Source organism: Anser cygnoides, chromosome 8 (genome assembly GCF_040182565.1).
Source record: "Anser cygnoides isolate HZ-2024a breed goose chromosome 8, Taihu_goose_T2T_genome, whole genome shotgun sequence".
Classification (NCBI taxonomy): domain Eukaryota; kingdom Metazoa; phylum Chordata; class Aves; order Anseriformes; family Anatidae; genus Anser; species Anser cygnoides.
Window position 1 is genome coordinate 20433647 of NC_089880.1, and position 144179 is coordinate 20577825.

At 35.3% G+C, this 144179-nt stretch overlaps 3 long non-coding RNA genes across 4 annotated transcripts; 2 read left to right on the forward strand and 1 right to left on the reverse strand.

Moving 5' to 3' along the window:
- The first annotated feature begins 12483 nt into the window (after positions 1–12483).
- Positions 12484–23316, forward strand: LOC106033986 (uncharacterized). The gene is made up of 3 exons (XR_007161525.2): positions 12484–12605; positions 19623–19720; positions 20915–23316. It is a non-coding gene; the product is annotated as an uncharacterized lncRNA (long non-coding RNA).
- Positions 23317–36171: 12855 nt separating this feature from the next.
- Positions 36172–42803, reverse strand: LOC106034107 (uncharacterized). 2 transcript variants are annotated; one of them, XR_001205803.3, is made up of 5 exons: positions 42596–42803; positions 40311–40365; positions 39059–39161; positions 38040–38119; positions 36172–36607 (listed from the first exon to the last, which is right to left on the reverse strand). It is a non-coding gene; the product is annotated as an uncharacterized lncRNA (long non-coding RNA). The 2 variants fall into 2 exon arrangements; XR_001205802.3 differs by lacking the exon at positions 38040–38119.
- A 904-nt stretch (positions 42804–43707) lies between these two features.
- LOC106034109 (uncharacterized) lies at positions 43708–105040 on the forward strand. The gene is made up of 3 exons (XR_001205805.3): positions 43708–44945; positions 46152–46213; positions 104906–105040. It is a non-coding gene; the product is annotated as an uncharacterized lncRNA (long non-coding RNA).
- The last annotated feature ends 39139 nt before the right edge of the window (positions 105041–144179 follow it).

Consider the following 144179-nt stretch of genomic DNA (forward strand, 5'->3'; position numbering starts at 1 on the left):
AGCATGAAATGTGGAGCACTGGACACTGCAGAATGAAACACCTCACATGACCTTCCAGATGCTCTCAGAAAAGAAAACCAAACAGTTTGGGTCAAGGTAAATCAGAGAAGTGAATCAATGGAAAAAGGAGATGGAAAACAGTCATTGATCCTAAAACTCACACAACAAAAGTTGTACTAGCTTGACCCAGGTAACCAGGCAGGCTTTTTTAACTTCTTCCTTCCCCAATCAACTTTACAGATGCTGTAGGAAAATAAAGAACTGTGGATAGATAAATTGAATTATTTGCATGTTTATAATCACAAATTACCATTTTCAGTATTAGTAAACTCTCTAAATTGTTAGAATATAGTATGATTTGTTGTTGTTGTTTCTACTTTGTTATTTTCCTACCAAAACCCTTTGTTTTCTTGTTTAGTTCAGTCCATTCTATCAATAACATGTGAAATCTCAGATAGATTTAGAAAATGCCAAATCATCAGATTATCAAAAAATAAATAAAGGTTCCCTATCTGAAGAATGTTTTACCTAACCCACATATCTTTCAGTAAATCCATTTATGCATGCTGTTTGTAGGGGTTTACCTTTCTGTCAGAACAAATCAATAGTTCCCATCCCCCGAATCCAAAAATTTAACAGTGGGAAGTTAAAAAAAAAAAAAAAGTCAATCCCATTTCTCAAAGAGCCTTTGCTATACAGCAACAGATGAGGATTGTTAGCTTTATTCTATTGTTCAAAAGAGAGATGTGTACAATAAAATGAATTTTCATGCTACACACAGGCAGTAGACTTCACCTTACACTGTAAAATTGTAAAGTGTCAAAATCCTCATATTTCTTTTTCTTCTCTATATTTGTGTATACGGGTATGTGAAGTTTACTAGGAAAACATCTTGAAAGTAGAATATTTTGATAGAAAAATATATTCAAATCATAAATTAAACAGGAATCTTTTTGATCACTTAAGAGGAATACATTTGCATTTTCCAATGCAATGATTTATTAAAGTAGCATGTGTTGAGACATTGCCAAAGAGCCAACTGTTTGTTGAGTTCATATTTCAGCTTGTAAACACTCATGAATGAACCTTAGAATTTTGTTTTCATTGCTACTCAGTACTGTCAATCTCTTAATTCTTCTCAAAGTTCTAATTACTGGAAACACTTTTTGACGAATACCCCCAAGGCTTTCCGTAAGTGAAAGTCAGCATTTAGAAAAGCTGGTGAATGCAGTCATCCCATTAAAGCATGATGGAGAAGCACTGTTTTTCCTGTTTGTCCTTTGCTATCAGTTTTCTTATTGTAATAGCTCTTTTATCTCTCTCTGTATTTTATATTCACTATACTCTATAATGCTTTTGTACTCGATGGCATCAGATATATCAATAAATTTATCTGTTCTTGGCTTGATATGTATTTTTAAATCTTATTACCATACGGATTGGAGAAGGAAATACACACCAGAATTAGTTAAAGTAATATTTTATTTGTTATACTTGTTTCTCATAGTGATTTATTCCATATTTTGTCTTCAGCCTTTACAGTTAACTTATGACTTGTAAGTTTACTTACAAATACCCAGGCCTATGTCTGAGAGCTCTTTTTACTGCAAATTATATTATACATATATTTTCTTAGTATCTGGCCAGCTCTATTACAGAGAAGATGCTAATATGACACACAGAAACATGCAGGTCCCTGTGAACATCATGAAAGTGACACATTTTCAATGAAAATTCAGCATATCTACAGGAAGGCAGGATAATCAAGGCCTCTGCATAGCCTTCTGCAGAGATGCATGGGAAGGCAGTGAGGCCCCTTTTCCCTTCTAGCAGACTCAGCTGGATCCTGCACACAAGAACCACAGGACACTACAAGCTAGATCCATCCAAATTCTTCTTCTAAATCCTCTCATATGAAACTCATGGAGAATAAAGAGAATATGCTGAAGATTAAAAACATCAAACATCACACTCTGCTATGGCAAAGAAAGGTTGCTGATAGGAATTTATCTTTATTGAATGAAATTTAGGTTCAAGAAGAAAAAAAATTGTAAGATTGCTTGCAGCTTAAGGTCTTCTTCTCTCATATAGATACCTTACATGTGTATATATTTAGTCAAAACATATTTAGATTTTGTTTGCAAAAATGAATTAACAGCTAACAATGCAATGACTTACCCTGGCAACCTCTACAAGTTGAAAGCTTTAGCCTTGTAATTTATGTTTGATAATTTAACGCATAAACCATATTTTAGATTTGGATAGTATAAGATATGTATGGGGATTATTTAAATGAATATTTAATTTTTATTCACCTTGCAAGAAGATAGAGCATGTTTTTAATTACTAACAATAAAAAGTAGAAAAATGATCAGTAATTAAGAAAGTGTTGTTACAAAAAAATATTCTTCACTCCAATTAGAATGATTATTGTAGTATGCAAAATTAATAGGAGAGAGTTGACTTTAAGATTATAACATAACCTTGTCATAGGAGCTTTTATTAAAAGCTGGTGTCTCTGAAGTATAATCAAGATATTTAACTGAATCACCATTTGAAAACATGATGGTTTTTATTTGCACTAGTTTCCTGTTAGTTTATCTGCATTAGCACAAAACAACATAGGTTGTATTTCAGACACACTTTCCCATGTTCTGAAAGTATCTCTCAAGCTTTACATACTATGGTTCTGCCAAAAAGCTCGTTTATTGAAGACCAGTTGAGCCCAGCTCAACTGTCAAGCCTCATCTTGAATCTAATGCTTGGGTTAAAAGTTTGGAAAGCCTTTGAGACTCTTTTGTATATACTGTACCTCTGTTATTTATTTATTTATTTTTATTTTTACACTGTATATTTATTCTTATATTATTGAAGAAGCTGTGGGTTTGTGGGTATTTTCCTGAAGTTTTTATTTATTTATTCTTGTCCTTAGGATGCAATCAAATCCACTTTTGCAGAACAGTTCCTTACTTTTAATATTGTTTCTCTGAAGGTATTATTTGACTGAATTTCAACTGACTGACCTACCTTCCTTTAGAATTTAGAGACACTTTAATTTCCACCTTTTGCCTCAAGCTTATACATTTTTAGCTCTACTTGTTTTTAGTTTGTATAATTCTTGGCAATCGGGGAACATTTTTCTTCCCATCCTTTTAAACACTGAAGCAACATTCCAAAAGAAACTCTAGAACAAATCTTATCCTTAAAACTTTTGCACCAGTGTTTATAACTAATTACTGCTAAGCTAAATAACTTGTAATACACCATGCCAGAAATAATGCATATCTTTTGTGGGTATCCAATATGAGCCACATATGTGAAATTTTTATTCAAGTTCCCTTCTATCTAGCCAAATTATCAGATCATTATGGCTCACTTGCCTGCTTGGGCTCTGTTCCAATGCATTCCATGTTTGTATCCATTTTTCCCCTACTGGTCACTTACAGTGCTGGAGACTATTTTTAATCTTCCTAACTCCTCCCCTCCTGCCACAGTTTTCAAGAATGCAAAAGTCTGTTGCAAAGAGCAAGGGAATAATTTCTTCCCCATATCTGCAGTGGACAGGAGAAAAAATAATGAGCTTAAATTATAGCAATGAAGATTTAAATTAGGTAATATAGAAAAAGACAAAAGTAGAACCAAAAACAAACAAACAAACAAACAAACAACAACAAACAAAAAACCCACAACCTTTCCAACTAGAAGGAAAGTTAAGCATTAGGACAGATTGCTTGGGGAGGACGTGGGATCTCTGTCATAGAAGGTTTTAAAAAACAGGTTAGACAAACATCTGGCAAGAATGGTTTAGGTATAGCTGAGTCTGCCTTGGGGCAGAGGGAATGGAGGAGGTGACCTGTCAAGGTCCCTTCCAGAATTATTTACTTACGTATTTTTAGCCTGTATTTGGAAGGGTTCTTCAATTCGCTTTCCATTTGCAGTGGATGGTCAGATTTCTGTTTATAAAATACAGATTGAGTATTGCTGTGAAGAAAGATTCTTTAAAATAGAAATTATACTTAGGAAAATTTTGATTACAAATATTATTTAAATGCAAAAGTAGGGAAAGATTTTTTTTTTTCAAAGTTAATAAAACTAAGAGGAAAAAACACAGAAGGTAGCACTTGAAACCATTAATTACATAAGGGGCTTCAAACATTCATTAGGCTGTACCACTTGTCCTTGCTATAAGTGGTATTGACCCTTTAGAAATGAAGTTGATCCAATACTTTCTACCATAACTCCTCTTAGGGATTAGGAGATTTCAAGTATTTTCTCTTGTGATATCCAGTCCTTGATAGCTTAGAGCCAAAGTGAATTAATTCTTCCCATACAAAGAAACTATCAAATTCCAAGGAACACGGTTATGTATATATAGAACATGTGTAACGATCAGAGTTAAAAATACTTTGTGTGCTTAGTTGGAATCAGCTAGAGCCATGTAACATTTTAAATCCTGGAGCGTGATTTTTAAAGGCCTTAATTTTGTAGCTCAAGTACTACTGTTGCAAATATAAAGCAAGGTGCCATCAGGGGTGACAGGAGTTGAACCCTTCAGTTCACAGAGGAGTCTGTGGCTAATGCTAACCAAACTGAGACTGAAAGTCCTGTAACAGGGTTGTGCAAACCATTTCTTCCCACACAATATTTGCTGGGAGCACCCTATCCATCTAAGAAAAGCTGTTCTTCTCCCTCAAAAAACAAATAGACAAAAAAAAAAAAAAAAAAAAAAAAGAAGGCATTCCATATAGCTAGAAACAACAGTTAATTTTTTTTTTTTTAGAGCAATTGGATACATTAAATTTATTCCACTTTGTTTTAATATACTCTGAGTAATTCAATTTAGATATATTTTAAAGGTATTGTAAATATAGATTAGAATGTGTGGAAAGCAATTTAGGTGTTTTATCAATATTTATCATTGTAACATATCATACTTTGTATTTCGGATTATAAATTCACAACGCTCAACATATTTTTTATCTCAATCAGTTAGTGAGTTGTCATGACTTGTTATTTATTTATAAGAGCTTGTAATTGAGCCACATCTTCATGCAGGTGATTGGTGAGCCAGAAAGTGACACTGAGATACTAGAGCAGACAAATGTGCTGATATCACATGAAGTTCGCTGCAATACACTGTCAGTTATATTAGCAAGCACGGAGCTCTTATGTACATAGATACGTTTCTGCTGACAACACAGCAGTTCTGCCTCTAATTTAATACAGTCTCACTGATGAGAAGAACATACGGTTTCCCTGAATGTTTTGGCTCAGCCCAGATATTAGGCTTTTGTCTGCATGTCTGGTTAAGACAGACAATCCAATGTTTTGTAGCTCCAAGTTTCTTTGGATTTTTTTTTCACTGGCCTGAGAGCCCATTGTGGCTCTTGCCAGCCACTGAAACCTGAATGCTATTGGTCAGTACAGATCTCTGAAAAAAACAAACATTGAAATAACTGTATGTAATAGTCCCTTGTGTTTTGCTGTACATTTTTTGATTTGATTTCTATATCTTTCTAGACATATAATGACACGCTGCATTGAAGGACTTTAAGGTACTGGGAGATGCCATTCATTTGTGTCTTTTACTGTGGTAACAGGTATGTCTAGTAAATCTTGTAGTAAATGTAATGCAGACAGAGCAGTACACTAAAAATCATTTTATCAGATTTTAAAAGACATTTGAAATCTTCTACTGTAATGCTGGCATTGTAATTCCCTTTCATTTTCACTCTATTTTTCATACCTAATTATGACCATGTTCTCATGCCTTCCAGGATGGGCTGAAAGCCAAGGTTCCAGATATTTTTGTTTTCTTATTTTTATTTATTATAGTTGATCCCAGGTTTCTCTGTTCCCCTGTGTGCAAACACTGTGCACTGTGATGCATGAAAAAATGTTGTTAGTGACAAGGGCAAACCAGGGCATACACAAACCAAATATGCCCCCAAATCCCAACCTAATAACTCTCAGACAATTAAGAAAGGTGTAAAAGTGGTATTTCAGTTTTTTGGATTGTAGAACAGTGAAGTACTGAGCTAACCTGCATCCACTCCATAGTTATTCAATATACTAGTAGTTGGTGAGGCCATACTTACTCTCTTACTATTTTCCTACCACCCACTGAGCAAACCATCTACACATCTGTGAGGGAAGACCAGAGGGAGTTGGCTGCACAGTAATAGCACAAGCCCATTGTTTCTGTTGACCCACACAGTCTACCTAACAGAAACTTCATTTTAAGCTCATTTTTAAGCTCAATTAGCTTCTGAGTCTCTTCTGAGTCTCTTTGCACAAATGCTATTCAGCCATGTTAGACAAGAATTAAAACCTGTATTTTTCAAAATTGTGCAGCCAAAGTATGAAATGCCTTTCTCCTGGTGTGAAACTACTCTTCAAAAAAGTTCAGTATTTACAAAGAATATAGATATATGTGCACAAATAGGCAGTCAACATTGAAAAATAATTATATTGTTTAATATGACTGTAACAAAGTTTATTTTCAGAGAAAATAGAATGAGTTAAAAAGCATATTTATGATTGTTTTCTCTGCTTGATTCTCTGAGCAGAAGAGGTAATGCAATTTTTCACTGAAGGTCAAGTCTCCAGACTTTTCAGTTAATATCACATGTAGCATCATATATATACATGCTTCTTCCTCTATAATTAGGATATACTTACTGAGAGATGGTCTTATATATCTACTAGATCTTTGCAGTTCAACTACAATAGCTTTAACTGAACAGCTAGATCAGAGTTCTAACGAGAGACATTGCTACTGCAGCTGTTTAGAAATCACTATTGTGGTCTATGCTACTTTTCCACTAACGGGATGAAGCTGGCAAATGCAGCACACTAGAGATGTAAATACTTCACTTAAATACATCTTTTAGTCTAGATTTATTGTCCACTGTATCTGCTCTTTTGAAATTTTAAAGACTAGAGGAGAATGATAGGCCCTTGGTGTAGACAATCTTGCTGAAGCAGAAAGTAACTCAACGCAGCAAATGTTATCTGGCAAACATGGCCCACAGGCTCAGTGTTTATAACCCTTATTCCAGTACATTCTTTGCAATGCACTATGCTGCCATACATTTGTGGAGACAAAAAAGAAAAGATCAATAGCTTAAAACAATCTACTGAATCTTTACCCTAAAGCGTGATAAACACCACTACTGAAGTCTCCTTACTATTTAATACTATTTTGTTATTCTGTAGCTGGTATTCAAAAAAAAGGCCTAATATTTAGTAAGGGAAAACACAATATAATAGGTCCCAGTTATACTTTGTCTATACCAAATATTGATCTGATCTGTTCCTTCCTCTGAACATCCTGAGAACAAATACATTCTTTACAAAACTGCCTGGACCTTCAGTAAGTAGGTTTCATCCAAAATTATTTAAAAAATATTTTGTTCACAAAAGTCCACACAATTCTGTAAATCATATATGAAAGAAAACAGATTATCTTTTGTATATAATACCAAAAGGTTGTTTATATATTATGCATATTTTTCTTCCTTTCTGTTCAAAACATTGTAGTAGGTCAGCATTTTATAGTAGTTTGTCTTGACCTGTTTTCCTTGTAAAAGCAAGAGAGAGGTTTACTTTTTTTTTTTTTTTAACCTCTATATAAGTCTCACCCAATGAAACTGTAAGATCTCTGGAGAAAGATTTCTAACCTATACCTGTTTACATGATGTTTCTACAGATATCTACTGAATTTAAATGACACCCTAAGCAACAACAACAAAAATCACAGAAAATTCTGTGATTTCCCATCATTTTCCAGTAATCCAGAAGTGCTTATTCACAGATCTTTAATAAAATTGAAGGTGAAGATACTGAGGTAATGCATCCCCCCATAATGCTTACATTGATCAAATTTGATTTGAGCTCCTGAGGTTCTTTCCGTGTTTCCAAGCAAAATAATTGGAAATACTACATATACTTGATACATGATTCAAGTAAGTCTCATGTTAACTCTGAAAAAGATACCTAGGAAAAGCACAATATATGACTGGAGTAAACTGGTTGAAACTTGTGTGTTTCTGGAACAGCTGAGAATTTAAAGGCTGTAAAAAAACTGGGTGAATAGCCCCCAGGCTTTGAATTTCTTATTAAAATTAGCTCCAATAAAAAATTTTGAAGAGTATGCACACATCTTCAATATTTAGTTATCAGAATACGTGTAAGAAATAGTAATTATAGCTAAACTCCATAAGGTGTGTTTGATCTTTTTTTTTTTTGTATTACTAAGATGTCCATTTGTGTCGTAGTTTAACTGCAGTCAACTTGCCACAGTATTACATTAACAGTGATTGTAGTACCTAAATGTCCCATTAGTGATTTCACATGAGGAAAGTGTATTAAAAAATAAAAATAAAAAAAACATAGCTCCAAAGGCCCCAGAAAGGCAGATGAAAGTATTGCAGAAGTGAAGGCAATACAAGGAATGAAAGATTTTTCTTATGCAATGTATTTGAAGAACTGACTTTGTCCCTGACTGATAAAAACATAAGGAAATAGACAATCTAAGAATTTTAAAAATAGAACAGGCAAACTTTTTTCTGCAAAAGGAAATATTGCATCGAGTAACCAACTGAAAGAGAAAGGATAATCATACACAAGCAAAAAATCGCTATGTAGAAATTTCTTGAAAGCCAACAGTTCAAGTAGTGTCAAGGCCACCACTGAAATGATTATGTAATTACTTGGGCAGGATTTGATACATCTGCTACAATCCACTCTTAATTGCTACTTACCCACTTTCCCATGCTACTGAATAAGTTTTTAAGAAGGGCGTGCAATTACAGATGATGGGGGGTTGGCAAATAGGTATTTTGAAGCAAGGAATATTAAGAAAGGTAGCCATTTTAAGGGAACATTGAGAATAGCACCACTGCCACAGATCCTCATTTGCAGTAAAGATTCTTCTCAAGCAAAACTGGAGAGACACTTACTTTGGGAAAGCAAAATGAACTTAAAAATTAAATTAAAATATTTTTTAAATAAAAATTGATATAATGCAAGAAAATAAAGTTACTATTCTCTTTGCAAAGCAACAGAAAATCTCATTAAGTTTTACTTGGATGGATCCTATAATACTTTGATATCTGTTTAGGGCATCAGAGTAAAGAGCTAAGCAAGAGAAGAAATGCATAGGACTTCAAAACCTTCAGCTCCTTTATTTAAATTTATCACCTGTATATAATGAATTCCAATTAAGCTGTTTCTGAGTCTCCTCAGAAAGGATAAGGAACTGAATAATTTTATATCACCTACACGCTAATTTTTCCGGTTGAACTGAGAGATGGACAGACAGATATAGTGAAATTGAGAAATGCCAAGATCACAAGTCACAACTCATTTTTGAAAGCCTAAGGGTTTTAGAAAGATGTTTCTTCCTTAGAAGACCTCCTAAATCTGTAATGCTTGTGAACATGTAAGTAAACAGAAAAAATGTTAGCACTCTTTTTCACTAAGAAGCTCAAAGTATCACTAAACATTTCCTAATTCCTGCTGATTTTGTTTTTCTAAAAATGTGTATAAATTTCTTCTACCTCAGAGATTCATAAATGTTATTAAAAATGAATGGCAGGTCTGATTTAAATTGAAATGTCAGATGGTTGGTTTCCTACTAGTTAAAAAGTAATGATACCTGCATAAGAAGCAAGCTGAATAAAAAAAAAAAAATCCACCAGAATCGGTGTTAAATATGATATGAATAACATACTATAAGAATTGAAAGTATACTACACATATAAAATGTATATTTTCACACACATATGGATTTAATAATGCAACCCTATGAAGAGCCACATTGACTAATTCTACAGCTTGTTTTGTTCATTAATCATACCATACTTCTTGCCTCATTGTTCCTGTTTCAGCATCACACCTCAGAGGGGAAGTATGTTAATTATACCAGCTCTGCTGCAGCTGTTGCAGTCACTGAGCACACTGGAGGGTAGCAAGCACAAGCTAGCACTCCCTTAAGATATTGGTTTGCTTCCCCACTGCTCCTGATAAGGGCAGGAATCAGGACTTCACATTGTCAGATCTCATTGGGCAGGAAGGGTCACTGTGCAGAGCCCCCCAAGGGCAGAAGAGATTTCCTCCATATCAAGCTACCTTCGCACTTTGAATATTTCTGCTAAGAGGAAGAGAATTACTTGCATCTTTCTATATCTGACTTTTGCATTTTAAGAAAATGATAGGACCACCTGTACTAATATGTTCTTAGGCCAAGTTTATAGTAGATTGAATCCTTCACATTTTGGAACTAATTTTATTGTTTTTAAAATTAGGTTGAAACCATCATACCATCAAAGCCTTGTTTTAAAAGCAAAAACAGCTTTGTGTACTGTGGTTAAAGAACAACATCCTCAATGTATCTATTTCCTCATACCCATTAGCCCAGGAGACATCATATACCTTTCTTCAAGGGCAGGTATTATACAGAGTCTCTAGGAAAAGGGAAGCTTAAGCACAGACCATTTATGAAAAACATTACTCCAGTACTTGAAAGGATAAAACCATTACCAAAAGCCATCACTAGGCTTCTTAGTATTTACAGCTTTTAGAAGAGTGTGTGAGACATGTACTCTCTGACCTGTTCCCCCACTCCCCCCCACCTTGTACAAGAGAAAAAAATACTCTAAATGTAATTCTGGTATTCAATGGATAGATTTAATCTACACCAGCCTGGTATTTTCAGCTATTTTACCCATATTTTCCCATCAAAATACAATCTATACATCTTTTAGAAATATTCACAAACTGAAAAAACAGTACTCAACTAGATATTTTTTGCATTAATATAAAGAAAAATCCCTACTACTACTAGAAGCAGATATAAAGAACAGCTTAAAGAGCATACATACACCTTAAAAAAATATATATATTTCCTACACAGAAAAAAAAAACCACAGACGTAATAGATACTGAACAACATCTCTTTGAACCTAATGATCTACTTCAATTTTTACCTAGAAAAAAATAAGAAAACTTGAATTACAGGTGATAATTGCTGAACACTGATCATTAAGACACAGTACATAATGTTCTACTAGAATTTAAGTTACAATTATTAGTTACGTATCATGTTCTGTTATTTTGGAAAAAAATGCCCACAAAAACATATAAATGAGAAATTCCAATAAAGAAAGGCATAGAAGCATTACTTTATGTTGAAAACATAGCATTAAGGCTGAAAGAGTAAAGCACTGAACAATCTCATAGTACTTTTGAAACCAAAAGAGAAAAATTTACTTGAGCCCAGTTTTATGAAGCACCTTGTTGAGGCTAATTGAGGATGGAGTAATAAAAGGGCTTGGGTCAGCTGTGAGTTGTGTGTATAGAGAATATAAATCTTGTCTCTCCCAAAATACAGGTGTTGGTGTTGCTGCCTTATAACTTTTATGAAAATTTTAGGGCTTTTTCTTGTATAGCATAATCTATGGTATATCTGTTGCTGAAAATTAACACTTAGAGTGTTGATGTTGTCATTAGGGATTATATGAATTATTGTCTGTTGTAAACAGGAACTCATATTCTCTTTGCCCTTCTTTCTTATAAGTGACTAGTTCTACTTTTCTCATGAGGCTTTTGAGATGAAAGTTTTCTTCTTTAAGTGTTTATGCTAGACTTCCTTTTCTTTGTAAGGAACATAACTCTTTTAAAGAGAATTGGGTTTCTAGGTCTTTCGTCTAACCTTCTCTATGTATAAATGAACACTTATTTTGGTGTTAAAATTTGACTTGATTTTTTAGTTATAGTATAGGTAGCTTAGAACCAGACTAAAATAACCTAGAAGGGACAAAAAGAAATAAAATAAATCCTATAGGGCCTATTAAAGGCTCCTTCAAGACTCTTTTTTTGGGGAAAAAAAAAGTCACTGCTATGAAAGCTAGGGTTTCAACTGTTTAGTTCTTCCTCCAGAAAATATGATCTTGTTAATATAAACAATATAAAATAAGGCTTGTTTCCAGCTAGGTTTCTGAAACTCCAATATTTCATTATATTTCTCATAGTTGTACTGCATTATGTTTTCACAGGGTTGGACAACCAACTGACATCTAGTAAATAACGCTGTAAATATCCCTTGTCTGAATGCTGTCCTAGCTGTCCTATCAGGCCTGTAAAAACTAATGTCATGTTGTAAACTAGACCAGAACAGTAACTTGGCCTCTGCAGATAGGGCCAGAGGAAAAAAAAAAAAAAAAAGAGTAACCTGACATCAGCAAAATATTTAAAATTAACCATAGCTTTGCATCTGAACTGATAGAACTAGTCTTAATCACTTGGGTTATGAAAACAGAAGAATGGCATTACCTCTGTTTTCAACCCAGAGATGGACAAATTTTTTGTATCCTAAAGCTCCATATTGCCTGACTGTTCAATGTATTGTATTAAGGTATTCTGAAAAACTGAGCAAATAGAGTGGAAATTGCTTATGAATATAATTCAGGACTGTGATATTTCAGGCCTGTTATTTACTGAGCATTTGCTGATGTGGTTTTGTTTCATAGAACTGCATATTCAGTGGTGACACTCAGACTGCATTCAAGCTACATCAGCACATTTAGTGAAAGTCTTTTAAGGTAAGAAATACAATATTTCACAGTAAAGGCTATAAATCTGCCTTTTGATACATAAGTATTAATTTACAATTGTGAACTTGCACTTTCTGCAAGGCCTGCAGTGGATGGCAAACTCTGTGTAATGGAACAAATCCCTCCATGAGGCTCCTGTCCCTAGCGAGCATTGATAAGAGGGAGATGCGTACCTTGTTTTTCAATTAGTGAAGCTGAAACGGTCTTTAGAAAGGGGTGAACAATAACAACAACAAATGGCAAACAGACTGAATAAGAAATGGATAACTGACCCAGCTATGCAGTAGATTAAACTCTTAATTACTTTACTTTATCTCACCAAAGGTTTGGAAGTTAAGTCCAACATATATCTTTATTCAACAGGGGACTACATCCATACTATCAATATTCAGAGAGCTTCAGTATGCACACTACTGACATTATTGAAGAGACACAAATATCTTTTAATGTAATCAATTACAACTAACTACTTAGTTTATTTGGGTGAATGAGTTTGTGGATGACAAAAGGAGTCAGGCAAACGCAGCTGGAAATTCTAAATATGATGTCTGTATTACAAATTTAAAGGCAGTAACAGTTTCCAATTTTCCTTTGCAATAGTTAAAACTTTATACCTGGTTTAGGTAGTTAACAAATTTCTGCCCCTTCAGGATTAGTGTGGATTGCTGTCATGGTATATTACTTTCATTTTCAACTAAAAAATTTGCCTGAAAAATAGCTATTTGTTTTCCTTCATTAACATTTTCTTGTATTTTTTTTTTTTCTTGTCCCAACGTACAAGAGTGCATTTGTTAATTAAGGTGTCCAACTTCTTATTAAGGTAGTTCAAGAAAAGATAACTAAGGAATTTATTGTGAGGTGAAAAATATTTCACAATAATTATTGTGAAAATTAGTCTTCTTGGCTATTGATGGTGCACTTGTCTGTTCTTGAGAATAGACTACTCTTCCCTGTACCTATGTTGTCTTAACCATCCCTGAAAACATAGCTATTCTGAACAGACTTGACCAAGTGGTCCCATATTTATAGAATCATAGAATATCTGAGTTGGCAGGTACCCACAAGGATCATTGAGTCTAACTCCTGGGTTCCCAAAGGACCACCCAAAAATCAGACCATGTGTCTGAGAGCATTGTCCAAATGCTTCTTGAACTCAGGCAGGCTGGGTGCCATGACCACTTTCCTGGCTAACCTGTTCCAATTCCTGATCACCTTCTCGGTGAAGAACCTTTTACTGATATCCAGCCTGAACCTTCCCTGTTGCAATTTCATGCTGTTCCCTTAGTCCCCGCTGTCCCCATGCTGTCCCCACTAGTGACAAGAGAGGAGAGATCTGTGCCTGCCTCTCCGCTCTGCCTATTCATCTCCTTTTATTTTTCCTGTGAACACAACATTCAGATTAGGAGGGTTATATGTAGAAATACCAGTACTGAATTCTTTCATGACTTGCTATCCATCACTGCAAAGGAATATATCCCTTTAAATTACAGTAGACAAATATAACTATACAAAAGATATCTACGCTGTACTATTGGAATAATTTTCTGTTGATTCTTCTGGCCACCAGGAGAAGAAATGCATTGGAGGTGAAGAGTGCTTGGCCATACAACTGCCTTATACTTTCAGATAGTAATGTAGGTGATACTGTGAAAACAAAATAGGTATTTGGCTGATTACAAAGGGTTATCAGAAAATCCGTAATTTATTATGTTTGCGCTATAAGCATTTGAAACTGTACAGCCATGCAGTAAGAGACAGTTGTGGAAATCCTGCAGTGTAAAAAAATGAAAGAAAAGCTGGGAGAAGGAAAAAAAAATATTATGCCTATTGCACAGTTAGCAAACTGAAAAATAGTTTTTTTTATCACCTGAACACCTCATCTAAAAGATGACACTTTTTCCTTGACTACCTCTCTCAGTGACCTCACTGTTCTGTTTTTGAAACTGGTGGAATTTGATGGGATGCTTGTCTCCAAGTGTCTGTTTTCTGCTGGCTTCACTTCTTGATAGCTAGTAGGTCTTCAGTAAGTGAATTTTGATCTCCAGGGCCCTGTGAAGAGCAAAGAAAAACAAAACAACTCCTGAAACCATGACATCCTGTTACCTTGTGGTAGTTCATGATTTGTGAAATAACTTGCAAAAAAATGTGTAGATGTGAGGTTTTTAATACTGTTGTGACTTACTCAGTGTGTGTTCTTACATATCCTTCCAAGATACAATGCTGGAGTAGTAGTTCTGAACTGCTCATCAAGTAACCACCAAACTTTAGTGGAACTTTTCTGGTCTACTTATCTCCTGACTTCTTGTTTTACAAAGGACTCCTCGTTTCTTTTTTTTTTTTTTTTTTCAAGTTATGAATTTTCTCCATAGATAACTTAAACATGTTGTAATAGAATCAGAATTCTGTGCTTCAGGTACCATAGCTAAAAATTAAGAATTATATATTGTTTCACAGTGCATATGTAAATTTGATTCTGTTTTGATTATTTATTGATGTGTTTTCTTGGTCAATATCTATAATTCTTTTTAATAGTACTCTACTGAATCCTCTTGCAGGGAGCTATACTCAGAAAAAAACTCTGAACAACTGTCATCATTTTTTTTCTGCCTTGGTTGTTTATTAATAACACTTCAGATTTCACCACCCTTTCTTCTGAAGCCTAATTTTCCCACAGTTATTTCCTACAGTTCCTCATAATTATCTCTTTCAGTTTGGAATTCTGACCCTCTGAATTTCTTCAAGAAATTTGTGAGCAAACACAGTATCTGTTATATGTTGCAAACAAATGTGAGTAATATCAACAATCCTACTCAAACACTTTTTTTCCTCTTGAAAGAAAAACAGTCCTAGCTTCAACAATATTCCTGACTATGCATCATGTCAGCTGTTATCTCCACACCTTCTTAGAAGGGAAGCTGGAAACAGTGCTGATTTCCCCCAGTTTATGATCAGGTGGCAATCTTGTCTTTTTACCAGTTATTTGCAAACTTGTAAACGTACTATATCTCTGTCAATTGTGCATATGATGAAAATGTTAAGTTGAAAGCACTGTATAACAATGAAGTGTTTGGGTTTTTTTTTGTTTTGTTTTTTTCTGAATGTAAAAATGGCCTAAAATAATGACTCTGATTTCAGATCTGAGTCATCTCAGATAGGTTAGGTCAGAAATCTAAAGTTGGCAAAACTATTAACAATGTTGAGATTTCTACACCAGCAAAACAGTCTGCCCTATCTGATTAAATGAGAAATACTGTTCCTTGTCCCAGCATCCCATGCTGACAGCTTCACTCTTACACTTGTGTTGGGGGATGCTTTTGTGTAGACTTCTGTGTCACTGTGGACACCCTGTCAATATTCATGTCCTTATACAGAAACTTGATAGCGTAAGATAGGAGGAATGTGACTAATGAAATGTTTTCTTGCTAAGGTATCAATTATTATTCCCCTATCTTCCTCACCCCTCACATCTACCCATTACAGTGGCTAGCTCATTCAGCTGGACTATTTAACTCTTGCACCAATACCTTTTTTTTTCCCCTGTATCTTCAACATGCTTATATACCTGTGGCCAGACAAAAATTCAGTCAATACTGCATAGTAAAATCAAAGGTATAATGAATACCAAATCAAGATACTTAAATGTACATGTCAAATGTGATTGAAATGCACAGTGAAAGTGAGATCCAAGTTTAAAAAGCAGTCTTATAAATACTTTAAACTACAGTATTATATGATTTCAACTCTGGAAGTTACAGACAAATTCTAAACAAGACACAAGAATTTTTTAATTATTATTTATATATATATATATTTTTTTTTTTTTTAAGGTGAGCATTTAATTTCAACTTCCCAAAGACCAGATTGGCATATGAGGTCTTATTTCACAGAACTTTCATGCTTTCAGAACTTGTGGAGCATCAGGTTGGTTCAAGACATTAGACTGTTAAAATTGTCATTTCAATTTTTCTGCATTTCATTTTAAATTCTTTTTAATGCTGGCGTTACATGGGCCACAGCATAAATAAGAAAACAGGATTTGCATTTAGAATGCTGTAAAATACTCTTCCTTTGGGTATACTTAGCAAAGGTACCATATACCCATTTTTATAAATCAAGATAATAGTACTGAAAGCAAAACAATTTGATTAGGTACTAAATTCAAAATGTTACAAGACTGTGGTCTAACAGCAACCAGGAACTTACGTCAGGCTACTTGTATGGCACTGTCTAGAGTGGAAAATTAAAGTGACAGGTTTAAGAGATACAGACAATCTTGTTCTTATTCAGCTTCAGGGTTCTTGCTAGTATCTGTTATGAGGCGTAATGTAATACCTACACATATACTATAAACAGTGAGACTTTTATAGATATGTCAAAAGGATACCATTTGTGAAATAAAATGAATTACAACCTTGTAAAAGTTCTATAATTTATACTTTTATATGCATTCCCCCCTGAGAGACATGGAACAAAAGTAAAGCCTATATTTTTTACTTGTGTATAACCAAGGTAATAAACTATAGTTTTCAGTTATGGGAGATAAAAACACTGCCCTTAGCTAAACTAATAAATAGAGCCATTAAAGCTTATACAATTTTAATTAATGATTATCTAAACTTTTTAGAGTATTTCATTTCTGATTAGTAGGTCTCAGTGACATGCACATGAGCATTCAACTATCATCCTCATCTTTTCCTTTAAGTTTCTTTCACCTTCTTTGGATATCAAAGTCACTGTAAGAAGTTACTCTTCCCCCCCCCTTCTTTCTCATCTGACTCAATCATTACTTGATACACTTACAATTAGGAAGAAATTCTTCTTGAGGCTACAATAGATGTTTGCAGGCTTCCTCTAAAACAACACAGCCTCCTCCCATCTTTTTCTGATAATGACATTAAAAAAAATATCTTTATGGTTTAGAGATACTTGGCAAGTAACTGCATTCCTTTCCTATCAAGTTTTACGGCTTTTATACAGCCAGCATAGCCCATTTAATCTCATACTCATTCTATACATACTTTTTTTTTTTTTTGCTGGTATTTTCCTGCCTACCCTCTTATAATTAGGAGCTGGGCCCCTGAGGGCCCAATTAGCCAACATGTGAATGTAATTATAACCCTTGAAATGTTTCTTTCCATGTGTGTCTGTGATATGACTTTGACCATGCATAATGTGAACCCACTCACAAGGAAAGTTAATCCCCTAATCATTTGTATAGAGAGCTTTTCTCAGATTTATAGGAGGAATACAAATGATTATAGAATAATCATACTCCAGATAGTGTAATAAATATGTAATGCTTCTGTGGCAGTATTGAAGAAACAATCCAAGTTCCAGAGTTCTTTAGTACCTCTATTTCCACAGAATTGTAAGTTCAGTGACCCAGCTAATGTGTCAATAATACCTGGATTTACTTTACTTCTGGGATTTTAAAACTTTATTTAAATATTTGAGATTTAACCTCCTTATTATTTCCTTGCTTCTCTGAGGCAAGAGGTTACATAAACTCCTATTCTCAGGGTCTGCAATGTGGGGAAAGTAAAATCTGAATTTCTGAAATGTGATTCCAAATATTTTCTAGAGTTTTTCTTACGATTATTTTTGTCACACTGTACATAATGATCACATAATGGTGACCAATCTCCCAACCATCTGGATATTTTTATTTTACTTTTCACATGACTGGGTAAAACGTTTATAGAAAAACTTTTCAGTGCTTTTTAAGGGCTGTTACTAAAAAGTATAATAAATGTTAAGTCTGACAGGCATGTCTGGTGCAATATTGGAAGTATTAATTCCTACTTATTCTATGCTGACTTCTTTACTACACTGTCTGAAAGGTATAAAACCCCACAAAAAAAAATAAATCTCTTGGACATTAACATCCATCACTGTTTGTCATGTCTGTATTGGGTTGGACCTGGTTAGGAAACAAAGTCATGTGCCTTCTGAAAAGAAAAGAGAAAAAATGAAAGTTATTTTTTGGAAATATGTTTATATCTAAATACAGGTACTGTACAAAATCTGTGGTAAACAAAATAGACCAAACTCATGAGAACATATCTAAGCTAACAATCTTACATTGTCTGCCTGATTGTCAAAATGGCCTATTAATTGGGTTTTGTCTGTAGTTTGCTTTTTACTTCATATCTAAGATCATTTAATCATAAGTTCATAAATAAGTCCCAGAAATATTTGCCTGTTTAAATTGACTCCTATGAGATGTAACAGGTTGGCATTATGGGAGAGACTTGGTGTATCAAAACTACTTATGGCTGGCACCTTCCATTTTCATTAAAAATGAAGCACTGCAGCAGATGGGCTTCGAAGATAATTTTAAGATTTATGTGCCAGCCCATGGGAGGCCTCCAGTGCAAACTGTTTCTTTACAAAGAATTGGAGCATGCCAGGTCAGGGCAGGGGACCAGGCAGCCTGTTTCTTACATTGAAAATTTTTTTTTCATGCACTTGTTAACTTTCATTCTACATGTACAAACAAGTCATTTTAATAGGAGAAGTATGCAGCCATTTAAGGATAAATTGTCTAATACTATTCTGAAAAGGCACATCCTCTTTTTCATTTCTGTTTACCTTAGATCAAAGATATTTTAGATTTCCTTGATTTAATTGATTTAATAATTTATATCCTTCAGTATTTAACTACTGAATTTACCTGGACTCCTTAGAGATTTTAAAAATGTCAGCAGTTTTGCATGTTAATTCTATGAATTCTGTTGAGCTTTCCACAGTACATACTTGCCAGAATGCTGCAACAGGCTGAACCCACTAGCTGTCTTCAGAGTAACAAAAAATGTATCCTGGTATTACAATGGTGTCTCCAAACATTCTGTGCTCACCTCTGGTATAAACCTTCAATTTTACCATTTCAGCTGTCACACTTAATTGGTCCCTGTATGTATTTTCAGATAAAGTAATTGGTCTTTGTGTGTCTGAAAAATCAAAAAAGAGAACAAAAATCCTCTCATTTTTTTCTGATTGCTATAGGATATTATTTGGACATAAGACTTCATGGACCTTTTTTGTGCATCTTAGCTTGCATTTCTGAACATTGAAGCTTTTAATTTCTGACCCTGGTTCAACAGGTAAAATTCCTTCTGTGAAAGCAAAATGATCATTTGTCTTCTACATTTCCAAATTCTAAATTCTGCCACATTAAAAAAAAAATAAAAATTCTTAGAGTTTATGTATTTCCTTACCAAAACGACTAGTGTTTTTTTTTCTGTCTCTGGAAATTGGCATGTGGAAAGACACTAAACCTCCTGCAGACAAGGGTGAGAAAATCAGTTCTCCTGAACAGGATACATCCTGTCCAAAGCTGTTTCAGTTATTATAGACTTCTATTAAGATTGAGTAGCAGATCTGTGCTCAAATCTGAGATTTACTAGGAGTCTTGTCCACAAGGTCAAATACATAGTTGCACGTGCTTGCAGACATACTGTAAAGTTCTAAGTATGTGTCATTAGTTCTTTAATTCCCTAAAGTTCCTAAATTATCACAAATATCAGCTGCACTAATTATGGACTTTTTGTGCTGCAGGACAAGTCTATTAAGAAATTAATGGAATACTGCTATCATGTAGTGTCTTGCTAGTCATTAGATCTTTATGATATTAGGATGCCTATAAATGAGACACTACAAGTCCTAATTTAAACATTTGATATCTTTTTAGTTCCTTCAGTTGATCAGAAAGAACATTTGTAGCTAGAAAAAAATTTTAGTTAGATCAAAAGTGATTGCTTATAAGATTTTATATATTTTTTTAATATGTTCATCTATCTTGCATTTGCTTCGTGCTCAAGGTATTTTAGGATAGTCCTGTTCATGAAAGAGAGCAATATAATGTTAATTGCTGTAAAACACATTGCAAAAAAGCTGGAGTATTTACAAAAGTCTTGCAATCTAAATATGTCTGGGAATTGCCTACTGTAAGATAATAGCAATAGACATGACACAGATTGTCTTTAATAGTGACCATTTGTGTTATCAACATCAATTACATTTGGGTCAGCAATACCAATAAAGCAAAGATCCTGCCTCAATTGTGTGTTTTTTTTTGTTTGTTTCAGGTCTTTGTTGTTTCTTTAGAAAGTATACGGCTATTTCAATTAACTTCAAAAAACTTATGGCTTCAAATTTCTTTAAAGTGTTACAACACAGAACCAGTTCCAGGTTGAAGTATATCTTGTTTGGGATGTTTTTCAGTGGCCTGTTATGGTATAAATCCTGCAATATTTGGCGATTGCTAGCAATTTTTCTTCCTGTTTGTAAAATTGCAGGTTTCTTCACTTGGTTGCTGAAAAGCTTGTTTGTATCTCTATGGATTCTCCTCACATTATGCGGTTGGACCAGCAGCAATAAGTATAGCAAGAATATGTCTATCAAGAACTGAGGAATCAGCAGAAAAAGCAACATCAAAAGACAGTTATTCATCATAATCATCATCATTAGCAGAAAAATAAGATCCAGAATGAATTCCTACAGGACTCATTTCAGCTAAATAGCCAATGTTTTGGATAGGCAATGTGTTGGTTTTATAAGGCTTCCTGATGTACTTAGAGGAAGCAAAATGAAGCTGTTTCAGGGTATTTAACTAGAATAGGTGTTTTTTATCCCTTTTTTATCCCAAAAAGTCATAGTTTCTCCATGCAAAAATGGTATGTATAAACTGGTATTTTTAATATTTTTGTGTAATAAACTCCTAGTTTAGGGAATGGAACACTTATTTGTTGCCACTGAACTTCTTAATACTTGCATAGTGACTGAAGAAAAGTAAAATCCTGAGTGCCTTGAATTGCTGTTTAGGGAAGCTGTTCTGTCTTTGGTTTTGAGGAGATCTTCAATGTGTGTTAGATGTTACTAATAATAGCAGATGCAAGTGTTCCCCTTTGCATTAATGAAGTTCTAGCTATGCATACAAGGACAAATTTTATGGGTGAAAACTGTAGCAACAATATACATAGACTGTAGTGCAAGCAAATGTTCAATACTAAGTTCTCAGGTATAGTAAAACAAAAGGAGGAAAATGTCAATAGAGCTAAAAAAAAAAAATCTACAACATTGACATTGCATAATAAAACTGACATTTTAATAGATGTTTCAGTTACACAAAAGATAGAATAATACATTTCTAAGATTGCTCATTCCAGGACTCACTGTACTTCAAATAAGCTCTTCCATGTGCATCAAGTAAAGGATTCTCCTCTAGACTGGATTGCAACAATCCTAAAAACAGAAGTAAACAGCTATTATGGGGAAGAACCTGACTGAAAAAGAGAAAACCATGCTGAGATTCATGCTGATACTACTGGCTCAGTGATCTGTGTATTACCTTGCAAGTGTTACAAAGCATAATTTTGAGTTTGGAGTTTTCTGACATGGCATTTCCTTTTTTTTCTTACTTTAAGGAGGGGAGTATTTTTTATTCAGAGCTGACTTTGACTTAGGACATGGTCAATTCCTATTCTTCCCAAAGGACTACATTGTTTGCATAGAGGTTTTATTTCCAGTCTGAAAATTCATAGATCACAGAACTCACAAATATTTGCTTCTACAAATATACTGTGGAGTCTCACAAAGTCCCCTTCTGAGTTTATGATGGACATTCCCTTAGTTAAAAACACTGAACTTGACTGGAAACCAAGAGTCCACCCGCTGTCCTTTTTACTGCAGAGAAAGGTTTTATAGTGCATTAATCCCAGGGTGTGCATGCATAATACTTGAATTTGTTATAGCATTCACATTTTAATTACTGATGAATACTTATGGTCTATAAATATTTATTAAACTAGATTCACGTTTTCAGTGTTCTATGTTCTCACTGGGCCACAGCTTGATTGAAGAGACCTAGTGACTAAGTGTTTCCCAGGTGTGAGTAGTGTTCTTTGTTCACAAAGTGCATAATTTTAAGTGCTACATGTCACATGCCAATAAGATCATGTTATCCCACCCTTTCAGAGTACTAGAATCAAAGAAAATTACCACAAAGTAGGTTCTGGAAGAGCAATTTAAAATTCTTTCTAAGCAAAAAATCATATCTGATGAAGCCTATTACCTTCCTTAATATTAGCTGCACTTGAAATTTAAAATTGAACAATTTATCAGCTTCCTAACAGAGTGGATCAGGAAGTGTGATCCTATTTACACACATTTCAAAGAATGACAGTTGGAAACATTTTCATCTATTCTAACACATTATATAAAATTAGATATTTAAAAAGAAGAAGAAAAAAAAGGCAATTGAGTATTCTCATAAGCTCCAATATCTAAATATGAGAGAGACATCCATTGTTGTGAAGTGTGATGAAAGTGCATTCAGAAATAATGAAATAATGAAAGGTCTGGTGGAACACTGATCAGTTGTGCTTTCTTATCTGGTCAAATAATGCTTTTCTAGATTAAGGGTTCTTTACTGAAGTAAGTTAATTGCAAACTGAAATAACATTTTTTTTTTTAAATGTGAGATATAATTATTCCATAGAATTAACATCTATTACTGTACCTAGATTCATAGATTTTATAATTGGTTTAATGTCTACTTGAATTTACATAGCATAGATGGCTGAAACAAGTACTGTACTGAAATAAACAGATGTCAGGAAAAAAATGAACCACCTGTTATAGGTTATTTAACACATTATGGGTTATTTAACTGCCATCGTATACAATCAGATTTGGATTCTTATTTGAAACAATTATATTTTATTTATCTAACATGAAAAAATGTGTTTATTCACATTACTAGATGCTGGGCTAACCTACTCATGGTTTCACATGGTAGAGCTTTATAAGTAGTCTTTATTGTCATGTTTTTATGGTCTTTCATGTATCTGAATACACCATCAGCATTCACTGTCTTTAGTAATGTATAGGTACTCTTTTTTGTAACTACAGGCACAAATTGAAGTGCACAAAATTACTAGCTTTTTACATGTGTATTTCATATTCAAATGTTCTTTTGTACTGTTCCTTAAATATTTTAAAATAATGTTAAAAATTCTAAGTTTGCTGTGCACTCCATCCTTAGCAAATGCAAAATTAAGTAGTACTTCAGAACTGCATTTCTAAAGAGATCCCAGCTATAAGCCTGCATAAACAATAATAAAGGGTATCAATCACCTTTATCATCACAGAAATTTCTCTTCTGCTCACTTTCTTTTCAATCAACTGGTTCATAAAATAGATTCAAATGTTGAGTTCGGCACGCAGTTTAGATCAATTTTTTTTCTTTTTTTTTTTTTTCCCTCACTTGTATGACAAAGAATCTGAAATATGTCCCTTAAAACACTGGGATAGTGTCTGTTAAATGCTTCTGTTTGCCCTGAATAGTTCTTGAATTATACCATAGGGATGTAACTGGGTAGAATGATATGAAATGAATTATTATGATCAATCATGTTTCATACAGTAGTAGCCAAATAGCAACTAAATAATAATACACATAACAAATAATACACATAATAAACAAATAATAGCAAATAGCTAGATGAGGTACAGAGGCAGAGGAGCAAATGGTTTTCCTAAGCTGCTTATAATCTAAATGGATGAGTTGGAAAATATGAGTGAAGGAAAAGATTTAGTATAAAAAAAGTGAACACAGAGATGGTAGGAAGTGGATATGATTTGCTAAATGTTTTTATATGAAAAGAAATTAAGGATTTATCAGGAGAGGATCAACTGAAAAGAACATGCAAGCAAAGTAAATGAGCTCTTGAGTCAAGAGAGTGAGGCAAGAGTAGAGGAAATGTAAGACAGAGGCAGCATGGCAGAGACCTGAAGCAAAGGGACTGTAAAGAGATTGTTCTTTCAGTTATTCCTAATTGCCCAAGACCATCTGGCTATTTTTACTCATTTGGGCTTATTTCTAAAGCTGTAGGGAGAGCATGGTAATAGATGCAGTGAATGGGGGAAACGTCACCTGGGTTCTAGTCAAAATGGGGATTCTTTGGCACTGTGTCAGTCACAGGCAGTGGCAGGAAAAAAATAAATTATGGAAACATTGATATGTCTCTCCTTTATGAATTTTGTAAGGACACATTTTCATTAAGTGGTCTGCAAGCACAATCTGTAAATGTGGTTCACCTGTCCCTGCAAGACAGTACAGGCACTTCTCGTGGGGGAAGCTCTCATTGATTCCAAAATATATGCATCAGAAATTTTGGAGAAATCCTAGCTAATCCCAATAATGTTGTACCTTCAGAAGCGGAAAAAGAAACATAAATAAGAAATAACACAGTGATCTATCCATGGGTTTTTGACTAGAAAGTATATTAAAATCTTAAAATACTGCTGAAGTTATCAGGGTAAAAAAGAATCAAATGTAAGGGCTGAAACCAATCAAAGCTTTCAGTGTTAAGCAGCATTATTTTCTCTGGAGCTAATCTATGCACATTGCATTTATCATCTAAACAGTTCTAGTACTACAACTGGTGATGATATTATATCGCCAAAAGAAAGGGGAAAAATCTTAGAGATGATCATTTATCTGCCTTCTCTCTTCTCCTTTACTTCTTGGAAAGCCATTTATGTTTAGCTCACCTTTTAAAAGAAAGGGAAAGCAAAAAAGGGGACAAGGTGCTAAATTTGACATCAGTCAGTCTTTCTATCCTTTCTTTTTGTTTTCTGCAACAGTCTTTTAATTTTAGCAAGAAATTCTAAACTGACATTTAAATGGTGGCAGGGCAATTCTCATTCTCTGCTTTCTGAAACGGTCTCTGAAATGTACAATTATGCTGTCATCTTTAGCACTCCACATTGGACAGAGTTTAATTATTAATGTGTTTCCCTCAGAGAATGACTCGATCATGTCACAACTCTAGACAAATACAGCTAATGCAAAATCATAAAATATTCACTTGAATACTGCTGAACTGACAGGAAATTAATTCTATGAACACTTTTGATATTACCAGAAAATTAGTTTCAAACGCATAAGACTGAAATAAATGTGTTCATAATTTGCTCAAGGGTAACGCTCATCTTGCAATCAGTTGGTGTCTTTTTATAAATGTTACAAGTATTCAACATGGCTTTATGATAAAGAGGACGGCTAATGTAATGTATTATTTGTAGACAGTATTTCCCTTGTAAACAGCAGGGAGTGAAGAATTGCTCCCTCAGAAATATTTAAACTCTAGAAATATTCTGCAATTTATCATTTTGTGGTACCAAAAATACACCTATTTTTGAGTAGTCCCAGGAGGGAGCAGGAGCTCAGGAATTTTGTAATAATGACATGATAGTTTTTCATATCTAAATTATTGGGTTGAGTTTTATTAGCAAGATTGGAAGTGACTGAAAGTCATTACCACTCTATAAGTTGTAACCAGCATAGTCAGTGGAAAAGGAGCAGGCTCTCCTTACAGGCAAATATCTTTGTTGCAAACATCACTATCATAGTGTACTCTCTTGCTGAATGAATAAAAATGCTGATGAAATGTGACAATTTGCAGGAACAGAAACAGCAAGTTCACTTGTTACTTGTGGCATATAATTTGCCAGAATTTGGAGAGCCTAAAACATGAATAAAAGCTTTTCCAACAAAAATAATGATGGTCTAAAATTTCAGTGTGAATGTGCATTGCATACTTTCACCATTTCCTCTTTGTCTGTTTTTAAATGTCTATTTCTTTCTGGCTTTCTATCTGATTATTTGTCCTGACTGGTGTCATGCGCAAAATCACACACAACAGGTACTCAACAGGAGGGGACAAATGCTTGAGTGGACTACTTGTCACTAAACTAGGGCCTGAGATCTTATCTCTTTGTGAGATAATCCTGAAAAACAATAGGGCCTGGCTCAGGAGTCACTTTCAACCAGCAAAAAGTATTTGAAATAAATATTATTCACAATGAATAATTTAACAGCTCTTGTGGGCACCTTTGGAAAGTTTCCTCAGAGACGCCTATCATTAAATCACTGTGGAAACTAAATTGTTTTTCAGGGCTAATCCTGCATTCCTTTTTGCAACACTAACCAAGGTTATGCAAAGTGTAGAGGATGAATATAGTGGAGTCACATTAGCTGGGAGAGCTGACATAACCAACAGTGCAAGGGCCACCTCAGATCCAATCTGCAGTTCCCAAAGTATACAGGTTGATATAATTGACCAATATATTCAACAGGAGGTGATCACCAGGGTATCAAAGATGGTGGTCAGGTCAATCCCTTCAGTACTTCATTGGCAGAGGAAAGGGGATTGTGTTCCGGTCCACTGCTGCTCAGAGCTACTGCAGCCAAGACCTAAAACAGGGACTGTTTCCCAACATTGTCATGTTCTACCAACAGAAAGCTCAAATATCTATTTGTCCATGTTTCTGGAAGACATTTCCAAGTAGCAAAAGAGGTATCATCAATTGTACAAAAAAGTAAATCTGGAAATTCCCTGAAAACTACCTCTATGTAAAGAAGGTCTTTTTACATTTTGGCTACAGCATTTGAAACTGGAGACTAAAAAAATATCCTCAGAAAATCTTTTCTGCTCTGTCTGCATGGCTGCATAATAAATACACCACTAAAATATGCAGTGTCATTAATGAACACCAGTGGATTGCACAGTTTAACTGCTTAAACTTTTTATTAAAAATTAGAGGAAATAAGAGTATTCATTATGCTATAATGCTGCTTCCTATCATGACAGATAGGACTAGTTCGTAGAATTAAGATGTCTGGGTAATAGGGAAAGTACAGTGTAGTACTGAGGATTATTTGCAGTATGTGGGAAGGAAAATCCAGCAGATAACATGATAATAAAGAAGGCAGATGAGACAATAACTATCTCCAGCTGTAATTTGTTTTTACTAGGTGCTTCAACTGCAGCTATCATAAAGTGAAATTTAGAATGCCTGCATCATGTGAAACACAAAGTTTACATGCTAAAAGCTAATTCTAAACAAATGCTAACTTCGCTTGGGTTTGTTCTTTTCTGGTTTGAGGTACGTGTTTTTGTCTAATTCAGTGTCTGTGCAGTACATTCTGGTACTTCCAGTTAGCAACTCTCAAATAAGGTCCAAATTAATAGAAAATTGGATGCTGGTCTATACTTAATTCCATAGAAGTAATAAATTATTAAACATCAGTTGGTCAGTGGACATCAATGAGGAAGATTTGCTATGCAATAACATTAAGATGCACACAATTAATACTCTAGAATTTTTGAGTTAATGGAGTGAAGGAAAGAAAGAACTTCTTCCTTTTAGGAAGAAAAAAAACAATCTGTAGTAGTTGCTTTGTTCTCTTGGAGCAAAGCCTCTGTAAAAAGAGGAAGAGAGATGATATTTGAAGGTGAATATAATGAGCAAAAAGTAATAAAGGAATAAGCCGCTATCCACCAGCTTAGAAAAATAACCTCTTACCAACTTCATCTGTCACTGACGCATCACCCCAATCTCACAGCCAAGCAAGGGTGGGTATCTGGACAGAGGAATGTAAGGTGGAACAGATATTCCAGTCTTCATGTTCCTTCTTAGTTGATTACACTTGTCACTCTACTCATTGTATACCTCAACAATATTCCTCAGATGTTTAAATGACTTATTTATAAGAATGAGTTTCACTAAGAAGTGGGGGAAATTTCCCATTTATGATTTCATAAAGTTCTGGGTGTGTTTTTTTTTTTCCCATCAGACAGTATCTAATTTTCAATGAGTAAACTCAGTATTATAAATCATATGAGTTCAAGAGATTAAATTTGAAAATTATATGTTTTATTCAGCATACACTTTCTGTGATAGAAATGCTTGAAGTAATTTTAAGCTGTTCTATTGTTCCCATGTCATCTAAGTTTATGAAATTAAATGCATATCACAATTCCTCTTAAAGAAAAAAAATAGTCATTTTGAAAACTTCTTTCAGATTTGGAACAATACCATGTTGAAAGCAAAGAGTTTTTAAAAGAATTGCATGAGGTGAAAGAAGGAAACAAAAAGAAAAAAAAAAAAGAATCCCTGCTTATGACTGTATTTAGCTGTCTTCAGGAAGATAAAAAGCTTGGGTGGGAAGAGTTGTCACGTTTCCTTCTACTTCAGGCTGGCTGCTCCTGGTAGAAACAGTGTTTCTAATTTGATTTTACTACAAGTCTAGAAACCTCATTCTGTATTTTCTGAGACTTTTAAATTCATAGAAAGCACTACTACACATGAGAAAATCTACTACACTGTAAGAGGAAGGCATATCTTTTTTCTTGAATGCAGTTATCTTCCTTGTACATGGGCTTTATGTCTTAGCATGCACAGAAAATATGTATGTAACTTACGCCTCCTACCAGCCTAAATCTCTGGCCTTGATGTTTCTGGACGTAATTTTCATTGTTTTTTTCCCTCCTTCACAAGTGTTGCTTGGCTGCCCACACCATGCTCTTTTGGGTAGGTGCTTTTGGTTTTGTTTTTGTTTTAATTCTTTGGACTTCACTGAAAATAAACTTACTGCAACAAATGAGAAGAAGCTGTGAATCACTCTGGCAAAGCAGGAAGAAAAAAAAAAAAAAGGATGAATTTACAATCTGTCCAGCTTGAGTTGCACTGACATCTCCAGATATGTCTTAAGGCAGGTGTGGTAGTTTTGACCTGGTCTTTCAGCCACATCTGTCTCACTTGTCCACCATCTAAAGGAGTTTAACAGCATCAGTTGGACACTAACCAGGAAAGTAGCATTTCAGGCAAATCATGTTCAATAGCTGTGATGTAATACAGCATACATTGAAAATACGGAAGAGCATATCATAAAACTATTTCCAGACCTAAACACTCAAAAAAAGATATTATGAATTGAATTCAGAACAGCAAACAAAATTTTCCAGTCTCAGATAAATGAGTAGGGCTGCATATAAGTTTTCAAACAAGTTCATTTAACAGATTCCTATTATATTAATTTGCTAGCATCATTTCTTGTTGATAAGATCTGCATAAACATTCTCTTCAAATGATGTTTTTAATTACTTTTATTTGTTCAGAATCTGCATGCAACAAAATCAATGCTGGCCATTAATGGCTTCTGATGCACTGAGGATAAATCTGAACAGCAGAAAGGCCTTGGCCCTTCCAGGATTTGGCCAGGGCAAGATGCTGCAGCTCTAAGGATGATGGGTTCTACAGCTGCTCCTCATCCTGCTGCACTGCCTTGGAAATGCCAGCCTTCCTGTCCTTCTCTCAATAAATCCATCCTGAACTGAAGCCTAAAATGGACACTAAAGCCAATATTACACAGAGAGCTTTAGAGGAAAAAAAAAATGCTTTATGGGAAGAGACTTTAATTCCTTAGCCCAGTTCTGTTTACTCATTTCCTTACTGTCTTTTGTCATCTTTTGCCAATTTTCTCTCTTATGGTAGCATGAGTTTGTGGTCTGCTCATCAGTTTCACTGCACAGTTTAAAAATCCATGAAGCAAAAATAAAATCTTTACAGATCAAAGAGGAAAAATGCCAGTCTCCACTGGAGTCCTCTGACGTCAGAACCAGATGGGACTTCAGCATACCAGTTTCAAAAGAGGACCCAGGAAGGCATGACATGGATAGCACCAGTGGAGCAGTCATTAAAGGGTTTCTTCCATGTAAATGGTATTGGCCTATGTATGTCAAAATTTTAAATACAGCTGAAATGTGGGATGTTAATAGGCCAAATGAATTTTTTGTTTGTTTGTTTGTTTTGCTTTGTTTTGCTTTGTTTTAGAAAACAAACCATGTTTTAGCATTTTCTTTTCTTTTTCTTTTCATTTTAACATGATTAAATTTGTAGATTGCTGTGTTCATAACAATAATATCTACCAGTACTGTAAGCAGTTATCTTGCAGCACATTCCTATTGTTTATGGCATACAATTTTATAACATGTTATTCTGTGGAAAAATAAAATAAAAAAAAAGCACAAAAAAACCCCACAAAGATCTTCTCCAAAAAGGTTGGCCCTGAACAACTAGTAGTACTTTTTTTTTTTTTTTTTTAATTCCTAGTGTTTTCACAGAGTAACTTAAACTGATTACTTGGAAGAAACAAAACAAAACAAAACAAAACAGAGAACATTCCCATCCTGATCTTTCATTTTTAATCCAGGAGAAAACCATAGGAAAGAGTAACAAAAACAAAGGTCTACATAGAAAACTGTGCTTATGTATGTACATTTTTCTCCTTATAATGGCTATATCTGAACAAACAAACAAACAAACAAACCTGCCTTCAACTGCTTGAAATCTCTACTGCCTTATTACAGGGCCAGTTGGGAATACTTTGACAGAACATTTTATCAGAGATTAGAAAATGCCGGTGCATCCAAGAAAAATGCTTTACAGAAACCTGACAAAATTGACAATTTTATTTCAGGAGGAAAAAGACGTTCTGTTAAGGTCAGAAAATTTTGTTTTGACACTTTTCAACTGAAATGTTTGCCAAGGTTTTTTTAATGAACTTTAATTTGAAATTTTGTTTTCTATTGAAGCCGAGCCTCCAAATCAGAGAAAAATATAGAACAAAAAATTTTTTCATGAGAAGTTTTGAAAGAATCATCATTGTGCTCAGAAAAACACTGAACTTAGAGACAGGCATTTGCTGCTTGGGGAATTCCATATAAACTTAAAAGTACCTGGATTAATACCGCTGAAGATTTAATTCTCCTGTGGCTTCCTTTATACCAAAGAGAGAGAATTTCCTGTATCTCTAGGGAGCAGTTAACAGGGAACGGTCAGAAAAGATACTAATTATGATTGCTATAGAAAGGGGTATATGAAAGTGTGCACCCATATATGTGTATGTTATTCTACAGCAGATCAATGTGCTCTGTTGAACTTTAAGAGTGGAAATTTCCTATGAAGTCTTTAGTGTAAGGAAAATCTGAAAGGGTGGATAATACTGATCTTCTTTGGGCTGCAATTTAAGTCTCCTATTGGGAGGAAAGATTTGATTTCACAGGTTTGTTATAGCTTACTTTATATGAAGGTGGAAGGTTATACCAAAGTCTCAATTTTAATGGGTTATTAATATTGTCAGTGCTGTCTCATTTAGAGAACAAACTGATGGGAGTGCTCCATCCAGTGAGTGGAGTGTAGTTAACTCTGTAATAGAAAGCTGCAGCAAAAAGAGAAGTTCTTTGGAGCAGTGTTCTACAATTTTCAGAGCTGTACCAGACACTAGTATTGCAGCCATTTAAAATATTTCCCCCTCTACTCTTCCTGTCCAAAAAGCCTTAGCAATGAATGTGCTGAGAGGGAAATGAGCTGAATATTGCAACAGATGCAGGATGGAACTGATAAAAGCAGAAAGCATGGTTTGTATTAAAGAATGAAACACTATAAATTCCATTCATGTGTGTTATCTGAAAAGGCAATTTTGCAAGCAGTAAAATCCAACACCAGGTATTAAAATATGTCCCTGTGATATGATGCTCCCTCTCCTAGACTAGTCTATTGCTCCTTTTTTTCTAGTTTCCCCTTTCCTTTGAAACACTTGAGGGGATGAGGGTCTTCTTTTTTTCTAAAATTTCTGATCCTCTGTCACCTTTTACCTCAGGCCTCCCTTTCACTTTTTCACCTCAGCCTGCTGCTTTGCTTTGTGTTTTATGCCTGTCTCTTTTCTTTCACTCCTCACAGATCTTCCTTCTTTTTTCCTGATGTCACCACCCCTAATGCTTTCCTGCTTCTTTTAATGCAAACATGCCTGGTTTTGACACACTTGCCATTGCTCCTATCCTCTTCTTTGGTGATATATGGGTAAAAGACTTCTTAATAAATACCATTCATAATAAAACTCAGTTATATGAAACTCCAATTATCTGAAACTTGTGGACCTTTTTAAAAATTTATTTATTTGTTTATTTATTCGTTTCTCACAGAACAATGGAAAATCTGTTTCTTGTGTAAATGCAAACAGGAGTTGTACCATTCTTTTCATAGCTAGCATTAAAAGCAGCAAAAGTTCTAATTTGTTTGAAAGGCATGTTTTTCACAAGGAAGCATTTTTGGTCTCCTGGATTTTGGCAATAAATTTTTCCGTAAATGTAACTCTCCTTCCAAAAAATTCCAAAATTGAAAGAGGAGAGCATTAACTTTGCCCAGAGATACGGATATAGGCACTATAGACTATTCTTTTCCTCCTTCCTCCACTCAAAGGCTGTATCATCAATGTAAGCATTTAGAAAGCCCTTAGAAGATCTGTCTGGTAAATAAATCATCCTTGGAAGAAACCTGTTACAAATGTTGTAGGATTGAAGTCTGAAGAAATAAAGGGTGGTGAGAGTTATCATAATTTCTAGATATTTTGGAGAGCATCTGGGTACTCATAGAACATTCAACAAGTTGTGCTTTTTTGTTGTTTTTTTTTTTTTTTTGGGGGGGGGGGATGGGGAAGTCTGAAGTTTCTAATTTTGTGTAAAACTAATTTCTCATTTGGCCTGCAAATGCCATGGAATATTGCAGCTAGATCTTGATAAATACTTCAGCCACATAGAAAATATGATAATTTTGAGGCTTTCTGAAACCAAAATATAGGAATAATTCAATATATTACACTTATATAAATTTGTTCAAAAATCTAAGTAAACATCTGGTTAAATCCTGTTTTAATAAATTGTACATATTAATTTTATTTTATTGGGAAGCAACATGCTTTATTTATTTTCCACCTCCTTATTCTTTGTAAAAAGCATTTTCTGTACGCACACTAACAAAATCATGATTTTTAAATATTATATATTAAAATATCATAATATTTTAATAATGCTATAATAATATCATATCATTTCTCTCAGGAATGCCAAGTATGGGTTCCTATATAGTTGTTAAAAACCTTATATATAACATATGCTTTTATATTAGCTAAACTTAATTAAAACTTTAACTATTTGAGACTTACTCCACAGGTTAGGTTACTCTGAACTTTTAATGGCACTGTTTTAAAATAAAAGATAATCAGATGGATGTTCCCTGTTAGCTTGAAAGAAAAAAAAAGTAATAAAATAATAAAAAAAAGAGTTTAACATATCTTTGAATAAGAAGTTCCATGAATAATCAATGTCATGTTTGGAGACAGCCGTTAACACGCCTTGCCATAAAAATATGCAGTTTCATAAAACTGCTGGTCTTCACACATTACTAAAATGATTGAGATTGCAATGAATAGTTCTTTAGCTATGGTCTTTGGAGAATTGAGGATGCTACAGCAAATTAATAGGCTGTTTTCCCTATTCAAGTATCTCTAGTGAAGTCATTATCCAAAGGCTCAAAGTTTCTTTGTGTTTAAAATTAAGCAAACTGCAGCTGCTTTGGGAATGAAATTGCAGTAAGCATTTTGAAGTATGCAGCATAATAGGTTAGGACAGTAGATGCGAATGACTGTCTTTATTTTGAATCACTGATTTAGGCTTCTGCACAAAGCTATAAAGACCTTCACTATATCCAGGACATTAGGGCCAAAATAGTAGAGCTGTTTCTTGTTTAGTAAAACTAAGTAATTACATACTTGTTACATATCTTAACTGAAAAACCAGAAGACACCAAGATGGTGTTACTGTCCACTAACAAACAGTGTTACTATATTTGCTTTTGTTTCTCGAATCAGTTAGTAAGTAGTGGTATGTGTTGGATTATGTATACCAGTGTTCATTGGCCTTGTAGATCCTCTATGTCAATACTTTTTAGCTTCTGACCTAATGACAGTATCACAGAATGAAGCTCTTTAGCCATGACACTGTTTAAACAAACATTTATGATTTATTTGCAGCATAACTTAAAAACCAACACTATCTTTCTTAAAATATAATTATTGGAGGACAGTTGTAATTAGAAACACCAGTCTACAGAATGACAAAAAGTCACAACTGGTGTTCCAACTTTCTATGTATGTTAAGAGAACTTTACCTAGGGCTCCCATGGCCATCTCAATAAAGAATCTAAATTAATGAAACTGGGTACACCACAGAAATAAAATATTATTTGTGAAAGTCTTTGTTAATTAATTATTGCAATAGCTACAGTTACTACTGCAGTACATGCCAATTCCTGTTTAGGGCTATCTACTGTTGGGACAGATATGTGTCTCAACATAATATAGAACTGGAACCTTTTGGAACTTCATACAATTCAGATTATTGAATTATAATTTTCATGATATTAAAATAAAAGTTAACCTTATTTTTAATCTCAAATGAACAGCACCTATCAAAAAATTCCTGTAGATAGATACTAAAAATAAAAAATAATAAAAAATAGTTCATAATTACACAGCAGTTTAAGGTAGACCTGTGTTTGAAACAGAATATTTTTACTGTATTCTCTGTCCCGACATTTGTGTCTGATGATGACCTCAGACTTGTTATGGAAGTAGTCATTCAGAAGCATGGTGCCAGACTCAGTGCCTATAAATAACTAACTCTATCTTCCCAAGGTAGGGAAACTCAAGTAATTTGAGAACCCAACCATTTTCCAGCACAAGCATAATTATGAAAGAAAAAGTAGCTGGGGGAAAGGAAACTGATTAACATACTAGTTCATGGAGTAAAATCATAATTACTAGATAAGAAATAACCACGTTTTCATTGTTCTGTTTTATCCACTAATTTATGATTAATCCAGATAGTATTAAGAGAGAATAGCAAATTATAATGTGAAACAGTGCCTAATGGGTAAAGCCAAGAAACATGAGTTACAACATCTAGGAACATTGGTTCTGTCATCTCCTCCCTGTGTGACCTTCAGAGGATTGTTCAGCCTCTGTTGCCCTGCAGAATTGATGGTATCCATCAGACTTTGTAAAGCAAATGTTAGGTCATGAAAGTCAACCTACAAAGGCAAATGCTTTTTTTTTTTTTTTTTTGTATAATAATAATATAATTTCTTGTCTATTACATCCCTCTGACATTAATGAAACAGACTTTTTTCACATGTTGATGTGAACAAACTCTAAATGGTGCTGTTAATGAGGTAGATATATGGATTTACTCAGTGGAAAAATAGATGAAGTAATAACCATGTTCTGAGCTAAGTAACTCCCCCAAAAGGGTTTATTAAGCTGGGTTATGGTTCTTACTATGCTAACAGAAAACTCTATTTGGGTTATTAATGCACTGAAATAACTGATGACTGGGATACTTGTGAGAAATAATTGTTAAATTATTGTGTAAGGAGGTTATAACTGGAAGAAAATCTTTAAGTGTTTGGATAAAACAAGCTGAGATGGCTATATTTGCTTTGATTAGAGTATAAAGGAGGGTGATTAGTGAATCATAGTTCATGGCTGTACAGAGTGGCTCAATGTTTTTTAAACTACCATACAGCTCAGTCTATAATTGGGTAGGTTTGCTTATCATCAGTTTAGCTGCTACTATATCCTTTTACTGCAATAAAATGACGTCATTCATTGGGTATAGGCCTGGAGATATTTTTGGTATTGAAAAATTTGCTTGATATATTTACACAAATGTTCAGAAAAGAAAGGTCTATTATAGTTCCAGGAGCAATGCAAGCACATCTTTTCAAGTGGGCTGCACTTTCCGCTTGATCATTGGCTTGTTCTTTGGGGTTCCCAGTGACACAGTCCTACAACTGCAACATATAGGGAGTGGGCTGTGAATGGTCAGAACAACCCTGGCTCTGCAGGCAGAGCAAGTGGCTGTGACACAACTTAGAGAAACACATACTGCTAAAACTTACCCATTAGGAATGATTTATCCCTGATAAATCAAAAGCGACAAAGCAACCTTTGCCTTTCAACAGACTGCAAGACCATGTCAAGCAAACCTGATCTTCATCTTACACCATATGTAAAATAAAATACAATAAATATATATATAGTAAATAAATAAAATATAGTACAGAAAACAGGAGAGCATGCTTTGTGTATTTAGTTAATGATCTTATACAAAGCATTAAGAGAGTTCATGTGAGAAAGAGGAAAGGGAAGAATATGTTTGGAAGAAAAGAATGTCCTCTGTGATAAATTATCCCATTTTTTTATGTAATTCTGTCCTCTAGCCAAGAAGGTCATTAGGTCATTCCTGGAAAAAAAAAAAAAAAAAAAGTGTCAAAATACTTGTGGTCCAAAGATTCAAAACATGTTAAAACTTGCTTGCAGAGACAGAGTTCACAAAATTCATGCTCCACCTTTAGTAAAGGGAGTCACTAGGTCACTTATTTGTTACTGGTATTGTACTTTTCTTACTCTGGTTTTCTCATATTATACCAGATAACTAGGATTTTCATTGAGCAGTACATTACAAATTCTACTAAATGCTGTGGCCTGGAGTCTGGAAAAAAAAAAAAAGAAAGAAAAAAAGAAAGAAAAAAAGTAGCTCTCTAGAAGATTGAGTAAGAATTTCATACTAAATGACATATAATATCTTCAGAGTCCCTATTTTATTATATAATGACATTGAATTCCACATCAATCTAGAGTCACCTACAACATATTTCAAAGAAAGAACCTGAAATGGCATAGCAGTTGGGAACTGTAATTTACTCTCAGACAGGGCATTCATGTCTGGTTCCTAGTAGCTGTCTGCTGGTATTTTATATAGAATGGGTAGAAAATAGACTATGGACTACATAGAAAAGCTCAAAAACATGAGCTAAAATCTAAGAAGTGATTAATCATACAATGTACTCTTCTTCTCAGATGGGGCAAAACATTAGATGGCCTTGGGAAGCCTGTGTTGACTCTGCCCATTTTTAGTTCTTTTATCCACACAGCTAGAAGGACAATTTCTGAGACAATGTTGACAGATTCTTGCAAATTATATAGTCTGTGTATATCTTGGTAGCACCAATTATGAACTTTTTGTTTGTTTGTTTGTTCTCTCTCTATTCGGACTGAAAAATTGAACAGAAACACCTTAACTTTAGACTTTTGGATTGACTTCATTATATGCGTTCTCAGCAAGGCTAACTATGTGTGCAAGATTTTGCAGGATTGGCTTTGTTTATGGTGTGTTTGTATGATATCACGTTTTGAATCTCTCGACTTAACATATCCTCCACAAATAAAATACTGCTATTATACATACATTAGTGTATTTGTAAAATCTCAATCTAATAGGTAACTCCTGAAAAAAAATGGTCTTTTTGTATCATCACGTTTTGTAATGTCTGTTATGAGTTAAACCACTTAGGAGTTTACCACTGTAGTGGGAACACCTGCTAGCAAAGCTGTTTAACTGCAAGCTCTTCTACTGCTCAGTTCAGCTAACAAGCTGCTTTTAAATGGTCTTCAGACAGCAGTGTAACACTAGTGTTATTTTTTTTATTTTTTATTTTTTCCTGTTCCTTCTCTTGGGACATATAGTGGAGAGCTATTCATCAGTTATTAGGATTTCATCCTGTTGATGCCTGCTGTGAAAACTAGGTGAACTTATAGCTGTGTCTTTTTTTTTTTTATAAAGAATTCCAATACAAAATATCAGAGACATACATATGCAGAGAAATAACAATGACCTGCCATTATATAAATCTCAATTTTAACTCCCAGATTTGTCATCAGGATCAGGATGCAGCATCAGGATACTGCAGTTAACCTGCAATTAATGCAGGTTGTATTAATAAAATGCATAACTGTAAATAATAAAATCTTTAATTTTAACTGTTATTTTTGAATCTCTGGTCATCATATAACTTCTCTTTATTTTTTACATTTTTACAGCACTGAATACACAAGCAGGAGATTTAAATGTTAAACCAGTAATAAACCATTTGTTTACAAAGAAATTCTGAAGTGTAAACTGCATTTCTGAACTTTAATGTCTCTAAAATGATTCCACTTAGACATGTGTAAGTGTGATTCATGCTTCAAGAGCACTCACCTCACACAGAGTGATGTACTGTCACTATTTCATTCATTCTAAATGCAGTATCCATAAGGGTTTAGAGAGTAGACATCACCATAAATCAATGTTATTGGACTGTATTTTCAAACAAAACATTTTACGGACGTAGACATCCCACATTCCATACTGATCATGAAACACTTGTGTGAAGGTCAGCTAAAGTCAGCAACAACTTATGGATTCATTTGCTGGAGGAATAAAATGTGCCTTTGTATTTTTACTGCGTACATTATAAGTCACTTAAATCTATGCAAGATTTCTGTGTAGAATTTCTAATGGTCATAAGAGGTCTTATGAGCCCTGTGTAAGGGCTGTAAACCAAAAAACATTAAGGAGACGTAAGTACTTGAGGTTGTATCTTCTGGTGAAGCTCAGAGGGGACTCAGAAACTACACTGGATTATATTACCACCTTATAAAACATAGAAATGGTGGTAAAATTTACCCTAATGTTAACGTAGATTCCTTTAAAGACACTTAGAATATGTTTCATAGAAATGTAAATAATTATTCATTAAATAAAATGTTATATTTTATCATAACAGTGGCTTGTACATAAAAAAACTAGGATGTATTGTCAGACCCGGGAGCTCTTCCTTTGTACATAAAAAGTGGGGCTGCCTTTTCAGACCTGGGAATTCTTCATTGCTCCTGCAACATGGTGTTCTCTAGTTGTGTCTGCCTTTACATGAAATTGTGAGGTAGCACTGCTGCTCAGGCTGCATAGGAAGGATCTGTGGATCAAGAAGATAACAGAGGCCAAACTCTGGGGATCAGGTTGTGCTGCAAAGCATGCCCTGCCAATGGTCCCCCTCTCCTCTTCTTCAGTCTTTTTTTTCTTTTTTTTTTTTTTTTCCCTCAAGGTGTTTGGGAAATAATGAAGAGCTGAACAAGCTTAAGTTAGTTTACCCCTTTTAGACAAGTTAGCAAGTTCCCCCAGGGCAGTCCCTATTAAAATTTCCCTTCCAGGTTCTTCTAAAGTCTGACAGCTCCTGTCTTGGTCTACGTCAAGGAAACAATCAGACATTCTGTTCTCTGTGGTCTTATATTGAAATTTGCTAAAGCAATTTTATTTTTAAATTTTTCTTTCCACATTGAAGGTAACAAAGTAGGATACAATTAAACGGTACCGTTAGGGATCATATCTTGGCAGATCAGCAGATATGTTGTTTTAACAAATTTTAATATATATTTCTTGCATTTTTTAATTGATACACATGGTCTGGAAAAAAGATTGGAGAAAACAGAGTCTGCTTTTCTTCTACTAAAGAACTTTGATCCATCTTTACAGAGTACAGATATTTACGCCAGTACAGAGCTTAGGAGAAACCTTAGGTTATAAAAGCCATTACACTGGGAGAATCCTCAGCTGTCTAGCTTATTTGGTCTTCTTGGGGCAGAGGTCAAGATCTGTCCTTTATAATTAGGCAAAAGAGAAATGTCTACTTATGTGAAACAACTGATAGTAAAACATCTTGAAAAGCTCTAAGGTCAGTCATCTCTAAGCCATGAGAACATAAAAAGTCTAATAATATCTTCTCTATCTTTGCATGTTTAATTAAAAAAAAACACATAATATTTGTTAGGTTAGCTTAGAACATTAAAAAAATAATACTTTATAATAAGAATAAAAAATAATTTACTGTAAGATGAAAAGATTCTGCTGTATAATGAAATGCATAAACTACAATTTAGTCGATGTTCTGACTAGAATAATACATTATTTTTGTAAAGAATATTGTAGTACCCTGGTGGTAGGGAAATTTATCATATACTGGAATTTATATGTTACATAGTGATGAAATCCATCTGTTAGGTGCTCACTTATATCATATAATGTATTGAAAGCAGCCATCATCAATCACACATTACTCTAATCCTACCTCTATGTTCTACTACTCCTGGGTCATTCAAGAACAGCAATGGTAATGATCAGACCTGTAATTACAGAGCAAAGTATACTGGGTTCCAGTGAGGATAATGATGTTTACTTTTCATCTCAAGATAAATCTGGTGCAATCAAAATGATAATAATGAAGTGCCAGCTACAGAATATCTACTGTGGACAACACTATACCGAAACCTTGCAACAATTCTAAAAAAAAAACAAACCAGCATCATTTTGTGAAGTGCTGCTTTTCAGGGAAGGTAGAGGCAGGCATCAAAGAAAAGGACTTTTGAAGACACGATATTCCTAAGACTGGTTATTCCTAACACTTATGTTACATGGAGGAACTATACCAAAAGGAAAGGAGTTATGCAGCAATAAAAACAGTATAGATTTTAGGGGAATCTAACTTATCATTTGGTATATTTATGTAAACATTTTACAACTCTGAATACATTTTAGCTGTTTAAAAATATTAGATGTATGTTGGTGGGACAAATTCAAGTAAAAGGATGCAATATTAGGTCAAATAAAAAAAAAAATAACTCATGCTGAATAAAAATTTTAAACCCAAGGAATAAAGGAAAAAGTATTTCTTGAGTAAACTTAAAAAGAAAATGTCCAGAACACAGTGAAATGGATGGGAGGAGGGAAGGCTCATCAGTCATTTTAGGTGAACTTTTTTTTTTTTTAATAAATAAATGCTTTGCTTGTTTTTATAAAAAGATCTTTTTGCAATTTCTTTCTCTCTTTCCTTTCTTTTTTTTTTTTTCCTTTCTGGATGAGGGGACAAAAAATAGTAGTTGAATGACAAATAGTGTCCTGTTCAGTGTTTCCTGAAACTCAATTTATTAATCAGCAAAAGAATTCACCCAGCACTTGTTCCCATTGAGAGACATTTGTATCATGTCTTAGTTGGTGCTATAAAATCAATTGGTTCTCATCAAGTGTGCTCTGTGCAAAACAGTGATAATGAACATATGCTTGAAATAGCGTGCGGTGATAATTGCATTGGCCTCAGCCTCTAGCAGTATTCTGGACCTTGAGGCCAGCAGTGTGATCAGAAAACAGGCTTGAAAGGAAAATGTAGGCAGGCCAGGTAGAAGAAAAATTAAAGTTGTGGCATAAACATTAATCAGTAGCTGTTTGAAACCAACTAGCCCTGACCAACACAAACTACACAGCTGAAGTATTAAATGCCTTTTAGTGCCCAAGTAACCCAATAAAGGGTTGTCTTTATGTATATTCACAATTTAGTCGAGAATCGAGTCAACTTTAGATATTTTATTACCCTGCTATACTATAACATATTAAAATAATTAATATAATGTCTAATAAAATAATTAATATAATTATATTAGACATTTAGAAAGCTGTAACCAAGGGAAACAATGAAAAAGAACAAAAGTCAATCACAAAAGTACATTTGTCTGTGAAATGATGGATTTTCTGTCTGCTAAAGAGCAATTACTGCTTTTGTTTGTAAATTCCTTGGAAATTACAAGACAGGAGAACAGATCTCAAACTGTGATACACCTAGATACACCTTTTTTGGTGCGGGGAGGTGTTTAAAAAAACAGTATAAAAGGGTGAAGGGATGGTGGCTGAGGTGAGAACCCTGGGGAGGCAAAGCAGCAGGAGTGGTACCTCAGCTTATCTGAGGCCTACTAGTGAACATGAGTCCTTCCTACAACCCCCTCTCCTTGATGGACTGAAAAGGAGATCCACATCAAAATTTAGGATTTTTATTTTAATTTAATTTTATTTTTTTACTGAGATCTAAAAGGATATGTTCAGGACATCCAACTGACACTGTTTACTTTGACTTTCTGCACTGCCTGGGCCTACTTTCCTGTGAGAACATGCGACCATGTTTCCCAAAACTCTGCTTTCACAAAACAAACAAACAAACAAAAACCACACACACATAAGCTGCGGTTTTAAAACTGGGAGAGAAAAGGAGTGGAAGGGAAGCCATACAGGGGAAAGAATTAAAATACTGATGGGGGGAAACACAATACATAAACGTTTGTGGAAAATTTTCAAAAACTCCTGTATCTGGGATTTGCCTTAGAACAGTGCGCAAGTATTTATTTCTATTTCCTGTGAACAAACTCTGACTGTGATCACAGTGACGTGAAAGGATATGCGCCAAGCTGGGTGTTTCACTGAAGCCATGTCAGTGAGTAGATCCTCTGAGGATGTCTGCAGGGCATTCTTCAAGACCAGGTTTGTGATCTGTACAGAGAGCCCCCCTATGATCAGAGTTTATCCGCGCACATTTAGGGGGCACCAGAGCCCTCAGGGAGCTGTCTGCAGCGCCAGGTACCCTGGGGCCAGGCTTCTGATGAAGTAGCAGCTGACACAGGAGGTGGGGAGAAGAGGAAGAGGCTGCACTCGACTGCAGGCCTTGCAGGCCCTAGACAGGCCTTGCAGGTCTGGAAAGAGGACTGGAAGTCATCTGAAAACAGGCAGCTCTGTGAGATTCCCCGTGCTTCCTCTCTCATTTAAGTGGGAAACACTGTGAGAACAGCCCTTAGACTGATTATTTGTTCTCTCAGGCCTTATCCAGGCCAGAAGCCAAAAACGTGGAGGCTTGCACATAAGTTACCAGAAAGTTTTGTAACCTTGAGAGAGGTTCAGCCTAAGTTCAGTGCTAAAAATACAGGCACGATCAGTGGGGGGTTATTATTCTATACGAGCAGTTTTCCTCATCCTATGGAGAGATTCTTCACTCTTGCATTACTTTTACATTCATACAACTCCACTCATTGGAAGGCAATTACTCATGCTTAATAGGAGGATAAATGTGAGCACACTCAGGCTTTTAGTCTCTCAGCATTGTGTGGATTTATTGGCAATAGGCCCAAACCTTGCAGACTGTCTCCAGTTTGAGCCCCCATTCACCTCAGGCTGTAGCTTTGTCCAACAGGGCTGTGTGCTGTGGTTTATCGAGGCTGCCTGTGTGGTGAAAAGTTTACCTCACCTTTACTGAAATTTGCAGCTTCATTAAAAAGTCCTACACTAATACAACCTGCAAAATTCAGCCTTTTTTTGGAGCTGTTCTGTCAACTATATTGGGGAATATCTGTTTTTATTTTATTTTGCTCATTCAGAATGGTAAAACAGGAGGTAGATTAAAATGCTAAAATATAGTGCTGCTTGAAAACTTTAGACTTTAAAGATTCCTCTGCTCTTATAATTTCTACAGGATGGAGTTGTTATTGCTGAGATATCACTTATAGTAGTTAGATCTGTTATCCTTTAAAGATATCCTCTAACGATATTCTCTAAAGAGTATAATAGTCACTAGCATAAGGATATCCTCACTGAAGCTGCGTAATCCTAAAACAAAGAAATATACTTCAGGCTTTATTTTGTTATTTGGAAAACAAGCATTACAATGTGCATTCAGCTTTGTGTTTTCTGAGATGTTGCAGTAAAAAATTCAAAGGATATGGAAAGCATGTAAAACATGTTGGGTTTAAGTATTCATTACAATAGTATATTATGCTGAACAAAGGATCTGAAAACTGCCCTTGCTCTGTCAGTCAATTCCAGGTAATTAATTTCTATGTCCAAACAAGATGCACAGATGTGCTGACATAATGTTCAGTGTTTCCAAACCTTTGCAGATATTACTATTCCTATTACTTGTGCATGCTTAGTGCATGCTGCTAGGAAAGATTAAGAGCCTCATGCTACTTTGGCATAAATTCAAGGTAACGATAGTGTAATCATGGTGGCTGCGTTGTGAAGAATTGGTATGAAAGTAATTAGGTTTCATAGCTCACAATTTGCCAGCTCAGCTTACTTTATATCATTGTGCAAAACTGAATTGACTGTAAAACTGTTAGGTGCATTCTCAACGCGTATTCCTACTAGAAATGACGTGAATAGTTTCATAAACGTGTGAATGTTTTGTGTTAAAATTGGCTGTTTTCTTTGGTCTAAACTCCGTGCAGATCCCAACAGTTTAGATTTGGTGAATTTGTATCTGATCATGTCAGCCTAATGAACCGACTAGGCATCAGCTTTGACAAGCTGCCTGACATTGTATGAGACAGAAATAAAAGACTCAGGGCAAAACTGTGACCCCATACAAGTCAATGGCAAAACTCCTCTTGCCTTTAATGGGTCCAGGATTTCATCTACAGCTCTCTGCCTCATCTTTCACTCCCAGACAAACAGCACACAGAGTATAGCAGGGACTACATACAATATGCTTTCTGCAGTATATAATGAGGCATTAACTGAGTGAAGTTACAGCTTTTGGATCTCAATGGAGAAGTGTTTTTTTAGAAGAGGGAGAATGAAGAAAAGATAAACACGTAACTGACTGCGGGGAAAAGCCACTCCTGTATATACCAGGGGAAAGTGAGAGATTGCTAAGATTTTATTTTCATTTGTTTTTATTTCAGCTTCCTGAAGTCACTTGACACTGGAAAAGACTCACCACCATTCACTGGAAAAAAAAAAAAAAATTAAAAATGTTCCTCTCAATGAAGTTCCCAACAAGCAGAATTCAGAAGGTGGCATAACTTAGACGCCTCTGTCATATACCCACTGATGATGATCACTTCAATTCCAAGATAACATGTTTTAATTATGGAAAATGTAGAGGGCAAAGGTGGGTTGGTAGATTGCTTTGTTTTATGGAATGTATGTATCACCATGTTATAAAATATTCCCTCCTGGTCCATTACTTTGTTGAGGGTTTCAGTACTAAGTAAGAGTGCAAGATAAAGATCTTTTCCTGGAACACTTTCACCTCCTCTGCCCTGACACTCCTCCTAAACCAGCACCAGATCCTAACAACTGAAGTTGCCTTTTTCCTTATAAAATTGCTTTAAACAGCTCCTTTAGTTGTCTCCATTTGCTTGCTTGGAGGTTATTTGCCCAGCAGTAGCACAGACAATGCAAGTGAAGGTCACCTCTCATGCTCAGTTTGTTTCTTCTCTGCATGGCCAGGTTCTGGAATGGTATCTTGTAGTAGGTGGCAGTGGAGGATAAGCATCAGACAGAGATTAAATGTGCGTCTCCTGCTAATGGTGACTTTGTTCTTTGCTAGCTTTTATATAAACACCGAGGTCCTTTACTCATATTTTGTCCAGTTAATGTTCCCTGAATGAGAAAGGACTGAGTCCAGGCTTTAGGAGATGGGTCTACAATAACAGCCTGATTAGCATTCAGCTCTGTTTTTATACTGTGGATTTTTAAATTTGAATGAAAGAAAATAGGTAGGATAGTTCCCTTTGCCTCCTGATCCCCACTCAGTGGGGACTTTTCATGGAGGGTTTTCCCCACCTCCTGTAGTGTAGGAATGGATGAAAAGAGCAGGCTAGAGGAGCACAGCTCTGCCATCCCCAGCTTTCTCCTTGCAGAACATCTTGGGGAAGACATCGTCTAACATGCACATGGAGGCTGGGCTCAGTCAAGCCTTGCAGGCACAGAGTGCAGAGAGGCAACTGTTCAAATATTTGCAGAGAGTAGTCTCCCTTCTTCCTGCCACCCTACTGCCCCTCCCAGCCTCACACATGTGCATGCACATGGCTTTCCATAGAAATCTTCAAGCTTTCATCCAGACCTCCATTCAAACCCATCCCTGCCCCATTCAAAAAAAAAATAAATAAATAAATAAACAAATGCTATTTGTGCTGAAAAGACATCCAGAAAAATGTATGTGCAAGTAGCTGTATGCCGAGCTGGAAGTCTAAATCTTGCTTTATCCACCTGATGGAGAGACAAATAAGAAATCGTATGAATTCTTGGCAAATCTCCCAGAAGATGAAATATGGTGTTTCTTACTGCAGTTTTCTTTTTTATCTTTCTTTAGGTGACTACTCATTGGCTTTGAAGCAGTAGAATTTAACCTCTCACTAAAACTGAAGATGCTGGGTAAGTCTTAACTTTACCAATGCAAATTAAGTAGAATTAAGTAGCACCGATTTCAGCTGAGGTATCCTCTCACTGTATAACAGAATAACTAACATCAGAATCGGGCTCTGAACAATATCTTTGGAAGCCAAGCCTGTGAAATAGAGTGGACTAGCTGTTGTCAATCCGTGGCCAGTGAAATCAATTGTGGGTCTGACACAGTCTTTCATTTTTGTAACAAAAGCAGTTAATTGTGTTGGGATGAGTGATTTCTTTCCATTTGATATGAATCAGGGAGTAAATAAGGAATGTTTTAAAAGCTGAGAGCTAGATAAGGAGAGAATTAGCGGTACAGTTTCTGTCAGGAGAGTACTAGTGCCTTTTCTAAGTTAGCAGTGTGACTTCTGAGGCACCTGTGTTTGCAGATATTTGAAATATGGGGCCATAAGGTTTTAGCAGAAGCAAAAAAGACTCTAACGTCATGTCATATCTCATCAGGGCTGTGCTGCATAATATAATGAGATGCACACTTTAACACATGGGCCTTTTCTTGTGATATCAAACAGGAGGATGTCTAAGGGAGCAAATTAGGTCACTCACTGCTGAACTAACTGGTCAGCAAACCAATGTAATGACTATTTTCAAGTATGCTCTTAAATTTGCCACTTTCTTGTCTCCCATCAAATCAGGCAGAAAATAGACCTGTGTCAAAAATTAGGTGCTTCCTAAGAAATTGTTTCTGTTTTTTAGTCATTTTTCTTTGGCACTCATCAGAGTGAAAGAAAAAAAAGTCCTTTTACCTAAGATAGTTTCACCACTTTGACCGTATGTGAAAAGCAGCTTTTGTCAGCAAAGTGCTTTCTGCTTTCTGATGGGTAATGTAATGTGTGAGTCAGTGTGGAAAAGGAGTTGAAGGTCAAAGCTGTAAGAGTACTTGCTGTGTCACTTGGTCTCCTGATCTGAATGTTACGCATGTCATTTCCCAAAGTCACTGTCAAAGAAGGGAAACCATGCTCCCAGGGCTGGGAGTTTGCAGAGTACTGAAGAATACATCAAGAAAAATGCCTCCCTCAAAGTGTGCCAAAATTAGGGAAAAGAGAAATTACTTAACTCTGTTTCTCATACGTGTTGTGGGAATTTTTACATTGCCTTATCTGAATACCATTAACAATTTCCATTTGTGAAAATATGAAACAAACTTGGAAAGGTGAAATATAAGCAAGTGTTGCCACCATTATTGTGAGGCTGGTATTGTCCAGAAACAGCTAGTGGCTAAAAGGAAGATTTACAAGAGAGTAACATAAAGTGTAAAGCAGTTGAAAGATCCCTGTGAAGTCCTTTAATTGACATTGCCATTAGGAATGCATTTTCAAATGAGATTCTCCTTCCATGGAAAATGTTGCTGAAAATGCCTTGTTTATTTTTCAGTAACATTATTTTTTTAAAAATCTCACATATTCTAAAATGAAGTGTACCTTTGCACACTGACTTCCTTATTTTTCAGCAGGACCTTTTATTTCACAGGCTCTGCATTATCTTTTTTTAACATTGAAAAGTAGAATTAGAGGTTTCTTTAAACAACCATAGCTTATTTACTTTGTGCAACTGGACTCATTCTTTTCAATGACTGGTTTTGTAGATTAGGTTAAAAATATTGTTTCTGACATTTAAAGCTGTTATTGAGTAGGTCTTAACGAAGTGCCTTACTAGGCTTCTGGCACTTCGCATACCACTTCCTCCTTTTGGGTCAAAAGGAGCAAAGCTCTTGTACATGACGGTCTGCAGAAGTAGAAAGGGCACTGTTAACATTTCTGCATGTTCAGCTAAAGATCACAGAACAGTCACCTAGCTGACTTTTCCCAGGATCATGTATTTCTCTTTAAGGAGGAATTGCAATTGTTTTTACTTCAGAGGGCTCTGACAGGACTCTGTTTAACCTACTGTAACAAAATCATTTTGTGATTTGTAATGCATTGCAATTGTGTTTTGTTGGTTTTATTTGTTTTTGTCTTTGTTTTTATTTTGAAAATTATCAGAATGTGAAAAACTGCAATCAAAGAAAAACAGCATACATCCTGGCTCATAGTGTGATTTCACATGCTTGATTCCACAGTTCCTAAACATTTTCACTCAGAAGTGGATCTAGCATCATTTTTTCAGGCTTCCACCCTAGTATAGTATTCCCCTCCTGGGATCTGTCCTTGCAAATGTCTCAGCATGTGACTAGCTTGACTGGATTTCTTGTATAGGAAGAAATGTTTCCATCATGTTTCTAAGTCCAAATACACAGATTCCACACTTAGGTGGCTCATTTCACAGATAAACTACATATCTGAGAGTTTTATTTGCAAAGGCCTTATTTATCAGAGGGTGAGAGCAATGTGTTAAACTGTATTTTTTAGTATTCTTCACCTGTGTTTTGGTTCTGCCTTGATGTTTCTGTTTATTTTGCTATTAATACCTCACGCTTTTGTGTTGTGGTTATAAGACAAACTGAGACTAGTAAAGAGTCATTTTAAGTTACAATGATAGTAAGCAGTCTTGCAACTGAGATCAGGGTTATAAATCAGGGGATGTCTTCCCTCATAGTTTATAGTGTCTTTCACAACTCACTGATGCCAGTGAAGAAAGATAATTTAAGAACCATAGAAAAATAGTAAAGCTAGTTTTATGGGCATCCAAGAAAAATGTTTCATAAACTGAAGTTAAAATAGACTGCGTTTCTATAGACTACTTAAGCACCTTTAATAGATATTTGAGAGGTGTAATTTTTTATCAATGCATTTCCTAACATTGTATCATAGTGTCATTTCATTTTAATGTTACTAAGTGAAAAAGACATAATCGTGACTGAAATCTCTCAAAATCCCACTAAATGTTATAATTAAACCAATTACTGGTCTACGTATCTGGGCCATATGTTGAAGAATTTGCAGTAGGGGGAGAGATTTCATGTTAATTCTTGGCAGTTCCTGCAAACTGTATACCCATTAGCAGCCAATGCATATTCTGTTTGCTCCTAGAGCTTTGCTTATGGTTCATTTTCATTTAAAAAGAATCGAGCTCATAAGGCCAAAGACCACTCAGTGATGTGTTTTGAATCTCAGCAAATTGAAACAAGGGAGATATTTACTTGAAAAATTGTTCTCCTGATGTAAATCAAAGAGTTATTGTAGATTCAACCATTTAGTACATTTTAGAGATCATGATGATAGACCTTTTCAATAAGAAATAAAAACAAAACTAGTGGAATAATTTTCTTCTACTAGCAATTCAACTGTATGCCATGTTAATATCTCTAGACTGTTACTTGCTTGCTTCCTAAAAAGTTTTAAAAAACAGACTACGTAGAGATTATATAAGTTCTTGTTTTTAGCTTCATCGTGTTCTTGGGTGAGTGAAAGCCCTCCAATGCAAGTACATGCAAAGAATGAAAGAGCAGATCACTTACTTGTGAAGGAATTTATTAAGTTTACCTCAGTTTCATATGATTAAGCTGTGTAAAAAATTCCTAAGGACATATACTACAGCACATGTGCTGCAAGAAAAAGGGTGAAGCCATTTCCATCATTATTACCTATGAATCACATTAATTCCCATGCAAATTTGTCATCTGAGACTTATTGGTCCCTCTTCTGTAGGGTTTGAGAATGCAAGACATTTTATAACACCATAGTAAGAACCACATTTACTGAACCCTGTAGAAATCTCAACATAGGGTTTTGGGATGGGAGTTTGAAGCTGACTGTGAATGCAGAGTTATCACTCAGATAACTTGTGTCTGCCAAGTAGTAGCAAGAGTGAGATGCTCAGTGAGGGAAGGTAACAGTGACTGCAGTGTTAGCAGGGGCAGCAACCACACCACCAAGGACACAGGCCTGCAGGACCCTGATCATTGGCAATCACACACAGTACATTAGGGGCAAATTGTGGATGAGACACACCCTACACTGATGTATCCCAGCCACTAGTTAACATTACTTGTGGAAACCCTCTGGCTTAAAAAACAGCAGCATGACCCAAAATGAAGCATACTCAACTCAATATGGCCAGCAGCTGACTGAAAATGAACACTGATATGCTGCAGTCTGACCTTTGGTGTTGCATGGTCAACGTAAGCCAATCTGGAGATGTTTCAGTTTGGAAATCTGAGAAGTTGGTAGGACAAAGATAACATGGAAATGCAGCTATTCTGATGTCACAGATATATTATCTGGAAGAAGTTTAGAAAGATAATCTCCTTTTTTAGTTTGGTGATTCTGAGCCATTCTGTAGCTTGATGGTCTCCAATATTCATCTCAGCTATCCAGATAAATAAAATAATAACTTTCAAAATCTTACTAAAATACTGTCTTTTTCTGCAAGTGGGGGTTATGTACCTCTTTGGAAATGTTATTTAAATCACATGACTTTAATTTCTAAGGGTTATTCAATCTTATTAAACAGCAGAGTAAATATTTATTAAAGGCTTGGAGTAATTCCTCAGTACACAGTGCTGGTCCTATCCAATGTACTGTAACGTATTTCTTTGCTTCAGAAAGTGTGCACTCTTTATTTCCCTGGAATTCTGTGCACTTTTACAAATAGGAAGTGCCCTATCTTCCCAATGCCAAATTCCTTCTTACCATATCACCTTTTGTTAACTCTGGGGGAAAAATCCTCAAATATTGTAAATTTGTGTGGTTCAGCATATGACTTGTCCTGTTGTTTCTCCATTCATCTTGAAACAGCTGTGACTGGTAACAATAATATAAAGAATCCATTACTTTTCCATCCTAATACTTCCATCATGTTTGATAGATTACAATGAATTAATCATACAGGATTTTGATAACATATTTTATTATGTTGATTGAAGGGATTCACTTAAGATGACAGCTAACATGGCTCAAAAGCCAAAAGTGTTTTAGCACAACTCACTGCAACTTCCATTCTTGAATGAACCAAAGGAAAGTGCTCAAGTAAATGATATATCACTGGTGATGTGCTTCACTATACAAATGTATAATATATCAGTAATTGCAATTAAGCAAGCACAGTTTCAGAAGAAACACATTTTATTTACTTTGAGATGTAACCCTTCCCCCCCAAATATTTATCTGCCAGATTAAAAATTGGTATATAATAGTTAACTTCTTTTAGACATGCTTTATTTAATTGCTGCATGTGAAGTTACACTGTTCTTGGCTAGAGCAGTATTCTTCAGCTCTTGGTCTCTAGCTAGAATGTTAGATCGAGCTTTATGTACCAGACTTCATAAAAGATGTGGACCAATTAGAGCTAGTCAGAGGATTATAACAAGAAGTCTCAGGTGTTTATAAAACATGACCTTGGAGAACACAGCGAATGAACTGGATTTAATGCTTAACCTAAGGAGGAAAGGACTGAGAGTGACAAAATAACAGTCTCCAGATACACAGAATGCTGCTGTAAAGAGACAGGGAACAATCTGTTGTCCATGTTTGTGACGGATAGAAAAAAGAAATATGGAACTTAAATTGCAGTAAGGAAGATTCAGTTTAGATCTTAGGAAGAATTTTTGAACAGTGAGGATGGTAAGAGAAAGGTTAGGATAGATTGCCTGGGGAAGGCTGTCCATCACTGAAAGCTTTAAGAAACAGACAAATGTCTGTCAGGAGTGACATAGATAGAATCGATCCTTCTTTGACATAGAAAGAGATCTATGTTATGCTTTAAAAATTTCATGTTATTAGTCATTACAGCTATATATAGTCTACAGTGTGTTTGCATCACTTTTGTATATACATTTCAATAAGTTAAAAGCATGTTGAGTTCAAAATCTCATCCTTAAATGATTATGCAGCAGAATTAAGGCCAGCTGTTTAACCCTTATTTATTTCATCAGCATATTTGCACTATAATACAGTCTTTAATTACCCTGTTACATGTTGTTTAATTTCCACAGCCCCCTATTTCATTAGTCCTTTGGATAAATTCTACTCAGCAAAAGCTCATTATCTTACATAATGTCTAATGCTCAGTGGATATTTTCATATGTTATTATTGTACGCTGTCCAGCCTTGCTCTGAAGACAAAATTGCTATAGTGTTAGGAAGATTTCTACAACTGTTTTCAGTTCAGTGTTTGTGTGACACTTTAACATTAACTTACCCTCTCAGCATTGTTCTGACATCTGTACAGTCAATTGGGAGCTCAGGCTGACACTGATTTTTCAGTTTAATCACTGTTACATAGCACCACAGATGTTCAGAATGGAATTATAATACAAATTATTTAAGTTTTAGCAACTTTAATAGATCACTTCCTTACTTCTCAATGGTGATATCACCATTTCATTGTTATTGAAAATAGCTTGCGTATATCTTCCTTATGGTGAGCTATTGGATTTAGGATTTTAATAGCAAACAAACTCCATTATATTATCATTTTAGCAACAAGCAGAGTTCTTCAACAGGGCTAAAACTTTTGGATTCACAACATTTACACAAGACTCATTTCCAACAATGGTAGATTGTCATCTTTCATGTGTATCATCATTTGTGTGGAGTAAGATACATGCTCTGTTATTTAGGTTTCACCTACACTTATTACAGCAGACTATCGGAATCCTAGAATAAAATCCTGACTTGGCAGGAAGCATATTCTAATGGGTGTAGGTAAGATGTACACTACTAATCTCATTCAAACACCAACATCACCTGCTGCTAAGATGTCTTATAATAAAAATGGGTCTTTTCAAGTGTAACTGGAAAACAGCAATGGTAATAAGTAGGTCTGAGCCCAGCTGGAGGCAGGAAGGAATTAGAAGGATAGAGATTTGGGGTTGAAAAGAAGATAACCGGGGACTTCTGAGAGTTGGCCCAGAGTTAGAAACTTCTGTCTCACTGCTGGTTTTGGTAATCTTCTCTTTTGGACTATGGAAGTCCTGAACAGTCCCCCTGACCAGACCTAGGGTAGACCTGTTCCTCCTCTGTCTCTCATTCCTGTAACTCTAATTTTGAAACCAACTTTTTGCAAACTACTGATGCTATTGATTCTTTTATCCTTTATTTTATGGTTTCCCCAGTAAATAATCACACATTTTCAACCAAGCTGCAGTATCTTTTCCGAGGCTGTTCTAGGCTTAACGCTCCTCATGTGTCTTCTCCCTACCTGAATCTACTGTCTCCTTGCCTGGCCATGTCACCTGTCCTTCAACAGCTCTTCATCATACACCAGTCTTCTCCTTGTTTGGCTTCCTAGTCATCTGTTATATTTTCTTGAGAATAATAATAACATAATATAACATAACATAAACACATTTAAATGTTTGAACTTTAGCTGGTAAAGTGAAAACATGAGCACTTTATAGGCAGGGAGTATTTTAAGTCCCACCTATGATGTTTTGAGAGTTAGTATATACATTATTTTTACGTGAGTGAATTGCTATTGAATTCAAGTGATCATTCAACTTTAAAAGCACACCATATTGCTTCTTCACCCATTTTTTTCCCAATATATCATAGTAAAATTTACATTATCTAGACCTACATATACAAACCTGATTTCTATACTTAATGGTCCTTCATGGAACGAGCATTTAAACTCTTAGCCTAATAGATACTTTTGGTTTATTAAATGATGTATATGCTGAAGGCAATATAGAAATATATATGTATATGTAGACAAACACTGTGGTTTTGCAAAATTTAAATTGCAACCAATTTCCTTGTATGCAATTTAAAGAAAATGTTGTAAATAAAAATGAATAATAGGCCAATTTCAGTGTGTTTCATAGTTGTTAACATATGATGTACATGTAAATCTGAAGTGTCATTAATTCAGTATTTATGAATGTGAAAGTCATTCTCTTGACTTTATATATATATATATATATATATATATAATGGATATATTTTTGATTGATCTGAGTCAAGTTTGTTATACCTTTTCGTGTCCAAACAGCAGAAGGTCTTCTGCTTTCTCTGACCCAGCAAAAATAATTAGTTTGAAAATACTTTTCTGAACAAGACCTTGATTTAGGATTAAATGTGAATACCTGCTGCAATCTTTTCTTGTTTGGAATTTGGCTGTCCTCTCAGCCTGTAGAGGAAATATTAATACAAAAGCTGGAGCAACTTTCCAGAATTCCCGATAGATAACCACTACCTACCACTAGCTATGAAGTATTCGAGAGGTCAAGAAATCTGTACCTCAAGACATAGATGGATGGATTTGTTTTCCTCTATTTTTTTTTTTAAATCTTTATAGTACTGCATATATTGTCACGTTTCAAAGTAGTATGGTAGAGATTAGCTACATTATGATGAATTTCAGGAGAACAACCTTCCTAAGTATTAGCAGGGTCATGAGGTTTATATTCACAATCTGGTTTTGTAGGTTTTGTTTTATTTTCTGTTTGAGCAGCTGTGAAGAGCAGAATTGTTCTGACTGAAATATTTTTGAGCTCATGGATGCTAGTAGGTAACTAACAATTTGTCATTTCAAGTGGATAGCATCTGTAACCTGTTAGTTACCCCCAGAAATTTACTGGTACCATTTGTGGTTAAAATGATTTCTTTAGTTGACAAAAGAGATCACAAAAGGAAACCCTTAGCAAGAAAGCCATAAAAGCATTACCTTTAAAGTGGCTTCTTTTATGCTGCAGAACTACTCATCATTCAAGTGTATATTTATTAGAAATGCCATAGGTTAGAGAAAGAATAGAACAAAATAAAAAAAGAGAAAATGACCCATACCAGGACTTCGATACTAAAGCTTTAAATGGAAAGTGAAATGGAGGTACTTGGCTTTACACAGACACAAGCTCCTAAGGGGAGGATGTGAGCAATTAGGAACCAGTGAATAATATAGCACAAATGGAAGACAAAAATATGGCTCATGGAAATTGATACAAAAACAATACAAAAAGAAAAAGAGACTTTTGTTGATTTATTGTACTTATTAGTCTGATCATATTTGGTTTGTCCATAAAAAGGTATAAAAGCCCTTCTGGTTTTAGGATTAAGGTGAATTGTGAGGAAGATAAAAAACTAGAAATGAATTATATGTATTATTTATTATATATAATATATATATATAATTTTATATAATTATCTATATTATATATATAATATTATATATTATATATATGTTATTTATTATATATATTATATTGCTCATTACAAAACAGCACTGTCCTAAATCTGCTCCCACTGAAATAAATAGAAAAACTTCACAGTTTTAATGAAAACTTAGTCAAACTGTCATGATGGCTGTCAAAAATCCCACTTTTTATTAATGAGAAAAATAGAATATGTGTTCTGTATGTGCTCAATCTTGCAAGTTACATATATTATTAAAGACTAAAGAGTAGAGGTTTCTCATTTTGGACAAAGATCTATGAATAATCTCATGCCACAATTAAAATGGATGTAGCTATGTCAACACTTAAGAAATATCATCTTTGATTTCACATCAATAGAGGAGACTTTAATTCTAATAGTGCCAATCCTTCCTACTTCCAATTTTGTTTAAGACTTCTCTGTCTTCAGAGATGCCTAAAGCAAAATAGGTTGCCATGTTGCAGATTCTAGAGTTGCAATTTCCTATTTTGCCTTTTAATTTAGGCAGTAAGGGTTCTGTTTTGGTACTTTTATTTTAACATTATTTTTTTATATATTTTTTTTAGTGATTTCCCTATACTTAGCACTTTTTTCTTTCTAAAGCTTAATGTCAGGTTACTGTACAGTCCCCCCACCCCCCAGGATCTGAATGTAATTGTGTTTTGGGCACTATTATTTAGTGGCTCAGTTATAGTTCTTGAAATAACTGTGTGTGTTACTTAGGGCCATAACCTCTCCCCTTGTGTGCTCTAGAACTAGCTGTTCCAAGAAACAATTGCTTAAAATGTCAAGAAATTGCTTCCTAAACCTTGTCCCAATATGACATATGACCAGTTTATATGGTGACAGTTGAAGTCTCCCATTACTACTGTTTTATTAGATTTAGTTGCCTCTGTGATCTTAGTATTGCACAGTATTGTTTTCCTGATTGGGAATTGAGTAGTTACAAGTACATGTGTTCTCTTTAACAAATTGGAACTGGGATCTGCATGGAGCGCAACACAAAATTATTCATTTAACTCTATACAATTTATTTAATTTTTTTTAAGGATGAAGTGGAACAGGAGTCATGTCAAATGTTTTTTACAGACATTCTAAAAGAAAAAAGTGCACTTTAATTTGTGTGGATGTATAAGCTAAATTACAAAACATGCTTGTGTGTCAGTGAATAATCTGGGGGGACTTTCATGCCTTAATTATACTTTAAGCCTTTCATTTTCCTAGGTCTAATCTTCTCCATTGAGCCTTGCCAAACTAAGGACAGAGACTAAATCTGATATTTCGGATTTATAAATGCCAATATGACTTCTTTCCAAAGCAAACACACTTCTGTTCCTTCAATTTTCTGTATCTGCAGCTTGAATAGGGAAGGATAGAGATATTACATCCTTAATAGCATTATTAACAATGAACTTTCACAGTTGTAAGATTACAGTTACCTATTATTAGAACTGATAGCTTAGGTCATAACTTAATTACTGTCCAGCTCAATGAAAGGACCAAGACGTCTCAGGGATACCGGTATAATGTTTGATAAGTGAAAATTCAGAAAACAGAAACTTCTATTCAGATTTGAATATTAAACACCTGCAGAGACTGAGAGAATTTAAAAAAAGACACCCTAAGCATCTAAGGACAATCATACAACAATCCAATGGCATATTTGGAAAGGAAACCAAGAAGTTAAATTGTCTAATTGCAAAACTTACGCTTGCTTCTTACGAAGCAGACTTTCACTCTAATCTTTTGAAACTTAGACTTGTAATGTGTTGCTTGGGTATCTCAACTGGATATTTGGGATCAGAGTTGCTCATCAAACCTTAATTTTGAATCTCAGCTATTTAAACAAACTTTTTTCATTACTATGCTTTACTTTGATTTTGATTTTGATTTAGTCTTCTGTTATACATTAAGGCACCTTCTCACCAGTGCAGCTGCCTTAGCATTTTCCCTCATCACATCTATGTGTTTTATCACTCCCTTCTCAGTAGTTGAATACCTGAGGCCAATTTTGTAGTTCTATCCTGTATATAAACTGTTGATTTCTCTGAACAAATAGTACAGGCAGTGGTTTTTACATTATCAAAACATTTGTTAGACAAGAGTCTTGAAGGATCCATGAAAATTTATACCATTGGTGCTCTCAAAACAACTCTCAAAACTTTTTTTTTTCTTTTTTTCTTTTTTTATGTGTATAAGTTATGCCAAGAACAAGGATATAACTCGTCTAAAGAAATACTCCTGGTCTCTGTTGACACTAACTAATTGATTTAGGGTAGTTAATTTTCAGAGCAATGGTAGTACATATCTGTGAAAACAAGGGGTAAAATAAAGATGAATAAAATCATTTTTCTTATTGTTTGACGTCAAAGATGTATACTACAATAAGGAAAGAATAGTAGTTATTAGTTTTTTAGGAATTACAAAAGAAACTAATGAATTGTGTCCATTAGTATTATGAAACATTTTTTAAAACATTTTTTGGTTTTCCTTTTTTTTATTATTATTATTACAACTCAGGATTCCATTTTTTTTTCAGGTACAAACCTATCCTAATTGTCACATGCCATGCATTTCAGTTTGTGTTCATAAAACAAGTTGTTCAATATACAGCAATAATTAATCTACATGGCATGAATTAAGAATCACGTTGAAGTATTTTGCTTTGAGTTCAAAAATAGTCATGAAATCCTTTTTTTTTTTTTTTAAATCATGAATGAATTCATGAATCTACTTGGAAAGTGTTTCACCTGTGAGCATTTACAGCACATTCTATGTATCATGGAGTATCCCTTAAATTAAAAACATTTTAAATTATTAGGAAGTTGTAAACAAAAGCTTGGACTAAAAGTAGTTTTGATTAACAGCAGCAACTGATCTGAGAATGATATGTGTTAGCAATCTTTTGCAAACACTTCTTTGCCTCTCTATTTCGTAAAAATAAAACCTGCCAACATGTGCCTCTGTACTGGCTCGATCACATTGATAGGAGCCATCAATATACTTGCCCTGTCATAGGAATAAGAGGTAAGAGACACTTTTGTCTTTGTCTATCCCCAAGGCTATAAAAATGGAGTGGGTTTTTTTGAGGCAGAAGCAAGTGTAGTGTGAGCTGTGGTGTTCACCATAGGTGATGATCCCCCAAAAAGAATGGAGTGCCACATATTTGACTTATGGTTGATTCTGTTTAAACATTGGACAATTCTTTATTAGAGCTCAAATTAATGAGTCCCAGTGGTCCAGTCTTATTCAGTCTCAGACTAAAGGAAATCAGGAACACTCAAGGGTAGTGGCCTAGGGGAAAAACTAAGGTTTACAAGCCTGCACTATATGCACCATGGAAAAAAAAATGGTCATACCAAATTTATTAGCAATATCCAAGGGTATGAAAATAACGTATTTAATGTGATCTGGCCATCTTAAACCCACTGAGGCTGTATCTGCTACTTTGGGATATTGCTTTTGTTCCAAAGGGTTTTTGTCCTAGCTTCAGTAAACTGTAACTGCTGTTCTATTTCTCTTAGATAGATAGATAGATAGATAGATAGATAGATAGATAGATAGATAGATATAGATAGATTTATTTTTTTTATTTTGGTGTATTCACTACTATTCCTGGGGTCTAGAAAAAAACTTCTCTTTAATGCTTGTACTTGAAAATGGGGACTCCTAACAGACAAGGGGACTCCAGACAGACAAGGAGACTCCTGGGGTCAAGGGACGGCAATCATCAGCTACCTGAAAACAAGTTGTGGGTAGCTGGGGGTCAGCCTCTTCTTGCAGATAACTAGTGATAGGACTAGAGGGAATGGCCTCAAGTTGCTCCAGAGGAAGTTTCGGTTGGAAATTAGGAGACATTTCTTCTCATAAAGTGTAGTCAGGCATTGGAACAGATTGCCCAGGGAGGTGGTGGAGTCAACGTCCCTGGGATTGTTTAAGGAAGGTCAGATGTGGTGTTTAGGGATATGGTTTAGTGGTTGACATTGGTAGTAGGGTGATGGTTGGACCACATGATCTTGAAGGTCTTTTCCAACCTTAATGATTCTATGATTCTATGGTCAGCCTCTGAAGGTTTGCATGGAGGTTCAGGACTATATGCAAGGCAAATTATAAGAACCAGAGATACAACTGTAAATAAAGGAATACTGTGAGTATTCCTTTAATAACACTTAATTCTGGTTTAATATCAGACCTTAGGTTTACAGTATGCAACAGAAATTTGTCTGTCTCTCGCACACACACTCCTAAACTTTTTCTTCAGAAAAAGGAACTTCTCAGGTGCAAAGTCATGATTATTGTCAGGCATAAAATGTGGATAAGTCATAACTAATAACTGAGTAAGAAGATATTATATGAAATGGGTAAAAATGAAGGAGGTTCCAGTGCATGATTCTTTACATTAGGTTTTAAATAGATCAAGATTTTAAGTCCAAAGAAAGCAATGTGTTACAGAAAAATACATTGCCATTCTTCGCTGAAACAAATTTGAGTTTTATTGAGATTGAAGAACTAGAGGAGACAAAGTTAAACCTTTCTCTTAGACACTGTCTTTCTTTGTACATGCATTACAATACAGCCTTAATCCTGGTGAGACTGCATTTAGGCATTAATATTTAGTTAATGTTTTGGATACTGAGTGTTCTTCTGAAAAGTTCAAGTGGCAGGACAGCAATGACAATTTTCTAATGTTGATTCCTGCATGGAACCGCACTGAAGAAATACAGTTTAAGTACTGGGACTTAAAGGCATTTCTCCATGCCAAATTTCAGTTCTCTGACTTAAGCAGTGGGAGTATGAAATTCTCTCAAAAGAGTTTACAAAAAAATCTCTTCTAAAAATTGGAAAGTCTTAAAGTTTTTCAGAATTCGGGTCCAAAGCAAAAGAAATAGAATTTCCTGATGGTTTTGAGAAATTTTTCATATTTAGGCAGGATGTATTATAGACATTGGTCTGGAAGAATACCTTAGAAAAGTTCTGGAATTTTTATTATAATAATAATGACAATAGTACGTAAATACATTTGTTTGTTTGATAAGTACTTACAATGTGCTCATAGTAAACCTGCCTTGGCTGTGTTTACTACTATTGTGTTTACTTTTTGCAAATGTTCTTTGGGTTTATTATTCTTACAGGCATGTTTGCTGAAATGTTAAAGAGAATATAAGTCATTCTCAAATTGTACATTTTAAACTCATAAATACTAGAGCCATTCCAGAATATTCGTTTACCCATGAATTATGGTTATCTTCATAGCGAAAAACAGAAACATTTTATACAATAAACACAAATGAACATGCCACATTTTGTTTGCAATGAGCTGCTTGAATATAATCTACCAAGCAAAATATTTTAATACTCATTTAGAGAACTAATGGACATATGTGATAGATATTGTAAGTATTTCACTACTTGTGTGTTAAAATTCCTGATGGTCTCCCTCTGCAGGGTATATGGTTCTGTTGCAAACTTAACTAGAGAGGAGTTAAATACACAAATCAGTCTTTTTGAGTGTGTGTGTTCTTATGGTGCTCATAAAAATAAATCCTTAATAAGTAGGATCAATGGCCATAACACATCATTCTTAATCTCTTTGTGCAAAACATGGTTCATTCATGTAGTAAGCAGCAGTAACTTGCAGCATTTTTCTTTCTGGGGCCCTGAGTTCTGACAGCAAGAAATGTCAAGTCTCCTCTCTCATCTATCCATCATGAAAAGTTGGGTGGTCTTATCCCCTATATGTTTACTTCTATGCCATCTGTGACTGTTGTGCTCAGTGACTTCTCCATGCTCATCAACAATCCATATTTTGTGTCTAGTTCCAATCAACTTCAGTACACCACAACTTCATGGGAATTTCAAAATTACAACCCTTAGCCAGGAGACATAACCACAGACAGTGAGCTCATGGACTGCTCTGGAAGAGACATAACATACTTACTTTTCCATCTTAAAATGTGGGGGGCATGAAAAAAAAAAAAATCAAGAGCTAAATTGAAAAAAAAAATCAAGAAAAAATAAAGTAACAGAAAAAAGTTACATAATTTGCTGTCCATTTTTAGACTGTAGTAATTTGTTATGATGTTTATTTAAAAGCTTTTAAAAAACACAATGAACCAAAGCTTAAATGCATAAATAAAATAACCTGCCCACAAATATAAGCAAGGACATTTATCAGAAAACAGATGGTCTCTTATAGCAGAACTAAACACTTCTAGAAACATAACAATCCATTTATCTTAATGAACGCATCCTCTAGCAGATAACTCAAGTAGCAGCAGCAACAGTTTACCTGCAGGTCTGCAAAACACATTTTCATGAAGATACGTGATATATAGAAGAGTTTTGGATTTCAATTTTTGATTTTTTTTTCTCCTGATCCATTCTTGATTGAGAATAACTTTCTTTTTCACTGGGTTCTGAATCTTAATAGCACCAAATTTAACTCCAGAAAACAATTTAAATGGTTGTAGAACTTTTAAAAGTTATATCTATTTGCATATACCTTTAGTTATGGTCAACAGTAAGAGTATTTTTAAAAATATTTCCAATATACTGTAAATGGATTGTGTGCAGTATTGTATTCATTTACAAACACCCTATGCTGTCTCCACTGAGAAATGATTAGACAAACTTTCAAAGAGCTCTCAAAGACATAGCCAGTTCCTCTTGACCAGAAAATTCTGAAAAATAACAGAGCAATATATAAACTGTCCATTTTAATGTATTCTTCCTAGGAATTCAGTGCAGCACTATAAACATTAGCGACATAAATTGTCTCTGGCTTGACTTCTGTAGCATTTACAATAGCTTTTAAGTTAGAAAACTTGTAATGACCTTTTGTAGTGACTTGTATTAGCATCGAGCATACCTAAACGATTAACGATGTTCTTGCAGCAGCAAAAGTGTCTCATAAATAGATATACATCAACCTGTATATTGTCTTCTAGAAGGAAACAAAATTTGGAAATGTGACAAGAAAGCTTCTTTGGAGTAAGGAAAAATATTTCCAGAGATGTCAAAAAATCAGCACTGAAGTTATAATACCTTGAATCCGGAGTTAGTTTCTTAGGATCTCCTTGTCAAAGTATACAGTAGTTTCCGTAGGAGGAACTTACACCAAGATGTAAACAATGCATAGGAAAGGCCCAACTGAGTTACCTTTTTGAGCACTTACACTAGCTGATGCATTAAATTGGTAAAACTTTGGTCTGGCATTTTTAAGATGTGATAATTCAGGTTTGTCACTGGATAATATGCTTCTGTTGTCAGAAACAGTGATGTTACTTTCCTGTCATCAGATTATTGATATGGCAAGGCTTGCTTTTCCCCAGGCTGTTAGAAAATGGGAGTAACTGTGAGAGCTGGAATGTAGGTGGGAACTCTGGGGGTTTGTAATGCATTATTATAAATTGCTTTGCTATTTATGTAGATTTAAATAATAAAATATACCCATAAGCCTTCTTATCAGCTGTATTAAATATGTTTTCAAAGAAAGAACTAAGCCAAGCTGCATTTAAAAATCCTCTCTACCGTTACAAGCTATCATCACTGTGGGATTTGCATTTCTCCATACACTCCCCAGAAGTCCTGGCTAACAGTGCATGTAAAAGGACCAAAAATGTAGGTTATTTTGAGCCCAGGAAGCGTATGCGTTGTAGGATGTTGAGGCCTTACCCCAGACGGGGCTCAACTTGCCAACTGTCTCTACTGTCTCTGTTTTACCATGAGTTTACATAAACACTGAATAATATTGTCTATTTCCTTGCCAAAACTAACCATTAAAAAATAAATAAATAAATTATACTTTTGTCAACTATGCTTTGTCAACTCAACTTTTTTGAGGTGTTACTTACAGTTGTCTCATTTACCTCAGGTGTGGCCTGACAGCCATCTCTCTTAAGTAGACAAGACATAGGAAAGAAATCTCTCTATCCCTCATGTGCAAAATTTTGTTTTGGAAAGAAGCTTGAAGTAGCTTTTTAAAGGTCAATTAATCAATCAGGGAAAAGTAAAAATGTTATTTGACTCAGAAACCTTGCCACACCACTCAAATAATGAATGATGAATACCAAGCATTTGAGTGAATTCTTGCAATCAACAGCCCATGACTAATCGATAGGCTGACATTTTCACACAATTGCAGAAAGTGATCAAATTTCATAAATATCACGAATTGCTTCTGGAAAAAAAAAATAAATAAAAAATTACTCACAGGGTGAAAAAGGGGGTCAAAATTTGCTCATAAACAATGGGTTGTGAATTCTGAGCCCAAGCGTAGGTGCAGCTATGCAGCTATACGCAGGGAGAAGGCGCCACCTATAGATGTACCACCCTGCTCTGGAATGGGATACATGGTTAAAAGTCCGGCTGAAAAAGGGCGGCTAGGATTGTGAAAGGATTGCACTCACAACCATACAATGCTGTTGCTAAAATATTAGCTGTATCACATCAATCACAATCAGCTGTATCACATCAATTGATTACATCAATCACATACACATTACATGAAATAAGACCTGGCTGATATCTCAGAAAGGAGGTTATCCATGTTTGTTCATCTGGCTTTGGAAATCATTTCTGAATCACTACTAGGGAAATTTAAATGAGACAGCCCAGTCAGCAGAGTGGTAAATAATTAAGAGATCAGTTAAACAGTGATCAGGATTGCTTGATGATGTAGGCTATCCTGTAGAAAAACTGTAGTTTAAGGTTACGCAAAAGTTATTAGTCAGGAACAAATGTGAAAAACACAGTGTATGCTAGAAAGTAGAGATTCTAAAAAGAACTTAACGTGAAATTCAAATTCAATGCTGTAGCAAAAGCAGTTGATATTGACCATGATAAAACAGGAATGTGGTTTTTAACCATGTAGCCAATGTGATGCAGATAGGTATTAAAGTTTATGTGCACAGCAAGATCTTTTAAAATTGGAGAATGTGAAGAAAAGCAACAGAAATAATTCAAGCCTTTGAGTACATACCTGGAGCTTGATCTGCTTAGTTTATCAAAAAGAATCTTGAAAGGTGATTTTGTTGTAGTATGCATGTACTTTCCAGAGCTAAACAAGTTCTTTTGACCTAGAAGAGTGAAGTCAAAACTAGTGATAGAAATCTTATGTCAGGATGATTCATATTAGAAATTAGAGAGTTTCTTTTTCTTTTTTTTTTTTTCTTTTCTGAAGATAAGATTTATTGACACACAACTGGCTTATAAGGAGCAAGAAAGCGATGAGCAAAATGTGGGACTTGATAATCTTGGTAGTTCCTTCTAACTTTGAAATATGTTGACCCAAATATTGAATTTCAGCCATGAGCTCTCATGCTACATTCCCTGGCTTCGTCATCATTATTTAAAATCTATGTAGCAATCAGTGTCAGACTTATCTATGCCCTTACTGGGTGCAGAGTAGGTGAATTTGCTCTACTGTGAAAGAAACTATATCTTGATATCCTCTTACATCTGCAGGTTGCAGCAAATACTTCTGTTCGGTTCACAATGATCAGGCCTCTTCCTAGAGGTGGCTTCAGATGTGGTGCTCAATTCACTTTCTGATTTCATATACATCACCCAGCTTCAGTCTGAAAATCAGGTCACTGTATTAGTATGTTTAACATGAGCTTATATGAGCTGATATACTTTAGGTATGAAGAAGTCTCCAGAAAATATTGCGTGAAAATTCGAAGGTAGTCTCTGCACAGTCTCTAGACACCTATAGCCAGTGAGATGAGCCTAGCCTGGGTACTATCCAGGCTAAAAACAGGAAAAGACTGTGAAGGTTTCTATGTGAAAACTCATTTGTTTTGGCTTACTAACTGCACCCCAAAGATGGTCAGAGTAAACAAAATTGTTAAAAGTGTTTCTAGTACCAAGAGAGTTATTTGAACATAAGGTTTGTGACTTTAGGTTTGTAAAGACTCTGGCACCATGCCCTCCTAGGGTAAGTGTCAACTAAAGCAGGCCATAACAGACCCAGCATGCATTGTTTTATTTATTTTACTTTACTTTACTTTACTTTACTTTATTTCATTTCATTTCATTTCATTTCATTTCATTTCATTTCATTTCATTTCATTTTATTTTATTTTATTTATTTATTTTACAAACCAACACTGAAACCTTCAGAACACATCCTCAGCCAGTATAAAGAAAGGAAGAAATTACTGATAATTAACTTTTATTTGCCTCTTGACATGGTTTGGGTACCATGAAGGCAGTCATTGTGGTATAAATTAAATTGTTCTTGTTCTGATCAATGACCAAAATATACCAGTTACAAATTAACTATTTAGGATAAATATTATTGCTCCTATTTCAGTGAAGAAAGAAACTATTAAAAATGCAAAGTTTATTATCTGAAGAGGGACAGAGGAGCTTTGGCCAAATAGAAATATGAACTTTTTAATCCAAAACTATTATGTGGTGGGGTTTTCTTTTTTTAATAATAAGCTTTTCACTAACATTTCTCTCAATGTCTAGGCAATCAAGAAGGATTAGAATTTTTTAATGAATTCCTTTTTCTGTTGAAAGAGTGGTAGAGTATGTAGTAATATTTAACATTGCATTGCTACTCCATATTTTCACCATGCATGTTGTCTCTGTCACAAAAGTTGTATACAGAAAAAGCAAAAAGATATTTTAAAAGCAAAGCAGTATGCAGCCATACACTTTCATAACTTGTCCTGGTTCTGAAACCAGGACATAACTCCAGAAGAAAGCTTTAATTTCAGGTTGCACCTTCTATCTTTTATCATTGTAAAGTTTGTCACCCCACTGCAATATCTCTAGTGCTTAACTTGTCTCCAAACTTCTTAATATCTTTTTGTTATGCGTTTCTTTCAGTCATATGTATCCTCCAGCTACAGGGTATGTGCTACCAAAAATCCAAAGGCCTGGAGTTAGGTTGTGCCTTAGATGCAGAAATAATGAAGTATTAACCTATTAGTTTCATGAAGAACAGCCTCAATTTCAAAACTGTAACTGAACCACTGTTATTAACCCCCATACACCCCTCCCCCCAAAAAGAAAACTATCATTAACATCATTCCCTTGATCACTGTGACAGTAACCCAGAAAGGGCCATATAGTTGCATTTATATTGCAGGCTTTGTCATCTCATTTTTGTTGGCATATTATTATTGATTTTACATTTTTACTGTTTCTCTTGCAGTTTGCAGGTGCATACCTTTGTCTTTTTAATCTTAGCTAACTTCCAGAGGCCAATATGCAGCATCAGATTTTGTTTGGTAAATGTGTATGAAGACAAATCTATTTCTGAAATATCATCTGAAGTTCACCTTATAATGTGCTTCAGAGAAAAAGAAAATGGGTTAAGGTTTAATTGCTCTTGGAAACAAAACTATAGCTTGGTCTTAAAGTAGCTGTTCTAAGACAAGAGAGCTAGCTGAAAAAAAAAAAAGGAAAGGGAAAGGAAAGGGAAAGGAAAGGGAAAGGAAAGGGAAAGGAAAGGGAAAGGGAAAGGGAAGGGAAAGGGAAGGGAAAGGGAAGGGAAAGGGAAAGGGAAAGGGAAAGGGAAGGGAAGGGAAGGGAAGGGAAGGGAAGGGAAGGGAAGGGAAGGGAAGGGAAGGGAAGGGAAGGGAAGGGAAGGGAAGGGAAGGGAAGGGAAGGGAAGGGAAGGGAAGGGAAGGGAAGGGAAGGGAAGGGAAGGGAAGGGAAGGGAAGGGAAGGGAAGGGAAGGGAAGGGAAGGGAAGGGAAGGGAAGGGAAGGGAAGGGAAGGGAAGGGAAGGGAAGGGAAGGGAAGGGAAGGGAAGGGAAGGGGGAAGGGAAGGGAAGGGAAGGGAAGGGAAGGGAAGGGAAGGGAAGGGAAGGGAAGGGAAGGGAAGGGAAGGGAAGGGAAGGGAAGGGAAGGGAAGGGAAGGGAAGGGAAGGGAAGGGAAGGGAAGGGAAGGGAAGGGAAGGGAAGGGAAGGGAAGGGAAGGGAAGGGAAGGGAAGGGAAGGGAAGGGAAGGGAAGGGAAGGGGGCAGGGGGCAGAGGGCAGAGGGCAGGGGCAGGGCAAGGCAAGGCAAGGCAAGGCAAGGCAAGGAAAGGAAGAAAAAAATTATTTTAAAATAAAAGCAACAGAGTTTACCTAGAGTGTGCAAGTAGAATCACTTTCTAGACGTCTTTCTTTATCAGGGATACCATTTTAAAGTGTTGATCCATGTCATTAGATGACTGGTTAGAACTGAGAAGTTCAACCATTAAAAAGCTGTTACATTCTGAATTCCTGAAAGCTACCACAGTAGTTGAATATAATAGTAATTTCTGTTCTGACACTTCATACTGATTTCAGAATTATTTTCCATTTTATATACATATAGGGATTTTCTCCCAAAGCTGTAGCATCTCTCTATAAAATGAAAGAATAAAAAATCCCAGAAGCTTCACCTTTGTCTACTGGAAGGTCATACTCATTTTTTCCTTTGTAGCAAAAGAAAATGAAATCAATCTGGTAAATATCTATAGGCAGCCATCAAAAAGAAAAGTGGTTCCTCTGTTCTACGAGAAAAGAGAAATAAATTCAAGTCTGACAAAGTTGTCACTAGCCAGAACCTGCCAGTCCTGCTTATTTTTAAATCAAACAACCAGTCGTAATGAGGAGATATGAGTCTCAGGAAGCAAAATCAAACTGCAGAAGCTACATCTTGGGAAATATTCTCAGTTAGCCTGGTGGTCTATAAGGGTGCAGAAAAACAGACCTTTCTGTTTTCAAGCCTTGAAAAGTTTATCTTTTAATGCGAGTAAAAATCTTTCTCAGTTGTTATTGAAATTGGTGGAAGGATTCATGCCATTTACAATGGGAAGTAATTTGCCTGTGCAAAGAGTAAATATCCTGTGCGAGTGTGGTGGTTTTACTCGGGTGGGCGGCCGAGCTCCACCAGAACTGCTCTCTCACTCCCCCTCCTCAAAGAGGAACAGGGAGAAAATATGATGAAAAAGGCTCAAGGGTTGAGATAAGTATGAGGGATCGCACAGTAATTATTGTGATGGGCAAAACAGACTCAGCGTAGGGAGATAGTAAAATTTATTACCTATTACTAACAAGCTAGAGAAGCGAGAAACAAAGGAAAGAAACCAAAAGCACCTTCCCCCCCATCCACCCTCTTCCACCTCCTCCCCCCGAGCGGCGCAGGGGAACGGGGGAACGAGGGTTATGGTCAGTCTATAGCGCTTCCTCTCCGCCACTCCTTCTCTGTCACTCTCATCCCCTGTGCTGTGGGGTCCCTCCCACGGGATGCAGTCCTTGGTGAACTGATCTGGCGTGGGCTGCCCACAGGCAGCAGCTCTTCAAGAACTGCTCCAGATATGGGTCCATACCACGGGGTCCATCCTTCAGGAGCAAACTGCTCCAACCTGGATCCCCCACGGGCAGCAGCTCCTGCCAGGTCACCTGCTCCTGCGTGGTCTCCTCTCCACAGGCCACAGGTCCGGCCCGGAATCTGCTCCAGCGGGGGTCTTCCACAGGCCGCAGTCTCCGTCGATGCAGGTCCACCTGCTCCACTGTGGTCTCCTTCACGGGCTGCAGCGTGGAACCCTGCTCCACCGTGGTACTCCATGGGCTGCAGGGGGACAGCCTGCTTCACCATGGTCCTCACCACAGGCCGCAGGAGACTTCTGCTCCGGTGCCTGGAGCACCTCTCCCCCTCCTTCTTCACTGACCTTGGTGCCTGCAAGGCTGTTCCTCACTCCTCTCACTCTCCCAGCTGCTGTGTGGTGCAGTGGTTTTTTTCCATCTTAAATATGCTCTCACAGAGGCGCAAAACAATATCAGTTATTGGCTCAGCTCTGGTCAGCAGTGGGGCCCTTACCAAACATGGGGCAGCTTCTAGATCCTTCTCACAGAAGCCACCCCTATGGCCCCTGCTACCAAAACCTTGCCACGTAAACCCACTACAGTGAGTTTTTCAGAAATGCTCACTGGGGGCATACCTGGCATCAACTGTTCAAGTTGATGACCATCCCAAAAGTTTTTTTTTTTTTTTTTTCCCCCAGATCATTTTACTGAAGCCAAAATGTTTTTAATGTCTGTAGTGTTGTAACTCCCTATTTAGAATCATTTTTTACTAGAAGCGTAAGCGTTCACATGTAAACTTTCTTTTACCTGTGCATATACTGTAAATCTCATGAGAACTAGGAGAATTCCTTTTGTTATCTGCAAATTGTCTTTTTCATAAATATTTATGGAAAATAATAGTCAAATAATTTATTAAATAGGTGTTAAAATGAGATTTTCAAAAAAAAAAGCTGAATAAACATTACAGTAGTATTTTTGTAACATTAATAACATTTTTTGAAAAAATACTTTAAAAGAAAAGAAAAACAAAATAAAGCCCCATATTAGTCTTTTTCATTTCTGTAAATGAAAATATTTTGGCATTACATTACTATCTGCCCAAGTACAGCATATTTTACAATGAGTGAATATGTTTATTAATCTACGGATATTTGCTACACCATGCTTACATGAAGTCACCTTTGTTCACAATGAAGTCGCACTGAGCAAGGGCACGCTTGATTGTATGTTAAGCTGATCATGCCTTGGTTATGTCATCTATTTTCATAGTATGTATTCTGTGATTACTCTCCTGATTTGAACTGAGTTGTACTAGACAGAGCGGCAGATGCCTCCAAGGGGTTGTCTAGACACCTGAAGCAATAACTGGAAGGCAAGGGCACTTGAGCTTTTATCTACCAAAAGATACTGCTTAAAGATTTTTGAGAAGAGCAGTTTTAAAAACCCCAAGAGATAATATTCCAGAAAGGGAGACAACTTGCAGGCTTAGTTCTGTTCCCGCTTGCACATTGTGTAACTCTGAATTAGATGGGGTTATGTTAGCGAGAAAGATAGTTTTAAGATCATAATCAGGAAAAAGTCACATGAGAACAAGTAGAGTATTTATATATTTTTTTAATTTCTAGATTTCTAGATTAACATTAAAGAAAAGAACGTATGAATAATTTGAAAACTTATTTCAAGCTTTGAGATTGTTTAATCCTTTGTTTATATAATTTTTGTACACTTAATTAGTTTGTAGTTAAATAAAACATTATCTCGCAAGCATTGAAATGTAGCTCTTTTCCTGGAGCACAGTCTTTTGATATAAAAGAAAAAGGTGCCTAAAAAATGAAATAAAATTCAAGCAATTGCTTCTGGTTCAAGACTTTTTCACTCTTGCTGATAGATTCTCTTTGGTATTTGTGCTTAGCACAAAAATAACTTCTCATAAAAAAAAAAAAAAGCTTAAATAAGCTTAATCAAGCTTAGTTTGGAAATGGTCATATATTTTGAATACAACATAAATGCCACTCCAGGTGAGAAGAGGTGCCTACCCTAGAAACTTTCATGCTGTCAGACTGAAAATGGTTGCAGATTTCCTTAACTCAGGGCAAACCATACTCTACTTGGGATCAAAAACGTGGAAAATGATTACAGTAAAAAATGAACAAATACACAAAGGCTAAAAAGACTCCTTAAGTCCAGTAGGTTTTTATGTAAATAATTAACACTTTATTGGAGTCCATTCTGAGATATTTAAACAAGATACATTTAGTTAAAATATCTATCTAACATACTTTTAGAGCCTCCCTTAACTAGATCAAGGTATGACTATGTCAGTCTTATATCAGTTGAAAATGAGAACTCAAAATGAGCAAACAGGTTAGTCATTTCATTACTTTCTCTTTCCCCACAGAAATTTAGTGGGTAGATATAACTGTTTTAAGTAGTGCTTTGGAGTTGCACCTACTAGCTAAAATATAGTAGAATACTCAATCATACTCAGTGATTAGTAAGTAATAGTGCAAGTGCTGTTTTTCAGTGAGTCCAAGAAAAAAAGAACATATTAATATATCAAGCAGGAGAATGTTAAAGGAAGAGGTATATCAAAAGAAAAGCTTTAGTGTTCATATCCTGCCAAGTCATCAGTAGTTGCAAGGAGAAGGACACCTTGTGTGAGTAGGCTTGTTCTGGTGAATAAAATTTGATGCAAAATCTTTGAGATGACAATGATGACCTTTGTACCTCCTGGAAACCACAACAGTTTTGTGGGAAATAATCAGCCAATCAAGAAGTCACATGCTTGAGGAATTAATCCCAGTTTTATTTATATGAGTAATATAATGGCCAACATTTTTAACTTAGTGGAATTAGTCCTGCCTGACATTAATGAGGCCCAACCTAAGACTGTCTATTACCTACAAGATGAGGATAAATAAGCCAGGCTGTGAACAGGATAGCTCCAACACAATAGAGATTTTCACTACATCCCTCAAATAATAAAGCCATAATCAATGTGTGCAGCAAAGGAAGTTTCCTCTAACTGTGCAGTCTGAATAATTTTTGTGTGGATCTCAACCCATGTCCTGGCTAGACAATCTTAAAGATGAATGAAAAATTTTACTTTTATGCAGAAGAACACAGCAAGTTCAAAGGAAAACAGAAGAAAGGGACACACACAAAGTAATGCATGCTAGAAATAATCTCTGTGTAACCCATGAGATGTAATGAGGCAAGGAAGAACAGATTCAAAGAATAAATAAATTCTTTTTTTTTTTCTTTTTTCTAACTGATGATGAGAACTTATGAGGAGAGTCCCATTACCATGTGTCGATTCTATTTACTAGAGTGAGCAATAATTGAATTGTTCAGGCTTGCATTCATATCCAGACTCAATTCCTCTGGGGACTGCTCTCTAGGGGAAATTTCAGACCCAATCTAGGTGTCAAACCTCGATTATAACATGCCTGGTGGGAATTGAGCCCTTAAAGAAGTAATTAACAGAAGGTAGCTAAATGAGCTGTCTAAACCACTTGAGGGAAATAGTGCAGGAAAGTCAGGTAAAGCAAAAAGTTGGGTAATGGAGGAAGAGGTTTAGACACAGAAGTAGCTGATACTATTTAATCTGGATGAAGAACCAGATACCTCCCTGTCTTTGAGATCCCTGTCGATAAACAGTCTTTGAGAGCTAGATACTGAAGCCACATTGACTATCTAAGACACCAAAACTATAACCAGCTTTTTTTTTTTTTTCTCATGCAATACTGTCTACCATTTATCTCCCTTTCCCTGTTCCCCTGCTCCGTTACCTATTGCTGCTACCCCACCAAGTCCTTGTTCTTAATTCGGGGATACATAATACATGTGAAATGTGCTTTAAGTATACCTTCAGGACCCAGGTTTTGAGGGGTGCATTCCTAAGCTTATGGACAATCTAATGTTACAAGGTTTAGATGAATTTTCACTTGAACTAGGTCCATAAACAGCTTGCTACCAGGGGACAACATCAATAGTTTTAAAACATTTGTCTAAATCTTAATTCTCTTTCCTGACTGCTGTTATCCAAAATTTTCTTTGCATTTTTATTTAATGATACCGTTCAAGATTCAATGGATTTTCTTGGTTTAAGGGCATGAATTGAGGTCAACATCTGATAATTTCTCATCAGTGTTACTCAAGAATTTATCTTGTGTTAGTATATATTCTTATGCCTTTGAGCCAGAGAACATTTATGCATAAGGAAGGATCTCATGTTTAACCCACAAATATCTCATACAGAATCAACTTATTTAATTCAGGTTATTTCACCTATCTGCTTTTTAAATACATTTTATATTCTTTAGCCAACCTCATCTTAAAATTACTTAAACATTGAAATTTTGACAACTTTTCTTATCTATGGACTTTTCTGTAGCATTCTTCAACTAGATGGAACTTCATTTTTCCCCATAGCACACTTGTAAGATTGCGTAGAGTCAAATTCTTTTTATTACGACCACAGGCTTAAATGAGGGCAAGGAGGGAGCAGGTGACCTTCCCAAGGTCATCTGCAGAGGCTTGTATCCAGCAGCTAGTAAATTAGCAGCACCTAAAATTCCCGCTTCATTGCTTTATCAGAACATTACCCTTTCATTCCTCAGAAAGTTATTCAACAACTTATCAAAACTGTTATAGTGGAGGAGACTATTTACTTAATTTGTAGCCCACTTTTTTACTCAAGGCTTTACTTATGTTATATACTTATTATATAATAATAGTGATGATAATGTTTGTTATGCAACGAGCAAGCACATTAAGAGATCTGATGCCAAAGTATATGCAATGAAATAGTTAAGTTGGTTCTTCAACTGCTCCAGTTAACGAAGCTAGTATTTTTATGGTCCCAACTAGGATTAGAAGTTAACACCCCATTAAGATGAATGGGGGGATATAGTTTGCACCTTTACTGTTGCTTCAATGCTGTGTGGCTTGCGGGCTGCTTCTACTGTTTCTGGAGGGCAGGCTTAAAGAGAACAAGAGTGGATCATTAATTTATATAGGGAAGTCTCTTTGTAAAAGAAATGACTAGTGACTGTGTTTTTAACGAAACTGAGGTGCTGCAGAAAACCTTTTGCCAGTGTAAAGACCAAAACGTCAAGAGTTTGAAGATCTTTTTGTACCCATCCTTTGCACTGTTAAGTTTCACGACATAAGAGAAATATTATTACTCAAAAATACCAGTTTTATACAGGTGCACTCCTGTAAAAGTGCACTTGGTGAGAACAAAGCCGTTCCCATATAAGGTAGAAAAACAGATGTTTCCCTCATGGCCATATTTGCATTCGGTATTAAAATGAGTAAAGATCTAAAGCCCACCTAGAGGCAGAATCACAGTTGTGCTTTTTAATAGTAAAATCTAGTGCAAGTGGGCATGATTGCTTTTCCTGTATCTCCTGCATAAAAAAATAAAAAATAAAAAAATAAAAATCCATGTTGTACAGACACATGATTTTCCTTCAGTGGACTTTACATGTGTTTTTCCATGGAAAGCACATGATCCAAATTAAGTTGATGAAGGAATGAAGAGAATGTTCCAGTAATTTGCCAGGATTCATCAAGCAATATAGTTTCAGGCACCTCTGGCTGCTAACAGTGTGTTTGTATGATACCTCGTTGCCTCTGTTTTAGTTTCCTTTCTTGAAGCTTCATAGGTTTGAGACAAAATAGATGCGGAGAATCCCAGGTGAGTCGTGATTGCTCATATCATAAGGACATGAAAAGATGAGAATAACCTGTAACTGATTTACTACACATATATATGTCTACATAAATGTGCATACATACACGGAAGCATATTTTGGCATATTCAATCACAGTGATGAGGGGTTTACATACCAATATTATTGAAATGCAATAAGTTGTTGTAACAGTGGTAACATTCTCTGTATGTGTTTATACTTCAATTATTTTAGGTCCCTTCTAAATAATTTCAGTTGCCTTTCAGTGGAATTACAGATGTTCACATTTAGTGGAGAGGCCCTTTAAATATCAATGCCTCACATTTACCGAAACAGAAGTTGATCTGAAATAATGTATGTAGTATGCAATGAATCCAATATTTAAGAGCCCACAGCACTCTTTTTCATTCAAAAGACAAAGTTCCCACAGATGCAGTAACTTCTGTAACAGACACAGAGACCAATGAAATATAGCCTGCAGTGATTAACACTATTTTTCTAACCAATGTTTTGGAAGGGATTAGTGATTTTAGATATCCAACTTTGAAAAAAATGTTTGTAAGAGATTGATTTTCAGAATAGGAATAGTCTTATCTTCCTGGGAACTTGACCCCGTAAATTGTATCTGCTTCAGTATCCCCCAATGAACACACTTAAAATCACCACTTCTGGAAAACTTGTCCAGAATTAGCATAATAATATTAATTGTTAGCAATATTATTATCCATACAATACATGTTTTATTTTCAGACTTCTTAAAAATCCATTTCCCTTGCTCCAGTTTTTAAGCTATTATACTTTGAATTGCAAACTTCTCCCTGCTGCTTGGACAGATAAAATCAATAGGTAATATTTTAATCCAGACATAATTCCTAAGCATCTAAGAAAGATGTCTTCAATGTAAAAGGCCTTAATGCCAACAATACATTTAAGTGACAGTTCAGTTAGCACTGTATCAGACTATTCATTTTCCAAACCAAATGCAGGCTTGATTTGTTTGTAAGTAATTTAAGCATACATTTCTTGTTTAGGTGGTAGAGTTGAAATGCCTTGTGAATTTCTTTTAACTAGGAATGAGTTAACAGCATACCTGAAAGTGGTTAAATTGTTTCTAAACAATCCTAAATGTGTATTTAAGGAAGAAAAAAAAAATCATAATATTTTCACTCTGTGCTATTAGGAATTTTGAAACAACTAATTACTGCTGGTACGCAAATTTAGTGAAACCCAATTAAATAAATATCAGATATATGGATAAATCTGCTGGCAAAGCCATGTACTTTATATCAGTTTGTACACATCCTGTGTTTGCTATGAAACCTGTTTAAACAAATAAGTGATAAAAGACTAAATGAGTCAATGAAAAAAATCCCCTAAGTACCAAGTTGTGAATCGTGTGTTATTAGATCTCTCCATGGGTAAATGTGCTTGCCTGCTCTACTGTAACAGACAACCTCTCTCTTAAGTAAATACTGTCTCTTTTAAAATAAGAGAGCTAATAAAAGCCTAGATTTTCTGTATATCAAGAAAAAATATTTTAAAGCTGCTTTTATTGTTCCACAAGAAAGCCAAAAGATATTCAGCTGCCAAAACAATAATAGTATTTACATACTTTATTATTATTATTATTATTATTATTATTATTTTCATCTAGCAAAATACTATTTGAATGGAATAGGGGAAACCAAACTGATTATGTCCAAGCTCATGATTGTAAAATCTCTGCTACCAAAGATATTTTAACTAGCTAGACTCCATTGATCTACAGCAAAGCTTTGTCAACTGAAGCTTTTTTTCTTAAATTGATTCTCCATCTTGTCTTCTCATTCTTTCGACAGCACACAGCAGGAAGCTCTGTCTACATACAGAAAACAGGATCTTGCTGTAGGCATGGGTATAAAACAAAAAGACAGTGATTAAAGAAAAAAACAGACTGCTGTTAGTATTTGATCTTAAAATTATTGATCTTGTCAATCAGTTACAGACACAGAGTGCCCATTTAAATCTGTAATAACTATTAATGTTACCACAAAATTGCTGACCACTTGGAAAACAACAACAACAACAACAAAACAACAAAGAAATCTATATGATAATGCAATCTGAAGCTCTGTATAGCTATTTGTCATATGAGAGAAAGTGCAACATCACATTTCACAAAAAAATCATATCTAAAATTTCTTTTAAAATTAATACGATATGAGAATATGAGGTTCATTTACATTGTGAAGACTTTGTTAACTAAGAGATTTTTTTCTCTTTGTCTGCCAAAAAACATAATTTGGTTTTATCATGCAGGGATAAATACCAAGCATTTTTCCTATAGCTGACCCAAATTCAAGCAGTAAATTAGGATACTGTTAAAAACCCACCAAGCAAAATAAACATCATGCTGTCTTTGTCCTTTGTAAAACAGTATGTTAATTCTGTCCGTCTTGAGAGCTTGCATTCCCGTTGTAGGTGTGCTACCTCTAAACATACATTTTTTGTGTAAATACAATTGAAAATTAGTCCAAAGAAAAGTCTTTTAACTAAGCAAACTTCAGTTGCTGGTCATATTAAAAGCCAAAATATTTTTGTCCATTTGGAAAAAAAAAAAAAAAACAAGAAATCTCAAATCAATCTCCTTGCATGCTTTTGCTAACAAGTCAATTGTCAATGACTAAAGCTTGTCACCGTAAGATAATGTGAATATTTTCAAGGGCAGTAAATGTTACATTAAGACTCACAATGAACAAGCTCAAAAATATTTAGCAGAAACATTCACATAAGTTATAGCATTCCCCTCCTCCATCACATAAATAGGGGAAGACATTTACTAACAGTTTGATAATAACTTTGGGACTACAAAAAGATACAAATAGCACGGACAGCTGCATCTGATCTCTAATTAGTAAAAATTTATAGAAAGGTGCAATTTACATAACAGACAAGTAGGAATATATTGTAGTCTTGTGCTGGCCAAAGGGTTTATGGAAAGGCTTTGCCCGTGTCTAATATATGTGTAAATTAAATTTTATGAAATTTATTTTAAATATACTTCATTGATCTTCTGAATTTAGCATAAGCCTCTTCTTCATATTTTGGTGCCAGTCTAGTGTGTCACATGGTTTTGAAACCAATAGAGGCTCATACTGAAGGGTTTTTCTTTGTTTGAATTAGTTTATTGGTTGAGTGGAAGGATTAAAGACAGACTAAAAAGTCATTATGATTATGTAATAAAACACACATTGGTTGTTCCTTCACTTTAAAATCTGCTTCTTAAGCACATTCTTCTGTTAGAAGCCAGAATGAAATGTCATTAAGCATCTGGACATAAAGATAACTATTTTTTTTTCTATTAAATTAGACAACACTGAAGTAATAAAGAAATAAAGATTTGATACAGAAAGTATCATGAATTACTACACTTCCTTATTATAGATACAATATAGATCTCTTTTTTAAATTATTTTTAAAGTGACAGTAGGAAAGAAAATGCAATAACTTTGAAACCTTTCTTTTTGTCATTGCATGTTTGGTTCATATTAAAAAATAAAAACCTCTAGCATGCTTTTTTTGTGCTTTTATATTGAGTATTAAGTGTTGAGCTATCAGTGTATGAGAAGTTACATGTCGAACTCTAAAATAATAAAAAATGTTTAAATAATGTATCAATAATAAAAAAAAAAAGGAATAAGAGAATCATATTATGCCATGGAACCTAAAAATGCTTGTTTTCCTGCAATGGGAAAAAAATAATGTGAAACTTTTTCCCTTGTTCCCAAAGAGTGACACTTTTGTTTCTTTGTATTTTTGACTAACTATTTTTTTCTAATGAATAAAGAACCTTTCAGTGCTGTAACCCACTTCACAACACCAGAGAAATATACAAAAATTTCTTTCACTTTCTTGTCAGTTAAATTATTTATCAAGTGATCATGCTTTCTTTGTGCTTTTCTTTTAAGACGGTAGGACTTCACCCTTCACTCTTGTAGTATTCTCCAAGCCCTTGAAATAACTCTTCCTTTGAATTACTGGTTATTGGCATTGAAGTATTTCTCACTTCTTCCCCGTGACTTTGAACCATGTCAGGAATTAACATCAGGCATAGAGGAACCCTGCCTGGGTGAGACAGAAAGGCTGTCCCCCTCCTAAAAGAAGTGGAAGAGAAATGTGTGCCTGTGTGTCACTGAGGTGCTAGGACTTTTCCCCAGCTGCTCTAGTCCCATGAGAGAGCTGCTGGTGTGGGTAAGGGGAGGTGTTAGGTTTTCACAAAAGTGCCTATGGGAGACACTTCTCCCATCCTCTCACCTGAGATCATGCCCCATCTGCCCTAAAACGTGTTACCTATACGCTTACCTTTGGAGCCAGGGCAGCTTCTTGTGGAAAGACTGGAAACTCAAATGGGCGAGCCAAGGCCCTAGTGCAGTTTAGATTTCTGCACACAGGGAAAAACGCCTGTATGTTCTTTTACCCTATAGAATTACAGAGGTGTCTGAATGCTAGTTATCACTACGTCTGGGGCTTGATTGCATATCAAGGACAGGAAATGTAGAATATGAGCAGGGTGTGAAATCCCCTCTCCCTCCCCATATCCACCCATATGAAAAGCTGATTGCTTGCTGATTAATATCACTGGCAAGAATACAAAAACAAATACTATGTCTTCCTCTGCATGTGTTACCTCCCACCATTTCCTAGTCCAACAATTTTAGCATTCAATTTCAGTATCATGTATTCCACTAGGATTTTCAACCAAATAAAATAAAATAAAATAAACGCATTTGATCATTACATTTTTTTTTTCTTTTATATGTTTGTATCTGTGTATGTCATACTGATTTATTTCTTTCATTTCCACCTACTTTACTGATTTTAAATAGGTTTTATCCTTTGTTCACAAGATCTGCAAATTTCAAGTCTTGCTTATTAGTGGTATAAAAAGTGATGTATATATTAGATTTTCAGAAGTTTATCTTAATGAGAGTTTAAAGGAGATTTTCAGATTAGCAAAGTTCAATTCTGATCTGACACAGACTTAATTTTGGTCTCTGATGTACAGGCATGTATTGCTATTTATCTTGTCAAGTTCTCTATTGCGCATGCACATCCTTCTGCAGCTGGGATGGAGTTTGAGCAGTCTGGTACAACACATAGCAGTAAAACTATTTTATACCATGCAAAACATTTGCAACATGCAGAACTGGCAGTAGTGTACAAGAGAACTATAAGTTTCCAGTAAAACAGCATTTTTCATTCTTTTTAAAATATTTACATGAGATACATGAAAAAGTGAGGATTGTTCTGTCACAGATACACAAAAGGAAATATAGAGTTCAAAAAGAAGCAAGAAGGCCAAGAGAACCCTTGCTAATTGTGTAGGATTTGTGTATTGGTCAAACCTTGGAAGTTGGCCACAGTCAGTATGAAGCTTTGTGTAGGAGGAAAGTCTGGCTGGTTGGTTACAGAGCTTTATTTGTTCACCCTGCCCTCAGTTCTGCAGTCAGGAGCACAACGAACCTTTGGCTTGGACCAGGATACGAGGTTGGGCATGAGTGCTCTGAAGCTGAACATCATTGCTTCTCTGCCGTACCCACCAATTTATTTCCAGTCACAGTCAGCAAAAGGTACTTAGCAGGTGACAGAGCAAACACTTACACATTTGTCCATTGTGGAGAAGATATAAGGTGGGATCAGGCTTTTGGTAGCATTCTGGCCCCATTTAATGCTCCTGTTTCATCAATCTGCTTTGAGATTTCCTTCGCTGAAAAAATGTAGTGGTTTGTTTTTTTTTTTTTTTTTTTTTCCTCTATTGCATCAGTAACCTCCAAATGTTGGTTCTTAGTGTCATTGGTCAGTCCACACTGACAAGTCTGCATATTCTGCCTTTGAAGAGCAGCCAGCCATAATTTGATCCCTAGATAAAATCTCAGAAAGGTGCTAATTACTTATATTGAAAATTAGTACAGCTGAGACACAGCCCACTGATCCAGAATCATGTCCTTTGTGATGACAGTCAGAACTTGATTACCATGACGAGCTGTCTTGGCTCTCTAGAAGATGATGGCTGCCCTCTAGTGACAAAGACATTAATGCTGACACATTGCAGTGGATGCAAACGTTAATAAGTACTGTCTTGTAGATCAATATATAATAAAGAATTTGGCTCTAAGAATGGTAAAGAATTTTCAGATTGTAAGCAAAAGAAACGGACTTAGAGGCATTAAAAAAGGAAGCATTCCAGGTTGAACAGAAATGCTATCCTCAGTCCCAGCAATATTTTCATGAAAATTTTTGTTTGATCAAAAGTTCACAGACTTTATTTTTTATTTTATTTTATTTTATTTTATTTTATTTTAAATCTGGCATTCCTCTTATCCACTGAACAACCTATGATTGTTATACTAAGATCAGAAAAAGAGCTCTGCAATGAAGAGAGGTTCATTTTCTGCTAAAAGCATCCATCTGACTTTCACACACTCAATGACACAAAATATGTTATTTACAGTGCTTCTATGTACGTGTGCTTGTGAATCTGTAAGCAGTAACAGTCATGTTTTCATAATTTCCTGCGTGAAATCACAAGTTGAACTGAAGGGCCAGTTAGGGAGTCCATTCCTGTAATAATGTAGACAATATCAAATGCTAGAAACATCAGTGGAAATCATGAAGGACTATATTGAAAATTAATCAAGAACTATACTGAGTGTTTACATCATTGTATAATTTCATGTTAACTGTGAGATGGCCCATAGAATATCATGACGTGATTCTTACCAAATATATTAAAGCTATTCTTTGATCCTAATTGCTCTGAGAGAAGATAAAATCTCATCTACAGGAAAACAACAGAGAAAAATTATCTACCTTTCTACACAGTGATGCATCTCAGAATATGAGATTTGGGGATGAAACATAAGTTTTCTCTTCTGTCCTGCTGTATGTGAGAACACAAGTTTATATTCTTTAAATGCTGTGCATCTCATATATTTTGTTAATAATTTCATTTCTAGGCATTCATTTTTTTTATTTTTATTTTTATTTTTATTTTTATTTTTATTTTTATTTTTATTTTTATTTTTATTTTTATTTTTATTTTTTTTTTAATTTTAATTTTAATTTTAATTTTAATTTTAATTTTAATTTTAATTTTTAATTTTATTTTAATTTTTATTCTGTTTTTAATTTTTATTGCAATTTTAGTCTTAGGATCTGAAAATTTCCTTAACTGATGCTCGAAACTTTGTTATAGAGAGGATACTGCCAGATCAGCTACCTTAACGTCACTTGCCCACACTAGATATTCAGCTCTTTACAGTTCAGCAAACCTGTTCCTCTTTGCCATCATTGTTTTTGTTGTGATTCTACTTAGAAGAAGTGCCGTCATGGACTTTTAAGATCTGTAAAGCTCTTCAACCCCAATTTCCTCAAATTATGAGAAAATAAATTTTTCCTCCTCACTACCAACCCTGATAGCCAAATCTGCAAGTAAAGTTGGCATCTCATACTTCTTCAAAAGCAATGGAGTCTTACTCATTGGTTGGGCAAATACAATCCGGAAATCATACTGACTCTCACTCTCAGGAATGATCATTGTTTAGGAAAGCCATTAAGTACATGCTTAATTCACAATGCAATATAATATTGCCAAAGAATATAGCCCTTTACAAGAAAGCTAATAATCTTTTTCTAACTGAAGTAAATAATATAAGTAAATGATATCTCTGCCAGGTTTACTGTCTTTATTTAAGAAAATACATTCTAAGGAAAACATTTCCTGGTTGACAAAAGAACTTACTGTATGTTGAAAGGTTTCTTTGAATTTAGGTGGATTTAAATGAATTAGAAATCTCTTCCCAAATTGTAGATATTTCCTGAAGTAGGGCTTGCAAGAGGATAAACATAAACCCTTTTTCTCGCTCTTGCAGGATCTCATATGTATGTGTTTTTTCTGCATACTCTCACAGCAGTTTAAGTTTAGTTTCAGATGTTTTACTACAGACCTGTTTAGCTTCAGCACAGCAAAATATTTCCAAGAAGTGAGTTTCTACATTTGGCAAAGTCATAATACTGAATTATTTAATGTTGTACATAAGAAGAATATAACAACTTTTTATTGTAAGAAAATGTATGAGCTGTCTGGAATGTAACATTTTAACCTAGGTAAAATTTGTGGACTAGTCTGGCATTGCACCTGAACAAATGAAAAGTTAGTTATTTTACACATCTTCATACAATAATGAATACTTCACATGAAGAAAGCAGTGCTCTTGACATACTTCTCCAGCTATTGTCTTCTACCTTTGGGAGATGCTGAGAAGCATAGCAGTTCTGTCACTGTTCCCCTGCAACTGTCCAACGAGAAATACCGGAAGATGCATAAAGGTGAAAATTTCTCCAGCCTTGAATAAAACACTTCATTTATTGGTACCCACTCTGTGCAGATCTCACTGCTTCATCCCAAGCTTATTATAACCTGGTGTTTTATCCAAAGGAAGGGAATTGTTTTCCCTTGTTATCCACAGAGTTTTGATAAGACTCTTAACAGAACACACTTGGCAATATTGTTGTCATCCCTTTTAACATTAAACTGTGAAAAAAAAAATATAACCACGAAGTGGCTGCAATATCCATTTCAACACTTCATGCCAAAAGAAACAGGTGCTTCCCATTTTTACGCACTGTGACAACTTTTATGGCCTTTCCAACTTTTTTTTTTTTTTTTTTTAGGCAATGGGTGTCCAAATTATCCCCCAATTCACTTTATAAAATGTAATTTTGTATATTTGTAATCTTATTTATTACTTATTTGTAATAGTAAGTGTGAAGGTTTTTCCTACACAAGGACTTACTCTCTCTGTAAATGTAACTTCCTTTGTCATTAAGATTGTCCAAGGGACCCATGTATCCTCAACGCACACCAGATTTATTCCTGTTGTAGATCTGATCTCATTTAGACATACATTGATGATTCTGCTTCCACAGAAAAAGTGATGTTTTGATTATGTGCAGTCCTTCATCTGGAGAAAGCTGAACTCCCTTTTTAATATGGGACAGAAAATACTGTTTTGGTACTGGGTGTCTGGCTAACATTCAATGCCAATCCAACTGTGTCTTTTTATGTCCTTTCCTACCTATTCTTCTCTAAGCCTCTGCCTTCCCTTTCCTGTGTTGAAATAATGCAAGAGATTTTTAAAAAATACAACCAAACCCAAACTACCCTTTATGTGGCCATAGTATCTACTCTCTGTGAATATACACAACAATAGCTTAAAATCATTCTGAAGGAGGGAGGGGAACACATCCATCTGACTTTCATTCCCTTCCAAAAGTTAATGACCCTGTACATTAGTTTCTCATGAAAATACTTTCATAAAAACATTTTAAGATTTGGGCAATGTAGCTCTGTTCATTTTGTTGAACTTCTACTTCTTACTGTGATTTGTTTCATATGCTCTGGTTCAGGAAGCAATACTGCATGAGCTTCACCAGCTTACTCTCTGTCCTTAGATCTATCTTATAGTTTTCTCTGATAATGTTTCCAAGTGATAAAGTTTGGCTCCAGATGTTGAGTTCTTTAAATAAGTGGTTTTTATCATCTTAAGCCTTAACTAATCAAGGAAAGCATGCACATGGTTAATATAATAGTTGATTGCAAAGCTATGTAAAAAAATTCCTCATATAAGAGATCAGAATATTTTGCAAATAACTATATCAGCATCTGTCTGTGGTGACCCCAGATATGGGTTGAGTAGTGCAAGACACCTGTAATAACTTTCTGCCACTGAAGCAGGGGTGTTCTGTCCAGTTCAGGGCTCCTCTTCCACACTGCTCTGTGCACTTGTCTGACCCACCAAGATCAGCAGTGATACCTTTCTGTTACTTGGCCATCCATCCAGTAATGAATGAACAGGCAGGTTTCTACTGAGTTAGTGATCTTCATTGCATTGAGTTGAACAGTGACCTCACCCTGAGCAGTCTGATGAGTACCACAACCTCCAGAAAGAAGGGCAATCCTAGGTGGATGGAAGCCAGGAAAGGGAAACAAGGCCTTTCCCTTTTAGGTTCTGTAAGATGTTTGATCTCAACTAAATTAACTCTAAAGGCTCTTCATGTTACAGCATTTGTATATGCCAGATCATTTTGCTATGGTCTGGTTGATTTGTGGCTTGGTGGTTTGTTTGTTTTTTCATTTGTTAGTTTCCATCCACCACTTACGTAAATTGGGCTTTTATGCTTAAATTTTAGAAAAGAATGTCATTTCATCAAAGTAAAAAACATTTCCTTTGCAATAATCACTTTTGATGGATGTGAAGAGGGGTGGATGGAACATTACTCTGTCATATACAAAACAAGGCAATAGCAAGAAAAGGGAAGAGGGATAACCATACTGTGTGTACTAGGGAGAAGGAGTGCTGCAATGACAACAACAGATCTAGGATTCCCACATTCCCTGCAGTAACTCCACACATACTCAGTGGACAGTTTTGATGTAGTGCCTTTCTCTTGATCTCAGTCTGTTCTCATTCATAGTGAAAACAAATTATGAAACTTCAGAAATTGCTATGAGGCACCTTTTAAGTTAGGTCTTTGTCAAAGGACTGTTACTTAGTTTGTACCACTGCTAGAATCGTAACCTGGTTGATCTTTAGGTGCTATGGAGATATGAATGTTTAATCATGATGATCAGCATTGAAAACACAACATTCTGAAATATTAGGTGTTGTGTATATATCTGTCTTTCTAATGGAGTGTCTAAATTTTGTTCTTTGTCTCAGAGTTTGATTTTACAGTGTTGGTTTTTTTTTTTTTTTTAAATACAGTAACTTTCTAGTGATTTCTTTATTGTCGTCATCATCATTAGTTAATAACACCTGGCTGGATGTGTAACATATCCTCTCTTCCAACCAAGTAAGCCCATATAGAGAGCAATTTATCAATAGAGATGCCTTGAGCTGTGTCCCAGAGATTTTATTTTAAGCCAGTCCTGCCCTTTCAGAAGTGTCTCATAAAGTCTACTGGTGGATCATATCTCCTTTTGCATTGACCTTTTTATCTTAGCACTTCAGCAAGGGAGACTGCTGCTGCTATCTACGTGAGCACCTAGGTCTTGTTCTGTGCTGGAAAGCCATTTGGAAGAATTTAACATTGAAAAACAGTAGATGAATCTTTGAAGAGTGCATCCACATGAATGGTGCTGGTAATAGAGAGGAGCTAATATTAAAAATTGCTGTGGAAGAAAAAACTGGGGATAGAGAAATTGGAACTGTACAGCTTGGAGAAGGGCAAAGAAGATCAATGTGTTTATTATCAATAAATCAATCTGTTAATCCAGGTGGGATTCTGCAGCTGTAGGATGCAGAGGGCAAAAGGAGGTGAGTGGGATGATTTATTTATTTATTTTTAATAAGAGGAAATCGATATCCTAATCAAATATCAGAAGGGAAATGATGAGTAGATAAGAGAATCTACATAATGTATGGTTCCAAATTGGTTTCCTAAAATACCCATGTTAATGATGAAGGAACTCATTCTAAATTAGTGTATATTGGCATCGTTTAATATAACTGCCATAACTTAACTTGCACCAGCTGGGAAATTGGCTTAGCATATCGAAAGATAACACTTGGGTGGAATTGCCCATTTTCCTCACTGATGCTTGTTCCATACGGATAATAGTGAATTTATAAAGGTTTTAAATAAAATTAAACTCATAGCGAGGACAGTTTGGAATGACAGGCAAGTCTGATGAAGCTTTTCTTAGCCTAAGCTTTATAAAAAGCGTTTTCTGCCTCTCTGTTAAAGAACAGAGATTCCTCAATAGCTGGATATCTCTAAACTATTGCAACTGAGGACCTCACGTTAACATGAACTAATGAATGCACACTTCAGCATGTCATGTCACTCCTATTGTAATGTCTAAAGTATCCAACCCAGTCAACATAATATACATGTTTTAAAATTGTTTGAGTTTAATAAAGGTCCTCAGGCAAAAGAGTTTACAACATGGTTCTTACATTTTGCAGAAAACATCCTGGAACAGGCCACAGCAATAATCATTAAATACATGCCACATTCCTAGTGTTCTATGTATAACTCAAACATTCTTATTAGTTTATTAAAACATTATGTTTATTGAAGTTGCAAGTTAATGATTAACATGGAACTCATTCCATATATATGATATAAAAATATATATATCAAAATATTTAAAGAATCTTTATGGGAGCTCTCTTTTATTTCACTATGAATATTCCCAGACTTTTACATAAAGAGCTAGACTGGCACTGATGATATATGGGGTAGCAGAACAAGGATGGGAGAAATTAACTAGCTTTTTGGTTATATAGACAAATAAATAAAATTATGTTTAGATAAAGGAAAAAAAAGTAAACTAGCAGAAGTGGTTGGCATGTCTTCTCAAATTAACTGTTCATTCTTACAGAAACCTGTTGAAGACTACGATATGCCTAGAGTTATCTGTGAATATACCTGTTCAAAAACTTCTGTGCACCAGAAAGACACCTGAGCAGGGGGATTGGACCAGATGACCTCCAGAGGTCCCTTCCAATCTTAACTATTCTGTGATTCTGTGATTACTGGAAACCTAATCTTTCCCACAAGAATCACAGCAGTATGTTGCGATTCACTCTTGATTGTCTTTCACAGTCAGGGTACACAAAATATCTAGTTCCCAAGCTACTTCTCAGAAATCCAGGTAATAAAAGTGATCCTTTCAGCATCCTCTTGATTGTATTGAGCACCCAGACATTATCAGAAGTTCTATATGTTTTTTGTTGTCATCTTGATATTTACTACTCTTCCCAAGTAACTGGAGATAGCAATTCATATTAGTGTTGCCTCATTTCTGTGGCAGTTTTTACAAACTTGTGGGGGATGAACAGAAGGAGGTGGTTATTGTAAATGCTCTCTCAGCTATAATGAAAAACATCTTGCTTTTTAGATAGGCTGGATTTTGACCATAGTGGTGGAGGATCTATATCAGCCTGCTGCTGTTACCATGTTTTATAATGTAAACAGCATAGTACACATGGAGCATGTTGTTTTCACCTTATTAAGTTCAGCATTTCCTTATCTCTTCTGACACTCTACCCTGCTTACATTTGTCTAAAACTTGTAATTTAAAAATTGTGGCCAAGTTCTTAAATAGTAGGAACTGTTACTGACATCAGCAAAGTTACAACAATTTATATTGACTAAGGGTCTATTTGCTTAAAATTACTGGAAAGTACAATAATTAAAATTTAGATATGAAGAAATTAAATTGTCTTTTGAATTGTTTGCTGCCAGCTGATATGAGCAAAACCAGATAGAGACTCCTCTCTTGTGAGCAGTCAGAATAGAGAACACCAAAGGAAGTTGCTGATAGCTAGAATAGATGAGTGATATTGCTGCTAATAGGGAACCTGAAGTCTTAATTGGTTTGCTGCAAACATTACAAACACGTTTACATGCTTCCATTCACTTTGTGTGCTGTGTGTTAGATAGATGGTATTCACACTGAGAGTTGCAATTTAATTACAATAAGACTGTTCCTTATTCAATTTCAGTTGTGTCATCCCATTATGTTGCCTATGAAGCATTGCGCTGTTCAATACATCATGAACATGTATCATGATGTCGGAGAGATAATGCCACACAACGGCTCAATTTTGGCTGTAAGAATTTTCATCCAGATTGAAATCAATGTTGTAAATGGTTATTAAGTCCACACACTCAGGGTAACTGAAACAAAGTGAAAGAGCTGAGGAAGAACATTATTTTTTATTACAAAGAACAATTGTAATGAATAGAATTATTGCTTACCGTTGGTGAATCCATCAATATGAATAAACATATCATACCTCACAGGACAGAAGACCCTGCCCACAGGCTATCTTCTGAGGCTTAATGAATTCACAGTATGAACAAGTTGATTCTGCCATTGCAGTTACCCATTTTACAACTGCCAAACAAGTGACTGGAGCAATAATGCTAGGCTGTAGAGTGAGGGTTTTCTTCCTCATCCCCTTCTAGGGACTGTCCACAACCTTTGAAAATGCTTCTGGACTTCCCTTTTCATGATTTTGTGGGGTACAGCTTCCTACTAACAAAACATACTTGAATGAGGGCTGCAATTATCACTTTCTCAAGGCTTAGATAAATACAAGGCACTGAGACACTGCTTTAAAAGAGCAGGTGTGCCAAATGATAATCATGAGAGAGGGTGAAAGGCCTGTGGGACTGACTTGAGAATAGGTCTTTCCTAAATATTTCACCATCTTCTGTGGTTTCTAAGACCTAGGATAAAATATTTGAAAAGATAGGAGGACTTAGATAAGCACATTCATATGAGCTTTCTTACTTGAGGGAAACAAGGCTCTTGCCTGGAACCTCAGGAGGAACATGTGGATTCTAAGATGGAAGACTTAATACAGCAGGTATTGGGGGGGATTTTTGGAGTGTAAGGTAGAGGAGAAACTGCTGACATAAAGAAAATAAATATGCAACAGAGCTGAAGGTTACAGGAAGATGTAGATCTCTGGGCCAAGGTTCTGAGTAGCATCAGTGATGCTGTATGGGAAGATGCTATAAGTTTTTTTCATAAGGTAAAAAAAAAAAAAAAAAAAAAGATGACATAAATAGGGTCCAAAATCTTATTTTGCATGGCCTTGATTATTCTGAATTAATATTCTTACTATTTTTACTGCTGATTTCATAGCTAAAAACAGATAAGAAACACTATTTATTACATACTTGATTAGAACAATGTTTTTAAACAAATGATGCTTAGTCAATCCTTTAGTTTGATAGTCTCCTATCCCTACAACCTTACAGAAGGAAAAGAAAAAATAATTCTTAAAAACACATTCTTATAGATGTCCCCTCAAGGTCTCAAGAGTATTTACTACTCTCCATTCACCTCTTTATAGTGACGTGTAATTAAATGGTGCTCCTGACTTTCAATATCATATTGAATTTAGTAAAGAAATCTCTTAGTAAAATGCAGGTTGTTCATGCTGTGAGTTTTAGGGACCCTAATTTCAGTGAAATGCTTTATAAAATGTGGATATTAGATGAGCAGGATAAAACAACTGAGGAATCCTGCTATTTGGGAAATTACTTTTTTTATGCTAAATGGAGAAAAATGGCGAACCTAATAAACTAAAAGGAAGGGAACTATCAATGACTCCCTTCAAGGCAGTCTGCCAGGCAGCCTTGGCCAGATTTTCACAGCACTACCTTCAGATTTTATTAAATTAAAATAAAACCTGTCATCTCGGCTTTTACTGGCACAGTCAATTGCACAGTTTTTTTACTTAGTTCCAACATCAGCCTTGCACTTCCAGCCAACATTAATATTTCACAACATAATATACATAGTTCTGTGGCATTTTTTACATATCTGGCAAACAGTTACTGAAAAAATATTCTTCCAAAAGTTAAAAAAGCAATGGTACTAACTATTTGATCATGTCAACTCCTTTTCACTCTTCTCCCTCAGGGACCAAAGCATTTGGAAATGTAAGTCAAAGAATCAAAGAAATCAGAAATGGTCAAGTTCCATTAGGTCACCTAATCCAATCCTCTAGTACCACATAGTTGTTCCCAATAATACATTTTCCACACTTTTCTTCAGTCTGGTTTCAGACACCTAGGAACATTGCTCCCAGACATGTATTTTGAAAGCTGGATGGGTCGAGTTCAGACAGACCCAACATCACCTCTAAGATCACCTCTTGGCTCTTCTAATTTGTCTTGGTAGTCACAGCTTTTTAGGGGCTCATGTAGAGGCTGTCAAAATGGAAAGAAAAAGCTGCAGCTGCATGCTTTCCTTCATCACACCCCTGGGATTTTCCTTTTGTAGAAGGCTAAAGTTATGCAAACCAGAACTACTTCACATGCTGATGGGAGCAGCTTTCTTAGTTCTACTGCTGCTGTCAGAGACCTCAGCCATGACTCTGGTCCGAAGGACTCCTTTCTGGGTCCAAATACTTCTACTAGATAGAAGTAGATCCCCCCATTAGTCACAGTCCAGTCTGACACAGATCTTAACAACATGAAGACCCAGCTGTCAATGATTTATATCGTTCCTCTCCCTCTCAAGATCTTGGACAACCATTGATAAAAATGGCAGCATTAGAGGAACATGGACCTGGAGGAGCAGTAGTTCATAAAGCATAGAAGTGAGTTAGATTCTTTCCCAGGGGGATATCTGAGACATTTAAATTATAGTTGTGCTAGATAACTTAAGTGATTGGGCTACTATAAAAGATATGCTCTTACTCATATTTCTGCTCATTCACAAAGCTAGAAACTTGTCTGCTTTCTGAAGATCTGAGGACTGTATAGCCAAATTTATTAGGGCATAAAGGAAATGTCTTCTTTCTCTTGGGTAGGTCAGGAAAACAGGAAGTCCAGCAGACAGTGTAGCTTTAAGACCTAGTGATTCCACTGTTCCTCTGTGTTCCTCTGCTTCTTCTGAATATCTGCCTAGTTAATTGTTCATGAGTGTCAGTTGCTCATGACCTGACCCCGAGCCAGACCCTGACCTATTCTGCAGTGTCCAGGATTCATAGGATGAGCATGAAAGGACCACAAGATCATTCTTGGAAACACTTTTGTAACAGGTCTCAAGCCTTTTCTATTATCATTCTTGTACATTTGAGTTGTTCTTGGTCTCACAGGCTAAAAAAGACAGTATTTTAGTTCATGCTTGCACACTTTCTGTGCAAATGGAAGGTCAAGCCAATTCTAAGGACTATCCCAACAGAGAGAATAAACATACTTACCCTTCGTTTGCCTTTTGGCTTCTTTTGAGCACCTTTTTCTCTGCAAACCATGACTTCTAACATCATTGTGTACTTTTGATCTTAGTTACTGACCTTGGAAAAAAAGGTCTGTTAAGTGGGCCAGTGACGGGTAGCTTGGGAATTTCAAGTGACTAGTTCGCAGTCTGAAGGACCTTTGGTATTGTCCCTGGAGATACTTTATCTTTGTCAGTGTTTCATTCCTGCTTGCAGCGTCCTTCAGCACAATGAATTCAGAATACCACCAAAAAAATAAATCAAGATACATATTATTTTCCATACAAAATACTGCAGCCATTATCCTAATTCACTACATTTAGATATATGTAGACACAGTTGATAAGTATAATCAATATGTCACTAATCAGAAATCAATATACTACAGAAAAGAATATAGGCATTCTTTTCAATATATATGTGCTGTGACTGTTACAAGAGAAGTTAACTCATATATACACTTGAAAATACATGTGCCTTCATTTTGTGCAAGAGACCTTATTTATTTCATTTCAGATTCACTGCAGAAACTTGACATGCAAATGAATAATTTAACATCATTGGGGAGATTTTAAGATTCTCTATCTGTGGAGATTTATACAAACTGTTTATGGAAATGTGTAAAAAGCTTTTTCAACGCTAAAGGTCTACATACATATTTTCCTATGAAATAAGTCCTCTGTTTATTTACAGGTATGATATAAAATCTCTATTGATATAAAATCTCCCTTGAATTTTGTGAACTATGTCCCATGAAGAAATTTACACTGAGAAGTCTTTGAACTATCTTTCTTTGAAGCTATCTGTAATAGCTGACATGGTTTCAGAATTTCTAAACAATTGCTATAGTTTTGGTCAGAGCTCATTTTACTGTTCCTGAGGGGAAAAAGGAATTCTCAAAATGTAGCCAGCACAGACTCTTCCTTGTGCAAAGAATTCACCTCAAGAATTACAAACAAGGCTGTAAACATATTACCATCCACTTATTCTACTATTCACTATTTTGCACTTCTGAATTCCTCTTGACTTTAGTAATTACTTTCAGTTTTATTTTAGAAGAAGGTCCTTGAATTGTAAGAATGCAAAATACAGTCCACTTCATGCAAAGTTCATGTGTAAAAAAAAAGTATTCACATGAAAGCACTTTCAAAATACTAAGCTAAATGATGAGTAGAGGTGCCAAAACAGGTTGATAAATCCTTCAATCATACTGTATCTTTTCCAGCAGTTTTCAAGTCATCCTTGAATTTCTTGCCTTTCAGCACAATGTTCATACCTTTTTTTTATATATTTTTTTTTCTGTGAACAATACAATTAGCAGCTGCATCTTAGGAAATGTTCGGTAAATCTCATTCTCATATATAAAGGCATTTCCCGAGAAAACTCATTTCCATACCATTTTAGGCTGGCATGTGAGAAAGTAGGCATCCCAATATTTTCTAAGGAAAAACAAAATTCTATCATCTTCCTTCAATTGTTTTAAACGTGTCAGCCAGCATATCAATTGCATTGATTTGTGTTTTGTGTTGTTCTTGTTGTTTTAAAATGTGGCTTGGATTTTTGGTTCTTCTCTCACACACGGCTTCTGCTTTTTTATTCAGACTGATAGAGCTCAGAAGTACCGCTTATATTTTGCGGTATAAGGTTTGAAGGACAGTTGCTCAAATATTTGCCACTGAATGAATTCTGGGGGAAACCAAAACAAACCAGAACAAACAAAAAAACAACCTACCAACCAACCAACTTTTTTTTTTTTTCTTTGAGCCTGCTGACTAAATGACTCCAGCGCAAAATGTTAAGTACCATGCAGACAGAAACGATGCCCCTAGATTGAAAGAATTATTATTATTATTATTATTATTATTATTATTATTATTATTTATGAAATGCAGAACTAAGCCAAGCAAAAATGAAGATAAATGCAAGCAGGTTAAGATGTTTGTTTATTCTGTTAACAAATAAGCTTCTCCAGGATTAAGTCTCTTCTTTCTAGATTATATCTGTTTGCTAATATATTCTCAGTGAAGCCAAATGGAACACAAATAAGGTCTTGTTTATTCAGTTTTTAAAAGTCAAAAGGTAGGGTAGTCTATAAAACTTTTTGGCTTTATTACTTCAGCAATGATTTCCTGATGACAGAAAGAATACAAAACTAACATCCCAAAATGTCTGGAATATAAATTTTCTTTCATTAAATCTCCTCATCTACCATGTGCAGAGGAACTGAACTGGCCTTAACTGAAAATATATATATATTGTAAATACAAAAGCCCATAAAGAGCCTAGAATAGTAATGAGAATGTACTGTTGTCTCGTGGCACTTTCTGCCTCTGAAGTACAGCGTTTGACCATTTTCACTTAAAATTCATACAGAAACCTACGTAATACAGGCTCCATGTATCATCACAACTAATTACAAACTTTAGCTGTTTTCAGTGTCTGCAAGGATGGAAGACTTTTGTCTTCATGGTTCCCCGTTAAATTTAGCATAGTTATGTAGGGATATAAGACTCTAGCTGTGCAGTGTTAGAGCATATTTCTAATATTCCTCTGTGTTTCTAAGTGATACTTAAATGGTAAGACCTTGATCTCCTGAAATCCATTCATGTCAATGTGATGACCCCACTGATTTGATTCACTAAGGCAGGGCACCTACTGGATTGGGCTCTTACTTTAGAATATGTCTATTGCCTCCATTTGGGATGACCTAAAAGAATGACTGCCAGAAAAAAAAAAAAAAAAAAAAAAAAAAAAAGCATTTTTCCAGTTTTCTTCGTGCAAATGAGTGTCTTTTCCATAGGTAAGCAGAAAATGTAAAATAACACCAATTTTTCTTCTAATTTACTAGTCAATCTTGTTCAGTGTGGGGAACATTCATTTAGTACATACCATTTAAGACAAAGCAAATCTATGTTTGTCATGCTTCCTTCACACTGTTACATTTTTATTGATTGCATAGTGACAATTAAATTATTGTGCTTTAAGCCACAGTAGGCACATTTATTTCCCCCTCTCCTCCTTCCTCCGCCTCTGCTTCTTTCTCTACATCTCTCCCCTTCTGACCCCCCCCCCCTTTTTTTTTTTATAGACTTCTTTGATTACTGCCAGATATAGGCATTGGGCTGTTTTAAACATTTCCTGGCCTGACTGAGTGCACAGCTGCTCCCCGAAGAAAGCCATTTGAAGAAGCTACAGTATTTTTCCAAACTTCAAAAATGCCAGTAAACCTTGATCATTTCACCTGTCCAGGAGTAGAGTTAGAGGGCATAAAATGTCTTATGAATTTATACAGAAGTTATCCTCACAACCCCCAGACAATAACTTAATCGTGTGTGTGTGTGAGCGTGTGTGTAACTGTGCAAGAGCACGATCTAAAACAGTGAGGTCGATGGGAACCTTTTAACGGAATTCAGTGGACTTTGATTAGCATCATATTTACCAGATGTGTACCAGATTTACTGATTAAACAGCTGCAGTTGAAAAGCCATCTCTAATGTCTGCAGGTACTATATTATTTAATGGGGAGCTATGAACTGACTACTGCAAAGTGAGTTTGTAAATATATAAAACCAAGGATTTTATTTGAGAGAAGTATTTTTGAATATGCTTTTAAGATTCAGAATGTGCAAAGTTAAAATAAAGATTAAAAAAATCAGGAACAATCTGAGTTTCTGTTCTCAGTATTATGATAGTTTCTGCCCTTAAAATTTAGTTTTCCTCAGTTTCCACGTGATAGGGTGACAGCCTCTTTGCATGGAGACATTGGTCCCATGCAAGCTGGAGGTAGCTGGCACTGCTGCACCTGTTTGATGACTAAACAGAGGAGTTCACTTTTCAGGGCTATTGGTCCATTCACATTTCCTGTGATTATAAGTTCACAGTTTAAGATAAATACAGTCATAAAAAAGCTATAGAATTGTTTTTCAAAGCCAGATGTCTTTCCAAATTCAAAATGCTGCAGCTGTTTGAAACTCATGTAAGATATCAGTCTAGATTTAGATATTTCTAAGCCAACTCAAACATATCATTTCAATAAACCTTTGACCTTTTATCACCTTTTAGGGAGTGAAAATAAAATTAAACAGAATATTATCATTCTACATTCCCAACTCTCCAAAGGAAAATCACAAAGATGATTCTACGATTTTTGTTTGTTTGTTTTGTTTTGTTTTGTTTGTTTGTTTGTTTTGTTGTTTTTTTTGTTGTTGCTTTGTTTTTTCCTAGAATGATTATATGGAATGTTTATATAAATACCAAATAAAATAATCTTTAAGCTATTGAAATAACCCATTAAGTTCTCATAGAGGTTACGAGAGGTTGGATATAAATGAATCATCCAAATCTCCTGAAAGCTATCAAATATGTCTTTTTTTTTTTTTGCTGTTTTCTTTCCTTTTTTTTTTTTTTTTTCCCCATGTAAAATGTTTCAGATAAGTATGCTGCTTCCATTTTGACTTTGAGCTGAAAAAAAAAAACAGAAGGGGCATTTTGTTGTGCTTCCTATAAAGTGTCAGCCTTAACTTTTATAACCTCTGAAAGAAATGAACTTGTGGCAAAAATAAATAATAGATACTTTGACTTTTAGATTATTAAATTTTAAAAGTACCTTTTTGTTTGTTTTGTTTTGTTTTTAATATTATTTTTCAGCTACATCTTTTCATTCCTGTGCAATACAGGTAAAGACTATTTTCTTCTATGAGACAAGATCATCAGTGTGAAAAAATGTTAAAATGCACTTGTTTTAACTACTTAAAAAAAGATTTGTCACAGAGCTTGAATGGACAATAATAACCCCGTTGTCATGATCTTAGGTTCATTCTTCTCTTATGGAAATGAAACATAATTATACCTAAAGGGAAATCTGTTCCTGGGAGCTTAATTTCTGTAAGAATTTCACAGAGACAGCAGCTCATAACTACCTTGGGTTAAGTGCTTTGAAATACTAGGTAGAACTATAAACTTTCAGATCTGTAGAAGTATATTATTATCATATCAGTCACACAATCCAGTATTATTAAAAAAAAAAAAAAAAAGGAAATAAATACCAATGCCAATTAGGTAATGCAGGAAAGAGCAAAGCACTGTGGCTGTTCTTTCAGTGAGAAATATGGTATATGATTATTGTCCTACAAACTGTGGTTTAGAGACAGTGGAGGACATTTGGTTCCTGGTGGAAAAGAATATAGCATGACAGCTACTATTTTTAGTTCTTTTTAAGAATGTTAATTGAAATCTAAACTAGCAATAGGAACACTAGGCTTTTACAGACTGAGACAACTATAAGATGTAGTGTCAAAGTATAAAGGCTAGACCTAGCATAACATGCAGGAAGAGAAATTGACAATGTATAATTTGTATTCCAAAGAGGAAAAGAAGAAAACACACTTGTCCAAAATCTATTTCTGTAATGAACACTAAGAACAGGAGCAAAAAGAAAAAAAATCTACAGCATCTTTGCTATTAAAATAATGGTTTTAAATGCATTTATCTCTGGATTCGTAGTGTAAAAATCAGAGCAGGGCACTGTTATCCAGAAATCCCATTATTTCTAGCTCTACCATTGGTTGACATGTGACCTTTGTTAAGCAACTAAAGCCTAGATCCAAAGAAATATTTGGATACTAAGAAAGTGGTTACCTGACCATAAACTGGAATAAAAGAAAATCCTTTCCAGACAGACACATCAGTACAGGAAAAGAGGGCTACCAGGTGAGGAGGGAACCAAAACCACCAGCCCATAGTGACAGACATTGCTGAGAGTAGATTGACACAGAGGAGCTGCTGAAAACAGCTTCTTCTTCCTCCTGCTTCCTTTTCGGATATTTCAAATCTGGATATCCACCATTGTCTCCTGAGTGTTTGCTTTCTACCATTGCTTAATTCCATTATTTTCATTTTAAAGGATTTCTAGAAGAACATGAAATGGTGGTAATGTTTGCAACGTGTAACAGCCTGAACAATTACAGTGATCATGACGTGTCCTGTTCAGTGCCTTCCACAGCCAGCTTCCATATCTCATCCCTGCTCTTTTTAACTCCTCACAAAACCACTAAAATATAGCTAAGTTTACCAGCCATTCCTCTTATTTAAACTTTGCCAGTCTTTGGAAAGGACTTCAAAATGAATCAGACCAGAAAGTTAAAAGAAAACATAAGAAAGTATGACTCTGTAGACCAGTGACAAACAGCATTTGTTCAGGAAACAGTAATCTGGATTTCAGTTTTTGAGTTCATCAGTTTACATATTAAAACAGAAATTATCCTGTGCTGCAACTTCTTAGCTGATATTTCATTTAACACTTACTTACTTTATAGCATCTTTGAACCATGTGTTTTTTAATGCCAAGAGTCTTCTTCCTGCCTCTGACAATTAACGTTGATTGGAACCAGGAACCAGCTTGAGAGTAGAAAATTTTGTTTCTGAATGCAGACAGATCAACCTATTAATTGCACAAATTTAAGACTTGTTTTAAGGTAACTTATGTTGATACTAAGCTCAGCTCAAGGGAACCTGAAAAAAGTTTTTAACCTAACCATTCTCTTCTACAAAATGATGAACATCAGTTCAAAAATACTGAATATTTCCATAAAGGTTAAGGTATTTGGCACAAGGCAGTGACTGCTGAATGCCTTTTACACCTGGTTCTCTAATCCACAATCATACCAGGAGCTAAGGGATTTCTTTGTAATTTTGACCAATCGTTTATCACATAGCAATTTAACACAAAGAGCATTAGAAATTAACTGCTCTAATTCACATTAAAAGACTTTGTGGCCAATGCCCATTAAGTCCAATGAGAGTTTTGATACCATTTTCAATAAATATTATTTAACTCAAACAACACAATGTCTAAAATTTTAAACAAGAGCCAGAAACCTTACTGTAAATGTAATTATATCAAAAACACCTGACCATGTTAAGATGCTGTAATGCTGAGCTTTCCCAAGGAAACTTGGACTCCAGTTAAGTGAAATCAGAAGTGAAGTTTAGGTTGCAGTCAGATTGGTCCACTGAGGAATATTACTCAACAAGACCGCCATATAGATTACCAGTTGCTGAACTTTGGTGCTTTCAACTTGAGAGATTTAAGATTACTAATATTACACTGAATTACCAAAGTGGAATGTTTATAAGGCATGTATATAATTGCTTTAAATATTTGCACTTCAGTTTTGGTGTTGCATTGCAAAGCTTCTGTATCAGCATTTGTACTCGAAGTTTATAGTTTCTGCTGCCCAGAAATTTCACAGTGCAAAGCAATCACAGCAAATAATAGGTTTCTTTTAAAATATACAGACAAAATAAAGGTGAAAAGAGTGAGGATAAGGTCTAGTTCCACAGATTATATCAGATTATTTTATAGTAGTGTCTTTGCTACACAGTATTATGTTGACTAGAAAATAAAACCACGAGTCAAATCTGTTCTACCTCACCACATAATTTCCTGTTTCTAAAATACAAAGCCCCCTTTTTCTTTAAAATTTCACTGTACTGCATATTCTGTTTCTGCAAGGAAACAGTACACTTGTTGCTCCCTGCTAGTCTGTTATATCTTCTAACTCATGATGACGGATGTTATCACAAAATTTGGCCATCATGTTAGCTGTCTAACTTCCTAAGTATATATAGCAACATATACTCTTGCAACTGCATCAAATATTCAAAACTGCATAAAGACAAATATAATAAAAATGTAGCAGTATGATATAGTAAATACATGCTATTTTTATTGCATGCATACATTTCTACTATTTCAAAATAGACATTCTTTCAAAAGACATTGGATTACATAATGCAATAGTAGAATTTTCTGAATTAGGGTATTAAAAGATATAATCAGAACTAGGTGAAGATGGTCATAATAATTGGAATCTCTGACGTGAGTTTCTAGTACTTTGAAATGATTATAATTTGTGTTGTGTTAGCACAATAAATGTAAACTGTAACATAATGTAAACCGAAGGATAATCTCCATTTTCCTATGCAGAAATCCCTGTTTATATATGAGATTCTCTCAATGCATTTCTATGGGGGTTATTTTCAGCTAACTGGGGTGTTCCTAACGCCAACACACTTTTTATTCAACCTGCACAAGATTTTTATTTCACTTATCACTTCTTCTGTGTGTGTTTTGATATTAAATAAAAATAAAATGCTGTATTTCAGACCTCTTACTTGTTATACTAAAATAACTCTCCCTTCCCCCGGTTCATAGCAGTTAGCTTTAAAATGAGATTGGAAAAAATCTAGTGCATAATCAGAAGGATGGTACGATAGCAAAGGTGCAGAAAAATGGACAGATTCTAAAAGCAGTGGCAGAAACAGAATCAATCCTATTTCAAGCAAAGGCGAAAAGTTCAAGCATTTCCTGAAATGATGAAAAAAAAAAAAAAGTGCTTTAAATGAATGGGAAGTTTCTTATGCATTTGTACATTGGTTGGATAACAACACTATTGTTAATGTGGAAGAAAGCTCAGATCTCTCTTCACACTGTGGGTCATGAGAACCATTTTGTAAGTGCCAGTCACTGGTGAATCTGAAGGCTTATTTCTCCAAAAGCTCTTCTAATACAGGTTCAGAGAAACATACAGTTACCTCCAGAATTTTATGTGCTCAGTGTTCTTTGTAAACGATTTTAAAGATGAATTCTATAGACTAGATATAAAATATGCTGAAAACCTTTTTAAGTTCAAGAGCCAATTATAATATTTTTTTCTTTTTTGCACTGACTTTCATTATCCTAATCCTGATCTCCTTATCAAGAATTGTATTTCAGTTAGGCAAATAGAATAATGAGGAACTCTAAATCTCTTATTTGTAAAATACACAGAAAAAATATTAGCAAAATATAGACAGTATATGGTAGGCTAGTAAATTAAATACTTGTCAGTTTTAGTTAGATACTTTACTCTAGCTAGCATAGAAAAAAGTTGCATTTTGTTTTTAGCATTCCTGATGAAAATACTGGAAAGTGAAAGTAGATTAAATATTTTTCTTTCAAGCAAGTTACTAGAAAGATCAGCAGGATGTGATCAGGGAACTATAGGTTATTCAGGCAATTATTTTTTCTTTCTTCAGGAATATTATGATAACCTTGTACCTTTGCACTTCAAGTTCTTATCCAGAAAAGGCGTAAAGATGGGATCAAATATTGCATGAACTAATTCACACTGTTAAGAAGGCTCAAATAACTCAAAAGACCTTTTTTAACCATAGATGCACAATGCATCCATTTCTAGATTGTCCTCAGTACCACTAAATTCCAAATGCTCTGACTTTTGTTTGCCTTGAATGACTATGCTGTCACTTGAATACATACCTAACCTTATCTGAGTGATCAGATATCTCACATTCACAAATGGAAACACTGAATGACGAGGACAGCTACTCATGGCATTGACTTACATGAGAACCAGCAAATGAATAGAATAAAAATAAAATAAATAAATAAAATAAAATAAAATAAACAGAAAGGGAAAATAGCCTTTTTTTTTTTTTTAATTTGTGTGGGTGTAGGACAAGCATTCTCATTAATCTATTAATCAAAGTAATCTACCTACCTTGTTAGATGAAAAGTAAAGATGATCAAACAAAATAAGAAAATTGTTTGATTTATATCATTATATATTATATATTATATATATATTTATTTGTTGTTGTTGTTTGTTTACACATTTTCTTATCCCATTTACTGTTCAAAATGAAAGTTGATGTAACATGCTGTAAGTGAAACACAGTGGACAGCAAAGCTGCTCAAGCCATTTTCTCTAACTGCATGGTAGTTGTCATTTCAACAATGACAACAACTTGATCTGAATCGTTTCCCATTGCTTTAAAAAATAGATATTTTATAAAGATAGGCTGTTTGAAAGATCCATGGAAGCTTTCTGAACATGGATATTTCAGTGATTAGTAAGATCCTCTTTTCTTCCTTTGCTTTTTCTGCTATAAACTATAAATAGTTTTGAGAGTCCTGTGGTCCCCAAATACTAGAAACATGCAGTTAACAAAAGCAGACATCTTTGGAAAAGTGAGAGTGGTTGACTTTTATTTGCTTTATAAAAACTACAGCTGTAACCAGAAAATACATTAAAATATTTTATTATTACTGGGAAAATATATTCAAAAATATATAGAGAAAATTCCTTTGTTGTTGTTGTTGTTGTTGTAGTTGTAAGGTCTTATTCCATATTTTCATTTTTAAGTTTCTAATAATATTGACAAGAATCACTAGAACTTGAAGAGCTCCCAAACCTTCAGGAAACTGCCAGGTGTTTTAAGCATCAGCCTTAAATGCTTTTCATTCTTCATCTGTCACTAAGCACAAAATTCTGTCATCTTCTGCTTATATAAATTTAGACAAGCTGTTATAGGACCTAATAGATGTATGTATGCACTATCTTTTCTACTCTTTAAGCTCATGTTAGATAAGTTTAAAAACTGGTTATCATTAACTAATGTCATTTGCAAAATCACAAGAGCAGGGTTTGAATTGTCTCCCCAGAACTCCCTTCCTCATCTCTCTCAGCCTTCTTTCAAAGAAAAAAACATCAAGCAAACAAACACACACACACACACACACACACACACACACACACAAAAGATAAGATGGGTCAGAAGAGGTTTTATCAGACTACAGAGATTGCACTACAGAGATATGCCACTTTCAAGGTTGCCTAGTAGGCAAGATGTTATATTCCAAACTAATTTTTTTATGGTTATAATTAATGTATAATTATTCAGAAGACATTAGGTTGTATCACAGTTGCTGGAAATAATTCACCATTTTGGGATACAATTCTGATATAAACCAGCATCTACAGTACATGTTTGTCACGATTATGTTGTAACTGCTGTCTTGCAGTTTATTTCAGTGGTTGACAGAACTGAGACATACCATAGTAGTTATCTTTTAAAACATTAGTACCAGGCAAGATTGTGTGCTTTTCTCAAACAATAGATAGAAATGATTCTCTGGGACTATTCTACAGTGTAGCTGGGCAGTTAGCAGAAAGCAGAAAAAAATACCGGGGCACTCATCTCTGAGCTTTTAAGTGTTTATATTCTCTCAGTGGCTTGTAACTGGCCAGTATAATTAGATATATCATTGTGCAATAAAGGACAATAAAAGCCACAACTTGCCACCCAAGCACACAGTGTTCTTGGGTAATTTCATTCCTTTTTTTTTTTTTTTTTTTTTAATTTTCCCACATCAAAAGACATAGAACTCATTCTCTAACAGACAATGCTAATAGGATAGCTTCCTTGCCACCTGTCCTTCGTACTAAACCCATACTTATGTATATGTTCTCAAAAAGGATTATCAGGGTATCTAAAAAGTGATCCACTCAGGTAAATGATGATGACACTTTTGTTATCATTTTGAAGGGCAGATAAAAATCTCTTGTGGGGATAAGAAAAGCTGAGCTTGTGAAATATGCAAGGGGGTTAAATATTTGGACTGTCTCTGTATTGCTCTACATGCAAAGTGAGCAGTTTTCTGTTTGGGCTTGTCAATACTAAAACTTTACCAGTTTCTTCAGCAATCTTTGAGCCGAGTCTCGGTGGACAGCTGAAGGGCAAGACTATAGAAAGAACTTCTGATGCAGCTTTAGAAAATATGTTTTTAAAAAGTGTTTCTGGTTTGAGATTTCATTTGTGGTGAATGAGCAAAAAAATCCACCTGCACTAATCTGTATGCACAGGAAGACATAATAATTCTGCTAATGTCAGCTTACAGTACTTTTATTTTTTCCAAGAAAACTAAGGGGTCTTCCTCTCCACCAGGAGCTGTCTAATTATGTAAAAGAAAAGTGATTAACTGATTATGATGAATAAATTAATCTCTGAGGACTTGTATGTATTCAGACATTTCTAATTAGTACGGTTTTCATGAAGAAACTCAAGGCAGTCCTCTGTTCTTATTAGTAACGATTAACAGAACAATAAGTAATTTTTGGCAGCTCCTTGCAAAATTATTAGTATTAACATGGGAGATCTGGATTAAGGATTTGTGAAAAATTTGTCACTGATTGATGAAGTGTAACTGACATGTACCGCAGACCTCCCTGGAAATGCACCCATATCTAATGATTTCAATAAGCAGCAATGGAGCAGGTAAAATACAGGGATTTCCTATCTGCTTTGCCAAAAATGTAAATTCCCTTTTCTAGTTTCCTACTCATTACTTTTTCCTAATTAGGGTCATCAGTTATTGCATGCATGCAAGAGTGGTATGATTCTGTTCTTGCATCTCAGGGCATTTTAGAATGCTTGTGTAAGTTAATCTAGAAACACGTTAGGTACCAAATATTTTTGCAGTTCATTGTGTACCTATTCTTTGAGACTGCCTTTATCAGATTTGCCCAAAGTGTGCTGTCAGTGATGACTGGCCTTTGTATTCAGCCTTTTAAAATCAAAATCAGTGATCAACAACGATAATTTGAATTTTGAATAGTTGATCATGCTCACAAGGAGACAGGTCTCAGCAGATTAGTTAAGACAGCTGTGGTACTGCTGTGAAAAAAATAGGTATGATTCAAGGATTTCAAGAAAGCTATTTCTACCAAAGAAGTACATGCTGCTGCACAAAGCACTCATTCATAATGTTCTGAAAGTATTCATAATATCAGTGAAGAAACATGAATTTAAACTAAAACAGGCATAAAGAAGAACTAATAGTTGCCTGGGGAAAAAGAGAACCCATGAAAGGAGATTGATGGCATGTCTACCCAGTAAAATGAAGTATATTGGAGATAGTCTCTGTCTACCTGTAGGCAGGCTGATACTTTCACACATCATGATGCAGTTCCATCCAAGGGTAATAGCTTGGATCTTTAAAAGTAATATAGCATGGCATTTTACCTGAGCTAGTTGGCCTGCCTTTGAGAAGGCTTCATTAACCTGTGTAGAGCACTCTGTGGCTACACTGATTCTAGTTCTGGAACAGTTTTAAACCATGTTCATTGAGGGGTTCCAAAGGACTCTACAGGTGAGGCACTGGACCACAAGACCATACCTGGCTTCATGAAAGAAATGGGTAATCAGTAGTGCAATTGATCTCTGTGAGCCTACCAGAAAGGTCTAACAGAAGAATAGTAAAGGACATATATCTGTGTTTCAGATGGAACGTGATACATTTACAAATGGAATTAAATCATCCTGATAAGTAAAATGATGGTGTGTGGAACATCTTTTCAAGTACTCCAGTGATCACTTTGTATGTGCTGTTAATAGAAGTAAGCTGTAGGCAGAACCATATATATGCCTTGCTAAACCCTAAAAATAGGCCGAAATTCTGCTTAATATATAGTGTACACAATTTTACAATCAATTGTAGTCCCATGCGTGAGTATTAAGTAATATGAATATATTGAATGGATATCTGTATTTCCAAATAAGCAAGACTCTTAGTTTATACAGAAGGGTTTTCACTTTTTAACACTCATCATCATCAGAATGGATGGATAATCACAGATTCTTAAAATGTTGCAACAGCTTCCAAAAATTTGAAACCTTGAAAAAACCCTACCTTAAAAGAGAGTTAAAAGGACAAAACTGATCAGATAACTTAATTGCCATGAGTGTGTTGGTCAGCTGCTGTTAGAGAAGCCTTCTTCAATACTTGGTTGACATCTGGAATTACAGCAAAAATCATCGCTATGTTCAATATTTGATCTGCGTTCTATTTGTCTGCCTCTTTCAGTTTCATTTTGCCTTGGATGAAAAATTAGCTTTCTTTTTTTTTTTTCTATGTATTTGTTTATTTTAATAAACAATGGGGAGACAGCTGTGAACACCTGCTTTTCCTTATCATAACTTCTACTGCTCATATCCCACATACAGGTACAAAAGCTTTTTTCATTTAAAGGAGGCTGAAAGGAATGCAGTAGAAGACAATGTTCTCAAAGCAAAAGACACACAGCAATGCTATGAAGTGAAAAAGCATACCAACTAGAAGTTACATCTTCTTTCCCCCGGTCCCCAGAGCCAGCAGGACTGCAGTTAATCCTTCTGTTTTCTCAATAATAGCCATTTTCATCGTAACCAACCATGATGTCACAAAGCAGGGATTATGACTTCAAGTGGGGAATAAACAGTGGGAGTAGCTGGATTCTTCTAAAACGAAGACCTTGTTCTCATGCAAATGCCTTTAGTTATGAAGAAGAAGAGAACATCATATGCAAAGGGATTTGTTTCTAAAGAGATTATTTTTCAAAGTTTTCTGTGAGGCTGCTTATAAAGTCTACCAGAATATTACAGCTCGGTAGTAGTGGGTGGCATTGTTTCAATATCCATTGCTGAAAATCCATAGCCCATACAGAAATTTGACTTACACAAATGATTGGTGCTGAATAAGTGGTCAGAACAGAGAGCCCCTCTATTTGGAGGTGAAATGTTTTTGTTCAGGGCTTTTCATTTCAAGAATTTGTTATTTTCTGGAATAAACTATTCTTTGCGTTGAAATTGCTCATACATATTCTTACACTGAAGACAATTGTGTGTGCTTGCGTGGGTATGTATATGTAAATGTTGGCAAAATTTGTATTCACTCATTTATAAATTTATTGAAGCAGGATGAAGTAGTGTTCTCATTTGCTGTCATTTTGCAGACACTTAATTTGCACTCAAATGCCTCAAAAATGTCTTCACTTGAAATCTAAAAGACTGGAATGAATTCATTTTGAAAACAATGTACTATGAGAAAAATAAAGGTCTGAGCATTTAAGCACACAATGACAAAGCATTGTTAATGAGGAAATTGTAGTATTTCCCCAAAATTGGGTAGGCTGCAAATATGTTTTTATAAATGGCCTGCTTTTAAATATTGCTATACAAGAATGTTGTTCCTATTTAATTAAGTCTAGAAACATATTTACTGCAAACTATGCAACTTTCATTTGCAGTAAGCAGATTCCTTTTCTTTTCTCTGACCTAACTGTAATAGTTGTAAAGCACCTTTGTCTTATTTAAGTAGGGCATGGGGGTCCTGAGCATAATGTAGTATATCTGCAACTCAAGCTAAAGAAATGGCCGATCTCTGCTCTTCCTTACAGATCATCTTAATAAAATGAAAACAAAATCCCTTCGAACAACTTTCATACCTTCCCAGCTTCAACATTGTGCTTTGAAAAGCTCTGGAGCTCAGAAAATGACATCCTGTTTTAGCCATTAACTCCACTGATCTCAACAAATGGCAAATGAGACATTGAGTGAAGAAAAATGCAAATAAATGCTGAAGAGATGTCAATAGTAGCAATGACTGTACAGAACAAGAGGTAGCCCATTCCCTTGTGATGCCTTCAGTAAGATTATATGGTGAATAGTGTGGGAAAAGGTGTTGTTCTTAGGATTCTGCTTTTACTTTAATATTGGTATACACAGAAGACCAGAAAATAATGAGCAGCCCTTTCTGACAAGTGCTGAACTAGAAACCTGTCCTTGCTATTGTGAGATCTACCGCTGGCTTCAGCAGAAACTTTGATTAGAATGGAAAAAGCAAAGACTAATCCTTTTTTTTTTTTTTTTTTTTAAACTGAGGATTTACCTAAAATCTAAAGTTCATAGGAAGGAAGCTCCATAGTTTGATTAAATAATAGACAGATTGCATAGATAAACATACAAGTGAGAAATGCTGAAATGCATTACCACAGAATCTACTTCATATCATTGCTCTGAGATTTTACTATTTAGTATTAAAATAATAAAAGAAAAATATAAGAATTATGATTAAATTATATTTTCTTTCATCTAGAGAAAATATCTATACCAGTTATGATGAGGATAAATTGAGCATTTCCATCAGTAGTAAATATTGTTAGGAATGCGGTGTTTATTGATGAAAAAATATCAGGACTTCATTTAATATTATGTTGACACCATAATATTACGTTCTTTCACAGGGAGCTATCATTCCCAGTATATAAGCTACTCTGTGAAAGTAGGTGTTCTACTCTTAATACCAACAAGATGTATCTTTGTCAGCATCAGCAAGGACAAGAGCAAACAACATTCCACTTCTTATCAGTTATTGAAAATAGACATTCTAATTGGTATAGCACTCAGCAGACCTCAAGGCTTTCTTTTTATAGCTTCGGATTGCCACCCTATAATTCAGCACTATTAGCCTCCACCTCTTTCATTTTATCATCCACAGGTGAATACATTTGTTGAAAACATGATTTCTAGATGCTTTATGCAAGTAAACTGTCCAAAAATACAAAGGAAGAGAGAAATATACGACAGTAATGCAAGTGAAAGGACATTAGTAAAAGTGATTTATACTTTCACTGAATAACAAAGAAGCCCTACCTAAAGGGCAAATCCTGCAGTCCTCAGGAGAAAAAAAAAAAAAAAAAAAAAAGGCTTTTTGAATGTATTACAATTTTTGTCTAACTCCTAAAGCTCTGATTCAGCAAAGTGATTAAGCATATGCTGAAATTAAAACATAACAATAGTCTCTGTCTTCCTTGGAAGAACTTGCAGTGAAGCTGCACAAAGACCACATTAAATCCAGACTTCGATGAAAGTTATCAGGTTTTACAGTTTGGTGGGAGTGGGAGTTTGATACATGTTTTATAGGAAAGGTTAGGTAACATAAGCTCAGCATTAACAATAACACATAGCAACTGAGAGCATTATAATAGCAACTGAGTGCTGGACTCACCGAAGTGGTCTGACTTCTGTGGTCTGCATGGGTTGCTATGTGATGGTTACCACCGAAGAAAAGGTTTGTTGTTTGTTAAATAAGAGAACACGTAAGTCAGAAACTAACATAGAATCTATCCTCAGACTTTGGCTTAGCTGATCAGGCACAACCAAGATATACTGGAGAGACTAAAATCAAACATCTATGTCACGTCAAGCACTATAAAATTTATGCAAACACTGTTCTCACATTGGAGTTCTTGGTTATTAATATTGATATTTTTGAATGATCTGTTCACAGCCATCACAAAACACAAGCACTGCCTTGTTTACAGTCAAAATATCAGAAAAAAAATGCAGCAACAAATGTTGAGAAGAAATACAGGAGGGAACCCATACAGCAGAAGATGAAATATGAAATGGCTAAGCAGTTGTATGGTTGGTGTAACTTCTGACTTTTAAGTCTATGTGCTTATTTATATACACAAGTGCTCACACATATTAAACTATACTTCCTCACTCATTTTTAAATAAAATACTTATTAATGTTATCTTTGCACCATGATCCAAGCACTGAAAATAGTTTCTATAGCTGTGTTTTGCTAATAGTTGGAAAATAACTAAAAAAACCATAATAAATGCTCCCAACAGGTAGCACATTATTGAAGTGTTTGTGACTTGATGCTCAACTACTGAAGGTACAGTACAATGGGTTATTGATGGACACACATGTGGGAACCACAGGAGTGCCAAGAGAACTCATTGTTATCAGCACTGCATAATATAGTGCTGAATGAATTAACTATGGTGATTGCTTAAAATGTACCTTTTTGTGTAATAGCCCTAATTATCAGCAACCCTTTACAATGAGTGGATAATCGTTTTTAATTCCTTCAGCATTCATTGTAGTAACATTAATCATGATGAGCTCATTTGGTTTTAATGTGAATATAATATGTGATACCACAGGAATACCACTGAAATTTAGCAGTATATAATGCCTGCTTACTATACAAGGTTATCATAAATTCCCTTCATGCACAGTGAATGCTAGCTGAACGCTCAGGGTGTTGCTTGGTTGTTCAGCTGTCTTTGGAAATATCTGCTCAACAAAGTCCAAGTCACCAACAAAGCTGTTTTGGAATAGACTGAGACTTGAGGCTTTCCAGAGCTCGCTTCATGTGGGGCATTGATAAATCCAGGATAATCTAAGGAGAAACTATTTTCTTTAAGTCAGATGAGATGTGACTCAGTAAACAAAGTGAGCCCTGTATGTAGGCTGTATATCTGTGCAATGTATCTAGACAAAGATCCTTACCATCAAGTAAACTGAGCCAGCAATTTAATAATGAGTCTCTTGCAATTAGTACTAGACTGGTTACCCAGTGTAACTCATTCCCTAAGCCAGTATATCCCTGAGGAGATTGATATTTCCTGATCAGAATACATTACTTATAGCTGCTTAATACACTTTTTATAAGTTCCTTAATTCTGTGGCTTGATCAAAAGTGGCAATGACTGATTAATTGCTTTATCCATTGTCTATTTTAAGTAGTGACTGGTTTGGCGAGTGTCTTTGTTTAAAGTATTAGACTACATGCTTCTACACAGAGTCCTAAAAAATAAGCAGTCCCAATATACTTCTCTGGGGCACAACTGTCTTCTGTTTTTTCAATATCTGGGATTTTGGAAAGAAATAGTCATTTGCGGTTGACCTGTTATCTGCACTAACTAGTACATGGGGAAGACACACATTTCCACATATACTATTAAGATATTAATCATTTCTTGTCGCTCTTGGAGACATAAAGTTCCAGTCACAATTCATCTGTGCAGAAGCACTGCAGACAGGCACAAATATAGACCTTGCCTGTCTGTAGAAGGTGTTTGATATGATTATTTCTATGCACTGATTAAAAATAAACTTGCATGAGCATTCAAGAAATTCAACTCTATTTTAGTCAGTCCTAACAGACCAGAAATTTAAAGCTCCCTTTTTGAAAGCCATAAGTTAGACTCTGCAAATTTTCTAAAGTTACAGTGCTAGCTCAGATTTTTCTGAACTGTGACAGTGCACATCGCTGACACCTTTTGTTTCTTTCAATTGTTTATTTTTCCAGCAGTTTTTGGTGAGTGGGCATCAAACCTGCAGCGCTGTGACAATTTATTTTAACAGAGGATGTGGTCCCTGATAGGTTTAGAGGCTCTACAAAAATCTATACTGCTATACTATTTACCTATTTATAAATGGCTTGTGCTAGCAGTAATGAATTTAGAGGTTTCTGCAACTGCTTTTTTCATGACACATTTCTGCAATCTTTGCAAATACCTTGACACAAAAATTCAAGAAGTAATTCTATTTCTAAGCTCCCTTATCTCTTCTATTTTATCTTTTAAGGAACTTAGGACCAGGATTATCTTCATGTTAAACCTTGTACAAAGCCGAACACTTTATCGATGTTAAAAATGAAACTATCAAGGAGAAACTAGCTGTTTAAGGGCTTTGCTGTTCTCTTTACTTCTACTCATGAGAGTGAATGAAAGTTCATGCTCTTTTAGTGCCTTTTTAAGGAATTATGTTATGTGAAGGTATGCAGCAGTGCCATAATGGAATTTCAAAAGAGAAGTGGACCACTACATGTTTGATTAGATCTGCCAGACATTCAGGATTGACCTGGAGGGTACAAGTTTCAGGTCAAGTGTCTGTTTTAGACTGACACTCAGACCATTAAAAGTCCAAGTTGGCTTGTGAACAACACAGATATAAGACTGGCTCTCCATGGCAGCTCTGAGACTGAACTCTGAGACAATTCAGGCAGGGGAATGTTTGATTAAAATAAAATATTCACCTGTAATGTTACAATTCCATGGTAAAAACAGTACCCAAATTGCCCTTTTTTGATATAAATAAGCTATTAAACTTGTCCAGTAGTCAGACCTCTATTCCCTGATAGTATTCCTGAATAGGAAGATGCTATTAATGATTATGATAACATGATAATGTTTTGTTTTCCACACACCTTTGAAAATTATATTATCAAAATACCATGTACAGTTGTATCTTTCAAAAGAGACCTATGTATTCAATTTATTTGGTTAGCTTTTTCTGTTGAATTTCAGAAAGTATTAAAAAGTATCCCTTGAATTATTTTTTTCCCCAGAAAATACATTGACACCCTCCCGGCTCCCCTCTCCTCCTCCCACCCCCACCCCCCCAAGTAATGTTGGTCAAAAAAAATAACCATTTTCACAGAAGTGAATTATAATCCATACAATTATTTTAGCTCCTGATAAAGTCACTCACAATTTTTTTCTTTTCTTTTGTTTTGTTTTCTGGGAAAATCTAGTGCTGTGTCAGATTGTAAAATATAGAATAAAATAAGAAAAATCTTGATGTTAATAGAGTCTAGGAATGGGAAATAAGATTAGAGGTGACATATTGTTATCAGCCACGAGGCTGATATCCAGGCTGTGAGGAGGAAAAAACAAAACAAAACAAAACCAAAAACAGCTATTCTGTGTTAGCCATCATATCAGGCCTCTATTTGTTATAGAATGCAAAAATAATTGTCACCTTAGGGCTGCATGTAGCAGTATGAATTAGCCATGGGTAATATGAACTGTGGGTTTTTTGGGCAACTTACAGCTTGTATAGCTTGTTGCCCAAAAGGAAGCTCATGGTCACACAAATTCACATTAGACATTCTTGCTTTTAAGCTCAATAAAATGTATATTAAAAAAGATTTTTCTAAAAAAATCTGGTGCCATTACAACCCCTGGTAGATGAACCATGTCAGCATTCAGTTATCTGAATTTGAAACCCTGCTTAACTTAGTGCACATTAAAAGCTAACCTTTCTCTCTCTCTCTCTCTTTTTTTTTTTTTTTTATCAACTGTAATCAAGTCAGGACTGTAGCTTTCAATTATGCTTGTCCAACATTTGAGCTCTTGAGTCTTTTGTGAAGACTTACTGCTGAGTGCAAAATGTGAGATAAGTTGCAAATGTTTAGACATGATGACAACTCACAGGTCTGATTGATTACTAAGGAAGGATAAATAGAAGGTGTTTTTTTTTAAAGGTGTTTTTTTTTTGTGTGTGTGGTTTTTTTTTTTTTGAATGTTTTGAGCCGTTTCTTAGTGAGAAAATCACCAAATTAGAAAGATTCTCATACTTGAAGGAGATATGGAAAAGCCTATTTAAACAAATCAGTTAATGTTTCATGCTTTCTTTTTAATTTATGATTTACACTGAAATGGCCAAATTTAATTCTACCATAACTGACAGCAGCATGAGGTCCAAAAGTTCTCTATCTCCAAAGAACCAAAATGCAATATTACCCTTTGATCGTGCCTTGTTTCCAAAGGTTTCATTATTCACTCTCTTTATTTGGATGACATTTTATTGCACTCTTAAAGCAGTCTATACTGCTTTATATAAAGCAAGTTACAATTAGTATCTCACTGAAATTACCATCAAATTTTGATTTACACTTAAATGTCCAGGAACAAGACATAAATCCTAGTGTTCTGATCTCATTGAAGTCAATGGTGAAATTGCCAAGGATGTAAAAAGATCTGGATCATGTATTATGAATTTGTCAGCTACATGCCTTTAAAAGAGAAGTTTGTTGGGCTGTATATATTTTGGGCTGTATATATTTTAGGCTGTATATATTTTGTATATATATTGGCTGTATATATTTTGGGCTGTATATATTTTTGGCTGCCCTGGCAGCCAGGAGGGCCAACCGTAGTCTGGGATGCATCAAGCACAGCATTGCTAGTCGATCGAGGGAAGTGATTGTCCCGCTCTACTCTGCGCTGGTGTGGCCTCACCTCAAGTACTCTGTGCAGTTCTGGGCACCACAGTACAAAAAGGACATTAAACTGTTGGAGAGCGTCCAGAGGAGGGCGACGAAGACGGTCAAGGGCCTAGAGGGGAAGAGATATGAGGAGCGGCTGAGGTCACTGGTCCTGTTCAGCCTGGAGAAGAGGAGGCTGAGGGGGGACCTCATCGCAGTCTACAGCTTCCTCGCAAGGGGGAGTGGAGAGGCAGGTGACCTATTCTCCATAATCACCAGTGGTAGGACCCGCAGGAACGGTGTTAAGCTGAGGCAGGGGAAGTTTAGGCTGGACATCAGGAAGAGGTTCTTCACCAAGAGGGTGTTCGCACACTGGAACAGTCTCGCCATTGAAGTAGTCACTGCACCAAGCCTGTCTGAATTTAAGAAGCAATTGGACTGTGCACTTAGTCACATGGTCTAAACTTTTGGGTAGACCTGTGTGGTGCCAGGAGTTGGACTTGATGATCCTTATGGGTCCCTTCCAACTCGGGATATTCTATGATTCTATGATTTTCCATTTGATAATATAAGATCATATAATGGCTATCCAAGAGATTAATATGATTTTGGCACTATAGAAAAATCTTCCTAGGCTACAGTGCTGATGTATGGGTGCCCGTGATCATCAAAGCAGCAGGTCAGGGTAATATCATGTTTTAATAAATAAATGCAGCATTAAGAAGGCATATTGGATATTTATAGAATGTAGACACCTGATAAAATTACTCTAGAATAAGTCCACCAGGAGTCTAAAATAAGGAGTAATTATGCATACATTCAGACCTGGTGTGAGAAACAAAACAAAACAAAACAAAAAAGCACCACAAAGAACTATTGAGAAACATCAATCATGCCTTCCTACTAAATCTGTCAAGAACCAGAGAATATGTTATTAGCCCCCATGGCTGTCACAACAGGGATTGAAACAGCTACCTCCTGAACTAAAATAGTCCGAGTTGCAACAGCTTCAGTTTAAGAACCATGTCTCTACAGTCAGAGATAAGTGGGGATTTCTAACTATGCTCACTGACTTGGGGTGGGGGGATCAGTCTCATTCAGAGAACTGAATTTGAAGAGCAGTAGACAGAGAAATGTTCACATGCAGATGCAGGACAGGGCCTTATTTTGATATTGACAGAATGCAATTAGCTAATTTGAGTCAGAAAGATGTTTGATTTTTTTGCATCTTCTGTAGCAGAGTGAAAAAAAGCCTACAGAAACAGAACCAGACCATTTAGGAAAGTGTGATATCAGTGAAGTCAGATGCCATACTTCCTGAAAATATCCTGGAACCATTGTAGTAAGATAAATATGATCTAAAGCTACAAATTGAAATCTAACACAGTCCTCCACACTGGAATCATATCTTCCCTCATCTATTTTTTCAAAAGGCTTTATGTCTTGAATTGAAATACTGCCCACTTTCATATTATATTTCTTTCTCAATCCTCATATGCAGATAACTCAAATCTGCAGTTTTTCTGTATACCATCTTTTTCACATGGTCTCTAGATCTACCTCATTGGTAAAAATAAAATCTCATCATCTCTATCTCAGTCACTAAAATACACATTACTTTAATTCCTTTCATTTATTATTATTATTATTATTATTAATTAACAACAACAGCACCACCACAACAACAACAACAACAACAATAATAATAATAATACCACTGGAATAGATCATCTGTTATTTTGCCAATCATGCTTGCAAGTGGTTCTTTTTCTGTTGTGTTGTGTCAGAGTTGATCTGTACATCTTGCTTTTCAGTATCTTCCATACCTCACCATCACTCTGCTCTGGGCATATATCTACAATGGCCAACAATGTTTTTTTACAGTCTTCTCATTAAGAAATACACTTCTAGGCATGCAGCTGCATTGCATTCCCACTCTGGTTTATCCCAGCGCCAGTCCCTAAGGACTCAATTAATTAGCTATTAAACTGCAGTCTTCTTCGTCCTCTTGGCCAGTAACATAAGACTTTATCAAAAAAGTTAATAATTCTAAAAAACTTCTTCATGGTTCGGTCATGCTGTTGCTTACTATGGTTAGGTTAGGACTACTACAACAGTTTGTTGGGACTGTGTAAAGATGCACAAAGGTACCATTCCCAATTTCAAGCAGCATGGTAAATCCTTCCTTAAAACTCTGGTCATCTGTTCATCTGTAGAAGTGGGTGAAGGATATTGTTTTGGTTTGGTGTCAAGTATTGTAATTATGGAGAAATAAAATAAAGGTTTATATGAAATGAATCTTTAGGAAGTTTTCAGCAAAAAAAGGGAAAGGAAAACAAAACACTTCATTTTTCCTTTGGATACTACAGATTTTTTTATTAACATTGACTTTTAAACACAGAAATGTCATTCCAAAATAAGCTTAAAAAGGTTTACTTAATAAATGTAAAACTGAACCCTTTTGTTAATTTCTAACCCTCATCCATACTTTATTTGACAGAAGTACCTACTCAATTCAACCCAGAAATTCTGTTTTCCAGTAAATATTATATTCAATGGAAAAAAGTCACCTGGCTACAAAATCTATGCTCTCTTATCCCATTGCTCTCTTACAGGAACCACAACCTGTAATAGTGATGAAAATTTGATCTTCTTTGCCCCTTTTGTCTTTTATCAACCTCTTGTCTCTTGTAAGAAAAACTTATTTTTTTATTTTTTCATTACCTCACAGCATAGTGAGTCTGAGGTCAGGACTGAGACTTTTAAATGTTATCATAATACAAAACTATACGAAGGAGGACAAGATGATAGTTTCTGTCTTCAGAAGTGAAGAAAATGTCTTTTGTAATCATAGATTTATGTATTGTATGGTCATGAAGGGGGAAATTAGGCTGTTGGACATCCAAATTTTGTAAGTCTTTAAAATACTTCAATATGTGCATATTTATATGTACACAGTTAATTTTTTTTTGTTTGTTGGGATTTTTTTTTTGTTTTTAAATATGGTATTTAATATTAACAGTGGCATCTCAGTGTATAAATCTCTGGGAAATACATTTCAATAAGCAGACTTTCACTCATTTCCTCTTCCTTTGGATACATTAAGGAAAATCAAAATACCTTAAGAGGGCTCCTGAAGCTCCTTCATAGCATGGGTTATCCACAACTGTGGTGGCTGGAACCAGCACCTTGAAGTGAAAAACCGGTGTGAGAAAAGATGTCTTAAAAGATTTCAAACATTTGTCCAAGCTCTGGCAAATTAACAACACAATTTCTGAAAACATTAGGTAGTGTATTAATGTATCTTCTTGAAATACAATGCAAAACAAAAAGAACCAACTAGAACCGATGGAAAAATGATCTGAAGTACCTTGCATATGGGTTAAACATAATTAGTTCATAAGACTTGTTATTAGATAATTTTTCAGTTTTCCCAGAGAAGTCTTAAAGAAAATCTTGAACCCGTTCTTGGGTTAAGAGGGAGAAATATCATGGTATCTGTGTTAGAGCTTTGACATTCACCTATCTTTTTGTAAATCTACAGTACAAAATACACTCATTTATCTTAAAATTGTAGAGATACCTGCCATTGGCAGCAACCACAATGAAAACTCAAATCTTTTTTCTCTCATCATTGAATTTATTAGCTGACAATCATGTGTGATTTCACATATAGTTGAAATATGCTTGGAACAGTTACCAAGTTATCCTCACTTTCATTTAAGTGTGGAAGAATCATTTCTATGATTTTTTGGGGGAGTGCTTTTTATTTTTTTTTCTTTTTAAAGAAAGTGTATTGAGTCACAATGAATGTCAAATTCTTCAAAAAGTAAAAGACAGTGTTTAGTGAGAAACTTTCAGCCTTTCATTTTCCAAGTACAGTAGTCAAAGGGAGACTTTTCTTCAACACTCTATCATTACCCCTTCATCCCCTCTGACATTTTGACATATCATCATTTCCATGATCTCAAGCATGTATACATTGATTTTTCAATCATTCTCTATTAAACCCAACAAAAGAAATTTAATGATCCAATTGAATCAATACAGGGGAAATAACTGCTAGTTTCAATGCTATTAAAAGATTCAAGCTACTCTTAAAGTTTTCTTTTTTGTTGTTTTTTGAACTGAAATAAATTAGAAGAAGGTTGTTCCCTCTGAAATCACAAATCATATTTGAATGAGGGGATATTGAAGGGCTCGCAGGCAGTGAAATCATCTATAGTCCTAGAGACTCAGGATCCTTGCCAGGGCCTAGGAGGTGCTCATGGCTGGCAGGGACATGCTACCCTCTAAAAGGGTACTTCCTCAATGTTGCTTAGCTCGACTGAGGTCTGATGCAGCTCCTTTGATATAGTCTCTGGGTTAGAGCAGGACCACAGCTTACCTTCCCCTCAGGGAGCTACTTCTGTATGGAGGACAAAATTTATGATGCATTTGAGAAATGCAGTTGTGAGTGATGTTTGCACTATGGCACATAGAGATAAGGTGCTGTTTGTGCACTAGCACAGAACCAGTTAGTTTGTAACATGGATGTCTGCTGAGGATTTCTCATGCATTGTCTGTATATTGTAGGAGTCTATCTCTAAATGTGCTGTCAATTGGCATATTTCCAAAAGATAAGAACTAATATAAAATTTGAAGGATCTGTGCTTTATAAAGAGGCTAGGAAAGTCATTACATCAACTCTGCAGGGATGAAAGCCTTGTATTCTGGAACCCATACTGGAAGATAACTAGTCCTGTTGGTTCCCACTGAAGATTTCATTTTTTATCAGCAGAAAAATTTCTGACTTAGTCATATGTATTGGAACAGAGACAGTTCTGGCATTTTGTGAATACTTGATGAGCAGATGTAAGTGTTGGCAGAGCAGTTCCAGGGAAAACAGTGGCTGATGGAAAATTCTGTGCTGTTACCTCTTTAAGGGGTGTAATAGGAAACCTTTTCTCTTCCAGTCACCTTGGGGAAGAATAACTGAACATAACTTAACTTTTTCCTTTATTTAAAAAAAAAAAAAAGGATATGTCAGATATGTCTTTATAGCATCAAAACACTTGAGCCTTTTTTATAGCCAATTAGGCAAGGTGTAAGGCTGCAGCTGCCCTAAATCCCTTTGTAAAAGATGAGAAAACTGGGTGTTTTTATACTGACTTTTATGACCCCAGGTATTCAGCGAAGATCAAATTCGTCTTGCATAAAGCCCTGAACAAAATGATTGGCCTAATGTAAGCAGATGGTCCTGCAGGGTCAGGAGCTGAAACGCTGGGCCCACATGTAGATTGGTTTTGGCTTGTGCCACAGAAGACCACAACTTCACAGTCCTATCACAACCTTGACTCAGACCGGTCAAACCTGTGGAAAGGTTTAGTTATCTTGGAGAGATGACTGTGCTGATGTGGCTACACTGATTCAGGATGTGGGGTAACATGCCTAGGAAGAGCCAGACTCTCCTGTAAGATTCAACACAGCTCCAGCAAAGAGAGAAAGAAGGAAAAGGAATTTTAAAACCCAGAAGAGGGCATTACATGTGGGGGTTTTGAAACTGGGGAAAAGATATTTGGGCCTAAAGGACTTGGAAATATATATATATATATATATAGGGAAATGTATATATGGAAAAGATGTAAGAAAGAATTGAGTCTCTCAAGCTCTGTCTTTTTTCTTAGATCTTTTTCAAGCATTGTCATATACTTGTAGGGTTGTGTGCTCTCATGCACAGATGCCTAAGGTGTCTATCAAGCAAATAAAAAGTCCATTCAATTTTAATGTTTCAAATAAGATGATATAATTATTTGTTAGTTTACAAGAAATTTCCTTTCCTAATCTTATTTTGCATATTTTTCACTATGTTGAGTAATTTCGGAAGCTAGCTGGATACTGTTTCCTTCATGGAAGCAGATGCAATCTTCTATTATATCAATCAATTTATTATATTAATCACAGTTCTCAATATATTCAGAATTTCTCTGTTTCATACAAATCAGTCTAAAATAATCAGCAACCTGCCGTGCAATGATTGCAATTAGAGTTGTGCAAATCTTGTCCGTTTCAGTTGTAGTGCTTTCACAAGAATACTTTCTTTTAGAAATACTTTTCTTTTTAACTGATTCACTGTTTGAGTCTGTGTGCCAAGGTAAAAATAAAATTGCCCACTGATTGTTCATAACATAATTGAAGAGTAACCTCACATGGACTTCCTAAACAGATTTGTCAGCACTCAGTTGAACATTTATGAAACCTAGCTGAAATTCAGCACATTTTTATTTTCCTCTCAGTTTTTGCAGTAGTGTCTCTTTCACACTTGGTAGTTTCCATATCATCCCAGTGATCTAAGAATTGAGGTAGTTTTTTTTTTTTTTTTTTTTTTTTTGGTTGGTTGGCTGGTTTTAGCTTAGAAAGTTTAGTTTTTTTGTCCACACTCGAAGTATTTTTGAAATTTTGGAAATAAAGAAGTTAATATATTATTACTCTTTCACTGCTACTTTATGCTTGTCCAAAATCCTTAAACAGTGCTCTGAGCACCTAAGCCATGATCTTTGCAAGTATTTGAAATACAATTTTTCAAGATTACAGAAAGCATAAGGCTACAAAATTTCATGCCTTCACACTTCTGCAGCTTTAAGAAATGTCTGAATTAAACATAATGGTGCCTCTGAGATGCTCCTATTATAGCTGACAGATGCCAAGGCCTGTACATGATAATGTGTTCATATCATGGCGAAAAACAAAGCTGTATCATACAGAGATTATGCAGCTCCACAGCTGGACCAGCCAGGCCTGTCTGCAAACAGAACAATAGACACCTCCAATCCTCCATGACATTAAGTTGACAGTCTTTATCTGCCATTGTTACTTAAAACATGGGAAAAGTGTTTCTTTGAAAATTCCAAAAGGCACCGGATGCACTGCAGTTCCCAGCCGACCATTTGTTTGTACAGCAGAGCTGAAGCAGGCTATAGTTCTGGACTAGTTAGTTATACACCAGTGACCAGAGAATCGCATACATGTCTCCAAGCCCACTGTGTTCCCTGACACAGGTCTTTTAGACTATTGTGTAGGATTTGGACAATGAATCTTTCCCACCCCTAAAATAAAGGGAATTTCTGAATAGACAATGTTTCAATATAATATTGTTCCACTCTCCAGTGTGTAAAGACTAATATATATATATATATTAAGTATAGCTACAATGGGGTCATTTAGCATGTTAAGGAATGACAGACGGTGAAGATTTTGCAGTCTTCCAGCAAATAAATGTATCTTCTTTTCTGGATAAAAATAAAACTGTTACTTCTTAGTGTTTGTAATCTCTGAAAAAACAATCTTCTGTCCAGTGGGAATGAAAGTTTAATGCTGCAGACAGTATAGGTGTATTATTCTAAATCATAATATGTTCCAGAAATCTGCAGTGCTTTGTAGCATGGTTGTATTTTAATAAGGAAGGATGGAATAAAGAACATTTTTTATGAGCTCCTGTTTTTTGAACTAAGAAAATAAGGTTTATTATTCAGACTATTCAGATTTTAAATGGGAATTCTTGGAATTAATGATGTTACTTACTGTAATTTGGACACGTGTGTATGCACCTGTATACATTCATATATATAGAACACCTCCAGTATTAATTTTACAGCACATCCATATTTCAAAGTGAGGTGTTTTTGGACTGTAATGAATTGAAAAATAAATAAATAAGGAAGACTTCAAATAGAATTTACAATAACAAAATACATCCTAAGAATGCTTGATCACCATGTAGTGAAAGCAAAAAAAAAAAAAAGGAAAGGAAAGAACTCCACAGTTCACAGTCTCCTGTTATTCATTTGTTTCTTTAAAATACTAGCTGTACTTTGTCTCTTTTATTTTGCATAATAATAAAATGTGAGAGCAATCACAGTATTGGGAGTGCAATTAGGCTTCAGCACAAAAGAGGCTGGAGTCTCAAGACACAATGGAGGTGCTGAGGTAGTGCTGTAGATTTCAAATGAAAGGATAATTGGGTGGACCTAATAACACTCTAAGTCGTAAGCACCCAAATTTTTAGTGGCCTGTCTTTGGAACTACTGCACAGAGTAGTTATAAGACAAGCAGATACACTTTTTAAATATCTTGAGATTGTGGTGGCAGACATATGTTCCATTTCACCCAGCCTCCTTACTCATGCATATATGTTAAATTAGGAAAAATGTGGGACCAGCTCAGACAGAACTGATCTTTTGCACAGAGTAATATTTAGCATATAGAATAAACAAAAAAGTACCCATAAAATAATTGTTTCCAACAGGTCATTCAGTTTATAGAATAATTTAAAACCACTTAGAACAGTTCTTCATCAAATTATGAACAAACTCTTCCTTATTTGGGAGTGGACATTCCAAGGGGAAAAAAAGAAAAAAGAAATGGGAGTAGATACAAAAATGATATCTAATGCTTAAATCTGGATCTGATAACACAGTACTTCACTCTAAAAACCTTGAGAATGGTAATTATTATACTGAGAGATTTATATTTTTATTAGAGAAACACTGTGGTTACCAGTGGTTACCAGTCAAGAGTGCTTTTGAACTCCATGAAACAGTCTCATCTTTACCCCATCTCTCTTTAATCAATAAAATTCAGCACAATTTTTCATTATTGAGAAAAACAGTTTTCCTGAAGTGTGATTCTGTACGAGTAAATTTAATATATTAGGAGTCTCTCACAATGTTAGACTAGGAGCAACAAAGAATATCTATCCATGAGTTTATTTGTCTTATAACAGTATTGAAACAAGACATTTTTGTATTTTGCTGAGAAATAACACTTCCTACTCAAGTGATGTTGTAAGTGGTCAACATGTGACATTTGAAATATAGCAACTGCAATTCAGCCAAGAATTTGGAATATAGTTCTTTTAAGGAAATGAGTTATATGTTCTACTCTCAAGAAAGCACTTAAGTCCTCCTGACTTAAATTTTAAGCACATGTTTTTACTTTGTCACATTTATATAGCATTAATCACATACTTACTGCTTTGCTGAGTGGGGATGGTATTACACATATGCTTAAAGTTAAGCATTTGATTAAGTTTTTGCTATGACACTTTGCACCATGCACTATAGGACATCTAAAGGAAGTTTTAGCAGATTCAGAAAGTTCTAGACAGAGAGCCTAATGCTCCAGCACAGCTATCATTTTACATTGACATCAACAGAACTTTCCTAATTTTGAGCATTGTAATTGAAAACAATATTGGACCTCAATATTGAGGCAGACCCACCAGGTCTGCTCCGCATCATCGTTGTTGTCATCATTGCCATTATCATCATGATCACCATTATCAATTCATGAAATGAATAAGTGGGGTGGGTCACAAAGCTGTTGCAGTTATTAAATGATTCACAGCTATTGCAGGTAATGCTAGTTTTTGCTACATCACAGCAGCAGAAAGGAGCTTCTGGCATCTCCTAAGAGATAATTGCAAAAGTTGTCATTAGAAATGAAATTGTTTTACCTCACAGCCCAAAGGTATGGAATTGGAAATGTGAAAAATGCTCTCAGTTATCATAGAGGTACTGGCAGATAGCAGGTATTTTGATCCCTATATTTTTGAGAATGTATTATTTAAAATGATTTGGATTTCTGTTCTTGGTATTTGTTATCAAAAAACAACACATGAAGTTTCAATTCTTATTTAAAATTCATATTAATAATGTATCTTACCATACCTAAATTAGTCATGGTAGGTTTGAACTCAGTATGCCTCTTTTCCGGCCTGACAATCAATTCCACCCTCATATTTTTCTTTTTTCATTTACTTTACTTTTTTAATGATCTAATTATGCATTCATTATTGTTTTCATATAAAATTTGGAGAGAGATATTTGTATACTTTTTAATGCCAGTTGTCAGACTTTCTACCACATTTCTTTGATTGTTTTATTATCCTTCCATACTAACCCATAGCCCACATTCTCTGGGATCACATTTGCTTTTCCACACATTAAAAGATCATTTCCCAGACTGAGAGGAAGGCCATATGCCTCGTTACCTTTTCTCACTCCTTCTTTTTGCTGTCCCTAGAGAATCACTGATGCTTTTCACCCTTACCAAAATCCATGTCTTGGAATAAACCTGCTAAAGTCTCCTTGGTTTTGTTCCAAAGGTCTTACCCCAAGCCACTTGCCACCAGTCCTTTTCAGCAGTTCTGCAATTGCGGGTCACTGTCCCCATCATGTCCCTTACTTCTCCCTGTTGTTGCCACTGCCTCTCACCTTTCACATTTTGAGGGGGAGAAAAATAGTTCTTACTTCACCAAAATGTAAAATAGTATATATTTTTCTCTACATTTCTTCCAGTTTCAGTCACACAGAAATTAGGATTCACTTCACTGTATAATTGTTGAAGTATGTGATCAGAGTGCAGCTTGCACAGACTGAGTGAGAGAAAGGCAGACCCTTGGCTTCGCTGCAAAACCTCCCAGCAATGCCTGGGAAGAGAATGGGTTTGGGTTTGTGTCTCTAGCAGCTTTTCAGTTTGGGAAAGTTATATATATTCTTGAGCTTTTGCTCATCTCAAACTTTCACTTAAGAGTTCATTATACTCTGAGGTATCTCAGGAAGAGGACTCAGCAAGAGTCCCTTGGGCAGCAAGGCTTCATCTGTAGCATGAATTATCATGCTTGTGCTAATGCCAGGATGCTTCCCAGGCTCTGCCTGACATTGAGAGAATTTTGTTTCTCCATAGTTAGCAAAACACCTTATTATGGAGATAAAGAAAGGTAAAGAAACAGAACAATGAATAACAGGTCTCCATTAAACAGATTTTTTCTTGTTCTTAACCTAATGATGTATTTAAAAACAACAAAAACAGGAGAGACATATCAAAATAAATGACCCTCTCTGCCTTCAATGTGAAATTGTCCCTATCAGAAATTCATGTGTGTCACTTAATGGCTAGGAAAGCTCAGCCTAAAAGCAGCATCTGCTTATCAATTGGCTTTTGCTTTTTATGCAATATTCCAGCTGGGTTGGCTGAAGCACAAACAGGTGAAAATGACTTTTCCAAGGTCATTCTGTGTGAACTCAGCTCATACTAACACTGAGGGCTTACTGATTCCCTGTCCTTCCTATAAGCCATCACGTATACATTCCTATGTAGTTAAATCTTTGAAATGATGTACCATCTTTTGATGATACATTCTTTAAGAAATCCAGTTGTTATGAAATGAAATTATATTTACTGTAAAGGCAATGATCTTGTGACTTTATTTGATATGCAGGTGAGTACTCACATTTCCATAGGAATTTCATTGTAATTCAGGATCCTTTAAATACTAATTAAGTTGTCTCTTCAAGGTTATTTTATTATAATGTTCATACGGTCCTTTTTTTTTTTTTTCCTTCAAAGTAAAATTTAAGCTGATCTGTCAAACTCAAATTAAGGTCCTAAACCCTGGACTCTAAGGAGTATATAAGTAAAAAGGTACAAGAAGCTTTAACTGCTTCAGTGATGAAAAAAGTTAGTATGTCGGGCAAACATACTATGAATTACCCAAGCATCTATTAAAAAGTGAGAATAATAAAGAAATCCCTAACCAAAAACTGTGCTAGACCACTTAATTTTATCTCCCTCCAGGGAAAGCTCGGGATACCAAGACTGAGTCAAGAAGTAACCAAAAACCTTACATAGAGAATCCTATGACTGACATAGCATCCTAACAAAAATAGAGTTGATCATCTTGAAATAAGGTAGATTCAGAACAGAAGAGGCAACATGGGATTAAGGCTGCCAGAAATACTGTAGAGTACTGAGACCCTTATCAGGCAAATCAGCAGGAACTCTAGCTCTTGGGTATGGCACAGTTTTCTGTGCCTTTACGCAAAGGGGCTTGATGGTATTATTTACACATCTGTTTGTCTATATAGCTATCAGATTACAATTGTATTTAAGTGATTCATATCTCAAATAGGAAGATGACATTTAGAATGATGAATAGTTTCCTAAATGCTAACTGAGCATTTCGGAAAATTATTTTGTGACAGATTTTTCTTTCGCCAGCCACCCTAGACCCCATGTATGTATAATCCGTGTAACAGAAGTATGCTCCTTGCAACATTCCACCCTGAGGAATGATTTGTTCTTTATAGATAGGTGAACTAAATGAAATGTAAAATTTGCATGAACATTTTTAACCAGTTACCTTTTCACTCATAGGCAAAACATGGGAGATAAATCAGAGGAAGGAAGAACACAACCGTGCAAGTAACTTCCTTCCCTTTCATCATCCACAGAATGCTTTGGTTTATGATCAGTCCTTTCTGGGGTCCTGGGTCCTTTCTGTGGCCTTCTCTGTTCAGCCCTCAGGCTCAGGTCTTTCCTTCTGATACCAATCTGTTCAAGTCTGGTAGTCAAAAAATTTTCCCATTGATCATGTTTGCTCCTTTTATAGTAGAAGTTCTTAACATCTCTTCCATTGTTTCTTCTTCTCTGCTGATCAAACCTTGTGCCCTGCAGACAACTAGTTATCTGATCATTAGGATGCCATTCTTATTTAACTTCCAAGGGTAAAAATTTGCTGGGTAAGGGATGAGCCCATCTTTATGAATATATTTTCAAACTCAATTCTTTTGAGTGCAGTTCCCTGGCTTTAATTAACTTGTAAAATCACGTGAATACATGGATAATGGCAACACAGACCCTACATAACTGCTAGAAAAACTGTCTTTCAAGGATAGCTGGCCTCCAAATGGCAGCATACTGAAAAGTAATAGCACTTGCTGTCCAGTGAATCCTGTCCTGTGCCTTCTGCACTGTCTAGCTTAGCTTTGAGTGAAAAACAAAACAAAACAAACAAAACAAAAATAAAACAGAACAAACTGTCTTAGATTAAAGGTTTCTTTTTCTTTTCTTTTTTTTTTTTCCTCTCATGAGTCTTGAGATTTTCTACTGTAAGTGGATATAAGTAACTAGAGAACAGGATATAAGATTTTTTTTTTTTCAAAATAAGGGTGGTCAAATACTGGTACAGGCTGCCCTGAGAGGTTGTGGAATTTTTGTCCTTGGAGATATTCAAAACTAGACTGAATATGACCTTGAGCAACCTGGTCTAACTTCGAAGTTGGCTGTAACTTCAAAGCTGGCTCTGCTCTGAGAGGGAGGTTGGACCAGATGATCTCCAGAGGTCCCTTAAAACTTGAATTATTCTGTTTCTGTATCAAATGCAGCATTACCTTGTGCAGTCCAAGAAGAGCTTTGTATAACATGAAAGCACAAAATATGTGCTATGTTCACAGCTTTCTAACATAAAGAACATCACTTTCTAGTCAATCCCTAACCAAATCCTTTATTCAAGTACTTAAATTTCTCTTTGCCTCATTTTTGTCTGTAAAATGGGAAGATTATTATACATCTTCAAGTGCTTGAATTAAATAGAAAATGAATGCAGAGAAGGAGTTCATCCTCTGGAAAAATAAGCAAAATGTTAAATTTTACTATCAAATTCTGTTCCATTATAGCTACAGTTGTACCAATGATATTTTTATGAAAATTATTTGTATTACCTGTTTGAACCTCTAAATGGAATAAAGACTTCACAAATGTCTTCACAAGCATGTGACCCTTTGCATTCCTATGTTGTGTTTCTAAATTTATGTATTGAGGAATGGTTGGAATATTTTTGCACTTTATCGAGTTACTACACAAATAGTTCAGATCATACTTTTTTTTTTTTTTTTTTTTTCTGAAACTGTAATACCAGGCTGTAAGAGAGCTCTGTGAGATTGAGGACTTTTAAGTAGACTCATGAGATTAGTAGCAAATGTTTTTCCAATTAGAAACAGCAATTGGCACTTCTTGATATCTGGTCCTTTACTAACATATTTTTATTAAATTTTGTTTTGAGCACATACTTGGAGTATAAGAGGTGTGGTTTATTTCCTTTTCTAAAACAGAAATTTTATTTTGGAAATACTGCCTATTATTTCAAGTGGTCAACAAGTATTCACTCCGTGACTTCAAATTACCGTTTGGATTTGATATTCATTTTTTCTGCATCTACATTAAAAAGCTAACAGTACATATTAACAGCATGAAACATGAAATATCTCTGCCAAACTTGGTCAATAATTGCATAGCATTTCCAGCTATAATTAAAATCTTTCATAGTTTATATTCATATAGCATTCTTTGAGGTTAATTGGGTTTCTATCACTGCAAAATCATTTTCATGTGATATATTTCACTTGTTACAAATTGCACATTAGTTCATTGAAAATGTACAGTATGTTTCTTAATTTGAAAGTCTGTAGAATTTTAAGTTACAGTATCAAAACAGCTAATTCCTAGCTTCTAATAACATTCAGAAAAATAAAGCCTTTTTTATTTTGGGGATAATGACATTAAACTAATGCTAGCATAAGACTGAAGGTCAGGCTCTTCCAAGTATTGGGATTACCTCACCTAGCTAGTCATGAAGCTGGGGGACTTGGATCCACTTGGACAAGATCAGAGGTCCTAATTTTAGGGAAATAAACAAGCAACACCACCTGAGTGACTGCTGGGGCAATACTTCTTGAGCACATATTTTAACACTTTTCTTGGCATATGGAGGCAGCATCAAGCTAAGAGAAGCTTGGATATGAAAATTAAAAAGGGGTGCTAAGGAGGAAGTATAGACAGTCATATAGAGTTAAGGCCTTTAAAACATTGTAGACTGAGAACCCAAAGACAGTAAATTACTGGAGCCTTTTAGAATCACAGCTGAGATTTCATTCTGTGTGAAATATGACTGCTATTATGATTTGGAAATCATAATATTGAAACTCCTGAAAATGTGTTCACACAAAATTTGAGTCATAATGGGAGTGAGTCATTCTGTCTGAAGTGTCTAATTTGGAAAGCTAGTCTTTGTACGCTCTTCCTAGTCAAAGCAGTCTCTAGAGCTCTGGGCTCTTCAGACCTGAATCTGTGGTGTGGCCCATATCTTTCTATTGGCTGTAGAAGAATTACACTAAAATTTCTATTTCAAGCCTATCATTTCAGGCACATCAGATCTCACTCTTCATAGTGTGCTTTAAGAATATTCAGGGACATATATTCATATGGGACATTGTGACATATAAAACCCCTCCTTTTCTCCAAACAAAATGTAATAGATGTTTAATATTTCTTAAAAATAAATGATTGTTTTGAAAAACATTTAGCCATGCAGTATTAAGAATACACATAGCACAAAAATACCATGCATTCATGCTTTAGTTTATGCTGCTTTTATTCTCTATTATTTTGGTAAAATCTGAGAAATTGTAATCAAAGAAATCATGTAATGTACTTAGAATAGACTGCACATTCTCCCTCACCTACCTTCTTAATAGCTAATTATGAATTTCCAATTACTGTATAAAAATAATAACATTTTAATTGCTTCATTAACTGAGGGGAAAATAGCATATATAGAGAGGGAAAAGTTAATGAAATGTAATGCGTACTTGAAAGAGGGCACAAAATATCTTCTTGACAAAAGTTACAGACAAACTCAAACAGTCCAAAAATGTTCTTTGTTGAAAATTGTCTGACTCAGAATAAATAATATACAATAAACCCTTCTCTTATTGCAGGACCTTGATGATTTGCAAAACTTATTTGCTCAATTTGAATAAAAAATTTATTAGGGAGGACCTTATATTTTAATATAAATGTAAAGTACTTGGGAAATTTGTGGGCCCTTTGAACAATAAATTGCTAAAAATAGTTATATTATTTTTTTGTTTCTGTGAGCTCACAGGATACTTGAATGTGTAAGAAGAAAACCTCAGCTCCTTGGAGTTCAATTCTGTGAATATTCATAGCAAATTACTGTCTTAGCTAAAATCCTACTGATGAAGGAATTCTAGTTAACAATGAGTATATATAGGTATTTGTTTTACGCCTCTTAATGTCTTGATCCAGCAACACTGTTCACACTTCCTAAAGCAGCTGCCAAAACTCAGGCCTTGCTGAATTATTTCCTAGGACAGAAGAATCTGTGTTGAAAACTCTGCATATGTTTTATTCAGTTGTATAAACCAGCAAAAGTAAAAATGTGACACTTAAAATGCAGGGTAATCCTTTCTTTCAGGACATACATTTGAGTGTCAATAACCAAGTTGCTAGAACCAGCTCCCATTTGAAGCCTGATTCTAACTAAAGGCTTAAGCATTACAACACATCCCTGCTATCCGGTACTGTCCTCTCCATATCATCTGCTTCCACACAGAACTCGTACTAAGGCAAATATCATGTGCATGTCGGCCAGAAACTAACAATTTTTACTTTACACTATAAACTTTGCAGGTTATACATAGCAACACTGTTTTATTATACATATAATAACAGAAACTATTTTTACCTTGAAATCATATTAACTGTAATATTATTCAATTAAGGAACAGAAAAGTAGTGTCATATATCAAATTAAATGAGTTGTCGTTGATGCGAGAACATCCAGTAGAACTGTTACATGTGCGATCATTTTTGTCTTCTTTATTTTGATAGAGGCTTCCAGTTGTCACTAGGTACAAGTATATAATAGAAACAAATATCAAATACTAAGTATTCCTATGGAAATACATATATAACTGAAGAGAAAGGATTTTTCACAAGAACTATTACAAATACAAACATCAAATTAATTCTAGAAAAGTGAATTTTTTCACCACTTCTCTATATATGTGAAGCAAATATATATTTTTTTGTTCTAATTGAGCTTCTAGGTGAACTAAACATTACTATAACAGAAATAATGAAAATGTTCTGTCACAACCCCTGCTTTTGGACAGAAATAGGTAAGCTGCCTTCACAAAATAATTTACTTCACAAAATAATTTTAAAATAAAGTAATTTAACAATTTTTGCATAAAATAATTATATAAGAATATCTCAAAGCAAGCTAAATTCCTGAATATAGATGTTGCCTAGTCAGACAATTGCATACAAATCATCTACTTACTACTATGTATAAAATTTTAATTTGTTGCAAAGACTCTTTTCAATGAATTATTAGTGTTTGGTTTCTTCTCTGAATATTGCTGCTAAGTAAAAAATTTATGTATGGGTAGGTAGACTTTATGTGATGCAGCTATAGCCACAGTGTAAAGGAAAGACCAAAGCTATTATCAATACAAGATGTAGAACACTTTCTTAGCCGGAGTCCCTCAGTGGGCTCCTGTCTACAGAAGAGGAGCTTTCTGTCAGACCAGACATATTCCTTTCCCACCCTCGTGCTTGCAGCCTGGCCAAGATAAAACAAGCTGAACAGAAAGAGGGAAGGGAAGAGAATGAAGGAGGAGGGGGGAACCGACAGTACAGAAAATATTTTCTCCCTCCGTTCTGCCAGTTTTGCAGCACCTGTAGGTTTTTAAATAGGAAGTTTGAGGAGTTATTGTATGGGCTGGGGTATTATGGTCTGCAGATTACGGCAGGGAGAGTGACAGCTGCCAGCTTTGGGAGACAAAGACTCGGTGCTGAGCAACCGGGCCGTGCTGGACCTTCATGCCCTGTTGACGAGGCAGGTCCTGTGTCCCTGTGCTCCCCACCCCAGGTCCCAGAGCACTCAGGCAGCCCAGGAGATGGAGCAGTTGCCAAGGCCCGTCAGGTATTTTGCGCTTTGCTGATGAATTGGCTGTAGCTGGGAGCATGCCCTGCGTGGTGAATGTTGTTTGTAGTCTGAAAGAGTCACCCCTTGCAGATTTTCTCTGCTCCCTTCCAGTGCAGTTGGTCCCATCAACATGTGCAGCAGATTTTTTTATTTTATTTTGCCTGTTTCATCAAAATTGTTGTTGTGTGCTGGGACAAAAGCCAACCTCAGACAGTAGGTTGTTTGGCTGCTGAGTGCAACAGCATTGTGCCATCCTGAGAAGATTTGGTAGCTGGTAATGAGGGACTACAGAGACAGACCCACAAAGTACATGGCTTCTTTAGAAAAATGACCTTCCTCAGGCAGAGGAGCTGAATGGGGTGCTGTACAAGAGGCTGCGGGTTTTATAAATATTCAGAGCCACTGGAAGTGCACCAGTGCACAAGGCATTGTGGTGTGAGCAGAGGATGTCGGCGCCCTCAGGCTGCAGTTATTGCTGATCTGTGCTTCTCTATCAGCCAGCACCTCTGGTGCCCTGGGACAAGGTTGGTCTTGAGAAGGGGGTGAGATGGATTTCTCCCTGGCTTAATTATTATATTAATTGTAATCAGTTTCTCGTATCAAATTTCTATTATCCCTTCTGTTGTGGGAACTTGTGAGTGTGTGATCTGAGTGACCCATTACCAGATTGCCTTAGTTACTGATCTGTTGGCTGATTGATACTGGTGGCATTAAAGAAAATATTTCATTTAAAATCTATGAACCTATATATCTTTAAAAGTTGTGATGTGGGAAATTCTACATAGATCAAACAGTGGTAATCCTATAATCTTTATTTGCACATTTTGCAGCTTTTGGCCTTGTGCAATGTAGTTCTTATGCAAAACCCAAAGTGTTTGAGAGAAGTGTTTCCATCAGTTCAGCTGTGGATCAGGTTCAAGTATGAATTTAAAAGCCCAGTACTCTACATTTCTGACATGAGATAAGAGGAAGTATGTAAATACATTTTTTTTTTAAGTGATCTTCCTATTTAGAAGCAGTTCAATACAGATGAAGTTAGTTCATGTCAAGTCAGCTTGTCTGAAGTAAGTGGATCAGAGAAATAGTGGGGTATTTCTGAATGAGTGTATGTGTATATGCTGTAAAAAATACGTGCATACAGTACTATCTATAGGTTGCACAGTGATTTGGTTTGATCAGTAAAATCACCCAGGCTAAAAAAAAAAAAAAAAAAAAAAATGCATACAGAAAGAGGTTAATACCAATTATAAACTAGCAGCTCATTATATACTTCTCAAACTAATACAGATACAACATGATTTAAGATTGGAAACTGTGGCTAAAGGAATTAGGCTGCTCGGCATGAAACTAGGTTTATTTAATCAATGTTGCTTCCTCTAGAAAAGTGGATTAGTTTTTCTTTAAGACAGAGTTAAAAGTTTTGCAGCTAATTTATTTTAATAAGCATTCAGTCACTGACTGCTGCAGAAAAAGGCTAAACTGTAATGAAGCACCAGGAAAGAAAGCATGACTTAATTATTTTTCTGGGGTGGATAATGAATAAATTAGCTACGCTGTAGGCTTGCTGTTTGTATAAAATTTATTACTTTTGCTTTAAGAACCATATCATGACAAAGTCAATTTTTCTCCTGACTGCAAACTGATTGATGGGGTAATGTCTGGTTGTGAAAGACTTCCTCTTCATCATTGTGTTGCCAATGTTGGTATCACAAAGTGAGTTTGAAGTTTTCCTGAGTGCATGTTCTCCTACATAATTACAGATGACAATTATTTTAATTTTTTTTTTAAACAAGCTTTCTAATCATGTAAACTACAGACCGAATAACTTAGCTGATACTAAAGATGCACATAGCTCAAAAACAATTTTCTTTGTTCATAATTGGTTGCAATAAGGTCTTCTATGTGATCTAAGTACTGTGCTTAGAATGACAGAAGGCATTTTCATATGAAGATGTGTACGAACAAAAAGGCTTTGCCAAGAAGCATCTAGAGTAGTCTTGCAAGTTTTAGAAGGAGGACATTTTTCAGAGGAAAGATTAATAATTTGATATGACATTTGGGAATACAGGTTTGATTCAATTCCCATTAAAGGCAGTGGAAGACTGATTTAAATGGCAGCTGGGTTTGGCCTGCCAAGTGTAAGCAATATGATGAATTTAAAACAAAGAAAAATGTAGAATAAATATCAGGAGGAAAAAAAATTAATGAGCTGTGTGATTTACTGCAATGTGAATCCTCCCAGCAAAGTGAAGAAGCACACTCAGTTAAGATAATGAAAATGAGTTTAAATAAAGCATTAGAAAAAATATTGTAGAAAACTCCATGAGCAAGCTGTTTTACAATCCCTGTCCTTTTGTGACTTTATTTCCTGTTGACACATACATATAAGGTACAAAGTCTTCACATACATTGCTTAGAAATATTGGAGCTTTATTATCTCTTCAGTAAGGAGCTTGCCACTGCATAATTTCAGATGTACCTCAAGAAAAAACATTTCTCTTAAATATTCTGTTTCTTGGTCTGATTGTCAATTTAGCAATGTAACATGGTTTAATTAAAGAAGGAAAAGCATTCTATTAAACTGAGTTTATTTGTTTTGAACACCTTTCTCAGAGGGTTTGTTGAGTGATTTTGTTGAGGGAAACAGTTACCTTGAACTTGTAAAACAAAAATGAAAATGATCAAAGTAGAAGATTTGGCTCTGAAAGATACATTACTAAGCTTCTCCCTATATTGCAGTCAAAAGCCCTTACTAGTTAAGGGTCAGTAAAACAAGGACAAGGAAAGAGGCTGAAACAGATAATGCTGTCTTTTTTTACAGTCCCCAGAGTGCTGTACAGTTTGGGGGGTTGTTCATCAGCTGTACAGGACACTGAATGCTTATCTGCTTATTTCCACAGAAAGTAATCATCTTTTTACTCCTTTATAAATACAAAGCTAAAATCATTATGACTTATTTCATCAAATGCTGTCAATGGGAAAACTTTGAGAAAGGTCAATTGTTTGACTCTTAAGCTGTAGCATTTGCCAAGCAATATTTGGAGTTTGTGATATTTTCTATATAAAAGGTTACAAGACAATGCTAGGTATTTATGGAATTATTTTTAAGTGTTTGGATATCCAATTTAATGGCCATTAAAGTCATTCTAACGAGCATTTTATTGTTAAAGTTATAAAATTTACAAGCACAGTAAGGAAAAACAAGTCACAACAGATTTTGCACATTACAAGCATGTTTTCTTATCTATTATTGAATTTGTTGCTACTCTGACGGGCTCTCCAGTGTGTATATCATCTTTACTGAAAATAATGTACAATGACTCATATAACCTAAATTAATTACAGAATGATACACAGAGTTTTATTCTGTTCTAAACAAAAGTTGAACCTATTCATGGTCATTCACGGCTGAAGTAAAACAAAGCAAAACAAAAAGCCCTTCACGGTGTTCTCCCAAGATGGCACTGCCTCCTGCTTGCTCAAAGAAATGACAAGTAATGGCAGAATTCTGTCCCAGAAACACTAAAATTCATCCAGTCTGATTGCTGGCTTCATATCTGCAGTTAGGAAAATGAATGATTATATGATATAATTTTGACTGAGAGGAAAAAATCTGTTCCAAATATAGTACACAGCAGTTTATGTTTTCCTAGGTCTTCAGTAAGGCAAGATCCTGTTATTTCTTATTCAAGATCCAAGAGTATAGCCAAAACAATGCTTTTTCTTGTGCAGATGGGAATAGTGACAGAGCATAGGTCACCTGAAACTGTAGATACTTGCTTTTTCACTTTGGGATATATTTACTATGCTACTGAAGTGACATTAAATTAACATACAGACACAAGCTTTAGTTTGGCTGTCCTATGAAACACCATAGGAAGGTGTGTGCCAAGACACCTACGGGCAGGTGAATTGGCAAGTGCACACGTAGACTCTGCAGCAAAGTGTCTGCCTTGCTGCAGAGAAACCTGTGTCGCCCTTCTTCAAACACCCAAGTTGATCAAATTTATTTGGATGCACCTTATGTTTAAAAATACAAAGAATGTATACAAAGATGGGGTAATTGATTAGAAAATGAAGCATTAGGGTATGTATAGGTGACCAGTCATCTTCAACAAAGAGCAGTTCATGAACAAGAAAAAACCTCCAACAGCTTAAGAGTAACCTTTATACTTAGCAAATAGTTCCTTAAGTACATCATCAAAGAATTGCATTAGGAATTTAAAAAAAAAAAAAAAAAAAAAACAGCTTTGCAAATAAATTGCAAATATAAAATCTAAATATGTTAAAACCTTTATTTCTTGCACATTTTTGTCTTGCTCTGCAGCAGTGTCATTACTATTGAGGCCTTGCAAGAGCTTACAGTGAGCAGATAAGGAAGGCAAATGGACAGTGACAGCCATGTAATCCAGTGTCTGATTGCTTTTCCACATGTCACTGGTGAAACATGCAGCTCTCCCCTCAGCCTGTGTAAGGGTCTGCAGTCCTCAGATGCATTCAGCCTAATGCAGTCCACGCAGAGGAACAATGTCTTGAAGGAATACTTTGCTGAGATTATGCTCTCTGGAAGTGTTTTGACACCACTGTTCCTCATCATTAAAAATACATCTACAAGCCTGAGATACAGATAGGAGTTAGGAACTGCTCAAAAAGAAATAAAACCTGAAACTTTTCACCATGAGCTGAAAAAACAGAAACACTTTTATTAACATTTTTCATAAATATTTGATCCAAACACTTGGTTACTTTTGATCACACCTTGGCAACTGATTCCTGTAAAACTGTAGTTAAATATTTTTCAAGAGAAGCCGCCTCAGTTTTGTTTATGCTCTTTTAGTTGAACCTCGCTTCATTTTCCCTCTTATTGAAAAACTTTATTTCAAATTCCAGTAATGTTAGCCTACTCTTTATTTAAATTCATACAGTATAGTCTTAGTGTTTGGGAAGTTTATACGGAACAATTTCCTTCAAACTCTTCTTTTGCTGTTAGCCTTTATCATCACCTAAGAGAGTTTCATGCCTAGCCACCATCTCTTGCTGCTGCAATTGCTCATAAGTCATTTGCATTTCTGCATTTTCATTAAAGCAATTAGGAGATGTCAGACAAAATCTTTGTTACCCGGTCCTGCTGCTTTTCTTATTGTCAGCAGCAGACAACAGCGAGGTTGTGTTTGGTTTGGGTTTACTTTTTAAGTTGTATGGTAAGTAGGTAGGATGAGTCTGGTTCTCCATGGTTATTAACTTTGTATTCTTTCAAATTCACTATAGTTCACTTAGTATAAAACTGGAGAAAGGATGTGATGAACAAGATCCCATATTTATAGGGATTAATATGTCTACCTCATTTTATACATTAGTGTGTGGCATATGCCACAGCAAGGATCAATCTCAATATTAAAAAAAAAAAAAAAAAAAGTACAGCAGCTCTTCCTATTCTTCACTTGAAAAACTATCTCCATTCTCTTTTGTTTTCTGCCTTTCAATGGGTACGTGGTTTACAGAATGAAATCATAACAACCACAGAGAAAGCTCCTGGATGAACAGAGGCCACCACTGCAGGGGAAGGCTGCACTGCTGCCAGGCAGGCAGTGCCTGCAGCCCCAGGGCACTCGCCACCACTGCACCTTTCCCTGCTCACGTGTAGCATTGCCAGCTCCAGACTCCCCCAGCCCCTGGGTACCCCCAGCCAGGCAGCTCTGCCCCCTCATGCTCCTGCCCCAGAAGGCCCCAGGGACCGCCCAGAGAGAGGAAAGGCTGCTCCAACCGCAGCCAAAACTCATCTTTGTTAGTCTTTTATCCCTGACCTACCTGGGTTTTGGAGTGGCAAGAGCTCAGAGCTCTAATGGTTTCCTGGACACAGGACCACTCCTGCTCTGGCATCTCCTTTCATCTAAAAAATGTCATCTGCTTTTCCTAGCGTATGATCTAGTGCTCTTAAAACACATGCAAGCTAAGGTTCTCCTGGAACAACTTCATCAACTTTACCATTAGTCAGATATATAAATGGAAAATAAAAAGCAAAATATTGTTTCATCCCATTTCCTATTAAACTCCCCAACTGTTATAATCAAGTTTTCTTTGCAGTGTGACATTTACCTCCTTTCTCAGTGACTAGATTTAGGAAGCTAAATCTTAGACTTGTATTTGTGTGCATATTGTGTTTCCTTTTCCTGGTAGTATAACACCCCTACCAGTAATAGAGCTTGTGATTACATTCTGAGATTCTTTTGTCTATTATAGTGGCACCCATTTCTATTAAAATATATATGTTTGGGGTTGTTTTTATAACTTGGTTGTGAAATCTCATAATGGCTTTTTTATTTTTCTTTTTACAAAATGTCTTTTCTTGAGAACTGTACTCTCTTAGCCTCATTTTTAAAAAAAATTATTATCATTCATTATAACCTCACAGCACACGTTAAGATTTTTTTTTAAATGTTAGTGTGGTTTTTTTTAATGTAGTTTTACCTTTTTTTAAAAAAAAAAATTATACTCAGGTTCAATTTTCATATAACGAGGGTTAATGAAACATGCAGATTGTGATTTGAGTACATCTGGCACTGTGTTCAGTGCTGAGTGTTTAATATTTTACATCGATGTCCACAGTGCTAAAAAATACAGAATGCTTCAATGTTAGATGTAATTCAACAAATGCTTGTCACATTACTTTAGCAAACATATTGCCACTAATGAAAATAAGATTACTCACATGAAGCCATAGTTGTTTACACAGAAATGGTTCAGACTCTTAGATATTCTAACACAAAATAAATAAATAAATAAATAGTTTACTGAAATATTTACTTTTCATTGAGGTGAGGTCTTTAAGTTTGCAACACTTCCTTGAATTCTACATTTTCTAAATTTGTTGAAATTACTGAAAAACACAGGATTTTATTCATATTTGCAAAGGAGATGCATGAAAGCAAGAGCTTAGCTCCTAGTTTGTGAATTACTTCAGCAAGTGTTTAAATTTAAGCAGGTAGGCTGCACTTTTGCAGGACCTCCCTACAAACTAAAATGGCCCATATACTTAAATGGATTACTGGCTTAAATACATGGCCCCATTTTCTTAATATAGATGTATAGTTTATACTGAAATAAAAGTCATTTATATTTATTAAAATCAAAGCAAAATGCATTTGTGTTGATGCAGTGAGTGCTTTTGTATTAATATATTTAATTGACGTATTTGATTTAAATTGATAATATTGATTTATTGTGAAATTTGTTGGCAGCATTCTAAAACTGTATAGTTTTACACTACATATATACACGTACACAGAAAGATAAAAATTTACATAGATAGGTGTATATATATAGGTATATATATATATACGCTGAAATTGGTAATTAATACTTGTTTTGTTAATCCCTGTATTTGGATATGTATTTTATTCTGTGTTGTTCAAAGACTGATTATCGAAATAATTCAATTTAATTCACAATTAAGCCAAGCTAACAAAAAATCAACAAAAGCAAGCAAACAAACAAACAAACAAATAAATAAATAAAGACCAACCCACCATACACTGTATGAGTAAAGAAGTGATGAATAGTTGAGTATAACTATCCTTCAGGTGTTTACTGGAGAGAGCTGGCAGGAAGGTAAAATCAGGTTTGCTTTTATTTTATGATATGGTGAGAACAATACTCAGGAAAACAATAATTTGCATTTAGTTAATATTTGATTATTCACATTTTTGCAGATGAGCAAATGTAGAATTTAGGTCACTGCCCAGCCCTTCCAAAGAAACCTCTGACATGGCTGGCAGCATGCACCACATCACCAGGTCTCAGAACCCAACTGCAAGACAAGCCCTGCTTCTGCTGTGCTTTTCTGCTCTCCAGATGAGAAATTAGTATGCAGGATTCTCGTCTCCTGTTGTATGCAGGCTCCACAGCAAACAGAGAGGAAAGGTGTTTGGTTTTTTTTACCTACCACACTACAAAAAGGAACAGGAAGAGGCTCTTAAGTAGATGTCACTCAACTCCCTTCTCTGTCTGAGGGGTTACAGATGTGCTCCACCCTCCACACCATTGTTATATCCATTCCTCCATGAGGATCTGTCTGAGAGGCACCAAATTTAAGATTCATTTTGCTGTCCCCAGCAATTTCTCACTGCTAACATTAGCCAGTTCCTCCTCAGCAGTCAACCCATTATGAGCTTCACTCCAAAAGGTCCAACTGTCTCCATAAAATCCAGCAGGAGCCTGGGCATCTTGCTCGTGGTGTGGAGCAGCCATAGGGAGCAGGTGCCTAACTGTTATGTGCTGCAGTTTTCAGTGTTGTAGCACATAAGTCCATTGGTGGATCTCATGATTAATTTAGCTGTATTCCAGTGCTTATTTAATAAAGATTTTATTATGAATGGTAGAAATCAGATTTGAAAATTAAGGTTCTTCCTACCATAATCTTTGTGAGCATAGAAAAAAATATGGGGACTAAAATGAACAGAGAAAAAAGATAATATCCTTACACTTACCACATCTAGACTATGCAGCCCATTTTCCCATTTCTGTTTTACCACTACAAATATTTCAATGAATTCTAGGTATAGTAGTTAAATCATTTTTGCATCTCCAGTGAAACTAGCCCTCCAGCAAGGAGAAGTGATGGAGCTTCCCCAGCTTACATTCAACACAGGGATGCTTAGTAATGTGGAATACGCAGTGTTAGCTCAATATGCATTCAGTTCATAATTTAGGTACAGACGATGTAAAGTGGAAAGGAGTATGTCAGCAAATAACCTCAGTTCAGCATGAAAAAAAAATCTAATAGCATGGATACAATTCTGCCAGATGAGGACAACTTTAAATCCATAATATTCAACCCATTCCCATAGATCAAGAACTATGGAAGTTAATTGTTGGTATAAAATAAGCAGAAACTCCCAACAGCTTTTCTCTTTTACTTCATTAAGCCCTGAGTAGACTGCACAGTCATTAAGCAAAACTGTGGGAAACACATTTTTTTGTGCTGTCTGATATGGTGATCCTCAGGTGCAGGTAATTGCCCGCATGTTTAGATGAACTCCATCCTTGCAGCTGTGCTGACAGGCACCAGGCAAGAAGGCATAAAGGAGCAGGATGGTAAGAGTAAAGTCTGTTTCTCTGATGCACTTGTTCAGGAAAACATTCCTGTACCAGATGACACTTAAGCATGTGCTTAAGTTCTAGTGGAACATAATAAGAAGCAGGAAATGTGTGCTTAAGTGTTTTCCTGAATGGAGTCCAAAACTGAGTAGTTCATAGGTGAAATCTTTTCCTGCTATGCTGTTTTGCCTACATCATTACTTGCAGCTGCCTTTCCAAGCCAGTCAAGTATCCATCTACATTTCCAACCTTGTGCTGGCTTACCTCCTGCTCAGCAGGAACAAAAATGTTATCATTTCCAGTTATCCCCTGTGACCTGAAGCCAGACAGAACTCCATCCAAAAAAAAAAAAAAAAAAAGTGCCTGAGGGAAGTTTCAACCCAAGAAAATAACTTATAATGTTAAATAGCATTAATTATCTCATAATTTTAGTGGTGTTACTCACTTACTTCGGTTGCTATAACTTCAGAATAAAGTATGATGGGGCCAAGTGTTCACCTGCATGCTGTATTACATGAATAAAATAAATGATGTAGGAATCTTATTTAGCTCTTTTAATTTAAATAATAAATGGAGTCCTCATTTTTGATTGTGCTTTGCTAGCAATTGTTTCTTTTAGTCCAATACAAGTTTATTTCCATTTATAAATATATACATATATGGATTATTTTAAATCTAACGTATATACTGTTGACTAGAATGGACAAACCATTATGAAAAAGATCAGTGATGACATCCATCGATCTGACTACCTACATCTCACATAATGCTCTGTGGCCATGGGACTAGCATATCACAGAGCACTTGGGGAACAGTAGGTTACTGCCGAAAACAGTCAAGAGCCTGAGTGCTACTGACCCAGCTCTTTAAAAACTTCCTTCCCCCCCAGTCCCAATTAGGAATCAAAGTAAAGTATCCAAGGGAGGACGTATTTGAAAGTAGCAAGTCGTCTGTGAAAATTCTAGCCTAAAATGTATTCTGTTTTTTAAAGGAGACATAATTACAGTCATGTTTGTTACCACTGAATGCTGTATTTGAAGTAAGGAGTAATGAAATACTGTTTCATCTTCTGATCCCACATCTCCCAAACCATCTTAAAGGAGCTCTTTCAGAGTATTTTTAACTGCACTTGTAGTGGAATAAACAGAACAGAAAAATGGCTATTTATCACAGCATGTATGCTTCCATTTACTGCAACATTTGTAGTATTTCTCATTCTCAAAAAGGAAACAATAAGCACTGCCATATATTTAGCTACTATCAGTGATTTAATGCCCAGTTTTTAGTGTCCTCTATTGGCTGTGCTATGCAGTGTTTCATCATCCTAATCTTTGCTAGAGTTAAACATACAGCACAAAAGTTCAAAATGTATCACTGTGTTAGAGTTACATTAGATCATTTTACTATAACTATCACTTGTCTTAGGTTGTAGGTAAGAGAGAAAATAGAATGGATTAAACAAGTATTTTCTTCAAAGATCCTGCAATGTTTTTTTCCTGCAAAAACTGGCAAAATTACCCATGCCTATAATGATCAAATGCTATACTTATTTGATCAAAATAATTATAGGAAAACATGACATTTAAAGTTGAAATTGTTTCAAGCACCACTTTCAAAAAGTATTATATTAAAGACAAATCAATACTCTCTCTGCTATCTTCAGGCAAGATCTTCAAAACCTGAGATAATTGAGTATTTGAAGAACCACAAATCACATATTGATCTGAAGAATTTAGATACAGCACTGAAGAGAATGTGTTTTCATCACAAACCACCATGTGCTGACACTACAGCTGCCTATTTCTATGTTTCTCAGCAGTTTTAGGGCTCATCTACTACCTACAGAAATGTGCAGCCAGTGGCATTGATAATACTGTGAAAGTCAGAAAATTCATAAACCTATTTTCCATATATTGTTGTTAATGTACAAACAGTAAAAGTGAAGACTGGTTGATATGTTATCCACTGAATTAAGGCAGAACAGAATAAGACATGGTAAAAATGTGCAGCAGTTTCCCTTATAACTCTCTAAAGGTGATAGGAGGAAAACAATAACAAAAAGAGAATTGCATTGACTTTTTCGTGGTGTTTTGCTGCACAGCACTTATTTTTTTTTCAATATGTGAATTTACTTCTATACATAAGCAGCTGAAATCCTGTCACTCCAACTTCATTCATTAATTTACTGTTGCTTTTCATTTTTGTCATGTCATATCTAAGTTTCATATTATTCATTAGATTTAGGAAACATATACTGAGTGATTTAGAATGGTTTAACAGATCATTTTGTATTTTAGATAAATTATGCACAACATATCATAGATTTTTAAGACATCATTTTTTAAAAACAAAACATATTCTCAGTATAAAGGCAAACAGGCAATCGAAAAAAAAAAAGCATAAAGTGGAGGGATGCACAAGAAAACTTTGAAGAAATGTAAAACAGACAAAATATAATGGGGGGAAACGTAAAAAGTATGTCTAGCTTTCTAGGTTTTTAAGTGTCCTGAAGTTCCTTGTGTTTTCTGGTATCCTGTGTTCCTTGAGCTGTCCACACATACTTGAAACAGGAGAAATATACATTCCTTTCCTGTATTCCACAGTAAGCCATGATGATTATTCTATACAAGCATCTTCTGCAAGTCCTCCCTTTCCAGTAGATAGATTTCTACACAGTAGTAACTCCAAACCTGCAGTAGGAGGTCCATCCCTACAAAGCCTTTTCCAACAGGTAGCTGAGCTGTTTGGTGTAATATAGGAGGTGGAATCTAGGGGCTAATGGAAAAGGTTATTACTATTATAAAATAAAAATAATTCAAAGTGAGTACTGGTTTCTATAATAATAACCCACTTTTGAAGACTGCCAGAAGACTGAAAAATGTTCTGCCAAGGAGTATTTTTTTCTAGACAAAATTCTTGATAGCTTCAGGAAGAGAAGGAAGGAGAGCCATTAGATTATTGTTTCTGGTGAGGGTAATGTATGATGCAGAATAATAGCAACCTATTCAGTGAAAAACATATATGTTCCAATGAAAATGTGAACATAAAAACTTAATTCAAGTATTTTGTTCTTGATCTGATATGATCTGAATTTCATACAGGTAATTTCAATGAACAATACATTTATTCTGAATGAGTCGTAGATATCCTGAATTTACACCTATGACGATTTATGTCTCAAATCTTCCTCTGGGACTCAAAAGTACCAGAAGAAAAAAGATCTAATCTGAGATACAGTGTATCGTTTTCATTGTTAGTATTGTGATGTGTTAAGTTGCTCTCATACCATGTAGGATTCCATTTGTTATAATAGTTGGACTCAAGAGCAGCTTCTGATATGCAACATACAGCATGTGATTCTGTTTTTGATAATGAAGGCAGGTTGATACTAAAAGTATAAAACTTTGATGTCCACTTCAGCAGAGAATAAAATGTCTATCTCCAAAAAAACATCCAAATGAATACTTCGGCCTTTTACTTCAACATGTAGTGAAGAAATATCATTATTAAAGAAGTGTTTCCAGGACTGAAAGTGAATACTGTATTGCAAGTATTTAGAAGATGAAGATTTTTCAGATTTTTCACAATAATTTATTTAAATACATGTATTCAGAAACTATTTAAAGAACAAAGCTATTAAAAATGAAAATACTTCTGTTCAATGTCATTAAATGCTCATTCTACTGAAGATGACAATTTTATCCAGTTGTTATAAAATATTTCACTTACATGGACAATTGGCTGATACAAACTCAAAGTTATTCATATTTATAGTCAGCAGTTTTAGGGAACTTTCCCTCAGTGTATTCTTTTGCCTCAAATGTATTGTCCATTCTCATCAGGCTGATCTTATTGAACAAAGACTGGCTAATTCAAAGAGATCATATGTAGGCCATAGAGACGTCATTAGATGTTATGATAAAATTCTAGAAGGTTATCTCTTGGAAATACTTAGCTCATTAATTTTAAAGGCAAAGTCTGATATGCTATCATAAACTGATACAGCAGAATGCAAATACTTTTGTGATTTAACTACTATGGCACAAGTACTTGAGAGAATCAAACGTGCTTGCTAAATTAGGTTCATTTCTCTCGTGTGCAAGGTTGCAAATAAAACATGGTGTATTGTAGAAATTATATGAATCCATGGTAAAGTAAGTGAAATTTGCAAAATTTATCTGACGTTCTCAATGCCTTTAAGGAACACTTAAGTTTAATATTGCAATCAGAGTCGTTATCCTTTTCATACGTGCTGGGGCTTGGATAAATAAGCATAAATCTTAGTATAAATTTAGCAAAAGTTATTTAAACAAAATTTTGGTGATGTTTCAATCATTCAGAACTCTTTTGTTTTCTTAAAAATTTTATGCTTCTATGATATCAGGTACTAGTTTGCAATTATAAAAAATAAAATAAAAATGAGAAAAAACACAAATGGGGGCTTTCCACAGGAAACTGGAAAAATTGCATAAAAGATAAAACATTTGTTGAAGTAATTAATAATTGAGTTATCATGAGGGTAAAATGATGCTTTCATATTTCTTTTTAATAAATAATAATAATAATAAAAACAGATGCTAATTTCAGAGAGGATCGAAGCCTCTTGGGATTCAATTAACGGAGTAAGGGCCAGGATCCTGATTCCATCACAGCCAACATAAAATTTCCTTTTCTTGTTACAGACCCAGCCTCATGTCTGCTGCAGTGAAACTTCACTCAATTTCTATGAATAGATCTCGTGCTTGGATGCATGAGATTTTAAGCTGCTAAATCTGTGTGGAGTCTATACACTAGATTTTAAGCTCTCATCTTAAAAAAGCCTACTTTCCTGTTCTATGGCTCTCTTTAGGATGACTGTCAAACAGTCTTTCATCCTCCAAAAGCTTTTCTTTCTTTGGTCATCATCCTGAGTTTATTAATACTAGATTTAGGTACTCCAGCATCTCTTAGAATTGCATAT